The 144,179-nt window shown below is 37.6% G+C and overlaps 1 non-coding gene across 1 annotated transcript; it reads left to right on the forward strand.

The window, feature by feature from the left end:
• Nucleotides 1-139,054: 139,054 nt before the first annotated feature.
• LOC115831352 lies at nt 139,055-139,128 on the forward strand. Its single transcript, XR_004026868.1, has one exon. It is a non-coding gene; the product is annotated as a small nucleolar RNA SNORD55/SNORD39 (small nucleolar RNA).
• Nucleotides 139,129-144,179: the final 5,051 nt, after the last annotated feature.

Genomic DNA, 144,179 nt, shown 5'->3' on the forward strand with positions numbered 1-144,179 from the left:
GCAACAGCAACAATTCTGGTTAGTTTCCAAGGGTTCTACAACACTGAATTCTAAATAATCAAGAATTTACTTCATTTGTAATAAACTAAGCATATTTTCAAAGGCTAAGTACTAAAATACTTCCTGAGCATATCTGATTCTGCAGGTAAAATGAGATTATTTCCTCTCATTTCTCTCTACTGGTTTATTTTTAATTCAGAAATAGATCACTCTGTGAAATAGGTAAAAGATGGTTGCTAAGGAGGTTTGGAATGGCTGAAAGATGACTCCCATGATGTTAAAATGCTGAGGCAATTGAACAGCCACCAAAGAAATACAAAAGGACAGAGATAGCCCCTCAAATGGTCTGAGATTGAGGCCTATGGAGGCTATTTGGTTTCTTAACATTTGCATTAAAATGAAATAAAAGTATATATTTTATTTAATGCTGGTGGTTTAAAAGATCAAATAGTATAGAAACACATAGAAGGAAAAGCTGTAATTCTTGCCTACCGGTAATTTCCTTACTCCATTTCCACTTCTCAGAGATACCTACTTATCATTATCTCTGCTTTTGTCTATTCATGTGTTTTTTTCCATTTCTTCATATAAAAATTTTCATATTGCTGTTTCTAAATTTATTTTTCTTAATTTATCACTATGCTGTCTACTAACAGTAGATAAGGATTTATTTAGCTTAATAATACTGACCTTTATAGTCTCATCCTCACCTCTATCCAAAGATACTCATAGGTCCTTCATAGGCCATTTTTGCACCTCTCAACAATATTACATCATCATTTCTTGTTCCATCATAATTGACAGTATCTACTGATTTCATACTATGAAGATAATGGCATCCATGTTCCTACACTTCTTCCACATTCATCCTCCCTTCATCTATTCTATTCTTGGTAAGGTTGGAAATGTGTACATTCTGTTCAGTAATTATAGTAAAGCATTTTGTACTTTGCCTACAAGTTGATGTTAAAAATTGAAAATAAGGATAATTTATATTATTTAGACAGGATATAACAGTATTTTCCATCTCAATGTCTTTGTTCTACTTGGGAGATTTGCTTAATTTACTATTATAATATGTCTATTAATTTTTCAAAATTTGAGAAATTTTGGATTTCTAAGAGTCTTCTTTTGTCTTTACACTTTTTTCATGGTACCCTCTTTTTGGCTTATGGTTGCAATATCTTCTCAACCTTCTCTTTGAAGACCAATTAGAAGTGTTTTGTTCTCTCTCTCTTACTCTCACTCTCTCCCCCTTTACTTCTATTTTGTCTTCAGTCACTTTTGTCTATTGCCTTTATTGTGCATGTTTCAGCTTTTTCTCAAATCTCATCATTGGCGGCATTAAAAAACTGACCATAAGCCCTGTGTATGTGAATATGACTTGTTGAAAGGGTAGTAATCAATTATGGAAGAGATGTTAGGAAACCAGAGATTATGCATTGGGAGTCCTAAATAGCAGAATGACGAGAGATTTGCTACATGTTGCTCATTCCTTCACTGACTGCCCTACCTCTTCATAGATAATTTATTCAACATATCCAGAGGACACTCCTTTCCCAACCCCCAGGGGAAAGGATACATATATCTCACTTTAGAGTGCTCTGCCTGGGTAGATAAGAGAAAGAGTGTTGACAATTCCATCTACAGGCTTTCAATTAACCCTTCTCTTTTCAAGCCTATGCTTTGAATCTCTCTTCCATCATATTTGTTCTCTTACAGATTGCAATCCCCTTAACTAGTATCCTTGGTTATGGCCTTCTCCATCTTTCTCCAACAGTCTTCAGACTCATCTGTCTGTTTTTTTGTCTTACGAAAATTTTATGAAATTTCTTGATTACAGATGATTTCACTCTCATTCTCTTTGTTGCTGTGGGGTTATATCTATCTGTTCCTTTAGTATCAGTATGATGGTGTCCCAAAACAGAGAGGAGATAAACGCTGATGCCATGTTGAGATATAAGCCCCTGCTACAATTTTGTCTAAGAAATTTTCTGGACTGTAAGTTCAGAAGAATTAGAGGCTATCAATATCCTAGCAAGAGGCATACAATACAAGAGTTAATAGATACATAGGTTTCATACAGCACCAGGCTACCAAGTATTACCCTAGAAGAGGAAGGAGGATATAACTTTTGATTGAGAGTGACAAGAGATTTGTTGCTTTTGAAAGGTGGTGGATTGTGATTCCGACATTCACAGTCACAAATTCTATTCAATTGATGCATTCAGAAAAGCAATAGCTGACAATTATGATGTACGTTGCATAGCAAAAATAGGTGGTCAGAGGTGAAGTGATGTTTTTAATAACAAAATAACAGATTCTGGTATTTTTAATAGATTGTAAGACAAAGAAAACGCACTAGTATATACTGACTGAGACTTTGAAATGCTGAGAAACATCAAAGTTGCCTAAAAAGATAATTAGGGACCCCAAAATGTGCACAATTATTATAGTGTATCTTTTAATAGCCCTTTAAAAGTTAAATACTCTCACATTAAGATAAGATAATTTCCTTCAGGATGTAGGCTGCTGCTATTTACAAACAGCAAAACATGTTCCAAGTGAGCAGACTAGCACTTTGTTTTGACTATTAACTTCTATAGGACACTCATTGATGACAGCTATCATTTTCTAAGTGTTCATTTTATGCCAGTACTGTACTAGATACTTTACATATATTACTAAGTATCTAGTATAACATATGCCTTTCCAATATATCTTAATAATTTTTAACTACTTATTAATGCTATATATTATTTATTAATATAAATCATTGTACATCCAGTGAACAATCTTATTCTTTCAGATACATCACTTAATAAATCCAGTGATCAAAATCTAGAGAGAGCAGTATTTAGTTGTCTGCACACATGAAGTTTTGTAAGGTACAAGTGGATTTTGTCAAGTGTCTCTTCCTATGAGACCTCAGATATGCACAGAGTATTTTACACAGGTTGTATGCACTATATTATTTTTAAAATAGGGAAGAACATTTTAGCATTACAAGTTATAGGAATTGTAAGATGGAATTTTAAAAATGAAGTGAACAAATCCTTAAAAAATGAATGATTTGTAAAGCAATCTTTTCATATTTCAGTATTGACACTGGAACTGATAGGCACAGTTTTCATATGATGTATGTTGCAGGCTTGGCAATGTGATCCCCACGTAAACCTTCTGGAGACAGTGAAAGTCACACTCAAATATGTTTAGATTTGAACTCTTCACAAAACCCTGTGAAATAGATAAAACTTTACTTGTTAAGCAGGAAGGAAAACAGAAGCCCAGAAAAGTCACCTTGCCAAGAACATCAATGCTGGTTCAATGACAGAGTCAGGATTCAAATCAAGATCTGGGACTACAGCATCTCCAGCTTCTTTCACTACCTTGCCTTCATTCTCCAAACAGCAGGCAGTCTCAGACCATTTGCCTCTTTGAGAGGCCCCTCACTTTATTTAAGAACTGAAAGGTAAGAAAAATAACCTTGCTTTTATGATTGACCCTGCAAAGGTATTCTTTATATGCTCACCTGGTAGGTCAAATAATTCACTTCCACATTAGTTCCCTTCACTTCATTTCCACGTGACATACGAAAGACAGGCCAGTGCAGTAGTCATGATGTTCAGAGAAAATTCTTCATCAAAATATTGAATTATGATTGCTATGAGACCTGCCTGTCAGCACAATATTTTAAAAACCATCTAATTTGAGCAGTATAGACAGGAAGTAATTATTCACCATCAGCTCAGCTGAAAGGGTGGCCATTTCCTTTTGAAATTTGTGTCTGAAAACCCCAAAGTTTGAGCTGTCAGGGCACATCATTGCCTTGCCGCAGAGATGTTCTTCTGTTGCCATTTCTCTGAGCATCACTCTATTTCTCTGATCTTTGTTTTTCTTTCTTCCTGCACATTCTTGACAATGTGAAGCTCTGTGCACGCCAATTCAGGTAGAATACCCCAGTTCTGTCTCAGCAATGCTCTACTCTCCTGTTGACACTATTGAGGCTCTTACAGTCTATCACCATAATGCCCATGTGGTTCTGAGTCTCTTTGGCCAAAGCAGAATTTTGCAACATGTTCCTTGTGCTGGGATGCCTGAAACCTTCTCCCCATTAAGGCACATCATCCTCTCTCCTCTACCACTTTTAAGCTACACCTTGACATAGAGTTATTTCTTCTTAAAATACCTTAATTTCAGTAGTATTTTCTCCATTCATTTTTGGCCCCTGGAAAGCCAGCCGATGGTCTTGAAAGAAAATTTCTTAGATTTAAATAGATACATTTTTGTGTAAGTAACAATTTAAATCAGTTAGAATGAAGTGCCTAAAGTTGTTCTTCACACAGGATTAAGCTCTCAATAAATGTTCGTTTGTTTATCTCCTACCTGGTTTAGATACTGTGCTGGGTATTTGTGTGTGTGTTGCTGTTGTTTTTGATTTATAACTGCTCAGAACTCAGACTGAATTCTATAAGAATGTGCTGCTTACCTGGATTTCTAGCTTGATCCAGGTGTTTTGTATATATTTATATCTTTCTATAGATACCTATAAGTCTATATCTATCTGTAGATACCTATTTATCTATCTACATATCTACATATATGTATGTATATGTCATGTACATTAAGTGAATTTCTCTTATATCTAATGGAGTACTTAATAATGCTCTTTCATGGTGATTTGAGTCTCAGATTCATCTTTATAGAGGAGTTGGTGATAATCTGTAGAAAGCATAATTAAGCCAAAAGCCCTTGTGCCAGTCTGGTCCAGGTCATCCTCAGAAGATGGTCTGACCTAGGATTTTTGCTTCATGCTTCAGGGCTCATACAACTAATTTCTGAATGTTATTAGCTTTTCCTTACATATGTGACCAAAATATAATCTTTGGGTAGTGTACTTTTCCCATGAATATCTGTAGATACATAATTGGTTTTTAATAGCATTTATGTAATAGGGTGGCTAAGTGTATTGAGCGAGTTATAATATGTAAAATACCCGAAGGAGTTCTTTACATCTAATAAGGACCATGTCTGCATTTGGACTGTGAAGTCAGACCTCTTACATTCTGGTTCCAGCTCTGCCACTTCCTAGCTGTGCTATCTATAACAATAGAACTACTTCACAGGGTATTGTGAGATTAAATGTAGTAAAGTATTAAAATGCTTCAAATAACACCCGGCAACAAAAAGCCAGATACGTTAGCAGTATTTTATCAGTAGCGTTAGAATCACTATTCTTAGGCCGGGCGCAGTGGCTCACGCTTGTAATCCCAGCACTTTGGGAGGCCGAGGCGGGCGGATCACGAGGTCAGGAGATCGAGACCAAGGTGAAACCCCATCTCTACTAAAAATACAAAAAATTAGCCGGGCATGGTGGCGGGCGCCTGTAGTCCCAGCTACTCGGAGAGGCTGAGGCAGGAGAATGGCATGAACCCGGGAGGCGGAGCTTGCAGTGAGCAGAGATTGCGCCACTGCACTCCAGCCTGGGTGACAGAGCGAGACTCCGTCTCAAAAAAAAAAAAAAAAAAAAAGAATCACTATTCTTAATGAAAGCTTTGTATTTATCTATAGCGTTTGAGTGTGATTCCCCTCCCTGATCTTCCATTCCACCCTCACCTCCGGGCTCTCCTGTTAAAGGCCCTCTAACCTGACTTTACTCAGGTTGGCTCAGCAAATACTTTCTAGCTGCCCATTCTTGGCCTTACCTGCCCACGCATGTTACATGTAATAAGACATCCCTTTTCCTTCATTTCTTTTCTGCTGCATCCAAGAACTTCACTTAAAAAAAAAAAAAAAAAGAAAAAGAAACCTTTTTCTTGCTTCCCAAACATGTTTTTACACAAAAAAGCTTACTTTTGCCCCAAGTATCCCAACAGATGAACTCATATACTTTCACATGTGACATTGTCTCCCTGGACACTGATGAGAGACAGTGAGGAGGGTGGAAGGCAGGTGGATCATATTCTTTGATAAATGCTGGCTGCCAGCTTTATTGCTGAACTGTGGAGGCCATCTCTTATTTTAGGTGGTCTTTAGCTTTTGCTTTAGCCTTAATTTTTTCTGCTCTGATTAGCATTCATTGCGACCTGCAGCTATTCAAGGGTGGGTATTTTAAAACTCTCTTGCAGAAAGATAGTTCTTGGAGTTCAAGGAGACAGTGGCTTCCCGATTGTACAGCATAAGAAACTTCCTCTGTAATATTAAATACCCTGCTGGCATTACTCTTAGGTCAACTCCTGCACAACATGGTGTGAATTACACTTTCAAGTGTTATCACACTCAATTCTTACAACAGCCATATGTAATATTATTTCTGCTTAATAGATAAAGAAATGGAGGAGCACTGTGGCGATTCCTCAAGGATCTAGAACTAGAAATACCATTTGACCCAGCCATCCCATTACTGGGTGTATACCCAAAGGATTATAAATCATGCTGCTATAAAGACACATGCACACGTATGTTTATTGCGGCACTATTCACACTAGCAAAGACTTGGAACCAACCCAAATGTCCATCAATGATAGACTGGATTAAGAAAATGTGGCACATATACACCATGGAATACTATGCAGCCATAAAAAAGGATGAGTTCATGTCCTTTGTAGGGACATGGATGAAGCTGGAAACCATCATTCTCAGCAAACTATTGCAAGGACAAAAAACCAAACACCGCATGTTCTCACTCATAGGTGAGAATCGAACAATGAGAACACTTGGACACAGGAAGGGGAGCATCACACACTGGGGCCTGTTGTGGGGTGGGGGGATTGGGGAGGAATAGCATTAGGAGATATACCTAATGTAAACGACAAGTTAATGGGTGCAGCACACCAATATGGCGCATGTATACATATGTAACAAACCTGCGCATTGTGCACATGTACCCTAAAACTTAAAGTATATAAAAAAAAAAAAGAAATGGAGGGGCACATTAGAACGTCTGTGCAGTCACCACTCTACTCTAGCTGCCTGAAGGCACTGGCCACTTTACCAGTGTTGGAGACAGTAGAAATATCTCCTTTCCATGACCCCTTACAGACCAACTAAATGGTCAAAATGCTCACCTTCAGCTTCTGGGAAAATAACCCTGTAATCAGCAGCTTGGGAAGAGGCCCAGAACATAGTCATTTTAAAAGTTTCACTTACAAGGAGTTGCTAAGACATGTAATATTAATATCTGTTTTGTTCTCACAGTTACAAGAGAGTTAGAAAATAAATGAGGGTTATTTTTCTCTCTTTTTTTTTTAACTTCCACAGAGCGACCAAGCTGAGAGTGCCAGAAGTTGGGCATTTTGTGCCCTCAGGGGGAAATTACCACTTTTATGTTTTTGAAAATATAAATTCACTGAGGGAATGGATTGCCTAAAAGGGAATAGGCCTCAGAGTACCAGAAAAAGGAGACGTGATTTGACCTGGAAAGGAGAGAACCGGATTTCCTCACTCCTATTCAAGGTTGGCTACCTTCTAGATACTCCAGGTGGGAATATTCACATAAATACTTGAAAAAAATCTCTCCACTACATCCCAGCCAGGGCAAAAGGTTTCATGCCCAAGCTTAGCAAGAGGTAGGGGGAAACACTTGCCTTCAGAGAGCCTACAGTGTGTGCATGTATTTATGTGAATGTGTGTGTTTGTGTAGGTATGTGTGTACCCTGGCTAACAAGCATCTCAAAGACAGTCATGATGGTTTGAAGAAAAGAGTCCTCTTTCATCAATTTAAAGATTGGATATACCCTCTGGCTCTACTGAATAACTCCCTAGAGAGAAGGAGAACTCCCTAAATATGAGAAGATTTCAGAAGGTTCATGGAGAATGTAATTAAAAGATAAAAACCAAAAATGTAAACTTTATTTCTCAACATAAGCTTCATCAATTCAAGACGCTTTTAGAAGCAATGATATCAGTCCATCCCTAAAGAATTGAGGGTCATGGGAATTTCACCATGTCAACGAAGTCTTTTTCACAGTATTAACTGCAGAAAAATGGGTGCCTTTTATGGATTTTTTTAGGATTAGAAGACAAAAAGAGAAGGTACCAAATCAGGACTGTAAGGGGGATGCTTAATTATTTCTTACAGAAACTCTCACAAAATTGTCCTTGTTTGATGAGAGGAATGAGCAGGAACATTGTCATGGTGGAGAAGGGCTCTGATGAAGCTTTCCCAGGCATTTTTCTGCTTATTCTTTGGCTAACTTCCTCAAAACACTCTCATAATAAACAGATGTTATTGTTCTTTGGCCCTTCAGAAAGTCAACAAGCAAAATGCCTCGAGCATCCCACAGAACTGTTGCCATAATCTTTGCTCTTGACTGGATCACTTCCATCTCTTGGTAGCCATTACTTTGATTGTGCTTTGTCTTCAGGATTATTCTAGTAAAGTCACATTTCATCTCCTGTTACAATTCTTTGAAGAAATGGTTAAGCATCTTGATCCCACTTGTTTAAAATTTCCATTGAAAGCTCTGCTCTTTTATGAAGCTAATCTTGGTGGAATGGTTTTGGCATTAATCAAGTGGAAATTTTGCTCAACTTAAGTTTTCCAGTTAGAATTGTGCACACTGAACGAATTGAAATGTCTGTGGTGTTGGCTATTGTTTGTGCTATTTATTGTTGGTCCTCTTCAATTAGGGCAAAAACAAGATGCATTTTTTTCTCACAAACTGATGTAGATGGCTTGTCACTGAGGGCTTTATCTTCACCATTATCTTGTCATTTGTTAAAATGACATATCCATTTGTAAACTGATTTCTTTGGGTCATTGTCCTCATAAACTGTGAAGCACCAACAATTTCACCATTCTTCCACCCAAGCTTCCTTATAAACCTGATGTTTACTCTTGCTTTAATTTTAGCAGGATTAATGTTGCTATGATAGGGTCTCTTTCCAAAGTGATGTCTTATCCTTCATAGTGCTTCAAACTAAATCCTATTTAGACATGTTATAACAAGTTAGTATGAGTTTATTTTGGTGCAAAAAAATTTGGAATTCATAAATAGTTGTGTCATAATTTTCTATAAACTTTTACAAAGAACATTTGCATGTCTAAGATTCAATTTATTAACTCTCTGATTAGTGAGGGCCTTAGCACAAGAGTAAATTTGATTTAGTACAAATGAAGCAAGGTAACATCTATTTTATCCCTATTGTCCCTTAGACATCTGTTTTATCCCTGATATCCCTTAGACATCTATCAATAAAACTTAGCTACTATAACTTGATTTTAGTATTCTATACAGATCCCAATTTAGTTCTGGATGGAATTGAGGGCTGAAAAACTAGAAAATGAAGGAAGAATAGAAGAAATGTTAAGTAAAGTAGTTGGAAAGAAGGAGAGGGATTTAAAATGTTTGGTTAAGGGAGGAAGAGAAGGCTTCATTACGGACTGTGAATTGTGGGTACACCTGTGCAAGGGGGTGACTGTGTGCAATATATGTGTGGGAGTGACTAGACATACTTACAATGGCTGAGAGAAGAAATGAGAAAGGCAATAGACTTAGCGCTATTTTCTAATTTTGGAGCGGCTTGAGAACTTCCCTGGTTGTTGTTGGACAGTTATCTGAATAGCCTTGGACTGACCCACTTCCTTTTCCTTTCTCATTTATAGTTCTCAAGAAAAACTCTAAAATGTGCTGGGAATGCAATGTCTCAATATAAAGAGAAATTGGCTGAAAACACCCTGGGCTCTGTTTCTGTCCCAGAACAAGACATTTTACACACTGTAGCTCAGTGTGTCACATAATCCTGGGGTATATAACCCAGAATGGGCGAGTTTTCAGGGTCCCTCAGCTGAAGTATGATATGTGGAATGCACAGACAAGATTCCATCTTCCCTGTGTAGTTTTCCTGAGCCTTGGAAAACTGTCTTGTCTTAAATCATTGGCTTCTACTGTCCCTTGTTGCCTATCTGTGAGTAATAAAGTTATTTCACTCAACTCGTTTTGTGAGTATTCCATCTCACTCATGAAACTGGTAGAAATTACTACCCAAGATGAATGGGCTGAAGGGATAACCAGTGCAACATGAACCTGCTTTGCAGTTGTTTAGGGCCAGACTTTCAAAGTCGCTCATGATCTTAGTTTTTGAGAGACATGACAACTATGCATGCTCATTGACCAACAGCACTGTGCTGCAGCTTTACCAATATCTCCGGGCTCTAGATGCTAAGAAACAAAGCCAAAGATAACATCTTATTGAGAAGCTGAGTTGACCTTCTTTGGGTTGCATCCCTAATTTACACTTTCTTCCTTGGGAACTTCCCTGAGTCACAGCCCTTGCTGAAGGGATGGGTTTGAGTAGCTGCTTCTTCTGTTTCCCCCTTCTGTCACAATCTATCAGAATAGAGATGAACTCAGTTTGCCAGAGACAAGCCATATTGTTTGTCTTGCAAGTCTGATGTTAAAGACTCTGAGTGTGTACTCATAGTAAGGTGCATGCTTACATGCAGCTACCATGTAGTAATAGGGCTGGGACAGGTTATGTTTTCAGCCACGTGTTTTCCTGATTAATAGGAAGAGCCCTCAAAGTGACACAGGTGAGGGAAGGAGACAAGAAAAGAAGCAGGAAAGAGAGACCAATTGGCTTCAGAGGGAAAGACAGAGAGAAGCAGAGCAGTTACCTTGGTCACATGACATTTGTGTTCCTAAGTCATCAAAGACCTTTCCTTGCACTTTCCCCATATCCTTCCAATCTCCCTGCTTTATTTGAGCTTAGTTTAAATGAGTGTCTATTCCTTGCAGTCCGCAATTCCTGATAAAGAAGAGAAGCTATCATTTAACGAGGGGGCTTTATAAAAATGAGATTAACAAAAATGGCTGTCCCTGTCCCAGCCCTCTATAGGAATACAGAAAAAGAACACTTATGAGAGGACCCTCTAATCCTAGGGAAAATAAATGTTTATTAAGCCAAATTTCCATGTCTGCCATTGTGCTAAATGCTTTACAAATGATTTTTCATTTAATTCTCACAACAATCCTGCAAGGTATGTAATTATTTATCCCCATTTTACAGATAAAGGCAGAGACCCAGAAAAGTCAAGTAATCTTTCACTTTACATGAAAGACCCAGGAATCAAAATCAGATCCTTTTATTCCTTCTAACATACTCTTTTGTCTGAATTCATGTAAACTGGGATTTTGAAATTTTTCTTTCCCCATGGTACTGCTTTAAAATTTCACACAGTTTGTTAGCCTTGATAAGTAAAGTACTTTTAGTATTTGTGTCAGCATTGGCCTTTGTGTCCTCATATTTGCTATTTTTGAACTTAGAAATGTTATTCCTGATTCTCTGGGAACTTATAGAAAATTTTTACCTGTACTTCTACTTTGGGACTTTCAGACTCTGAAGCACTTCTGAAACTGTTGAGAAAGTGTTGTTGAAACCAAAGGGATTCAGAGGATGCTAAAGGAATCTGGATAAATTTAAGAAGAATGCAGGGTAATTATTCTGAAGAGCCCAATAATTCCTACTAGTGGACTGTTAGCTTAGTAATTCGTGGGAGCCACCTGGTTGGCCGTGATTGTATAACGTAAGAAATTACTGGAAGAATGTTAAGACATTACTTATGAGACTTAAAATTTAGAGGGAAAAAAATATCTTGGAATCTGCCCTGAGGAAGTTCTGAATGGATTCCAGGCACACCATACTGTTCTTTACTGATTGATGTTCTGTTTAGTTAAATCCTGCTGTTTTGCAGTTTCAGTGCCATCCTATAACTTCATAGAAATTCCCGGGGGCAAAATTAGCATCTGTCTCCTATTCCTCATCACCTTAAAGATTTAGTGCTAAGGACTGTGAGAAAATGTTTTAGGAAATTATGAGATGCTTAAATCTGTCCATCAATCAAAACCTTTTCTAATTCTTAAAGAATATTTTAGGATATTTTCAATAAAATTGCAGGTGGCACTTAAACTAATTCAGATAAAATTATAGTACTTAAAATCTGTATTGTACATGCTTTTAACCCCTGAAGGATGCTAAACCTCTTGGATATCTATGGATTTTGAAACGTATTTTTCAAGGAGAGAATTTTAATTTGAGCTCCTTTGCAGGAATGCAAACTCAAAAGTCTGGCTGTTAGGAGTTTTGATCACACAACATGAATGGGGAGACCTGCTTATTAAAGATAACTGTATGGGATTCCATTAAGGGATGCTCATGAAATGTAGATTTTCAGTTTATTGTAAACCGTCCAACAGTTTTTTAGCAGGAACCCCCGTGAGAGAGATCCACTTTCCCATCAGAATTCCATTAAGATCCATTTGCCAGAGCCGCTGTTTGTTACTCTGCTCTTGGAATGTCTTGAGAATCAATCATTTAGTTTTATTTGCCTGCATGTCATGTGAATATAAAAACACATGGTCAAAGGTTTGTGATCAGTCAATCATAACAAACTCTCCTTATATTTGTTTTTGTGTAGCTGTGCATTTCAGTTATTGGAACAAAACTTGTTGATGCTTGCTTCAGTGGGAGGTGTAAGGACTAAAAGTTGGCTTTGTTTGTAATAACTGCAGGCTCTATCATGATTATTCTTTGCAAGTTTCTTCTAGGCTCATAATCACTTCCATGCTATGCTGTAGTACTAAACTCTCAAAGTTAATGCCATGTAGGTACTGTCAAAGACTAATAGCTGAATGTGCTAGTCTCTCATTCCTAATAATGCTCCAGCTCTTCTTCTTTGGGATATAATTAAGTAGGAATGGGAATTCTGAAAAAGATTTAAACACTGACATGAAATATTTGAAAATTGCGACTGGCATTCCTTTTGCAAGAATCCTAAGACCCACTGGCCTCTGAGACTGAAGACCAAAAATTTTATCCATTTTTCGTTTTCTGGTTTTATAACTAAAATTGATTCAAACATTGCCAAATATAATTCAGACTTTCTGGTTACAGGCCAAGTGTTCACACTAAGCATTATGAATTTGCAATGAATTCATAACATTTCGTATTCATGGTAATAACACTGATCATTATGAAAAGATTTAATATTCATGAGGGTTACACTGCTATTTTCTCAGGTGCCATGATAATTTTTAATAATAGTTCAGCATTTCTTAATGGGCAGTTGGCATAATAGAATGTGATCCAAGAGTTTTGGTTAAAGGATATTAGAAGAAAGAAAGCAGGGCATTAATACAAATTTTAAAACTTGATCTTCCATGAGAACGTTTGATCAGTATTATTCTATATTATTAAAACAAGCTGTCTCTGTTAAATGGCTCCGAAATGTCAAACAAATCTCTCCATTACGTATTCAAGCTGATGACTGGCACAGTTCACAGTTTAAAAGGGGAGGGAAAACAAAAATATCTTCAAGACCATTTTTCTGAGGGAAAAAGTACTTTTAATATTTGTTTCAGTGTTGGCCTTTGTGTCCTTAAATTTGCTTTTTACCAGCGCATACACTTCAGAGTATTTTTTTTTTTTTCCAGCACGCCATCTGTTTCTTTGCAATTGGGGATGGTTGAATAATTTCCTGAGGAATTGCTGACAAGATGTGTCCCAGGAACAGTAATCCAGCAGGACTAGATTTCTCATTAAAATCGCTAAGCTCAGCTGTGTTATAGCAAGCTCTTGATTTAAGGTGGTCACCCTGGGCCAGGGAAGGTCAGCGGCCAACAGCTACCCATTTTTTTCTAAATATAGGACTGTAAAATCTATGTATATACACTGCAAATGATGCCAGGTACAGGATCATTTAGGTTGGAAAGTGTCACTCATCCCAAAGGGATTTTTTGGGGTCACCTTGGTAGCAATGATCATCCTTGTTTACCTTCACATAGTACTGCCTCTCATCACCTGAGGTAAGTGATGCATGGGTGAACATCTCCCACTCATTACACCATTTTAGCTTACACTACTCTACTGCCCCTTTCTTCCCCAGTCCACAGATAAACTGGGATGCATATGTGTTTTCTGGAACTTTCCATGGTTCTTTTAGCAGAACCTTATGCTTTTCCCACGTTGCTCTTGAACTGCTGGCTGATGGCAGGAGGCATCTAGAATTAGCAAGATTCTTAAGCAGGGCAGATTGGAATATGAACTTTAGCTGTGTTATCTCACTTAATGTTCACAGCAACCCCATGACTTAGATATTATTAATTTTCTCTTTTTACAGATAAGAAAACCGAGTCTTGGGGCATTTAATAACTTGCCCCCAAACACACAGCTATTTAGTAACAAACCAGGAATTTGTAACATCTTGCCAGCTTTCTTTACCACCTCCAGAGCATGTAGTCTCATAATTCTATATTTCTAGAGTAGTGTGTCCCAGAATGTTGTCAACTGATCACCAAAATCAGATGCAGCAGGAATGACTGTTAAAAATAAAATCCCTGTTCCACACTTCAGACACACTGAATCAGAATCTCTGGTTTGGTGGGTGCTTGGAGTTTTTAACAAGCTCCCCTGGTAATTCTGTTGCACACTAAAATATGAGAACCACTGTCCTACAGAATAATAAATGTTATTTAATTAATTGGTTCATTAAATATTGAACAGTTAAAGTCATTATAAAGCTAAGAGTTGAGCTGGGTGAAATTAAAAGTAAAACTATAAAGCTATGGTGGAGGTAGGGGTGGGGTTGAGGCCCAGAAAAGAGAACCAGGCAGGAACCCTTTTCTGTGGAATAAATCATAGCAAGGTTTTGCCATCAGATTTTGGTACTCAGTAACAATGATGGCCTTAAATGGAATGAATCCTGCTTTACTACCTTGTTTTGCATTTCAGTTGACCCAGTCGTAGGTGGACCCAACCACTCTGCCTGCATTTTTGCTATGGTCTCTCACTTCTCTGGAAGAAAACAGAAAATGAGGCAGCTTTACGTTTGTACGGACTGTGCTCTGCCTAAGAGGTCCCCATTTCAATGAAAGATTCATCGTATCATGTTTCTTCTTACTTTCTCCATAAAAACTTGACTAAATTTGGATGGACATCTCTAAAGAGACACCATGAGTTTCATTTTCCAGCCAGCCATTTTGAGGGAAAAATGTTGTTTAGTTTTTATATCATACAATGTCTTGGATTGAACTTGATAAGGTTTGCAAAAGAGAATTACTGTTGAACTCATCAGTTCTTGATAACAGATTTGAACTGGCTTATGAAGGGAAGAGGAGTATTTGTTTTAAGGGTATAGAGTTGTCACAAGGAGCCCAACAGCATGAATGCTGACAGGCAGTAGAATGCATTTAGAAACATGAACAGCAGTTCCCAGAACTTTCTCCCTGTCTCAAAGGATTGCTCCATCTCTGTGCATTACTCTTTGCTATTTCTTAGGCTGGGGGAAGGTAGCCGCATCACAGGTGCCCATTTCACATCTCCTCTATTTAAAAGAAAAACTCAGACTGTTTCTTAGATCCCACTTCAATTATGGGGGTACAAAGATCTAATTGTTTAACCTGGGACAAGTCTCTTGGCCAAGTGGATGCTTGTAGCAGGCAGAGAACCTAGGATGTGGGTGAGGGTCATACAACTGGCAGGGGAGGAAAAGATTCCTACCTTCCCAGTGAAGAGGGATGGGGAAGATGGTCCAAAAGTTGATCCTTTAAGAAATACAAGACAAGAGGCCGGGCGTGGTGGCTCATGCTTGTAATCCCAGCACTTTGGGAGGCCGAGGCGGGCGGATCACGAGGTCAGGAGATCGAGACCACGGTGAAACCCCGTCTCTACTAAAAATACAAAAAAATTAGCCGGTCGTGATGGCGGGCGCCTGTAGTCCCAGCTACTCGGAGAGGCTGAGGCAGGAGAATGGCGTGAACCCGGGAGGCGGAGCTTGCAGTGAGCCGAGATCGTGCCACTGCACTCCAGCCTGGGTGACAGAGCGAGACTCCGCCTCAAAAAAAAAAATAAATAAATAAATAAAAAGAAATACAAGACAAGAACATACCTTGTCAACGCCTTGAATCTTGTTTTCTCTTTGGGTAGGAGGCAGGTGAGGTATAGAATTGGGGAAGGAATGCAAGAAACACAGCTTTCCATAGAAAAACCAGGATTTCACAAATCCTCTGAAATTTGACGTCAGCTTTCTTCTTTGCTCTTGAGGTATCTTCTCCTAAGAGTGACAGTCATCCATCCTGGAGAAAAAATACACAAACAAAAACCATGTTAGCTATTTGAAGTATGGGTTTTATATGTAATGCATCTTGCAATTAAATCCTAATGACATAATATTATATGCATAACTTTTTATGCATGACTTAATGTCATCATCTTGAAGTAATATTCATCATAAGTATGGGAAGGGTAGTAATGTTTCCAATTTGACATTTAATCAGATGGTGAAAGTCCACACCTATTTCATCTATAATGATATCTTGACTAGGGATCTTTATGAAGTATTTGTATAACAGAGAAGAAATGACATTTGATGGCAACTTCTCTCAGTCATTTCCATAAATCTTAGTGGCCAATTCTCTTTATAGAACAAAGATGAAAACCAGTGTTGTACCATTCCGACAATCCCAGCTGCTGGTCTGAAAATACCAGGACTGATGTATTCCTCAATTGGAGGGAGAAGCAGTGTATTCTAGGAGAGTTTTGATGTCATCAATTAGTAAGTATTTATTGCCTATGGCACAGGTTAAAAAGTGGTGACCTGTGGGCTGGACTTGTCCTGCAAATGTGTGTGCGTATATATATATGTATACGTGTCAGGGGCAGGACTATATTTATATCTGTATAGAGAGAGTCTAAAAATGTCTAATTGGTTGCCAACATTTAAAAGTTAGAATATTTCACATAAAAATCCAAATTTCAAGCTTTACTTGAAAAATCAGGAGATGTGGCAGCACTAAGTTTACATATTTACAAGGTAATATTGGCTAGAAATCTGGAATAGGAAGGGCCCTTTAGATGAAGCACATACTCCAAGTTTTCTGCAGTTCCCACCACTCCCTACCATTTGTACTTTTGACCAATTATATTCATTTGCATTTGCCATGCTTGTTCCTGTGAACATTTGCGTTTTCAATTCTGTATATGCTCATAGCACATGAAGTTAATTTGTACTAGAATGTTCTCTTAAGCTGTGTAACCTTAAAACAAACAAGCTTCTTCTCATTATTAAAAAAAATGGATAGCTTGAGAAAAACAGAGATCTAGCACCAAATGAGAGGCAATAGCTTTGTGACATAATTAATTCCAGTTCCTGCTTTATCTCTACACCATGATGTGTGAATAAAGGAAGCATTGGAGTTAATCAAGTTAACCATTTATAGAGGGAGGCTACCGATGATCCTAGTCGCCTTAGTTCTTGGGCCTTAATCCATAGAGCTGAGTTACTTGCCCTTTATTCAAGTTCATTTATGTGACTATTTCCCCAGATTCATGCCCTCTAAACAGAAGATTTCTTGGCAGGGAGTTGGTTTGAGCCCAAAAGGTGAGAATAAAATTTACTTTTCGTGTCTTTCTCTTTCTGTGTTTGGTAGCCTCCAAAATGATTATCATGGTGTAAATCTTTCTTCCTAATGTGTTAGTAGGGCAATGTTGGAAGTTGGTGGAAAGAGATACATAGGCAAAGAAGTGAATGAACACATCTGATTTTTAATGTTGGAGGTTTTAGCCAAGAAGTACTCCTATCCTATCTACTCTTCCTGAATCAGTAAATTGCTCATACTCCTGAAATTTGATGAGGGCGTCTGCTTAAAACAGACCATTTTACAGGTCTCTCAAATAACTTGCTAAATTTCCCCTTGGGCCCAGACTAATTTAAATCCTACCTTCTCAGTAAAAGAGTCCCTGTTTCTGCCAAAGGAGGCTGAATTCATCCTACTAAACCTCTATTATGCTCCATGTTTAACCAGCATTTTCCAAACTGCTATGAACTGAATTGCATCCCCCTCTCTCCACTCCTACAAACTCATATGTTGAAGCCCTTATGCCCAAGGTGACTGTATATGGAGACAGGACTTTTAGGAGTTAATTAGGGTTAAATTAGGTCCTAAGGGTGGGGTATTAATCTTCTAAGATTTGTGGCCTTATAAGAAAAGGAAGAGAAGGGGAGAGAGAGAGAGAGAGAGAGAGAGAGAGATCTTTCTTTCTCGTCATGTAGAGACATAGTGAAAAGATAGCCATCTGCAAGTCAGAAAAAGAGCCCTCACCAGAAACTTACCACACCAGCAACTTACTTTTGAACTTCCGACCTCCAGAACTGTGAGAAAATAAATTGCTTGTGGTGAATCCACCCAGTCTATGGTATTTTGTTATGGTAGCCCAAGAAGCCTAAGACACAAACCATATCCTAAAAAATATTGGAGCCCAGTAGATGGTAATAAGTGTTGCAATATGAGGGGAAGGTTAGAATGATCAAGTAATTTTGGAAGTATTGAATTAATTTAAATAGGATTCTTTATCAGATGACGTCTCAAAACCTTTAATTGTTAATGTACACTTATAAATCTCTAAAGGGAGATATTTTATGCAAGGTTTTCTAAAGTTATTTAATCATAGAACACGTTTCTCGAGAAACACATTTTAATATCTTGAGCAAAACTAATGTTCTGTGAAGCACGAATTAGAAAATGCTCATCTATTAATCTAAAAATTATTTTAAAACTGCTTTGTGATATCTTTTATTCTGTTGGATTGTTACTTTAATTATTTATTTAAGTTTTCCATCAACAAAAATTTAATTAGGACCTTCTGAGTGTCAAGTGCTATGCTATTTGATCTCCCAACTTCATGCAATTTAATCATCCTAACAAGCCCATGATCATGATTTTACAGATTATGAGACTGAGGCTCAAATTAATTGGCTCAAAATAATGATTAGCAGAGAATATGAGTTAGTCTGATTTTATAGTTTATGCTTTGTTTCATAATCTCCCCCAAATCCACACAGACAGAGATATTGAGACTGCGAAGTTCAGTAATCTGTACAGCACCTCACAGTTAATAGAGTGATGGTCTTGATTTCAAAACATGGCTTATTAGACTCCAAAGCCTCTGCTCTTTCCACTAGAATATGTATATTCTAGGCCAGGGGATCTACATGAGCAAAGCCATAGAGGAGGACAGGCACAGCGTACATTTAGGAAACAACACATTTGGCTGAAACACAGTTTGTACAGGGTGGAAGGGTGTCAGGTGCAACTGAGAAGGTATGCTGGGGATGGATTGAGAATTTTTTGACACTATATGTATTAGTTAGCTTTTGCTGCAGCAATAAGCAACCACAAAGTTACAGTAACTTAATACAAGAGATATTTATTTATTGCTCATGTTACATAAGGCACTCAGGCTTTTGCTGGCTCTTGCTGGGCTGGACTTGGTTTGATTTGTCTCAGCTTGACTCGGTTACATGTGCCTTCTCATTCCCAGACCCAAGCTAAAGGAAGAGCCAACATATGGGATATGTTGTTTTTGTGGTAGGGGCTTAAGCTTCAGGGTGCAAGCATTCCTCTTAAACTCTCTGTTTAGAAGTGTCACACTCTCTTCCATCCACATTCTTCTGCTCAAAGCAAGCCACATGATCAAGTTGAGTGTAGCGTTGTGTATTTTTTTCTCATTCTACCAGGTGGGACTGAAAATCAGATGGCTAAGTGTGTAGATGCATTACTTTTTTTGATAGAAAAGGACTGAAGTATTGAAATGATAATCCACTCCATCATACTGTGCTAAGGAGTTTGGACTTTATATAGAAAATGAAGAGTTATCAAAGATATTTAAGCATGTTGATATTTCTTCTTTCTCCTTCTAGATTAAAAAGCAAGAAGTGAAGTTTGATTCTGTTTTTATTTCATAAGACTTTTTACACCACCATGCATGTCGTAGGAATCCAGTTAATGTCCCTTTCCAACTCCCTAAATATAATGTAAAAATAAGTTAACCACCACAGAGTTTTTCAGTTTTTGGCCTCATAGGAGTTAAACCTTCACCTTAAATCTGAACTTTGTCACTGACAGACAGCTCTTGACACATTGGTTGGAAAGCAGAAATAATTCTTTTTGGTCTGGAAAAGTGGGTGTTGGCTGTATGTGTGAGAAAGAGTTATGTTGGATAGACCAATTGTTTCCCATCCCAAACTGTGGTGTGTAGGTAAACTTTTGTGGCAGAGTGGGACTCTCTGTTGCCTTATCACTTTTGTTTCTCCCCATACTCACATTGCTATGAAGAGTTTTTTAAGCCCATCGCAATGTTACTGAGAGAGAAATTGAATTATCTTATATGAACTCCAGTCTAAAGAATATCCATTTCTAGCCTTGGCTTACCAGGAGGAGGGGAAAGGAACCTGCTTCTATATCCTTGGACAGAAAGACAGCAGTAGAATCAGCCAGAACTTTAGGTTTAAAGCTAAGAGGTAGAAAAGGAGAGAAAGAGATCAAGAAGAGGAGGCATCTAGATACCATGTAAGGTGTACATAATAAGAACACAAAATTCATGTTTTACATTAGTTTTTAGATTCTGAATTGATTTTCAATTAGTCAAAAGTAGGGTGGTAGGATTGTTTCTGATGGTTTTGTTGTTGCATGATTTTCAAGACATCGCTCTGCAAACTGCCAGGATTATGCTATCTAGATTTTTGACCATAACTCCATGGGTGAGAAAGGAGACAAGAGGGAAAAGGGAATGAGGAGCTTTGCTTCAGGGTGTGCAAGGCAGTAAAAATTTGCCAGGCCAGTCTAGACCAGTGATTGGGAACCTCTGGAATAAGCAATCTCCAAGGGAAAGGACTTATCTCAAAGGCTTGGCTGTCAAATTCTTAGGCTTTTGGTGTTGATCTGTACTAAACACTCATGCATATCTCCACCGAGACAGCAAGAACTGAGGTTTTAATAGCCTTTTGTGTCTTAGTGTCTTCTGTTGGCTATGTCACTGGGGACTCTTTACTACTGTTAGTTAAAAGCTTGATAACTGTGTTCTGTTACAATATAATTAAATATTTGATTAATTGCTGCAGTTTTATTCCATGGAGTATGCAGTTTTCTTGAATCAAAGAGTTTGTCTCAGCACAGTGTCAAAAAACACAAAGATTTAAAGCTCATCCAAGCATCAATTCAGAGCTAATACAGGCACCTTGACTCTCAAGGCTGCTGAATGGTAGGATTAAACAAACATTTTTAAAAGGGGGACTGTTCCTGCTACTGAACAAGAATGATAATAAAGTGGGATAAATATAGAAGAATTCAAACTTACATTTTTATATCTGAAATGTGTGCTCTGGCTCCCTGGTTTTGATCTTCCCTATTAATAGAGGAAAAATGAAATCTAATCTATAAGAGAGAGATCAAGGTGTTGAATAAACTGAGATGTGAAGAAAGTGTTTCCCGAGTCACCAAACATTTACTGATCACCTTTCGTGTACCAAATACCTAAAGCAGTAAGATTGCTTTCAAAGTGCTCATGTTCCATTAGGGAATACAGATCTTTGTGAAATACATTACAGATAGATAAATACTAATAAATGCACAAACAGAGATAGTGTGGTGAATGTGGTGGGGCAAGACAAGAGTGAGAAAGAAAATCAGAAAAATAAATTCTAAAATAACTGACTTTTTAAAAAGGGTCTCCAAAGAAAAGCTAAATGAATGGAGTGAGAAGAAGAAAAGCAGTATGGGTTACTCAATGTCAACTTTACATGTGTGCCACTGAGTGGAAATCATCTAAAATATGAAAGACCTGGATTGGAGTAACTGGTCTGTTGCAGTTCTCGCTCTATGCGATTGTGAGTGTCCTCCCTTATAAAATTATGACAGAGTTGGCAACTTAAATCCATGCTTTCTTCCATAGTGTGGATTTGTTTCTGGGAAGCTGCTGTTCAACTACATTTACCCTTCCCTGCAGCTTAGCCAAGGCCATGTGACTATTCCTGGCCAATGGAATGTGGAGGTTGGCTATCTGTTGTGCCTTCCCCTGATCTTCTCTCTTGCTATATTGGTATTGAAGATGGTGACGTCACAAGGGCATCTGAGAGCTGCCTTGATTTTGCAGACTCCACATCAGCAAAAATCAAACTTCTATTGTTTTGAGTCACTGAGCTTTTGGGGTTATGAATTATAGCAGTTAGCCTAACAGGAGCAGTATAAAAACGCAAATAATAGCTATTCTACATTTCATATGGTTGTTGAGAGCCTCAAATATAGCAAATGGGAAAGACATTGTAAAATTTTAAGTACTAGACAAATGTTAGGGATTGTGGTTGGAAAGAAAATCTAAACTTACCAATTGAAAATTCATATCAAACTTAATAAGAAATATAATTGGATCGATTGAAAACATATTTTCAATGATTACTCTTGTGTTATATGCTGTTATGAAAACACCTTTAAATCTTAACTGAAGGCCTTTTGTTTTGAGTGATTCTTAATATTTATGTATATATTTAATAAGTATATATTTAATAAATATATACTTTTGAACATAAAATTCTATATCTGATCTGGGTTCTTTTGGCTTACTGTTTAACAAAATATAGATAGATTGTCTTAAGGGAGATACAACTTGAATTTGGAAATAAAGAAGAGCAGGAAAAGACTAAGTAAGGAGGATTTATAGGGAAAAATGGCGAATTAGTCAGAAATCTTTCACGTACAAGTGACAGAATCTTGACATGAAGTGGCTGAAGCCAAAGGAGGAGGACTTTATCAATATGACATAACTGCAAGAATGACAAGGCTGCGGCTGGGGCTCAGCAAAAGACTAAAATTCCATTAGGTTCCCTCTACTTCCCCATTTCAGCTTCCCTCTGCAGGTTATATCATGCCTTTATTGGACATTGCTTTTTCTCCTCATGGTTGTTGATGGTTCCCTGGTTCCCTATCCTAAACCTTCAGTTACCAAGGTAGGCGTTACCTGCAATCTGTTCTCTTTCAAGTCCTAACATTCTATGGAAGGGATTCACTGGGTTATTTGAGTTACGTGCCCACTCCTGAAGAAGATGAAGTCACTCACATGGCTGCTTCCAGGTTAGTCATGTGTATGAGCGAAGAATTTACTAGGAAGAAATCTCAGGGCAAATTTAGCAGCAAAGAGAATTTCTAATTCAAAATCATCTATTAAAAATTACTGTAAAAATACTATTTTAGACTGTTACAGGACTGTAATAAATGAACAGACACTACTGTTCTCTGGGAACGTCTACTACTCTCTGGGAACTTAAAATCTGCTGTTCTCTGGGAACTTAGAATCCACAGTGGAGATAAGACAAATAGACTTATAAAATGTTTATTTATAATGTAATTTGAGTGCACAAGGCAGATCTTTGTTTACTTTCCTTTAACATACATGATTTCTATTATGATTGAAAAGTCTTGATTCTTGGACAATATACAGACTTGTGACTCATATATTTTGGGATTCTCACCAACTTTAAAATTCTAAAGAAAGTTTCCCAGCTTAGTATTTTCATAGAACTAATTTCAGCCACACTTTGTAAAAATATACATATGAGGTTTCTTAAAAAACTTTTTTTTTATCTCCACTGCTGAGATCACAAAAAGGGAATTTGTGTCTTGGCAACAGAAACTTATTATAAGAGATAATAATGTTTGACTTTGATTCTATGAATCAGAATGTTGGTACGGATTTAACTGGATTTTTCTAAAAGCATGCTAAAGTCAACATTTGCATGGTCAGAATTTGAGTAAATTTGCCTACATTCTGAGACATCTGATTAAGGAATCTTTAATCTTGTCTTTTGTTGTCTTACTGTCAGCATTTGCTATTACTTTCAACAAAATTTAATACCACCTAGGTTTGAGATGGGATGGAGGAGGATTGTGTTTAAGAAAGGGAAGGCTCAAAAGGATTTGCTTTCAAGGAACATTGAAGAGAGTATTTTAGATGATGACTGTGGGTAGCCATAGATTCAATCTGCTTAGGGCATAGACACAAATGATGCTTTCAAATTGTTTTCAAGGATTCATTGCATGAATTGGCAATGGTGTTGAATTCCAGGGTAATCTTTTAATCATTCCAAGTTCAGGTGTTATTTTTCTTCATCATAGTTACCAACAAAAAGAAAAAGCAAGATGTAAGACATGAACACACTGGACTCACCTCTTCACTCTTTGTACACTCAATATTCATACTCTGGCACTTCCTAGATATGTAAACAGGACTTTTGGAACGTGATCTAAGAATCAGCAAAGAGTCTTCCATTTCCCAGTATGTCCCCTGCCTAGATGCACCCAAAGGCTTCATCATCAAACTCATTCAAGTTGGTTAACTCAGTGTCCATCTGGGATACTTTGTTAAGCTGCAGAGGTCAATGGGGTTGAGCAAATCTGGAGAGGCATTTAAATGGAGTCCAAGAGACAACATATTTATAACGTGCTGTTCTATAAAATGTGATATAGTCTACTCTTCTACAAAAAATGGAATAATACTATGCTTACTTGTTTGTAATTATTTTTTCTTTTGAGACAGGGTCTGTATCTGTTGCCTGGGCTGGAGTACAGTGGCACGATCACAACTCACTGCAGCCTCCACCTCCTGGGCTCAAGTGATCCTCCTGCCTGTGACTACCTCATAATTAGAGTGTATTTTACTATTTTGATAATTCTCCTATTGTAGAAAATTTAGGTCATTTCTAAATTTTTACTCATATAAACAGTGCTTCCAAAACTTTATCACTAAATCTTCATTTACCTTTTTGATATTGACTAAAATTTTTTTCCTAGAAATATAATTAATGAGCCAAAGGACAGATCTTTAAACATTTTATTTTTCATATATGCTGCTCAGTTGCCCTCAAGAAATATTGTATGGGCTTAGACTCCTAATATTCATGTGAGGGGCCAAATTATCAGCATCTTTTTAGAAATTTCAGTGTTAAATTTATTTTAAACACTGATCATTTTATACCTAAAACATTCTATAGCATTTTGGTTTAATTTTTATTTACACTATATGAGATGAAATATTTCTCATGTTCCTTAGACATTTATGTTTGTTTATTTGTGAATTATGTATATACGCTATGCTTGTTTTAATCTTAGGGTGTTTGCATTAAAAAGTTGATTTGTAAAGACTATTGATCTATTAAAGATAATAGCTTCCATAGTTACACAACATGTATTCTAACATACGAATTTGTAAATATATACTTTTTATATGGTTATGTTTATTCTTTCATGGTTTCCCTCTTTGGTGTTATGCTAATAAAGCTTTTCAAACTGCTACGCTACACACACAGATACACAAATTTTTTGTTTCTAGTATATAGTGCAATTTATTACATCATTTTGAAGATGTTATTCAATTGTCTTCGAATTTTCATTATTATTTTTGAGATATTAGCTGTAAATCTTATCAGGATTTCCTTTTAGGTAATGTGCATTTTATTCTGGTTTCTTCGAAGATTTTCTCTTTGTCTTTGGGTTCTAGTAGTTTTACTATGATAAGCCTATGTGTGTTTTTCTTTGCATTTATCCTCATTATGTATTTGTGTCTTGATATCTTTGATGATAGGAACCACTGATTAAGACAATCAGATCTGAATTCCCTTCCAATCCAGCTTTTTCTTTGTGCAATAATATGGAAGTAATCTTTCTAGGCCTGTCTATCATGGAGCTAGATGGGACTAAAGGGCTTTTGAGAATGGAGAGTGAATGAGTTGGTTTGTGATTTTGTGCCTGTGAATGTGAATACTGGACTCTGTCTAAATAATGTTGTATGTTTATGCTGGTAATGGGAACAGTATAGGAGAGAGGGAGAAAGAAACTGTCTGTTGTACAGATGAAAGTGTGTTTCAGTTGGGATTTTCTGGATTATCCAAGACATCATAAACCTATTAAAAAAGAAATTGTTGGCTCCAGTAACAATATTCAGTTGTAGATTTAGCTTCAATCTCTGTTGGCTGTAGGGATCCAAATGATGTAATCAGGCCCTGTTTCTCTTTCAAATTCTCTCAGCTAGCTACTCTTCTCTCTATTGGAGTTATTCTCAGATAAGTAATCTGTTGTGTTAAAAATATTACCTCTACCAACTTTAACTTAATTATTTCAGATTCAAGTTTCATGAGAAAGAACACTTCCCTTAGTTTCAGAGTTGCAGCAAAATTGTGTCTTATTTGCTCTGATTTGGCCTTTTGGTCATCCTTGAACAATTATTATGGCCAGAGAAAGAAAATGCCTTGATTGGCTAGACTAGTGTCACATGGTCACTCTATCCTAGGTCTGAAGAGGGAATTTAAGTCAATATGAAGTTTGCTAGTTGATAATGGGTGAAGGGGTTATTTGTTAGAAGAAAATTGGGGTTCTGTGGTGACCTAGCCTCCATTTCTTCATCCTTTGGCCTTTTGAGACTTTTATAACTACAGTATTTTATGATGCAGAGCAGTCTTTTTTCTTTTTCTTGAGTGGCTATCTGGAATTGTTATATGCTTCTGAAATATTTGAATATACTCATGTCCTATATCGATGTTTGTGGTTCCTCATTCAAATCATCTGCAATAATTTTATAGCTAGAGGCAGATTCAATGGTTTTGGACTCTGGATACACATTAGAAATACCTGGAGAACATTTATGAGGAGATTACTGGCTTTTCTGTAGATATTCTGATGTAAGTCATCTAAAGTGAGACCAGGGCATTGAAGATTCACTGTAAAACCGGGATGAGAACCATAGGTTAACAAATTCTGGAGCAAATCAACTATAGAATTTCTTAGGAGGTGGGTGGATTTTACTTCCTGAAGTGTTTGATAGTTTCCTTTAGCCATTATATGTTGACATCCTTTATTTCAATGCTGTTTGATTTTGAGTTAAAACTCATTGCTAGACATGCTGGGTTAGCAAAGGGGATGATGAGAATGAAGGTGGGAATGGCAGGAGAGTAGATACAGCTATAAGTGAGATGCTTTTCCTTAAAGACCTCTGAGAAGCCACAATAAAAATAGCCCACCTTGAAAATCTACTTGGTGAAGCACTCATTTACTGACATCTAGGCAGAGGGCACATGGCGGATATTTTCCTTCAGTGCTTAGCTGCCTGCCATTAACTGTTTCTTTCTAGCTGGGGGACTTCAAAAGATAACATAGCACTTGTATGTATATCCAGCTGTCCCATGCTGTGGACTTCGGTTTTAACTAGGTTCCTTTCAAGCCCTATTTTCAGTTTCTACAAGTGGCGTAGAAGAGAGGTGTTTCTAATGGACCATTTCAAATAAATAGATAGACTCAGAAAAATAGTGACCCAGACGGTGCCTGGATAGTGTCTACTTCCTAGCTACATAAGACATTTCAGCATAAGCATCATGGGCACTAAATGTTTGCAAAGGTTCGAACACTGTTTTCAAATAATAATGAATGAAAATCTTGTACTTTTTTTTTTTTTACCTTTAATTCTATATTATCTTTTCCTTTGCCTTAAATTCGTAGCCAATTACAGTAACAGAGGTGAATATTTTCATGAGTTCTCAGATGCCAATATCCAGAAGTACGCGGCTGGCTCCAGTATTTTTAAAAACGTAAGAACTGTTCTCTTAACATTTATTTATTTATTTATTTATTTATTTATTTATTTATTTACTTATTTATTTTGAGATGGAGTTCGCTCTTGTTGCCCAGGCTGGAGCGCAATGGCACGGTCTCGGCTCACCGCAACCTCTGCCTCCCGGATTCAAGCGATTCTTTTGCCTCAGCCTCCCGAGTAGCTGGGATTACAGCCATGTGCCACCACGCCAGGCTAATTCTGTATTTTTAGTAGAGACGGGGTTTCTCCATGTTGGCCAGGCTGGTCTTGAGCTCCCAACCTCAGATGATCAGCCTGCCTCGGCCTCCCAAACTTCTGTGATTACAGGTGTGAGCCACTGGGCCCGGCCAACATTTATCTATGTGTTAATTTTTGCCAGAGAGCCAAGAGTTTGCCTTTGCCTTGCCAGTCTTCATGTCTGTAGATTGAGGTGGAGATAGGAACCTACTGGAGTCGTTGGTCTTCAGTCTACTGTCCTCCAACCAACCTCTCTCTTTTCAGCCTGTTTCTCCTTCTTGTCCATAGGCTCACAACATTTTATCCTAGAGCCTGTTTAGTTCTATCGGCTCCCTGGCTGCCATTAGCACTATATTCCCTTTGGTAGATTCTGGACTGTGGATTATAATACTGTTTTATCCATCAACATATTTATATCTGCTTTCCAATTCCAGAAATGTGAAGAATTGCCCTCGTCTCCCATTGTCTCTGTTCTTATGCTTATAGTCCTTTTTGGGTGGGCTTTTCGATGGAAAGGGAGGGGAATACCTGGTTTCCCAACCTGTACCTGTAAGTTCTTTGTTTTTGTTTTTTTTCTTTTTTTTATTTTTAACCATATCATGTGTGATATGTTTCTTCATTCACTTAATGAAACATACCATAATAGTGCTTTTGGAGGTAAATTTACTCAAATCTGTTAGTTTTACACATAAGGATGTGAATGAGCAACAGCATTGTTCATGTGGAGGAAGGAAAAATGAAGCTTAACGTTGATTCTACTGCCAAAGTCTACTATGAGACTTTGGAAAATAATTTAAAAACCAAATAGGTGAGAGCTTTTATAATGTAATTTGTAACATTTTATAAGGATGACAAATGTCCTAGAATTAAAAGAATGAACCTTTTGGGCAGACTGTAGGACATTCATCTAAGAATAAATTACTTTGGAACTTCTGTTCCTTCTTTAATATTTGTAAGCAGTTTTTACCCAAGGCGTAATGCCAAGCAGTTTCAAAAGTATAAATTATTACCCATAGCTCACATCATTTTATCCTTTTTTTCTATTTAATTAAATGTGCCTCTCATCTCTCTATCAAGAAGAATAAAACTCAATTGCGATGTATTTAGTCCTTTCTAGTTTATCTTTCTGGTACTTTTAAAAGGTAGCTCCATGCCATATGCTATGCACCAGAATGGCTGTAAATAATCATAAAATTAAATGCCAGAATTTACCACTACATGTGGTTTCTCATTAAGGTTTGATGTGGCTTCTCTAAACTGAAAATGGTTGAAGGGTTGATTTCTTGTATTATCAAGCTGTTTTCTGAGTTTTCTTGCTGGCCCACCTACCTGGATATATAATTAACTTCAGCTCTGAAAGGCTTCTGGTAGATTTGGGCGATATCGTTGGGAAAATAAGAGGTTATTCTCTGAAACACATATGTGCTTCGGAATAGCAACTCCAAAGTATCTTCAGTGGCTGTTCCCTAATGTGATGGCAACCATATGTTCTGGATATTCCCTACCAATCCTATGTCATGTACCCTGATCTGGGATTTGGAAAATACAGCCGATACCATATGTAACACTAAGTAGGGAGAATAGATAAGGCTGCTATTGCTAATGAGCTAAATGTTATTTTAAGACAAAGCCCAAACTAATCCAGACTATATCAGTCGTTATTTTAGATTCATTACTTTAATTTTCTTCTTTAAATAATACTGTATTCTAGAGAATTAAAAATTTTCCTAACGAGAAACCATGGCTCTATGATAACAAATCCATTTAGGGAAGAGATTATAGACAGTAAAATCAATACAGATTAGACTATTCATATTTTTAGCTCAGTTGTTTTGATATTCTTCTTTAGATATTGTACTATAGAGAATTAGGAATTTCCAAATATAAATGACAGTGGTCCTATGCTCACAAGTCAATTTAGAGAAAATATTATATAAATTAAACCTAAGTTTTTCTCTGTGTGTGTGTGTGTCTGTGTTTCTGTCATGATGGCAACAAGTAAACATTTACTCCACTAAACAGTGTTTTAATATTTCCATATCTTCCAATGGACTGTGTTTCATTCTATCATCAGTGATGATCAGGGTAATTATTTCAATAAACATTAGTTTTGAATGCCATTTGTTGTGCAAGGTAGTGTCCTGGGGACTGAGGACATCCTAAAATAGATGTCTTAACTTTTGTTGCAAAGCAGCTAAGACTAGTGCCTGGAGAAGAGTCAGCTTCTTCTCCAGCCACAGTGGTTCAGTGTTATAAGCCAGACAGATATATGCTCGTCACTTATCAGGTGTGAGACTTAAGCAGGTTAAATAACTTCCTGCGAGCCTCGGTTTTCTCATTTGCAAACTGGAGCACATAAGACCTACCGAACAGGTGGTTGCATAGGATAAATGAGGTGATATTAGTAAAGTGCTCAGCACAGTTTCTGGTACACAGTAATTCAACAAATATTGGCAAAAGCAGTCATTACTGTCATAATAATATAGTTTCTATTAAAATTGGTTGACGATATATGTCAATATCTGGCAGTGCTTTCATTCGGCAGAAGGGATAGGAAGTATTTGCCTTGGTTTTATCAATATTACGTCAGAATAGGAGTGGAGGTGAAGTATGGCAAGAATAACATAAAGCTGCGTCTCTGTTCCCTAATGGTTGGCATCACCAATTCCTAGAAACTCTATCCCTGTTCATTTTTCCTGGTTTTTCTCCTATTTTTGCCCATGCCCAGAGGTCTCCACTTGTTAATATTCTACCAGCTTCCTAGAGTGCTGAGCAATTTCTCTGCTTGATGGTGGGGCTGGTCTTATCCTAGCATCAAACATAAATTCAGCCACCAGAGCCAAGATAGAAAAAAGACAGAAAAATATTTTTTTCTTGATTTTTTAATTCATTACATAAGCAGCTTTACAATGTAATACATTTTTATCATGCCCAATTAATTGGTTTTATTGATATAGCTAAAATTAAATGAAATAGGCTCTATACTGGAACATCTTGGTTGCTGCGAGTAGGGGACTGTCTATAAAATGCATTACTGTAATGCAAAATAAAGAACCCACATAAGAAAGGAAGGTGAAGTGCCAGGGAGCTCATAGAATATTCAGTCATCTTTAGAAAAAAATTTGTTCCAATTTCAACAGAATCAAAAATCCAAAGTGATGATCAGAAGAAAGAATGACCATATACTTATTCTCTGTGTTTATTTCTTTTCTTTTTTTTTTTTTTTTTTTGAGACGGAGTCTCTCTCTGTTGTCCAGGTTGGAGTGCAGTGGCGCAAACTCTGCTCACTGCAAGCTCCGCCTCCTGGGTTCACGCCATTCTCCTGCCTCAGCCTCTCCGAGTAGCTGGGACTACAGGCGCCCGCCACCACGCCCGGCTAATTTTTTTTGTATTTTTAGTAGAGACGGGGCTTCACCGTGGTCTTGATCTCCTGACCTCGTGATCCGCCCGCCTCGGCCTCCCAAAGTGCTGGGATTACAAGCGTGAGCCACCGCGCCCGGCCTCTCTGTGTTTATTTCTTTTGAGAGACTCATAAGGTCTTTGCTGGAGAAGGTCTTACGGACCATCTAGTCTGTAGTGTTTCCCAACATTTTTGTTTTAAGACTGTAGCAGCCCTTGCTGAAGTGAAGTCCTCCATAGAGCTTGCATATGAAATAGAGAATAACTAACCCGTATGGGAGTGGAGGCAGAGCTCCTAGAACCTGCCTGCTTGGTTTCCCACCTCTACTCTATTCACAATCTCTGCTTGCACCAAGGTGTTAGCTCAGGGTTCTTGAAGGTTTTAAGAACCATGGACTATGGTGATCTCATAGAATCCTTTATTTTATATAAAAACCTGAGACCTACAGAAAGAAAATTACATGTTTAAAATCATTAACTTGGTCGGGTGTGGTGGCTCACCCCTCTAATCCTAGCATTTTGGGAGGTTGAAGTGGGAGGATCACTTAAAGTCAGGAGTTCAAGTACAGCCTGCACAACACAGCAAGACCTCATTTTTACTTAAAAAAAAAAAATAATAAGCTGGGAGTGATGGTGCATACCTGTAGTTCCCAACTACTCAGGAGGCTGAGGTGGGAGGATCACTTGAGCCCTACAGCCTGGGTGACAGAATGAGACCCTGTCTCAAAAATAAATCAATAAATAAACATAAAATCACAAGCTAATTACTGTCAAAACAGATAATAGAACCTAGGTCTCCTAACATCCAATCCATTGTACTTCACTTACAGTATGGTATCTCCTCATTTAGCCTGTTTATTTCGTTCAGTAGTCTCAGTAAAGAGAAAACAGGGAAGTACAACCACCCATAAAGGATATTACTGCTGTTACTACTACTACTTCAGCTATTATTATTTTTACAGAATGGAAAAAGAAAAACAAATAAATACATCCATGATGAAAATGTTAATATAATCCATATATACAACTGGACACGATGTGCTTCTCTCTTTATAAGCACATATTTTTAATGGACCAAATTCTGATTGTATTTGAGGAGATACCACGTGTAGAAGAAATTCTTCAGCTAATGAAGATGATTAACTGCATCTGTTCTTTTTAATAGAAGGTTGACTTTCAGTAACTTACAAATGAATCATTTCATGCTTTTCCATCTGAGATTGATTATGTGGTCCTTGAAAGAGAGTGACAACAAAGAAATGAAAATGCTTTTCTAAGCACTTAAACCACATCTTAGAATTGGGCAACAAAAAGAAGACATCATTGGATACCATATCTGACCTTTGCTTTCGCTACCAGCAACGTAAAGTAATACCATTTATAAACTGCACAGGCAAGTAACAGATTCTGTTGACCTCGTCAGTGTGTTAGTTTTCTATTACTGCATAACAAATTACGAAAAGCTTTGTGGCTTATAGCAACAAATTTATTTTCTCACAGTTTCTGTGGGTCAGGATTCTAGACACAAGTTAGATGGGTGCCCTGTTCAGACTGTCACCATGCTGAAATCAAGTTGTCAGCCAAGACTTGAAGTCCGCTTACAAGCTCACTAGTTGTTGGTTGATTCATTTCTGTGTGGTTGTATGACTGAGGCTCCTGTTTTCTTGCTAGCTGTTGGCTGGGGAATGCTCTCTGTTCCTAGAGAACACTCTCTTCTCACAATATGGACATTTTCTTTAAGGCTAGCAGGAGAATGTCCCTCTGATATTCCACCTTCTTTTATAGAATACTCTGATTAGATCAGGCCCACCCAGAATGGTCTCCCTTTTGATTAACTCAGTCAGCGGATCAGTTACTGAATTATGGATGTGATATCCCATTACATTCACAGGTTCTCTCCATACCTAAGAGGAGGCAGGGATTTATTCATGCCTTGTACATCAGGGAGCTGTAATCTTAGGGACCAGTTCAGAGTACTGCCTACTACATTTGGATTTTTCCAATTTATGGCCAAGGTAAATGAACATCAGGCAAAATTTTCATTTAAACCAAATTTGTATCTTTTTAGCCCAAAGGAATAAATTTCCAAAAATATTTGATTGTTGGGGGAAAGTTGCAGGGAGGAAGGAAAAAAGTGAGGAGGGCCCTTTCCAAACTAAGAAATACTTACTTAGAAATAAAAAGTTTGTGCTTCAGCAGATTTCTCAAAAACAGTGAACTCAGTATTTTAGCGTGAAAATGTTTTTCCTAGGAGTTATAGTTGTCATTAAATTTCTTAAAAACAAACAAAAGAAATACTCTAGATTCAAGTTCCAGTGGTGTGATCTCAACACATTTCAACCTCTGCCTCCTGGGTCCAAGCAATTCTCTGCCTCAGCCTCCCAAGTAGCTTACAGATGCCTGCCACCATGCCCGGCTAATTTTTGTATTTTTAGTAGAGACGGGGTTTCACCATCTTGGCTAGGCTGGTCTTGAACTCCTGATCTTGTGATCTATTCGCCTTGGCCTCCCAAAGTGCTGGGATTACAGGCATGAGCCACTGCGCCTGGCCTCCTTGGTTTTACTCTATCCATGAACATAGCTCAGATCTTGTTACCAACTTATAGGGATACAAACCTAAGAAGCTTAATAACTTTATGACTAAACATTCTGAGTTATAATAAGGTGGGGGGGCACTATTTTAGCAAGTGTGAGGTATCTATTAAATAAAGAATAATTTATGGTCAAAACAATTTTTGCTTTGTTCCACACAAAAATCATGTAATTTTTCACAATTTTCTCTTTGATTTAATTTGATGAAGAATTCTTTCCACCCGATTTCAAGTTCTTTTAGAGTTTCAGGTTGAATTCTTTATAAACTTTTTCAGACTTTACCATAAGTCAAAACCATCTCAGTGGGACTTCTGGAGCTGACTCCATTTCAGTAGAAGTTTGCAAGCTTCTGTCTATTGGGGTTAAGTTCAGATTGGTTATAAATTCTGAAACTGTGGTTTTGGTTTCAGGGAGGAGTGCCAGCATTCGGTTCAGTTGTTCTACAAATGCCTTTGGGCTCTAGTTTGCGGCCTAGTGTTTCAATGGAAGACAATACACAAGGAATTTGATTCTACCTATAATTTGGCCATTCTTTGTGACTCTCATCACACCTTAGTACTTAGTACTTAGGGTACGTAGTATTTCAGACCAGTTGCTGCATGTGGTCCCCAATTTCAGTACTTTCAGCTCCCAAAGCCTCCCAGATAGATGAAAAAATTGAAAACTTGAAGTACAAATGAGAATTATTCCTTTATGTTAATATTATTGCCCTTCCTCTACTCATGCTTCCTTTCCTTCCTTTCTCTTTCTCTGTCTCACACTCCGTCTCTGTCTATTCACCCCCCCAAACTACTTTGAAAACAATAACCACAGACAAAGAACAGAGAAAAGAAGGGACCTACTCATTCTCAAGTATCCAGGGTTGGACAGAGCCACAGATAAAATTTGTGGTCCCTGGTCCCTAAGTCCTTAGAGCTCTGCTGAGACAAATGTCAAAGACAACAGCTGTGCAGCAGCTTCTCATAGGAGTCAAAATTTAGCTACATCTTTAGGGATTCAGATCCTTGTCTAAAGAAGATTTTCTGGCCCTTAGAATTGAAGAAGTTATGACATATTACTGAAGAGGTGTTCCCTCCTCCACCCCCAACCCCGCTTCCTTTCTTTCCTTTCTTCCTTGTTGGTGGTAAATATTTTATCACTGTGAAAATAACTTAGGTGATGGATGATTCTAATAGGCATTTCACCCACCCTTACAATGACCTAGCCAGGCCCAGTTGTTTAATAATCACGCCTCATGGTTAAATTGTTTCAATTCATTGCATTGCTTTCTATAGATAAAATACCTATTTTCAACAGGTAAATACCTACGATGAATTAGCCCTGACTCTACTGCTCTTGGTATTAGTGAACTGGTTTTTAAACTGGCCAATACTTGGTCACCTAGGACATTCAGCCTTAGTATGAGCAATGTGTTAAGCGACTCTGACATCATAAGGATATACGTTTTCCATTTTGTCTTGGGCCTGAGAAAGGCAATCAGGGCATTTTCTGAAGCTGCTCTTGTATACTAAATCATTCTTTCTTTGTCCCTTGGATGAAGCGATCCTGGTTCAGAGGAAATGGTGTGAAAAAACTCTCACCACTGGCCTTGTGTGAATTTGAGGAAAAGTATATGGCTCATTTATTTGCCATTAAAAAATGTACAGCCAAATCAGTGCAATACTATACTTGTATCTCAAAAGCTTTGCCACTAATAAGATCGTATTTTTCTTTTAAATGAGGCACATTAAGCTCTAAAATTCAGACAAACCTCTTTCTATCCTACTCAAAACCTTCTGAAGAGCTTCATGACATCAAAGATGTGGGAAATTTAACTGAGTTAAGTGCTTTATACTAGAGTAAAGTTTTGAATTCTCATTGGAGTAGTGCTTTTTGCAGAGTTCACATAGCAATTTCAGAGTTTGTGGCATTACCAAGAGTCACAAGATCATAGCAGAGAATGGATAAATCAATAAGGCCCTCATGCCCGACATTCTATTTTCTCTTAGTTGATTACTTTCTTCCAAAAAATAAAAAAACCCAAAGCCCTATATTCCCCAAAGTACTACCTTGTACTAAAATATTGCTTTTTGAGCCTAAAATTTCCTGTTCTTGCTACTGTGTAAAGCTCGTGGTTCATATTAATATAGATTATTGATTTCACTAACTCTCTCCAGTAAACTTGAGGTATTCTGGATAAGAACTTAGACTAACTGTAGAAGTAGACAGCAAGTGGTTAAACCTGGGATACATGCCAAGTCTCATAATTCTTATAATCATATCCCTTAGGTCAAATCGAAAAATCATGTGAAGACGCCATGGCCCTTTTTTCTCCAGAGCTACCAGTCACACTTCCTAAATCTTCATACCCGAGGAGGGTGACCTTCACAGACTACATGGTTATCCAGCCAAATATATGCACTTTCCCGCTGGATCTACCAAACAAATAAATAATGGTAAAGCAAGAAAATGCAATATCTTAACTACAATAAAGTTATCCTGAATAGGTACAACAGAATAGGCCCAGCAACCCAGGCAGAATGCTTCGTTCCCCTTTTCTGTTGTGTATTTTAAGTCTGTGCATGAAAAAAAAGACTTCATGCTTATATGAAAAAGGATTCTCCTGATTTAATGACAGTAGGACTTGTATTTTTGGTGTCTTACACACACTCTGATTCAGGTTGTCTTTATGTAACAAGCATTTACTCTGAACCTACTAAGAACCTGGCACCATGCTGAGGGCTTAATGAACAGTTCTTGATTTTAACAGCTCACATCTACTATAGTGACAGCTGAAGTAGCAGGTAGATATAATGTGATATTGTGAGTGCTGAACTAAAGAAATACAGGTACAAATAGTTTTAAAAATGCTAAAGAAATTGAATGAGTCAAGATTGGGTTCACATGCAAATGACAGGAAATCTAAGTTTAGTTCTTTCCACATAGACAATGTTTGGTAGTAGGCAGTCCAAGCTGCCCACTGTCTCCACAGTCACCAGGAACTCAGCTTCCTGCTATCTAGATATTCTGCTGTCATCAACACTTGACTTCCACCTCATGGCTATTCAATAATCCAGCCAGCAGAAAGAGGAAAGAAGTGAAGAATGCCATGCTCTCCTCTCTTTAAGGACACTTCTAGAAGCACAGCACTTCTGACTACATCCTGTTCACCAAACCGTGATCATATGGCTGGCCATACCTGGCAGCAAGGGAGGCTAATACAGTCTTTGTTCTGGAAAGCCATATGCTGGCTGCAAACTGGAAGTTCATTAACCAAGTAATAACAGAGGTCAGTTATTAGAAGATAATGGACTTTTTCTGCCTCAGGATTTCAGACCTGGGAGAAAACATTTTATCTAGAAAGGAAGAGCATGTCTGGAAGGCTTCCTGGAGATGACATTTAGTCTGGGTTTCTGAGGAAGGGAAGGAGTATATCGAACAAAAATCAAAGGAGGCATTATACAGGCAAAGGGAGCAGTACCAGAGTTGGCACTCAGAAACAGCTAGCCTGAGTATGAAATGTAATCAGTCACAATAGATCCATTTTATGCTGAGTGAGAATCTAAAGGAAATATTTCACAATGTTCTCAATATCTGAGCAATTTTGTCTAATCACATGCATCTAGCTGCTGAAGACTAAATTATCACATCATGCTCACAGAAGTGAAACATAATTAGAAAATATATTTATTGAAATCATTGTCCATGTACATTAAATTGGATAATCACTTGTTAAATTAGGAAAGATATTCAGAAAGTTAATTAATCTTGGATTTTGATTATGACATGTAGCAAGTGTGAAACAACCATCTCTAAGGCCATTTACACACATGTTCATTTATTAATAGGCACCACAATAGCATAACATCTTGCTTAAAACAAAGAAACAATTAGTCCTGAAACAGAAATGCACACAACACAGAATAGGCAGGTAGCATAGTGATAGTAATAACAAGAGCACACACTAAGCAAATACTTGCTACGTGCCAGGTATTCTTCTAAGCACTTGGCACATATGAACTTCCTTAGTCTTCACAACACTGCAAGTTAGGTTTCTATCATTGTCTCCATTTTTACCGAGGAGGAACTGAGGCTCAGAGAGGTTAAGTAACTTGCTCAAAGTCCCTTGGCTGATATATAGGGACGCACAAACACAAACCCATGCATCCCAGATCCTTAACCACTCTACTAGGTCATAAAAGGAAGAGGGTTATGGGATAGATCCCACCTCCATGACTAACTAGCAACGAGACTCTTGGGAAAGTTATTTCACCCTTCTTTGTCTTAGTTTCTTCATTACTGTGACTGAATAAGAGGCCGTATGTAAAAGTTGTCTCCTGGGGCCTGGCACAAAGTAAGTGCTCAGTAGTTAAAAGGGCCTGGCATGGCGGCTTGTACTTGTAATCTCAGCTACATGGGAGGCTAAGGCAGGAAGATCACTTGAGGCCAGGAGTTTGAGATCAGGCTGGGCAACATACTGAGACCCCCTACTTAAATTTTTTTTTAATAGCTTAAATTTTTTTTTAAATAGCTAAAAGGTTTAATGAGATTGAGTTATTAATTATAAACACCAGCCAATATTTGGTCCTTAAATACACTAACCAAAAAGCAGACCAAAAACTATTTCTGACACGCTGTTAAATTCTCTTTCAAAAGAATAAAATCTCTCTTTCTTCTACCCATTTACCCCAATCCCCTGAGGTCTGTCTCTCTGCTGGTTCTTGAGTTTGAGCTGCTTTTTACAGCCATCTGTTACAGTGTTGTGTAACAACAAACAATATCCTCCTAAAAATGTTTACAAATGCTTCTTACATTAGCACTGTATATTTTTTCATTATGCTGTGGCATCTCCATTGAAAAATTATTTTAATCATTGCAAACTGAATTACACAAGGATAATGCATAAAGAGATAGTACTTAAAAGGCTGAATGTACATTAATTGCTTCAGCTAATGAAAGAAACATGACTTAGCCAATGCACACAACATGAATCCTAAGATGCATGGACAATTGACTATGGTAATAAAACAAGTATTAGTGTGTTAAATCTGAAATCCTCATTATGCTTCATGCAGCAAAACCAACTGTGTACCTGCTGTTCAGTGTGCATTTCCTCCTCTTGACACCAAGAGCTAATTATAGAACAAGGCACAGAGTGAAAGCATGTGACCTACGTTTGGGGACCTTCAACAACACTGCAAAAGTTATGTTTGGTGACTTATTATTTTCCTTTTTAAGCTGATAAAATATGTATTGGCCTAAATGATTTTGGAATATCTTGATGTTCTGTAGGCAATTTTAATTAAAATATGAATTATTTATATATGCACACAGTTTATTTCACTTACATTGGGATCTTGCTTTATCTCCCTTGGCTCTATCAACTAGTAAATTATTAATGCAAGGATAATTTATGTCACAGTGTTCAAGATGCTGGCCATTGATTTCTTTGCCTGTCTTTCATTTCATGAACCCAAAGTAAAGATGATGATAAAATCATGGTATTTAAGAGATAAGAAGTAAATGTCTTATTGTTGCTGCTTATCTAGAATCACATAGCATAAATGTTATAGTAAGTTATAAACAGACTGCATTAACCTACCACCTTCCACTTATAGAGTAAAAATATCATGTTATTAGGAACCTCACAAAAAGCTGATATACTTTAAAGCACCACCCCCATTTTTGAGAAACTTTGAGGGCACTACCAATATACTTCAAGGGATATGAACAGTTAGCTTAATTCAAAGTAACTGCTTGATATGGTTTGGCTTTGTGTTCCCACCCAAATCTCATATTGAATTGTAATCCCATAATCCCCACGTGTTGTGGGAGGGACCCAGTGGGAGGTGATTGAATCATGGGGGTGGTTTCCCCCATGCTGTTCTCGTGATAGTGAGTGATTTCTCATGAAATCTATGGTTTTATAAGCATCTGGCATTTCCCCTGCTTGCATTCGTTTTCTCTCCTGCTGCCCTGTGAAGCGGTGCCTTCCACCATGATTGTAAGTTTCTTGAGGCCTCCCCGGCCGTGTGGAACTTTCAGTCGATTAAACCTCTTTTCTTTATAAATTACCCAGTCTCATATATTTCTTCATAGCAGCATGAGAACAAACCAATTACCATAAGTGGGAAAAGAAAATATTTCTTTTCTGGTAGAACCAGATCTAGAAAATAAATCTTTTTCTCTTTTGTAGTTTATACTACATGTTGTCTTTTTAAATTATTTTCTCAGTAAAGTCTTGGATATGTTTAAATGTATTTCTTTTGTGTTTCTTCCCAGATTTGTAAATTGATGACTTTGGTGCCAACTAGTCTCACATTTTGAATGGACACAAGGGCCTTTCAGAGTTCTTTTTTTAAAAAAAAGATGGGCAAAATTCTCTTTAATTGGCAATACTTAAGAACTCAGTGCAGATCAGATTTTAGGTGATTTATTTAAATGTTTTTGTCTCTGAAGAAAATGATATATTGGCTTATTTCTTGATTCGACTAGCTGGTATATACTCTTTTGGTCAATATTATTTTAATTTTTCAATTTTTCTAGTTCATTTATCAGAGTTCTTTAGAGATACCATTTAGAAGCATCTGCGAAGCCAAGTCAGCAACAGCCATACTTCAACAGCAAGAGTATAAATTAAGTAGAAACCCCAGGATCTCAATAAGTGACATTTTGGGAGATTTTACTCTAGGGGTAGATTACAGAAAAAGTGGAAAATTTGTGGGGAGAGGTGAGAGAAATAATGGGAAATGTTTTCAATCTATTCAACCTATGGTTCTAAATGTTAATGCACACCAGAACCGCCCAAAGAACCTTTTATATATTTGGTCTTCAGGACCTACTCTGCAAAGATTCATCACATCCCAGCAGGGTCCTGGAAATCTGTATCACTCACAGATTACCAGAAACTACTATAGAAACTGTCCAGAAGTGTTGATTTCCAAAAATTAAACATTTTTTACTCATTTAGTTACTCAACAAATATTCAGTGAGCCCTTAAGCCCTACCCCCAATCTTAGCCCTCAAGGAGGGCTTGAGGGAGTCTGGTTAGGAAGGTAGATAAGAAAATAGCCAATTTCAATTCAACAAGATAAGTGGATAAGAATGGGGTGCTATGAGGAACATGGATGATTTAACCCAGTCTAAGGTGTCATAAAGGGTTGGAGGAGTTGGTTTCTAAGCGGAAAACGGCAAGGTAAAGAATAAGGAAAAGGTAGGAGAACTTGGCGTGTGTGCGTGTGTGTGTGTGTGTGTGTGTGTGTGTTGTGCTTTGCAAGGAGGCTGTGGGTTGTGGGGCTGGAGGAGGAGAAGGTGTGAGAAACGTTAAAGAACTTGTTAAGACACATTTTCAGGTCTCAAGGAGCTTACAAAGTAATTGAGGAGATAAATGATGGCAAAAGATTTTGGTAACAGATGAAGACAAGAGAAGTGACTTCCTAGGAAGCCTTTTGATCAATTACCAATTGAATAATGCAGACTCAGCATGCTACAGGATTTCTCTGGAGAAAGTATCTAGTTTCTTCCAGCAATAAAATTCTGTGATCTACAGACTTCATTCTGTAGTAGGAAAAAAGGCTTCATAGAAGAGGTAGGGATTCCACTAGGGACTGAAGAATGGGTAGATTTTTATAACTTTTTATTTTGATAGAATTTTAAGCTTACAGAAAAGTTACAAAAATATTATGTCACCTTATGTTGTATCCATGCTCACTGACTTACATCTTGCCCTATTTGCTTTTGTGCTCTGTCTTGCTCTGCATACATACACACACACACACCACAGATCCATTTTTTTCTGAACCATTTGAGAGCAAGTTAGAGACATTGTGCTTCTTTACTCCTGAATACTTTGGTGTATATCTCCCAAGAAAAGAACATATACTCACATCTCACAGTAAAATAAACTTATGGTATTTAATATTGATACAATACTATCATCTAATTGACAATCTGTCATCAAATTTTGTCAGTTGCTTTAATTATGTTCTTTATTGGCTTTTCTTTCTCAGTACAGGATACAATTCAGATTCATGCATTGCATTTAGTTGTCTCTGTAATTGTCCATTCACTTAAACAGCTCTTTAACTTTTCTTTGTCTTTATTGATCCTGGCATTTTTGAGAAATACAAACCAGTTATTTTGTAGAACATCCCTCAGTTTGGGTTTGTGCATTGTTTCTTTATGATTAAGTTCAGGTTACACACTTTTAGACAGAAAGAAGTTAGGTTGTGTCATTCTCAATTTATTATAGAAGGAGACACATAATATAGGTTTGCCTGAATACTGGTGATATCAACATTGATAACTTGGTGGGGTGTCCTCTAGACTTCTTCACTAGCATTATTCGTTTTCCCCCTTGTAATTAATGAGAATTTTGTGGGAAATACTTTGAGGCCATGTAAGTATCATGTTCCTTATCAGGCTTTCATACGATAGCTTGAACATCCATCAATGATTTTCAAATCTATCATTGCTTCTATATTTATATTACTCCATCTATATTACTATAAGGAAGAGCTTTCCTGGCTCCCCTATTTATTCATTTATTTATATCAGTATGGGCTCACAGATTTTATTTTTTTAAAATGGATTATAGTCCACCACTGTTATTATTTATTTTGATGTTCAAATTTTCTCTGATTTTACCACTTGGAGTCCCTTCAAATTGGTTCCTGTGTCCTTTTGCTAGGCTCCATTGTATTTTGAACACTTTCTTACTTTCTGGAGCGGTATACCACTTCAAGCTTATGTTGTATTTTCCCTGTTCAAACCCTAGAATCTACCTTATGTCCAAGAAGTACTGGTTCCTAGTACCAAAATCTAGGTGCACTCATTTCTACTGGGGTCACAGTTTTTCTAGATTCCTTTGTTGGACAGGCTAGGATATAGATACCTCTATTTCTCTATTTGAGTTCATACTGATAATGGTAGATTCTAGTCTTTCTTGCCTTCATATCTCTCCAGTCTCCAACAGTGAGAAACCTAGCTCAGAATACATACATTTTTAAAACGCAGAGAGAAATAAGGAAGATTTTCTGACCTTGAAGGATCTGTGAGATATCCAGGTGGAGATGGGTCTGGATCTGAGTTATCTCTATCAATGAGAAAATTCTCATTGACTTATGGCAATTTATGAAGTAGAATAAATGCTAAGAATGTTGCAGTTGCAGAATCTGCATTGGAGTGAAGATTTTTTATTCACATATATGCCTTCCACTTTATACACAAAGAAAACATCATCTCTGGCTTTCATTGGTGGAGGATGGGGAGCCCCCTCAGTGCAAGAGACTTGCATTGAACCTAGTGGCTTCTTGTTTTTAACAGTGAGATATTTAAGGTTAACCTCTTATTGAACTATTTGTGGTGTCAGGTTTCTATACCAGACAAGCTTGACCATAATTCCTATAAAACAAAACTCTCCTAAAAAACCTTATTTCTAATAAATTTGGTTAAGGAGTATATCTGTCAAGGTTAAATAGTAAAACCTCTTCAAAACATAATTGCTGAGCTTTTGTTCAGGACTGAAGGAATCTCTTTTCATGACCTGTCTCCTTTCATAAACTTTCTAATCATGGGTAGTCATTACAATGCTTAGCCATGGTTGAGCAAGATTACTTTTACTAGTGATCAGTTGAAGGTAACTTGAGACTGCAAAACCAGATGCCAGAGTATCAGATAACTGGAATTTATTTTTCAGCACGTGGTGAGAGAAAAATCATTTTAAAGCTTTTTGCTAAGGTGTGTGGGGATCACAAAACGTTTCCAAGGTAGACCAATGACTATTTGCTTCTTCCGAGAAGGTACACTGAGTATTGGATGAACAAATTCTCTCAGCTGAGAGGTGTGATGTTGTGACAATTGGAAAGAAAATTTTCCCTCTTCCAAGTGAAAAGAATTGTAGAAAATAATACTCTAACTGAAACCTGGGCCCAAGACACAGACTATTCCTTATAGGTTTATAAAGCTTGGAAGAACTTAACTTGATTACATGAAAGGTGTCAAGATCTAAGCTAGGCCAAAAAAAATATGCCTGAAGCAGGGAAGTTAAATATTTACATCAGGACTAATGCTTTTTGCCTTTTAACTGGAAGGACAAGAGAGATTAACACAGGCCTGGCTCCTGAAACAAATATTTTGTCTATTTGATGAAGCGTATTTCTGGGTTAATTTTTTCTTTATATCTGAATTAGTTTTCCAGCCAGAGCCAGACTAATCAATAAGTGACACAGGCATAGATTGATGTCTCATGTTCCCCTCCTCTTATGATCTCCTCACCCACTCCCCAAAGTCTGACACTCCATTAACAAAGGGCTGCTTGTGTTCCATAATCATTTTGTAATACAGAAACCAAATAATGTAGACAAAATATTTAACGTGGTGCATGTCACATAGAAAATACTCAATATTTAACAGTACTGATTATTATTTCACAGTTTCAAAGGTAGCTTCACAAAACTAGTTTTTGAGATGTCACATTATTTCCTTTAGATAAAATTAAATTCAGCTCTGAGTCTTTTTCTTTGTTCTCTTGCGTCGGTAGGAAATTTTCTTTCAGTTATTATTAGGCCACCCCCTCCCATTCCTGTGGCCTAATAGAGAAAAGAGTAATTGTCTACACATATGGCCACTCACTGTTAGGGAACCCTGGCATCTCTGCCTTGCTTGGTCCTGGGACTTTGCTGCATACTCTAAGGCCAAGGGCCTAGACCCCTGTGGGCCACAATTTAGTCCCTCTCCACTGAGGTACCACAAGCTCTCTTTAGTGCTAGGGGTGAGTTTAGACCCAGTTCCTGAGGGACCCTCAGAATTTGTCCTGGACTTGGGGGTTCCCCTCTCCCCTGTTACTTTCTTCTCCCTCATTTATTCTTATGTCATATTTGCAAAGTCTCTCTCCTTTCACCCCTATAGCAGGGTCTCCAGATTTAGAAAAATGAAAAGAAAAAGAAACTCTGCCCAATTAAATTTGCATTTCAGATTAACAACTTTTTTTTTTAGATAAATATGTTCCATGCAATTCTTGGGACAAACACTAAAAAAATCATTTATCTAAAATTTATATTTAACTTGGCATTCTATATTTTATCTGGCAACATTACCCTAAGGGTTTCTGCTTTTGAAAGACCCAGGAATGGAAGTCGTGGGTAGGGTCAGATCTTTCAGTGCAAATATTCATTGAGATGGAAGAACAATCTGCATAGAGTTAGAAGGGTAGAGGGGAAAACCCAGGATTGACAAAATACAAAACAATATCCATAAATAATCTTGTTACTCTCATCATCATTGTAGTTTCCATCATCATCTTTATTCCCATCATGATCATTGCCCAAGGTGAGTTGTTACTAAAGACTCAAGCCCCCTGGGGAAGGCCATAATTCATGGATCTTTTTCTGAATACAGTTTAAATTAAGATAAAAGAGAAGGAGAAACTAGGAGGCATGGGAAGTATGCAAGCTGAGTCAGTGGAACAGAAAGCAAAGGGAAGATGTTAGGGCCAGAAAGGCAGCTTTACAGTTCATAATTTCACTGGTTGGCTTGACTTGGGCAGCACAGGCTGGTAGAACACACTCTAGCCTGACTTCATTCAAGTCCCAGCACCACCACCACCGAGCCATGTAGCCTTGGGAAGGTCACTTGACTTGTTCCTCCAGCTGAAATCCCTCATGAGATTCAAACCCAGCAATGCACCCAAATGTTTCCTAAGTGCCCCAAAGTCAACATGTACAAATGCAAATGCAAACTCATCTTCCTCTTCTCCAGACCTGTCATCTCTGTATTAGTGAAATGATACCACCATCTTCACAGGGATCAAGGCAGGACACCTACAAGTCATCTTAGATCTGGCTGCAATGTCTTACTCCTGGTGATTGCCACAGTGAATCACCTGGCTGGTGAAGCCTACATCCTCTGCCTCCTCTGCTATGAAAAGTGAGGAGCTTTTCAGACAGAAGAGGTCCATCTGAGGTAGGAGCTGGGACTTTACTTTGGAGTCAGGGCTTAGAATCCAGACCAGATTGAAGACTGGCTCAAACAGAGAAGAGGAAAAGCACCTCTCCATAAGACACGCCCAACAGTGCCATGTCAGTTTACCATTGCCATGGTAACACCCAGAAGCTACCATCCCTTTCCATGGCAATGAACCAATGATCCACAAGTTACCACCTCTTTTCTAGAAATTTCTGGATAATCTGCCCTTTAATTTGTGTAGAATTAAAATTAGGCATAAATATGACTGTAGAACTGCACCTGAGCTGCTACTCTGGGCATACTGCCTACGGATCAGCCCTGTTCTTCAAAAGCAGTACCTCTGCTGTATACTACCACCTCAATAAAAGTTGCTGTCTATTACCACCACTTTGCTCTTGAATTCTTTCCTGGGCAAAGTCAAGAACCCTCCAAGGCTAAGCCCCAATTTGAGGCTTTGCTCTTCCTGCATCACATCCATACGTTTCCAGGAGGACAAAGACACAATGAAGTGTTCAGAGAAAGCAGAAAATTGTTCTTCTGTACATTTAGGGGAAAAGTTGAATTACATATCCTCCTGTATTTTTACAATGACTTTGTGATAGTCCACTCTCTCTTTTCTTTAATTGACTTGAACAAGTCTCTGTTCCTGTCTATCAAAATAACAAACAGAAAATCATTTTACTCTCTTTTTCTCCATGGACATTTTACCAGAAGATGTTGAACAAAACTAGAGTGGCAGAGTACTACTAGGGGATATTTACGGCCTGGGGAACTTCTTGGGTCTTCCAGAGGTAAAAAATACAATTAGAACTTACCATAATGGCAGTCTTCTTAATAATACCCCAATGAACAGAAAATTATTTTGAATGAATCCATTGAGTTTAAACTCAATAGAACAAGGTAAAAAGGCTTCTGAAAAGAAGCAACCAATCTTCTCGACTCTTAAAATAGCCTTTTCTTTCCCATGGAACATAAAGAAACCAAATAAGTGGGAAACGGATGAGAAAGCACAATCAATACTAATTCATGGTTCCTGCTTTGAAAGACAGCAAAAAATCATTCATAATCTCATGTGCTTTTCTAGTTGTGTCACATGAAGGCCTATGGCAAAAGGATAAGAGGAAAAGTAGGGTCATTACCCATGTTTGAAAAATTGTTTAATTGTTTGAGAAAGGAAAAAAATCTCTTCTTAATAATCTCAGAGACACAGGACCTAAGTGAAATCAATTTTGGGTAGTTTGGAATCATTCTAGCCCAGTCAAGAGAAAGTTTCAAAACGGACTGTAGCAATGAGGTCCATTTGTTATAAACCACCCTAGAGGAGAATGCACATGTAGGCACACGAACACATGCACACCCCATACTTTGTATTTTTTATGTATTTGTGTATATAAAGTGTTCTGTGTTTAAAATTTTATATATATTATTGACACTCAAAGTATAAATTCCTAACCCTCTCCCAATAAAAATTAGATTCAGAATTAAGTTTAGATCTTTGGTCAGCTTTTGGTAGGGTTTGCAAATAATTGAATATAGAAAGCAAGTGTTTTCTGTTTTCTGAGTTCTATAAGAATCCAGTGTGTGTATATTTGCATGTGTGCATGTGTAGAATTCTTTCCCTTATGGTTTGCGATCATCCTACTTTATGCCTCTCAGATATTTAGCTAGGCAAATGACTCGAGTTTCATAAATGTCATTCCAATATCGGATCATATCCAGAGCTGTTGGTGTGTTTGATGGAGACATACTTTAACAACTGTTTATTGAGTGCCTGTTAAGTACTAAGTACCTTCTTCATGACAATCCTGCTAGTTCAGATTTGTATCCATTTTTCAGGTTAAGTCACTTACTCAGGATCATGTTTGACCCCCAAGTAACTGAGCTGGAATTCAGTTCTATGGTGCCAAACTTGAAAGCCCAATCTTTCCATGGCTAGTGATGACTCTATGGATCCTGGAGACAGACTGACTTTGAATCCTGTTCCGGTTGCTTTCTAGCTGTTTTACCTTCAGCAAATTATATAATTTTTGTGCCTTAGTCTCCTCATCTGTAAAATGAAAATAATAGTCATTTTAATATTATTTATGACTTTGCTAATCATTTATTAATTTAATAAGAAATTGCTTAACAAGATTGTTGGGAGGATTAAATCATACAATATATATAAAGTGCTTACCCCACCCATTGTAAGATCCCATCTACATTGGTCATTGTCATGATTATTCTGTACTTTGGCAAGAGATTCAAGCCTTGAAGCTGTCATGTCACATGGAGATGCTAGTTTACTAGCAATTTGCCCCATAGACTGGTTGGTTCATGGCTAGCAGCAACCACTTTACCTGTCCTATCTCTATGTGCTTCTAAATGGGGGAGGGGAGGGGCTCCAGGTTGTGTAAGCACATCAAATGCAGCCAGGATTTCTCCAAAGGCATTGCAGGTGCCAGAAAACTGGCAAGCCCATGTTTACTTTCTAGATTACTTGGGAAAACTCGAGAACTTGGTGATGGTAGGATGGCTTTTCAATTAGAATAACCTCATTCAAAATCATACATAATTTTTCCTTTTGGGAAATATAACTCGTTTGATTCCAGTGTCCAAAACATACCTTCTCTGAATGCCTCCCTCCATGGCGCCTGAGCGAGGGGCTTTCCACTTCAGAATGAGGTCATAAATATGCAATTATTCTTCTCTGTGGAGTTGACTCTACCAGGCTCATTTACAAAGTTACTCAGCTGTGACTTGGCCACTTAAATAACCCTGTTGCCTAAAGATATCCCTTACTCCAGCCATTTACCCTCTAAACCATGTTCATGTTATAGAAAAATACAAATACAAGCATGTTCTGCACCAGCAGTATTACAAAGCTGTATTTTGTCAGTTGTAAATTATATCTGGTTTTGAGGGAGGAAAGGGAGATCAACAATCCCATATTCTATGAAACAATTTCATAAGAAATATTAGACCCTCATAATTCTGAAGTCTCATATGCTAGTTTTATTTTGTTCTGGTAGGTTTTAGAAGCAAACAATTCTCTGGGTGCCTAAAAGTAATGCCTAGGTTTCTGTTTTTACATATTTAAGCTATGCATTTAGATACAATTCAAACATTCCAGGGTGTTAACGGTGTTTACAAAGAAAACTGCCAGAGGCAAATTCAGGCAGTTTCTTAAATTAATAACACTTTTGTTCGAACTCCAATTTTTTCTTCCAGTTCTGCTAGAACCAATGTGCATCTTCCCCATTTATTCAGAGGATAATGATGACAATTTCCATTTACACGTTGCATTTCATCTGGAAAGCACTCTCTCTCACACACTACATCACTGTCTTCCACCTTCAGCATGGCAACAGGAAATGCAAACTGCATTATCACAGTCATTGGTCAGTGAGGAGAAGAGAACCCCCAAAGCAAACACTGCATCAGAGGCTGGAAGAAAGGCAGGAAGGCCAAAAGTGCAGTCCACACATTAGTGCAACACAAAAGTGCAGCAAACACATTGCTGTGTTTGCTTGGAAGGTAGGTCTGGTTCAAGGAGCAGAATGTCTTCCAGTGACCACCCCTGTATCTTTGTAGGAATAAGTGGGACTGGGGAGCTAGTGGTTTGGAGCTAGACAGATGCACATTTAAGTCATTGGCCTATCACTTTCTTGTCAAGTGTCTTGAGGCAAATCAGCTGATCCCTTTGAGACTTGGTTTTTGCAACTCATTACAGGGGAAGAATAACTCCTACTTTCCAAGGTTATATATGTTGGATATATATGAGTAAAACATGTTATAGGGGGTTACTAAATGTTCTCCAGGATTTGCTGTGATTACTAGTGTTGCTATAGTTACTGTCAGTCACTACTACCTATACAGTTGGATATAATAGGTGTTGTGGACCCTCTTCAAATTGTCTGATCTTAACTCCTAACAATGGAGATAATCTTGTGGTTTGCACAAAAGAGGGAGGGGTGTTATCACCCAAGGCCGAAATTATAATGCCCTTTTATGGGGCAAGGAGAACATATGGTGTTCCATTAGCATAGGCTGCACAAATACTTCACACAGTAATTCTCACATTTTAGTTTGCCTAAAAGTCATCTGAAGTGCTTTTAAAAATACAGATCGCAGGGCCCTGCCGTAGAGTTTCTGATATGGTAAGTTTGGGAGCCCAATAATTTGCATTTCTGAAGAAGTTTCCTGGTAGCACTGCTCTGGGGACCACACTCCAAAGACCGCTGCATATGAGGTTATCAGGTAGCTAGCTAATTGCCATCCTGGAAGCCACTAATAGCCTACTCTCCAGAAGGTGTTTTGTGTTGGGGGCCAGAGATTTCAGAAGAGGCTGGGCATATTAAAGGTGAAGCCAGGGATAGGTTGAACACCTGCAGAAGGTAAAGACTGGGGGGCAGGGCAGGTGTCAAGACCCTGTGGCCCCTATTTCACAGTTGCAACTATACTTGCTTGGCTTGGCTTGGCTTGGCTCAGGGTTTCTGTCCTTTCTCCCCTTCCTGGCTTCCTCTTTTTCTCTCTCAATCTCTCTCTCTCTCTCTTTAGGATCAAATACTTTTTATTATAATGTCACTGAAGCACAAATATAAAACTAGCTACAGTTACCTTCTGCCTATAGCTCTTGCGTAGTCAGCTGGGCCATAACAAAGCACACGGGCTGATGGTTTAAGCAACAGGAATGCATTGTCACAGCTCTGAAGGCTGCAGGTGGAAATCAAGGTGTCAGCAGGGCTCGTTCCTTCCAAGGGCTTTCTCCTTGGCTTGGAGATGCTGTCTCCACTCTGTGTCCTCACATGGTCATTCCTCAGTGCACGTGTGTATCTTAAACTCATCTTCTTATAATGACATCAGTCAGACAGGATTAGGGCCCAGCCTAATGACCTCATTGTAACTTATTTACCTCTTTAAAGATCTTATCTCCAAATATGGTTGGTTATGTTCTAAGGTGCCAGGGGCTAGGACTTTAACATGTCAATTTTGTGGGATACATTTTACTGGCTTCCTCTTTCTAACCACTCTTACCCTCATGGAGTGCCCCTTTCCACTGAGTTGTCTCCAGACTGGCTGATTAACAGACAAGGAAAGAGAGCCTCAGATGGTAGAAACAGCATGCTAAGTGGCCTGAAAGCTGGATTTCAGTAGCTAAAAGCAATTCAACTTTGTTGGAGCCTAGAATGCAAAGAGATAGCAGCTTGGGAGCCTGCTGTGGAGTGACACAGGCAGAAGTCGGGTCATAAATTGGACTCGATCCTAAATACTATGGGATATTACTGAAGGGCATTTATAGGAAGGGACACTACCTGGTTTGCAATTTAAAAATCTCACTCTGCTTGCAGTGTGAGAAGTTGACTGGAGAGGCTTGAGCCTGGAGACAGGGAGACCAGAGAAGGGGATGTTGTAGGTGTCTAGGCATGAGACCATGGTGGCTTCCACCTGGGTGAAGCAGCAGGGTGGGAAAGACTTCTTGAATCACTATTTAAATATAATCAGAGTTTTGAACCATTTCAGTCATTTATTCCAGTCATTTATTGTAATGACTCCCACACTTCAGTAGACAAAGCAATCTGAGCGGGTCCCTGCAACACAGTTTCTGATTCAGTGAGTCGGAATGAGGTCCAGGAATTTCCATTTTTAATAATCTCCCAAGGGATGCTGATGCTGATGCCGCTGGTCTTGGGACCAGACTTTGAGAACCACTGACTTATTCCTATTTTGCTACCAAGAGAATTACAGCCTTGAACCCTTCCAGCTGATAGGGCCTCAACTTCTGGTAACCAGCATCAGTGTGCTTAAATAAAACATTGAACCTGTTCGCTAAGATTCTGCTCCTCCAGCATCTGCATCAGTTCACCAAGCTCTCTCAGGCTCTAATTTGTCTTTGGGGCCAACTCCCTGAGTGAATGACTTGAATAACTCAGCATGATTGCAATGTTTTATTTATTTAAAGATTCCAAATTCTTCTACCCTGCATGCCTATGTTAAACAAGGACAACCCAAAAAACAATCATGAATTAAAGAAATGCTTCTTTATACCCCGAGTTGTTCCTCTGTTCTCCGACTCTTTCCATGTTCCTTTAACTTTCACAGATGGCCAATCTTTCTTGATTTTAATTTGGCAAGGGCCCTCCTTAAACATATTTTGATGATGGTAATAGAAAATAAAAATTAACTACAAGACTGCTGTCCTAATCTGTCATTAACAGGTTTTTCTTCCTTTGGAAAGATTAGCAGAGTATGAATCATTTCAGAGGGCTTCTTTTTCTTTTCTTTTCCTTGCTTTGTTCCTCTCTCCCTTCCTTCCTCCCTCCCTTCCTTCCTTTCTTTCTTCCTTCCTTTCTTTTTCTTTCTCTCTCTTTCTCTTTTACTTTAATCTTCCTCCCTCGCTCCTTTCTTTCTTTGTCTCTTTCTCCTTTCCTCCTTTTCTTTCTTCCTTTTTCTTCTTTTCCCTTTTTTTTCCCCTTAGGCCCAACCCTTCCAGTCCCCATTTTTTGCAGTGTCGAATTTCTGGCCACAAAATTGATGCGATTGCCGCATTCTCTGCAATGAATATACAGGCTCCCTTCTTGCTCTCAGAGAAGTGAAGCCTATCCTTGTTACCTTCAGCTCCCTGTACGAATGAGCAACTTGGCCACGCAGGGACTTTAGGGCCTGAGAATGGATTCCTCGAAGTACTCTGCAGGCATTGATTAAAACAGGAAGGAGAGGGGTGGGGAGACGAGAGAGCCAGCAGCGGAAAATAACATATTAGTGCTCCTTTGTGCCTTACGGAAGTCAAGGCTGACTTCATAGTGTCACTCAGGGAAGGAGGCCAGGATTCTAAAGAGGAGAAATGATTAAGAGGGAAGCACAGAGGAGGATGAATTCAGAACCAAGCAGGGAAAAAACCTCATACCAGCCATTATGATAAAATCAAGTAGGTGCGAGGAAATGAATGGGCAATTTGAGAGTGAAAATTATTTTATATCAGGCAGAAGACACGATTCAAGAGTACTTCTAGCTTCAGGTATCTCTGACCATGCAATGTATTGATGTTGAGCTGTAAAATAAATTATTTAGAGTCTAACTTTCCCATTGATTTTATTATTAAAGTTATTTTATAATATAATTTTATAATATAAATACATTTAATATATACTTGTATGAATATAAATATATTTATATTTTAAATATAATGTTATGTGTTTACAAATGATTCTAAGTTTTATAAATTATTTTCATAAGCTTTACAGATCTTTCTAATGAGTGGGGTGAGGACTTCTGATGAGCAAGAGGAGTAGTTGTAGGCTGCTCCTGTGGCATGCTGGGTGTTTTAGAGAATTGAATGGGATTTGACTTTCCTCATTTTCCTTCTTTTTGTTCTTACAATCTGATTTTTTAATAATGGATCCTTTCTTTCTTTCTACCCTTGGTAGAAGTAAGAAGTATTTATTTCATACTTAGAAGTCCCTAGTTTCCATATTTACAATGCCAAATTTAATCTCCTTATCTTTTGCCTAATTTGAGCATAAAAAAACATTTTTTTTCATTAACTTGGATTCCAGATTTGCAATCTGTGAGCTTTCAGATAGTGTCACTTAAGACAAAAATCAATCAAGATAGGGTCATACAATTTTGGTCCACTTAGGGGAACAAAGTGACATCGAGAATTTTTAAAACTTCAATTAAGAAAAGAATTAATTGCAATTTAAGGCAAATCACTACAGTATAAGCTGAATATTTTCTACAGTAAACAAAAATATCGTCTGTAAAGACACAGAAGAACTCACTTTGTGTCTAAGTCAAATTACCTAGAGTATTTGAATGAGGCAAAAGCATGTAAAAGTGATGTTCTCCTACCACGGATTTTGCCCAGTTCAGTCTGGCTGTTTTCCATTGTGTCTGACTTCCAGAGGTTTTATAGTACAATGTTCAGCAGTTCTGGTTGAAAACACTACATTTCACCAATAGATGTCACTGTCTAACGCATGATATATTCATACATTTAAAAAAATTATTATGTATGGATTTCGAGGTTCTGTAATTCTAATGAATTCCATACTTTATCAGTGTGGCAGTGTAGAAACGTTGAGCATTAAGTTTCTATAGAGCAAAGACCCTAGAGGCTGCTGGGGGCAGAGGAAGGAAGTGGATCAGATACAGAATTCTAGCATTTTAGCTATTTCAGGGAGAAGTTAGAACAGCACAGATCTTGAGCTCACTGGCACTCAGAAGACTGTGATCAAGCTGATGACATAAATAATTTGAACAATTGCTTCTTGAGGCTCAATTGCTTTTTCCCCCTTTTAATCAGGTAAGAGTTGCCCTTGAACACTTGACAAAGCAGGCAGTATTTAGGGATTAGAAAAAGAGAAGAGAATCACTGGTCAAATTCTCTTAAAGATTTAAAGGCCTAAGTTGAATTCCACCCCAGCATTTTTTTTTTTTTAGACAGGGTCTTGCTGTATCATGATAGGGTCTTGCTCTATCACCCAAGATGGAGTGCAGTGGCATGACCATAGCTCACTGCAGCTTTGAACTCCTGAGCTCAAGCAATGCCCCTACCTCAGCCTCCCTAGTAGCTGGGACTACAAGGTGCATGCCAGCACACTCAGAAAATTTTTTAATTTTAATTTTAATCTTTTGGTAGAGATGAGGTCTTGCTATGTTGCCCAGGCTGTTCTCAAACTTCTGGCCTCACAGGATCCTCCCACCTCAGCCTTCCAAATTGCTGGGATTACAGATGTAAGCCTCCACACTGATCACTTTCATCTTGATTGTACAAGAGGAAAGCTACTTTTCCATGAACTTTAGTGAACCTCATGGAAAGTTTATTTTTAATCAACTGCTTTAAAATTTATTATGGAAGTTTTTGAACCTATACAAAGTTAGAGAGAAGAGTATGATATACCTTGATGAGCATACGACACAGCTTTAACTATTATCAACATATGGCCAGCCCTGTTTCATCTCTACCTTCTCACCCCTGCCTTACTCTACTGGATGATTTTGAAGTAAATACTAGACATGATATAACTCCACCCCTATATATTGATGTATGTATCTCTAAGAGACAAGAACACTATTTTTAACCCTTCTTAATATCTTAAAAATTAACATTTTTTAAATATCATCTAATATGCCGTCAGTATTCAACTTTTTTCTTACTGCTTCATAAATATCTTTTCTTTTTCAATTGGTTTATTCGAATTAGGATTCAAATTGCTTTTGGAGGTTGGTTTTTATAAAACTCTTCTAATGTGTAATAGTTTTCTTCTCTGTTTTTAAAAATGCTATTTCTTTGCCAAAGAAGCTGAATCTTTTGTTCCATAGAATATCCTGCACTCTGGAGTCAGCCTATTACATCCTTGTGATGGCATTTGGTATGGTCATCTATCTTTTGTGTATTTCTTGCAAACTGAAAGTTATATCTAGACGCTTGACTTTATTCATGTTCAATTTTTTTGAAAACACTTTTTATAGATGATGCTCTATTTTTGTCATTGTATCACATAAGAAGCATATGATGTTTGACATACACACACACATACTCTCTCTGCTGTATTTAATTTTTTACTTTATTTTATTTTTTTTTAATGTTAAGATTACCTAAGGGTTCAGGTGCTGTCAGCCCGATTCATGGATCATTCCCCAAATAGTTTTAGCAATTGTGATGACCATTGTGTTGACCTGTTATTTCATTGGGGATTAAAAATGGAGATACTATAATTCAATCATCCCTTCTGCAGTTACTAAATGGAATTCTTCAAGAATTCTTCCTCGTCAACTATCTGACTCCTTTGGAATATAGTTTGTGTAGGAAAGGCAGGATAAATGCTTGAATTTTATCTCCCCTTTATTTACCAGATGAAGAATGAGGAGTTGCTGCTTTAACAGCTTTCAAATGAGACTAATGAGGTGTTTAAAAAATATATCCTTATTACCTCAATTAAAAAAATTTGATGCGTTTCATCTTTAGTTGATAGGAGTTTTGCTTTGACTCCAATTATCTCTTGACATGACTCTAGTGAATCGGGATAGCCTCTTTGCTTTCTGGTATGACAAGATGTTTCAGGCTCATATTGTGAATTTACTCTACTAGACCTGAAATCAGTCACTTCTCCAATGATACAAGGTTCTTTTTGTGGAGACGGTATTTAGAAACCACAATCTCAACACTAGGGGTGCTCTGTACCACTTAGGTGGTCATCACTTTTAGACCTTTGTGTAAATAGAAGTAGGTAATAGATAATACATATACACACACACACATGCACAACACATTAAAAAATACATCATGAGAATATTAGACTTTTAATTTAAATGCAAATCTACAGGTCTCATTGAACAATATTTCCATTTAACCATGTTTCAGACTTTTATAAGATTCAGCTTAGGGAAAGTTAAATTCATGACATTTAGTTTGAGTTTAGTGACAAATATTTATGTGATTTTTTAGTTGCTATTGTGTGTAGTGAAGCTATTATTAATCTTCAGTGTATAGAAGAACCATTACTTCTATGGTTCCCAGAAGTAGAAATGTGAATGATGGAGAGAAAAATAGATTTGCAATGTATGGAACCTGAAGCTGATCTCTGAAAAATTCTTCTAGTCATCAGACATGTTTAATTTTTAGTGGAGAAGTCAGTTCTCATCAACATCTAGTCAAAATGAAAGTGCTCTGCTGTTAGGAATATACTTGATAAAGCAGTATATATTACTGTAAAAGCAACATACACATTTTTAAAATTTGTTTTATCATAATTCTTGTTTTTAGGGTATGAATTTACAATGGGAGTGTACAAACAAGTACATATTTTTGTGAAGTTGCATATTTTATGTATCCCAGCTATCAATAACAAAACAAATTTTGATTTATTATTATAGAAAAGATTAAGGGCTGGGCATGGTGGGTCACACCTATAATCTCAGCACTTTGGGAAGCCAAGGTGAGTAGATCACTTGAGCCCAAGAGTTCAAGACCAACCTGGGCAACATGATGAAACCCTGTCTCCACAAAAACTACAAAAATTAGCAGGGCTTGGTGGCATTTGCCTATAGTCCCAGCTACTCAGGAGGCTGAGCTTGAAGGATCACCTGAACCTGGAAGGTGGAGATTAAGGTGAGCCACAATTGTGCCCCTACACTCCAGCCTGGGCAACAGAGCCAGATCCTATATCAAAAACAAAAACAAAAAAGATTAAATTATCTTTCTATTCTTTTATAGGAATTGATATTAGGAAATTGTTCTTATAGGAGGAGATGATAAAAAGATTTATAGTCAAAACTGTAAAGAATGCATATATTATAAAGGTATCTTAGGCATTTAGTTTATAAAACTGTATTGGGTTTTTTTTAAATTTTGTGACAGTTGAGTATTTGTCAGCTATTTCAAATTCATTGTTTGTTGTGATTTCTTAATCTAAACAAATATGCACTTCCACCCCAATTTGTATTTTAAATTTTATACTATTATTTTTTAAAGTGGTCCCCCCAAACTGCAGAAATCCAAGACCCCACAAAATCTAGAATTGCCAGGTGTTGGTTGCTTTTCACTTAACCTTTGCCATTTTTAGCCCTTCTCTGCCCTATTTTGTGCTCTAGGACCCTACAGATTTTCTCAGCTGGGCTTGCTTGTTCTTTGGCTTCAAGAAGAGAAAAATGTTGGAATATTCGTTCTTTTTGCTTCCTTTTGTCTCTCATCCTAGTTGCAGTAGTGAATGTACTCTGCTAAGACCTCAGGACTTGGTGGAAGGCTCACACTTCACGGTTTCAGCTTTTATGGGGCCTTATAATACCATTTTTCTCCCTTTTCCCTTTCAGGCCTGAGATATAAAGACATTCTCCAAGATTTCATTATCCTTACTGATTTCCTTAATCCTCTTCAAGACTTAACTATTTACTTCTGTTGTTAAATTCTTTAGTTGAACTCTCTCGAGTATGGATTTGTTTTCTGCTAGGACTGATGTGGATATTGAGGTTAAGCCTGAGTAGAGAAGTCTGGGATGAGGAATTAGCCAAAGTTTATTGACTCCTTTTGATGCATGTGATACCTCAGTTTGCATGTTCCCTTTGCATCCAAAAGCTCTTCTGTATCTTGACCCTGTTCAGGGCATGGTACTCTTTGGCAAGGCAAAGATTTCCTGTGCTTAGGTTTTAGGCTGCATTAGGACACCAGTTCCTCCTGCCCCCACCTGTGGGCATGCCTTTTTTCTAGAGTGTCACAGCAGCATGTGAGTCTTTGATACCCAGGATACCTGTATTCTGTCCTCTTTGCAATGTCTGGAATTATTCCCCCTTTGCTTGCTGCTCACATGAGTACATTCCTCTCTTCCCTCCTTCTCTAGTATCTTTAGTATGGTAACTGCCACTAGTCAGCATTTATTTTCTATAAGAAGAGTTTATGATTTCACATAACTTATGGTTTCTGTCTTGCAAAAATCTCTGAGGCAAAATGTTGAGGATCTGAATAAAATGAGTAAAAAGGGAAAAATATAGAGAGAATCAAAAAACTTAAAATTGTGTTATTATGCCCCAAGACCATCCAAAATTTTTGCGGTGTATTTATTAGTGTGATACAAACTGTTTCCTGGGACCCATGTAGGGCAGATCTTGGCCTGGTTATTTTCAGATCCATACTCTGTCTTTTTCTTCTACCCTGGCCAGTATTATAAGAAACTACATTTGTCAGGCTTCCAGTCCTCTAGTGTCTGTGCAGGTTTGGCCAATGGGATACACTGGTACAAAGAATACATAAATGAGAGAACCCAGGGTATGCCTTCTCTTTTCTCTGCTTTTGGTCAGGTCTTTGGCAGCATCTCTGTGCATCTTCTATGGATCCAGATCCTGCTGGAAGACACTGCTTCTCATGGTCCAACTTCTAGTCTGTAACTACCTCCTGGATTTGAAAACACGGCCTCTTCCTATGTTTCTCCAGCCCTTTTTGTTGTTGTTAATTTCTGGGGTGCCTCACCATCTCCTATTTGACTTCTTGGTTCTTTAATCACCTGGATAATCAATTCCCTAGATTAAATTTTATCCGGTTGAAATAGCTTGAGTGGTTTCTGTTTTCTGATTGAAATTAAAATAATACATCATATTTCTGCCCAGTGGAAGAATTTATCTTCAGCTGAGGCTTCATTTCTGTCTGAGACTGTTTGTATACAAAAAACAGCAACACAATCAATCTAAATAAAAAATGATTTAGCAAAAGTACACAGATCTCATGAAATTCAAGATTGATTGAGAGTACACACAATGTGAACTCTGTTCTATTGTCTACTCTGGGCAAGTTTAGCCCTCAGATAATAGTGTGGATAAGGAGACAAAACAGATTCAGCAGCTGGCTATTTTACTGCAGCTTCAGGTCTGCTTGTACAAGGTTCCTGGAAAAAACTCTTTCCTCTTTCCAGTCCATGGTTGATTTCAAGCAGTGAAAGGATGAGAATGTGGTTATACAGCCATATGATTTATCATCCATTTAGACTTGATCAGAGACAACGGGAGGACAATGGGGGTCCTCCAGGTCAATGGTACCTGGAGGACTTCCCAAGATACTGGCTTATGTTTACTCTCAAATTTCAAATTATTTTGCTTTATTTTAATCTATGTGACTAACACTTCTCGCACTTCTTTCCAGACCTCTTCTAATTAATTTTATCTTTGCTTTATTTTCATGTATGTTTTTCTAATTAGAATATCTTTAGCATGGGGAAATATCTCTGTGTCCGGGACAAAAAAAGAATGGGTCGTGCACAGACATTTGGTCAAACTTCAGCTGTAATGATAAGGTTTCATTTTATTTCATGTAGCATTCTTCAGTTTTCCCCTTATTATTTTGACTGTATTTCCATAAGATCTTAGTGACTTAAAAATATTCCTCCAATTTCACTGACTATACATATTTTATTTTTAACTGTATCCTTTTCCAAAGCAGTAGCTTCCTCTTCTGATCTATGCTGCTCTGTCAACAAATCGTATTTTAGGATGAGCAAGAACCAGGGCAGTACTAAGGACCCTTCGCTGCAAGAGTCTGTGGATTTCATTCTAGTGCCCCAATATTAATGTGTCTCAGGTCCCATCTGCCTCCATTTCTGAGTGGTGGGCAGCCTGGGCTCAAAGATTTGAACAAGGTGGTGTCTAGGTGAGCATTCTGTCTTTGTCTCTTAGTTGATAGCTAGTTGTTAAGAGATTTATAACTATCTTAGTATTTTATCTATTTCTTCCCCTCTAAATCACAAGAATTGACTTTTCCTGTATTTTAAGAAGCAAAATAATAATGCCAACAATGGTCATTTTAACTAGAAGTGTTATTACTTTTAATAAAAATGAGAGTGATTATAATAAAGTACTGTAAGCTTCAGAGACTGAATAATCTCAACTCATGGAGAACTTGGCTAACTGAACACCTTGGCTGCTCGACACCCCTCTCTTCTTGACCCTATTGCATAGGTTGGTCTGGATGTGTCCTCCAAAATTGCTACCAAGAAAAGGAATCATGAAGTGATTGCCTCTGGTGGGGCTAACCTGTAGATTTATAATCCCTAAACCCCAAAAGACCACAGTCTGGATCTCTTCTGTGGTTCTACAGAAATAGAAAGATGCTAATCAAAATTCCCACTGGTCGTTTGTTCACTGATTAGTTCATGTGTAGTAAATAATTTGAACAATCAATAGTGACCTAATTGAGGCATTGAGGTCTACTGATGCCTTAACCACAGGTAGCAGGAAAGGCTTGAAAATAGCTACAGGTACTGAACTTCAATAAGTGTCACATGTAAACCAGGGACCCAAGCATTAGAGATTACCAAAGAACAAGGGTCTAAGGGAGGGAAATATCCATGAATGCAGCTTTTGCTGAGATGGTACCTTCACATTTCTTTACATGGAGAACTAAGGCCACTTTTCAGATTGTATGTGTCAAGTCAGAACTGCCATCATAAATATTTATAAGGCTTATACATATTATAAATATTTTTATTTATAAATATATAATGCAAAATTTTTGTTATAAATTTTTATTATAAATATATTTATAATGCAAAATTTTTGTATTCTAAACAATTACACAAAATTAACAAGGGTTTATATAGAAATTAGGGTTATATGTGTGTTTGTCTGTGTGTGTGTGTGATCTAATTCTCTAAAGGAGTTTATAAGGGCAAGAAGAATAGAAAACCCTTCTACCTCAAACTATACAGAGTAAGGTTCCTTTCTTACCTACCACTCCCACCCAAAATATTGGGGCTGGACTAAATGTAAATCATGGAGGAATTTGTTCAGAGCACCAGTTACAGATCAGTTTAGATTGGTTATAGAATAAATGGATTGTGAACCACAGGACATTACGTGTAGAGAGAAAGAAAGGCTTTCTACATAACAGGATTCCCCACAGGCGTATTACTACAAAGTATTTTGGTGGAAAGTAAAGCCTCCTTAAAAATTAGCTGATGGGCAACCTATATTAATAGTCATCAAATAGAGCCATTTCAGACAGACCTGAGAATTCTGTTTACTAATAACCAGGAACCTAGGACACAGAAAATGAAAGTAAAAGCCTGCTAAACTTCATGGAACATAGAGAAAGAGGAGCCAAAAAATTTCGAACCAAAAATCTGAATTGGGTCAGTGCAGAGATAATTCACCTATCACATGACTAAAGGTTTCTATTAGCTTTTCTTCAAGCTAAACTTAGAACTTAGACACCTGATGCATAATATTTATAGTTTCTTATAGATAACGATGCCTAATATTACTATTCTCTTTAGCATTCTTTTCTATATAAGTTTAGTCATCTGTGATTTGTTAATTTTGCTGCTTTCATTATAGAAAAAGTCGAGTTAAGAAACTGGTCCAAGTGTTGTTGAAGAAAGAGTTTAGCACTGAAGGATCATACAAGAGTTCAATAAAGAATTGATTCTCAGTGTGCTAAGACCAGGTTGGGAGCATTACATAGAGGAATGTTGCTGTAGCGGAGGCTTATTTAGGACTGGATATGTCACAAGTCACATACAGGAATCAAGGGAGAAACCAGTTTCCATTGAAAGAAGTGGCTAGAAACAGGCATAAGTTGTAGCAAAAAGATTTGTTGTTGGATGCTCATTAGGTTTAAAGATGGCCACACATAAAGTTGTTAGCTGTATGTAGTGCTCAAAGAAACTTAGCTCAATTGCATAACAGCTGTGTGGCCTGAGACTGGGCATTGATCCATTCTGTGCCTCAGTTTCCTCCTTTGTAAGCAAGGATGGGCATAACAACTCTTTATGGATTCTTGTGAGAACTTGATGAGTTAGTACATGAAAATCACTTGGAAAAGTATTCAGTAAAGATTAGCTCCTGACGTTGTTACTAGCTCTTGACATTGATAAGAATTAATTACATCAATAATTTATTTCACGAAAATAAAGGCTGATATGAAATAAAGACTGCTGGATATACTGGGTATAATATACTGAGTATGAGTTTGAGAATACTGGATATAAGTTTGGAAATATGGCTTCTAGTCATGGCTCTCACAATTATACCCCAAGTGAGCAACAGAATTTTAGAACTGGAATGTGAAAGTGATTCTGAAATTATCTTATTCCAATTCCTCAATTTATGTAAAAAAAATTGGGGCCAGGGGATTCTTTCTCAAGGTCACACAGCTACTTGGTAGCAGCATGCATTCCACTCTACTGCCTTTCTTAAATAAACTTCACCCTTAGCTTCCTCATGTGGAAGTCAAAGTATTGAACTATGTTAATTATTCCCCCAATTCAATTAAAATATAGGCGCTTTAAAGCTCAAATCATTAAATTAATTAACAGATATTTATGTCTAAAAATATCTGAACATATGTTTGTTCTATAACACAGCAATTCCACCCCAGATATGTATCCAAAAGAAATGTGTATATCAAACGATAAGAACTAGAATGTTCATAAGAGCACTACTTATATTACTCCCAAACTGGAAACTACTTAAATGTCCATCAACAGTTGAAAGGGTAAATACACTGGCACATTCACACAATAACCATGCTGCAGCAAGGAGAATGTATAGCTACACAAAATACCAATGAGTCTCACCAACACAGTGTTAATCGAAAGAAGTCATACCCAGAGCAATTCATGTCATGTGATCCTATTCATATAGAGTCCAAAAATAAGCAAAACTAAACTGTGCTGTTTGAAGTGGGGATGGTAGTTATCCTTATAGGAGTTAGAAACTGAGAAAGGGTCCAGAGGGGTTCAGAGGTGAATAATAAGATTTTGTCTCATTTTATTTTATTTTATTTATTTTTGAGTCAGAGTCTCACTCTGTCACCCAGGCTTGAGTTCAGTGGCATGATCTCAGCTCACTGCAACTTCCACCTCCCATGCTCATGAGATTTTAGTGCCTCAGCCTTCTGAGTAGTTGGGACTACGGGTGCACGCCACCATATCCAGCTAATTTTTATAATTTTAGTAGAGACAGGGTTTTGCCACGTTGGCCAGGCTGGTCTCGAACTCCTGGCCTCAAGTGATACACCCACCTCGGCCTCCCAAAGTGATGGGATTACAGGTGTGAGCCACAACTCCTGGCAGGTTTTGTCTCTTAATCTGGGTTTTGGTTGCATAGATGTGCTCAGTTTATGAAAATTCAATGAGTTTTATTTTTATGATCTGTGTACTCCTCTGTATGTATATTATTCTTCAATAAAAAGAAAAAAAACACAGTAAAACAAAAAACATTGAGTGTCGCCTCTTGTCAGCCACTATTCTAGGTGCTGGAGATAATGAACAAAATTGACAATATCTCTACCCTCAAGGAGGCTATTTTAGTGAAGAGTAAAGGAGACAGATTTGTATGATGAAAAGAAGCTAAAGTTGTTTTAAAACTGTAGTTGGGCAGTGATTACTTCATTTATTAAGTAACTACATTGTAGCTGCCATTGTTGTCTCTCAATTTATGGATTCTGATATTGTAGTTAAACATTCGACAGTATATCATCTCTCATTCTGTCTCTGAGAGCTTCTTTTAAATATGATTTTTAAAAATCTCTAATGGTTTCTCTTTTCTTGGCTGTCTGCTACTTTCCAAGTGGTTTTAGACTCATTTTTCATCAGTATGTCAATGGGCATTGCCAATTACCACAAAGTGCTCATTTCTCATAAAAAATAGAAACAGCAAACTAGAAAAACTTGCTACAGCAGCCAGTGGTATATGGGACCTATTACAGCCATTTAAGTAACCTCAGTAGTGATCTGTTTACGAAAGAAAGACTATTTGCTTTTTAAGATCTATTGCCCATTTAGCAACCTCACTGACAAAGGCAACATTATTCAATATTATTGTCATATGTTTTCAAAGTTGGACTTTAATTGCCTTTCAGACAAAAGGATACTTTAATTATTATGCTTAATTGTGCAGAGAGAACAATTGCGAAAACTGGGATATGCATTGATGTTCCAATGTGCTTTTTTTTAATGGGATAAATGAAGCCCAAGATTCAAATGAAAAATGCTGAGAAAATAGATGAAGAACTCTTTAGGAATGTACAGACGTTTATTGGGACCACATATGACAGCCCCGAGACAATCAAGATTTTGATTAGCCTGTAGATAACAGTGCAATTTTCTTTATCACCTTTGACTGTATCAAAATGTCCCCGTGGACTGAAGGAGTGCATAAAGCCTCTAGCTTGAGTTTATAATGATGTTAATGGTATTATTTAATTTAATGTTTTATGAGCACCATATTATTTAATAATGGTTTCTTATAGAACTTATGGTGACATTTCTTGAGTTGTTACTGCAAACGATTGTTTTCTGGCAGTCTTCTCTTTCTCATACCACATAATAGGGTTATGTGGCCCCTGTTGACCATTTTGCACAGTGTGGCTCTGCCCACAGGTTACAATGGATTGGAGGAGGGGAGAACACACGTCTCAATCAGAGCACCATTTTCAGATTGTAGCCACAGATGATTGGTCAAAAGGTTGGTATGTGACCCAAGCTTGACCATTTCCTTCTCCAGGAAATTTGGTTTGGGTTTTAGGGAGAGAAGGTGGTTACTTTTTGGCTGATGTATAGATGTGATTGTTGTTTATGGACATTTTTTCTGTCATGTGTCATACTCTATAATAGAAATGAGTGTTCAGGTGTATTGTGGGGACCAGAGTTGGGGGGTGGACATTATTAAAGTCATCCCTGTCCCTGGTTCCTGTCCGTTCACAGGACCAAGTAGCATTCCAGTTCTTGGATTCCATGGGAACATTATTTACTCTGAAATGGTAGAATTGGTTTCTGTACTTGCAAACAACAGCCCTGCCTCATGTAGTTTTCTGACTTTACACCGACTCTCTTCCACCTGCATTAATATATGGACAACATTTTGCAAAAGTTCAGCAAGTCGGCTCAGCTTCCTTTTGGAATGAAATATGTTTTAAACCAATAAAATTTAAAAAGGGTTAAATAAATGTTTTAGAATTCCTAGAAAGGGTTTATATTTCATTTCACATTTGGAATTATTTTTCACTTAATGATGAAGAGTAATTATAGAATCCATTCCATTTTAAAGCTGAAAGAAAGGGATCTCCCCTCCTTTTTTTTTTTTTTCTGACTGAGGAAACTGGGGCCCAATGAGGTCAGCCTACCTAGATTTCACGGTTCATCAGTCCTAGTAGGGCTTTCCATTTGAGATAGTAAAGTGGATGTACCTAGACACCTACTAAATCTAGCCTAAAAGCAGAGAGCTAAATTCAAGAGAGAATGGAAGCCAGGGATGATGGGACATTTCTCTGGAATACATGGAGAGTGAAGTTGTGAATTCAGTGTCAGGACCCCAAACATTGAATTTCGTTGCATGCCCTCTCATTGCTTGACAGTTGCCTGCTACTTTGTTTTTAGCAAAGACATCAGAAATCTACATTTTGCAATTGCCACCCCCTTTCCAGCTTCTAAACTCAGAACTCTTCTCCCTATCCTTCTTTAGCTCTCAACCTCTTTGGAGGGATCCTTAGGCTAGGGCTGAATGAACAACCATCTTGGGAAGATATCTGTATTACCAGCTCTTCGAGAAAGGTGTGTATTGGTGAGATTGAGGACAGGTATGTGGATGAGGATCCACTTTAAGATAATATATTATCAAAAGGGAAATAAATTCTGCATGATGAACTCATCTAGTCAGAGATGATAGAGAGCTAACTAGAAATTTGCACATTTTCTAGGTGGCAGAGGACACTTTTCTGAATTTCTGTCTCTCAGGTGGGCGAGTTACTTGACCTCTCCAAGGTTCACTCAATTTGTCATTTTAAAGGGGGGAATATAGGCTTATATCTCTTAAATGAGAAAATGCACTTGCAGAATTTAGCATTGTAAGCACTTGCTATATGTTAGTTATTAACACTGGATAGGATAATACTGAAAGGGTAAATTTTTTAAAAGGTAAAATCTTGAATCTCACAGAGATATAAAATAAACACATGTCAAAAATTTCATTTAACCCATTACTAAGTGAATACAGCTGGTTCAAAGGGAAATCTAAAAAGCAGACTCATTTATAGACAAGTAATATTGAAATTAACTGCTCTGAACGGTACGTAGTTTTCTTTTGAAGGCACTCAGTAATCTTTCTTGCTTGTTCCAAATCTCCTGACATTGCTATAATTATTATTAATTACCCTAACTGAGTCCCCCCATTCATGCCCACTTACCAGGAAGGACTCTACTTTTGACATATCATAAATCTCATGTGCCTAAAATCCACATTTACAATATAAATATTCTTGCCTGTTCAAGGTAGATTTTGCAATAGAGTTCCACTACTATAACCCTTTATTATCAAGCCTTCAATTCTTGGCCATAACTTACTAGCTTGGATTAAAGTCAAAGGGTGAAAAATATGTTGAGGCTTAAACAAGAAAGAAAAACGGAAGTGGTCACGCTGGCAATTTACCCATTTAGAAAATGTCTGGGGCTATGAAAACTAAATCCACTGTTGGCAGAGCATGCTCAAGCAAGAGAGTCTGTTTGGTGCGGGAAATAGTACTCAACCTTTCATTTTCAGCAATTTCATCAAATCTCTCCTGCTCTCTCAAATATTTATTTAGTCTCCTATAATTTATGGTAACCATGGCACTTAGTATTACCCAGGTGTTAAATCAAACACACAAAGAAGGTAAAAAGAATAGTAAAGAAGTATTGAGTGATGCCCAAGGGAACTTATTAAGTGTATTTCATTTAAATAATCCAATTCAACGGATTGAGGCAGAACTCTTTTCTTAAAAAAGTACAACTTGAAAGAAGTTGGCTCAAATTGGAGTAGTCACCTTACCTGCAAGCTGCCCAGATCATTAATTTTAATAATTTCTATTGCACACTTCTGAAGTAGACTGCATTGGTTGTTCTTTACACTTGTTCTGTGATGTAATTAGTTTGCTATTAGGATCTACACTTGAAAGATGCACAATGAGGTCAATGATTTGCACAAGGGAATAGTCAGGGCCAAAGACATACATTCTATTTCAGCCCATTTTTGTCTCACTTCTATGGAACCTGGGATTTTTCCTTCTTAGAAACAGACCATTTTAGCTATGTGACCTTGAAGTACTCTCCTACAGTCTCGTATCCTTCTCAGAAACCCGCTAGTTTCATGCGTTCCTCTCTACCAGTCAACACCAACTCCATGCACATTCATGGATTCAGCTAGTGAACTTACTGATTGCCACTCTACCACATCTAAGAACGATTTTTAGAAGAGGAGGAGGAATATTCAATACCATTAATCATCAGGGAAATGCAAATCAAAACTACAATGAGATATCACCTCATACTTGTCAGGAAGGCTATTGTCAGAAAGACAAAAGATGAGTGTTAGTTAGTGAGCATGCCATGTGGAGAAACAGGAACCTTTGTGTGCCATTGGTGGAACGCTAATAATTAAAATTTTGTGAGCTTCTGAGCGTGTTTATCACCATTTGAACTAACGTAGTAGGAGAAAAATTATTATAATTGACTCTTCAATGCTAATATGTTAGTATTGCAGGATGAAGAGAGCATAGGCTTTGGAGGCTCAACCCTTAATTAGTTACTATTTAGTAAATAAAAACATTACTTAATGTTTCTGAGCCCCAGTTTCCATACCTTTAAAATGGAATGATAATATCATGTGGAGTTGCTGTAAGAATTATCTGCAATACATTGAACCTACCTGAAACAAAATACGTGTACACTAAATAATAGCCATTTTTTCAATTTATTACTTTAGACATAAGTCTTCTGTGAATTAAGTATTCTTATTTTTTATCTACCAAATATTAGAGAAAGGAGAATGTGAAGGTTTAAGTACGGCATGCTGCTTTTATTTTCTTAACCGTATACACTAGGTTATTTACTAATTTGAGTGAAATTTTTCAAATATGTGGATAATCTGTGACAAGTGTTTTGTTTTAGGCTAAGTTTTAATAATGTATCACCAGTCAGGTGAAGTCTCCTCTCTTGGGTGGTAATTGCTCGGTGGATGGAAAATAATTTTATTAGCATTTTCAGCCAAATCTGGACTGAATCATTCAAATGCAGTAATCCAGGGAAATATTATTATAAAGACAAATAAAAATTAGTAGCATATGTTGGAAAGTAGGACTACACAGAGACTGAAAAGTCACAGGTTCCCGTTCACCTGCCACACATAATTGTAAATATGACCCAGAGTCATCACTTAACTTCTTCAGGGCTCTATTTCATCTGTGCTGTGACCTGTTGAACCACATATTCTCTGATGACAGATGCATAGAGGCACATAGAGTCTATGCTAATTAGAAGTCAGTTACCAAAACATGAGGAAATAGATTCAGCTTATCTGTGTTTTGAATACTACTATTTCCCTTAATTAACATGAAAATCAAGGATGTTTATAATCACCACTAAGAGTGATAGCACTAGCATTTCTGTAGGACTTTGTAGTGTATAAAGTGCTTTTCAAATACATTGGCTCATTTGGATTTCACAGCAACTTGTGAAATAGGTCTTAACCATTCTCTCCCTTTGACAGGTGTGCATGTGTGTGTGGGAGAGGGACAGAGAGAGAGAGAGAGAGAGAAGAGGAGGGGGGTGGGCGCAGAGAACAAGTGCTCAAGAGTGCACAAGGGCTTGTGAGCATGAAACCATCCTAGAGATGAGATCGGTAACTGGCTTCTTCTAGGGCATTTACACTCCTACAGCTTTGCTGTTCCAGTCATCCTAGATCTACTTTTTAGTCCAAGCCCATTAATATAGGAACAGTATTGGAAACTTTGCCTTGATAAAGTCTATGAATATGCCTCAGGGTAGCTCAGATAATTAATCAATAATTCAAAGACCCACTGACTTTTATCACATAGAAACAGATCTTATACCCTTTCCAGACTTCCTATTGTCTCTAAAGATGACTTTTCCTGGACAGGGCACAAATAAGATAATTTAACTACTTTCCTTAAGCTTTAGGACAACTGAAGGAAAAGTGGTCAAAACCATTTTTCCAGTTTAAAAAAAATTAAAAAGAGCTTTAATCTCATCACAAAAACAATACATATTTACTGCAGAAAATTAGAAAACACAGAAAACTACTTCAATTACACAAGCCAGAAGGCACTTCTCTTGATATTTAATATGTGTCAGTGATGACATCTGTGTTTGGTGCTCGTGCTTAAAATTGGCCACCTGTAATCAAAGAAGAATACTCGTCTTTCACTTTTTTCCCCCTGAACCTGAATTTGGCCTCAGAATTTTTCCCAACACAGTGCCAGTGGGATCCATAATACTTGATCAGAGTTGGCCTGTGAGTTTAAACCTATTTTCTATCTCTCGTGCCTTTCCAAAGCCTGTACTCTAGCATACACAGAAGCAGATAAATATATTTTAATAAAATTAACTTATTTGACTGGCTTCAAAGCATGCACCTGCCTTATTAAAGTGATGCCATCTATCCTGTTTTCTACAAAAGGTACAACTCTTGAACACCAATCAAAGGATTTTCTCTGCAGCTTCAGGGAATGGTGAGATAAGAGTAGAAACTTAAAAGGACTTATACAGACAATCATAAAAACCGGTTCTAAAAACGAAATTTAATTTGAACAGTTTAAGTGCAAAATTTTCAAAACGAGACTTTTGTGGTGAAACTACTTAATACCCAACATTTCGTGTTAAGTCTGCATGCTTTCCAAATAAGGTGTCCCCCATCCTTCTAAATTACTGAGCATAAAAGCTGTAATGTTATATGTTCCCGAGGGGCAGAGAGTAATTCAGACATGAAGTAATTTTAATAGAAATCATTCCTCTTTTCTTGGCAAGAAAAGAATTTCAGTAGGAATTTTTCAAAATTACAAAATATCCTTCCCTGGGGGATGCATGCCGCCACTTAGCAGATTTCTCATTTCATTTAACACAAATATTTTGATCCTCAAGGGGAAATCTGCTCAGTTACAGTTTCCACTTTACTGTCCTCCAAAGATAAACGAGGTGCTTTTCTCCAAAATGGACACAGGAGAGGTAAGGTGGGAGGAAAATAATACAAATCCCAGGAATAAATTTCTAAAAACGATTGACCAAAGCCCTTAAGAATGGAAACAATCTTCAATTTCTATTTCATTTTCATCTCATAATGCTTTCAAACAGGAGAGACACTATTTTCCCCGCCCCTGGGAAAATTAGCCTGAAAATCTGCCTGGAGGAAAAAAAAGAAGAAGGTGATCTTGGAAGGCAACGGGGCTTCTCTTTCCTTCCCAGTTCAGGTTATCACAGTGGCCTTCTGGAAGGAAGGGCAGAGAATACTTCAGGCCTGCATCTGAACTTAGCTGAAAAGCGCTCTCTGATAGAGAAGCCACGTCTGCTGAAGAGTTGTGGGTGAGGATGCTTTCCATTTGCTGACCTTGAACTGGGTGCCATCTTTAGCATTGAGTGCTAGCACACCTGTGAAGAAGATGCAATTTGTCACCCCTGCCTGTTGCCAAGTGTCCTCTGCTCTCAAATTCTTCTGAAACTAAGTATTTAAACCTGCCCTTCTCAAGCAGCATTAAAAATGATGGCTTGTCTTATTGGTAATTTTATTGGGATTCCACTTTGCCAAATGACAGGCAGACTAATCTCCCATTTGGGATGGTGAGGTATAAGTGGGTTACACTCCATTCTCTAGTGGTCCTGTAAAAAAACCCTGGGCTTGAAGTAAAGAACTCAGTGGTGATAAGCACCAGGAGTTGGTAGGGAAAATAGGTATTTCTGTGTTCATCAAAGTGGGCATCTTTCTACTCTGTTGCTCTGAGAGATTGACATTGCTTTTAAGGTCAACTTTAGCACCATGTTTTCGTAATAACATCAGTTCTTTCTTAGAAGGTAATGGCTTTAAGGCTTTCAGTGGAAGATGCACTAAATGAGCTTTCAACTAAACTTTGATGTCTTCAAATAAATTCAGGTTCAAAGCCCCTTACATGCTAACCTTAAGCATCAGGTTTCAGGTCTCGGCATTTGAATAAAAAACTCTAAGCCTTAAAAACATGAAGCCATGGTCCATGTATATCTTTTCATCATTTTACCCCAGTAATGGTCACAGTGGCTGGGTACATAGTGATCAATAAATGTTTTTGCCCCAGCAGTCTAGAAGGGTTAGCAACACCAAGGGAAATTGCTTAAGAAGACTAATCAGAGCTCTGCTTCAGTCATGCAACATGTCTACCATGGATTCATGGCCGTTACAAAAATTCAGGGTCAGAAATGATTCTAACATACTAGCAGTCCAATGTCACAGTGATCTTTATTTCCTAATGGAATATTAGAAGTTTCATTGCTTGATAGATTGGCATCAGTGTCCAAGGTAATTGCCAGATGTTTTGATAGTAGGCTATAAACCCTTCTGGAGGAGAAGAAAGCAGCTCCCCGAAACCACAGGCAGCCATTTTTAAAAAATACAACTACTCTTTAGAGTTTTTAATGACCATTTAAGTTCTAAGAATTTTTAAAGTGATATGTAAAAACACCATAATGTCACAACTTTAAATTAGATTTCAAATGAGCCCCTTTGTAAGGAAGCAGACTTTATTAGGCCAATAACCTCTTTACTCTTCTCTGTTGTTAAAGTGATCTAAATATGGCCTGAGAAGGACTCTGTACTTCTATATTGGAGTCCATGTGGACAAACTGCAACCTAGCTTAATAGCTAGACAACATTGAAAACCTAATTTAGGATTATGTACCTGTAACTGAATCTTGACCAATCCCAGCACTGCTGAGTGTCCAAACTGTGTAAAAATAATGCAAATGCCAACTTGTAACTAATCCAGCCATTCTGTACCTCACTTCCAATTTCTGTATCTCGTTTCCCTTATTTTGTCTATAAACCTTCTTCCACCACGTGGCTATGCTGGAGTCCCTGTGAATCTGCTGTGACTCTGGAAGCTGCCCAATTCATGAATCGTTCATTGCTCAATTAAACTCCTTTAAATTTAATTCAGTTGAAGTTTTTCTTTTATCACTGCTTTCTGTGTTGACTATTGTCAATTTTAGGCCTAGCATAAGTCTCTCTTAAGTCAAGTACATAATTTAAGCCCTACACTCATGAGGCCAGGAAGAGGGTTAAATTTCCTGTGGCCCATTTCAAAAAGAACAAAGGCTCACCTAATTCTTTTAATTTTTGCAAATGTGTGCTACACAATTTGTACCCCGAAATGTGGGACAAGAGAATATGACTACATGAGTATAAACACATCTCTACTACTAGTGAATTAATATTAATAATAGTAGTTATTAATATTAAGAACAAATATATTTTGAGTGTTTACTATGGACCAAACTCTGTGCTAAGCATTTAACATAAAATCTTCATAACAAACTTGTAAGGTAATATAAGCAATCCCCTTTTATAGAAGAGTAAGATAAGGCTCATAGAGGTTAAGTGACTTTCCCAGGATCACATTACTATTAAATACGAAAAGTGTCAGATTTGAAGCCAGGTTTATCTAACTCCAAGCCCACCCTCATTGTGTTATGCCAGTCTGTCTCCCACACTACTATTTGTGAAGTAATTTATGATTGATAAAATACTTTTAAAATTTATTATGTTTCATTGAGTGAGGATTACTCATCAGGTGCATGATCTTTGTGGATTCCCTTATGGGTAGGGAAGGGAGGTTAAAAGCAGTTAAGTTCATCCAGATTTGTGCAGCTGGGAAAAGCTGCATGAGGTGGGCCCAGTATCAAGGTACTCTCATTCTTCATCCTGTGACGTTTTCATTACATCAAAGACATTCAAGATTTCAGGGCCAGTGAATGTCCATAGCTTGCTACCAATGTACTTTTCCTTGGAGGCACAACTTGAACTGAGAATCAGAAGACACAGCCAAATTTAGCAAGTGTTTATCAGACATATTGCATTAGGCATTTCATCCACATTCCTCAACTTCTGGGAGTTTACACAATGCAATACCCAAGCATACTTATAAAAGTTAGCTCTTGGAAAATAGTAAGCAATTCATATATGTGAACCCAAGTATTAGACAAATGAGTAAACATGCATAATTACAAAAATTACTAAGCGCAAAAAGGATTCAAACTAATTTCTGCACAATTGCTTAGTTTAAATGATGGCTCCTATTTCAACTTTTGCCATTTCTAAGATAAGTAAACTGCTATTTATACTTAGCATGAGAGAAAGACCTGAAAGACTACACCATAGGTTAGTTAGAAGAAAGCTGAAAGATGTTGGGTGGGCCTGAGGAAAACTATTGGTTCATATTTCTATGACCTTTTGCTAGAATGAATTATTTAAAGATGGGGACCATGTGTTATTTTTAACTTCTTACCCCACTTCCTCCAATTCCCAACAGTGTCTAGAAACAGCACTCTAACCAACAGTGATGAATTGACTTGGGCGTTTGTTTACCCCTGATACTGAAAGTAGAATAAATGGGATATGTGGATTTTTCTGGAGAGTATGTTCATAGATCTTGTTGGATCCTTGGAATGTATGATTCTGGATAATAATAATAATAACAAAAAAAGCCTAAATTGACTCTCCATCATGGCTGCATGTTAAAATCATTTGTTCAGCTCTTGAAAATTGTGGGCCGGGCGCGGTGGCTCATGCCTGTAATCCCAGCACTTTGGGAGGCCGAGGCAGGCGGATCACGAGGTCAGGAGATTGAGACCATCCCTGCTAACACAGTGAAACCCCGTCTCTACTAAAAAATACAAAAAATTAGCCGTGGGTGGTGGTGGGCTCCTGTGGTCCCAGCTACTCAGGAGGATGAGGCAGGAGAATGGCGTGAACCCAGGAGGCGGAGCTTGCAGTGAGCCGAAATCGCACCACTGCACTCCAGCCTGGGGCAGAGTGAGACTCCGTCTCAAAAAAAAGAAAATTGTGGATGGCCCCTCACTGGGAATACTTAATCAGAATATCCTGGGAGTGGGTGATGAGGGGTAGAAATCAACAAAATACTCTACAGATTAGTATAGTGCACTAAAAGTGTTAAACATTCCTAATCTAGAACATAGTATTGTCAGTTATTTGAATGAGGAAGGAAAAGAAAAGTTGGAAAATCATGTGTATGTTTCTTGGGGGTGGTGTAAGTGGAGAAGGAGAAAACAAACAGAAGAAAATATTTGCTTATCCTCAAATTTATTGGTTTTTATCTTTTGCTTTCTGCAAAGGGCTTTTTGTCTATTTTGCCAATGCTTTTCTTATGAACTATCGCAAATATTTTCTATAAGTAGGTGGAGGTGTGGTATAGTGTTTGTTTTGGATTATTAACTGTTGTTTTAATGGCAATCAAGAGAAACAGATTTTTACTAGTTAAACAAAAAATGAGAATATTGAAATGATTAGGGATTCTTACACAACTGGACAAAAAGCAGAAGATCCAGGCGTCTGGGAAGGCCAGAACATGGAATGACCTAGCAAGCCCCTCAAGACCTCCACTCCCTGTGTTCCTCTATCAAGGTTCAAAATCTGAGAGGCCAAAACTGGTTCAGGTGTCTCCCAGCTATGGCTAAAGGATGTATATAGCCAGTGGGAGTCCACCTTCGTGTATAGGGAACAATTCCAGGAAAAACGTTTCAGAAACTTGCAATCATGACAATTGATGTCTACTCTATTCATCAATGAATTCTGGTTTAACCTAGTCTTAGACCAACTTTCAAGATATAAAAATGCAGAGGAGATAGAAAAGTCATGGCTTCAGAGAGGAAGTCCACTAGAGGATTACATGTATGGGTTATGGGTTGGGTCGGTTGTGGTTCACATAGAAACATGGTTATCAAAGGACAGTGATTTTATGATGCTTACCCTCAAACAACTGGTAAAGGATCCACACTATGAACCATATAACTGGTTAAAGCAGGGCTTACATGGTGGCTGGCAGGCCACAGAAATGGAGAGGGCTGGGGCCTAAGCACGGTGTCTCAACTTCAGCACTGTTGATATTTGGGGTCAGGATAATTCTTGGCTGTGTATGTGTGTATGTGTATATATGTATGTGTTTTTTTGGGGGGGTCTTCGCCATTCTGGCAGCACCCATTCCCATCTTGCTTATATAAAGAAAACTAAAGAAGGGAAAAGGAAGTTGCCCTTTGGAGAAAACTGAACCCTTCTCCCCTCCACAGGATGGAATTTACTATGTGCTAACTTCCCTACAGTCAGAAATGTCTAAGCAATTTATCCCATTAAGTAAGGGATGGGTGATGCTGCCTCATTTGAAAGTTGTGTGTGATGTTGTAGGGGTGCGGAGAAGAGTGCAGGGGATATTGGACCTGAGAGATGGAGAACCCAGGAAGAGGTTCAGGGAGCACCTGCAACAATCGGTGTGGCAACAAGACCTGGGGGCCGGTGAGAGTAGCTGGGGTTTAAGTCATCTTGCTGGAAACCCCAAGAGGGTAGAACAGAGGAGTAGGTGGCTGAGGGGTTGACATGCACACCTGCTGAGGGCTGAGCCACATTTAGGGCCACAGAGTAGAGGAGGAGGCCAGTTTGCCTCAGGGGTCTTCTGAAAAAAATAACACATGTGCCCACGAGAAAGAGCCAGTGTTTGGAAGCCGGGTGCCCCAAAACTAAATGGTGTTCAATTGAACACGTGACAGAAAGGAGCCAGAGATCTCATTACCATGGACACATGAGTGGTCCAATTATGTTAACCAGGGTTTATCGTCACAGTGGAACCAAATAAAACTGACTTGATGTAAAGTAACGGGGCACCTGGTTTAAGGATCCTTAAATTCTCTCAGCTAGAATCAGGATTGGTCTCTGAGCCTGGAGCTAGGCTGAGCCTGAAGTGAATGGGGGTTGGAGATCTACAGGGCAGAAGGGTGGACAGGTCATTATCTCCAGTTCAGTCTCATAGATGTTCTATGCTTGCATTGCCTGATTGCTGGACTCACACCGAAGCCCCGGCTTCTACAAGAAAAAGGATCTCACCTTGCGTTCTATCAATAGCACCAAAGGAAGTCTTCATTTCCGAAGGTAATTGCCACAAATGTGTTACACAATATCATTCATTACTTGCTAGGATTGAGTGCTGAAAGTACATTTCACGAGATAATGAAGTTGTTTCCCAGGACTGAAATAACCGGTTTTCTGACTCCTAGGTTCATCCCACATTAGGTGTATTACACACACACCTGTCAAAATAAATAACTTACTTGGGATGTGTCAGAACTCACAACAAGCTGATGAGAAATGTGTAGGGTTGTAGAAAGCAAATCAGAGAGGCTGAGTGAGTGAGGGGAAAATAATGGTCTGTGTCAGCAAAGGGATAGCCCAGCAAGAGAGATGAAAGCATGGTGAGATTTTAAAATGTCCACATTCTCATTCTTGCAGGTTTCAGTGAACAGAGCCACATGTGGTCACACCAAAAATATTGGTTTGAAATGAATTCCTGGCTGCAGTGGTGTCTCATGAAGCCAGCTCTGTAATTTACAAAGGTGACAGCTAAAGCCATACAACTAAAATGGGAGTTTTCAATCAGGTAGACTGAGACTAGTGAGGGGATAATCTCATACTAGTTGGAAGAAATACATTCTTATCAGGCAACAGGTGTCATTAAAAAAAGAGAAATTGAATAACCTGCTCCAGACAGGAAGAGTTGCAGGCATGGGTTTTCAACCTTACTTATTAAATGGAAAATTATTTTAAAAGAAGTTTTAGGAAATATTCAGAGTAGCTTCCAAGGAGAAATGATGAGCTTAGAGAGGCATGAGAAAACCTAGTAGTAATAATAATAATAATGATAGTAATAAATAATAATAATAATAAAGGAGGAGGAGAAAGTGGAGGAGAAGAAGAAGAATAGGAAGAGGAAGAGGGAGTGGGAGAGACGGAGGGAGAAGAAACAAATCTTGCCTGATCCAACTAGATAAAGGAAAAAGTGAAACATGACATATACAAGGTCTAGACAAACAAGCAAGTCACAATTAGAAAAGGTGGTCAGGATTGGAAAATGAGGATGAGTAACTATTGCAGGGTTAAAAATGTTTCAATGGCAGCAGTCATGTCTTGTGTGGCATCCTTGTTGAGCAATACCATGTAATAAAACAACTTGAGTGGCACCAGCAATTTGCAGCCATGTCTGTTGTGTATCTAAAGAGCTCCGGTTCAATGCAGCAGCATTCCAGCCAAATGGACACGTGGAGGGCCCATTTCTGCTGCCTGGGGGCTAACAAAGTCTGAGAACTAACTGAGCATGGGCAGTGGGCCCAGGCACCTGAGGCTCTGGGTGTCCCCCGATGCTCCCCCACCCCCACCCCCACAATCCTGCTGCTTTTTCCTTCTCAGCACAACCAATAATAGTTCAGGAAATTTTGTGATCCAGCCATCAGAACCTTCACTTTGCCAAAGACAGAAAAAAAATTAGTAGAGACAGGAAATTCCTGGAAGAGAAAGCTGTTGTGAGAGCTAATAAACCCCTATTAGGGTTTGTTTTTTAACCTCCAATAACATGACTGTTATGAGCATTACTGTCAATAATAAAATGAATAAAAGAGATTGAATCACAGCAGTGAGGAAAGAATCATGGACTGTGAGGGCAGAGAAACATAGATTCAAACCCTGCCTATTGAGGGAAAATTGTCTACTCTCTCTTAGCCTGTGTTCTATTGAAGAACACTATTATTTTGTAAACTTACAAAGATTAAATTAGTATTAATTAGACGTGCCTTTACTGAGTGCTTTCTACCTGTTAGGGCTTATGTGAAAGTATCTACAGCATCTCAGTTAAACCTCACCATTATGAGATAAGAACGATAATTTTCCCCATTTTACAACTGGAGAGGCTAAGAAAGAGAATAACCTGCATGAGGTTACGGAAGTACTAAGTGGCGGAACGGGCATTTGAAGTAGTTCTGTTTAGCTTCAGAAACTGTGCCCTTAACCTCCACATAAAAATGCCCAGTGTAGCCCCTGACACATGGTGAACACTTAATAAATGGCAGCTCCTATTAGTACTACAGTTGCCTTAAATTCTGGAACAAGAAGGCATGTAAATAAAATAAAAGAACGATTGTTGCTGGTGGTGTTTTTTCTATCATAGGAGGTATAAAATGCCCTGCTGGTTCGCACTGACATTTTGCCTGGAAAATTGTGAAGACTTTGCCTTCACAGGGAAATGAATTAAGTGAACAAAATCAAACGGCAGAAAAACTTCTCTTTTCTAAAAGGGCTTAGAGAAATGTGCCACTAAAACATGAGGCCTCTTGAAGAGGCTGATGTTTCTGCTACAGTCTTAGAAGACTTGGAAGTATAGGCTCTCTTGCAACGGGTTGATTAGATTTTTCCAAGAATGCTCTTTAACAGACTCAATAATGTTAATTGTGAAAGTCCAAACAACATCAAATTTAATCTCAAATTAAAAGCTTTTATTTACTGGAAAATCTGGGGTAGACAAAATTTAAGAAAGAGCTTTCAGTTGCCTGTGGCAGTTGACATTTCCTTGGGACTGGGTTTGCTTAGATATTTTATTTCCTTCTGCAGTTGTACTTTTTGATATAAGAAACTATAAACATGATTAAAGGAGATAATTTATAAGGAAATAGCTCCTATTAAAGAATTTTACACTTAATTTCTTAATTAGGTAAGAATTACTGAGTTCTGGCCAAGAGAAAAAATAGAAAATAAAAACAGTGAGAAAATAGGCCAGGTGATTAGCAACCTATTTTTAGGACTTGACAGGCCAGTTTTATTCCTAAGAAGAAAAAGGGCTTAATCTGTTTGTAGAACTTGATCATAGCCCAAAGCCATTTGTCACTGCAAGTTAAAAACCTCTCTGCTAACTTACTGCTTTAAGCAGCCTATACTAATCCCTCTGGAAACCCAATCCTTTTACCTTATCACCAGATGGCACCAAACGTCTTTATGGGGGAGAAGACAGGTGAATGGGAATGTTTACTTTTTGATTTTTTTTATCTAAAAAATGAATCCATTTAAAATGTTAAATGCTGAAAGAATGAAATGTACAGGGCAAGTGAATCAATCTTCCATGATCAGCAGTCTCATAGCATTTGTTGTCTTTGGCCAGGATCATTTTCATATTTTCCAAGAGATTTAATTTGATAATATCAGGAAGAGAAAGTCTTTCTAGAGTCATTTTTTAAAATGTAGAAAAATATACATTACATAAAAGTTACCACTTTAACCATTTTAAGTATACAAATCTGACATTAAGTACACTCACAATGTTGTGCAATCATCACCATTATCTATTTCCAGAACTTTTTCATCATTGCAAACAAAGTATTAAACAGTTTTTAAAATAATTATAGATTTCCAGAAAGTTACAATGATAATATAGTGAGGTCCTGACAACACCTCACCCAGTTTCTTCCAGTGGTTATAGTTTATATCTTAGTCCATTCAGGCTGATATAACAAACTACCATAAACTGAATAGCTTATAAACAATAGATGTTTATTTCTCATGGTTCTAGAGACTGGGAAGTCCAAAATCAAAGTGCCAGAAGATTTGTTGTCTGATGAAGGCCTGCTTCCTGGATTGTCAACAACTGTCTTCTCCCTGTAACCTTACATGGAAGAAGTGCAAATGAGCTCTCTGGGTTTGTTTTGTATTTGTTTTAAAATAAAGGCACTAATCCTATTCATGAGAGACCCACTGTCAGAACTAATCACCCCCCAAAGGCCCCACCTCTTCATACCATCACACTGAGGAATTAAGTTTCAGCACACGAATTTGGGAGGGACATGAACATTTCATCTATATCATCTTATATAACTATAGTTCAATACCAAAAGCAGGAAACTGACATTGGTAAAATGTGTGCATGTAGTTCTAAGACAGTTTATCATATGTAAAATTTATGTAACAACCACTGCTATCAAGATACAGACAAGTTTGAATGAAGGGTACAAACCTCACCTCTATTAAAGTCCTTTAATGAAAGTCCTCATAAACCCCTGTTTATAATATAGTTACCTTATATATTTACTCTGTATATGTTGAGAATCACATCACACTTATATCTTTTGCTTTAGCTATCAATTATAATCTAAAAGTCAAGAAGAAAATAATGTATGTTATTTACCCATATTTGTGTTCTTCCTGTTATTTCTTTTTGATATTCCAAGATTCTTTCTTTAATCACTTCCTTTCTGTTTCAGGGACTTCCTTTAGGAATGGTCTACTGGTGACAAATTCTCTTAGTGTTTCTTCATCTGAGAGGGTCTTTATTTCCCCTTCATTCCTGAAAAATAATTTTGCTGAATATAGAATTTAGCATTGACAGTTCTTTTGTTCCATCACTTGAAAAATGTATCACTTCTTTCTGTCCTTTCTGTTAAATTAGTTTATGCTGAGAAATTCATTGTATTTAAATTGTTTTAATCCTATAGATAAGGTGGCTTTTCCCTCTTGCTGATTTCAAGATCTTTTTCCTTTATTTTTCTGAAGTTTGAGTATAATGTGTCTTCGTATGGATGTTTGGGTTTAACCTGTTTGAGATTTACTTTGCTTTTCATTTATTGTTTATTACTTTTCCCAAATTTTGGTCTACTTTTTTTTTTTTTTTAATCACCACCCTCTTTCTCCGCTCCTGGTATTCCAATGACATGAATGTTAGCTCTTTTGTTATAATCCCACAGGTCCCTCAGAATCTGTTCAGTTTTTTTGTTAGTTTATGTTGGCTCTGTTATTTAGACTTGGTCATTTCTGTTGCTCTGTATTCAATGTAACTGATTTTTTTCCTCTGTCTGTTCCATTACTCTGTTTAGCTGATCCATTGAGTTTTTAATTTTGATTATTGGATTTTTCAGTTCTAACATGTCCATTTGACTCTTCTTTATGTCTTCTATTTTTTTCTTTTGCTGAAACGTTCTACTTTTATTTTTTTCAGTGTAATTGCAATTGCTTATAGAATCATTTTTTGTGACAGTTGCTATAAAATGTTTGTTGGATAATTTTTACATCTGTGTTATCTTGGTGTTGACATATGTTAATTGTCTTTTCTCATTCAAATTTACATTTTCCTGGTTCTTGATATGATAACTGATTTCTGATTGTATGCTGAGTATTTTGATATTATTTTATAAAACTCTAAATGTTATTTAACACTTCTGTTTTCACAAGCCTCCTTTGACACTACACTGGCAGATGAAGGGGGATCCAGCCCATTACTCCAGGTAAAAGTGGACATCTAAATTCTCTAGATCACCTTCATTGACACCACTGTGTCATTCTTTGGGCCCCAAGGTTTTCTCTACATTTTGACATCTCCTTGTGTTTTCCTTCTATATAATGTGGTGCAGGGTTTTTAGCTGTAGTTAGCAGGAAGAATAAGAAATGTGTCTATGCCATCTTGGTCCTGAACCAGAAGTCCTAGGGTCATTTTATTTTATTTCATTTTTTTCTGTAGTTGGTGAAACATAGCCTCTGAGTGAAACTACAGCAATAATGATGCTTTAGGTTGAATAATTCAGATGCTTGTAGACCTTACCAGTTTATTAACTTCTTAATGAATTGTGCACTTCCAGAGAAGAGCAGCACCTATTGGTCAATGACTGTTTCTACCACATAAGGCGGTGGCAAGCTATTTGTTTTTATAAAAAATGTGTAAGGAAGATTAATATTATTTTCTTAAAACATCAACTGATTTTTTTTAGAAACCATTTAAAGAGTCTGTTTAAACACACCTGGAGACTTGGGAATGATAGCCTCATTCTAAGCTTTTGGGTCTTGACAGGGAAGAATTATGCTCTAAAGAGACACATGTCATTGATTATTAAATAAAGACACCATGGAAGGGAATGGAAAGCATAGCCTTCAGTGTATTTTATTCTTCTTCTTGACTAGAATAAATCTGCTGAATTATGAGCTTTAACTATCATGTCACAGAGAAAGCAGCCAAGGTTGAGTACACCTGCTAATTATAGGCCCAGCTCAGCAGGAACACTCAGTTGCTACCAGCAATCCAGCCAAATCACAACCTTTTCTTAGAATGAAAATACCCTCATTGTAGCCTGAAAGTTAGCAAATGGATTTAAGAGGTTTCAGTTTTAAGTTTCTATGATTCCTACCTCCAATGACACTGTGTAGGATGATATACATCAGAAATTGGACATTTTTTATGAGCCACATAATAACATTTTAGTCTTTTGCAAGCTGCAGTCTATTGCAACTACTCAACTCCACCATTGTAGCATGAGAGAAACCAGACAACACAGAAACAAATGAGCGTGGCTCAATTTCAATAATACTTTATTTACAAAACAGGGAAGTGGGCTAGATTTGACCAGTGAACCATAGTTTGCTGACTCCTGGTATACACCATGGGGCAGGATACTTTACTGAAATATTAAAGGAAAGAGAAAGAGGACACTTCTCTAAACACTCAAGTGTTAAGATGACTGTGGAACCCCAAGACAAATAGAGCCAGCGGAATTCTGTGTGGCTCTGGGTGTTTTAAAGCATTTTGCAAATGATTTGGTACTCCCTGTATGAAACTGTGTCAGCCATTGTGACTGTCTCAAGGAGAATGTTATGGAGGTTATACTGGGTAACTTTTGTGGCAAGAAACCATGCCATGTCTTCAGGTTTCTCTTTGGCACTCCTTCTGATAGCCTTCACCAACTATGTAGGAAGTCTGGCTACTGTGAGGTGGCTATATAGAAGGACAACATAAAGAGACCACAGTGAGAAAAAGATGTCCCAGGAGCCCCAGCGGTTCTGGCTCCCAGCTTCCTGAACATTCCCAGCCCAGATCCAGATATATAAGTGAGAAACCTTCAAAATGACACCAGTCTCAATCACCATCTGATTGCAACTTCATGAAAGACCCTGGGAAAGAACTACCTAGCAGAGCCAGTCAATCTTCAGAGCAAGATAAACGGCTGTTACTGCTTTAAGTTACTGTTCTGGGATATTTTTTTTGTGCCAAAGAGATGCCTGTGCTCTGGTGTTCATGGCAGCATTATTCACAGTGTGTGTGTGTGTGTGTGTGTGTGTGTGAAGTGCACTTCTCAATTTGTGTTCCAGTCCGGGGTTTTGAATGAAGATTTTCGAAAGTTCTTGGCAAGCTCTCTGAACTTCTTTCCACTTTGTGTAGTTGCATGGTAAACAAATACATACACACCACAAAGAGTTATATCTCTAAAGCTCCTTCCATCTTGTTTATGCTCCTACATACAATGTCTTGAAATCACAACTATTTGGATATGGAAATGTGTGTGATATCATTTTTGAAAAGAAAGGTGGCGGGTTCAGAGCCTCTCTGAGGGAAAAGGATTTTTAAAAGTAGTTGAGAAAGGAACCTGGAGGGAGATTTAAAAGTGAGAGAGGAGGGGTTTGATGAGGCCCCAGAAAGCTTTCCTGTAAATGAAGAACAGCTAAATGAGCCTTTGTAAGCAAATAACTGGAAAACTGAAGAAAAATGAGGAGGGGACTGGTTTTTATTCAGGCCAAGTAATACAGGTAGTGCTAAGTTTGGCAGCGCAGAACTGAGAAAACAGCAAGACTCTTAATTGCTATTTCTAAACCTTCTTGTTGAGGAAAGAAAGAGGAGAAGCTGGGAAAAGATGTCTGAGTGCTCCTTCTACTAATCAGAAGTCTCTACAAAAATAGATGGTTAAATTCTCTTTTGGCCCCAATAATTCCTATAACTTCGGCTTATGGGCTCTGGGGAAAAGGAAGTGTTGTAGGGGTTCTTCAAAGTAAGTTCTCCTCAAATCCTTGGCCCCTTATATTAAGAAGTCAAATATGTGCCAGCAGAGACCACCATATGCAAAAATGTAGCAAAAAAAAAAATTGTGCAGCTGAAACTAAGACATACATTCTTCTGTGGAAAGCAATGCTTTCAACAGACTTGGCCTCAAAGTTTCATGTATTAAGGTGATAAAGTGGCTTTTGAATGACAAAAAGACAAAACCAAGGAACAAAAAGGAAATTTGAAGCAGCATATCTTCATAGTCTCTTTAAAAGGCATCATCATTTCATCTGGTAATAAGACCTGGGCCATCTGCACCTGAGTTACCCAAGACTCCCCTTGAATGCTTCTAATTGCAGGGGAGAGCCCAAATTCTGTTTGAGGTCAGGAGAGAGATAACGGCATTCTGACCCCCTCACTTGAGTATGGCAAGAAAAGAGCACTTTTGGTTCTCAAAAATTCATTCTTGTCACAGTATGTAGAGAAAATTACCTCAGAATCATGCCCTGGGCCTCCCAAGGGCCATAAATGCAATACAGGAGATGATTCCAGAAGGTGGTGAATTTTTTCTCCATTAATTTGCATCCCTTAAGACACCCAAAATGAAATGGTTGTTAGCAGCAAGATGAGTAGTTCCAGAAAGCAGCTTGGATGGAAATAAAGGGTTCCTTCTTTGGTTGAAGTTAACTATAAGTGTCTAAGAAAGGAATTGCCAGGAAAACGTACTAATGGAAACAGACAGAAGGAAAGAAAGAAGGAAGGAAGGAAGGAAGGAAGGAAGGAAGGAAGGAAGGAAGGAAGGAAGGAAGAAAGGAAAGAGAAAGAGGAAGTAAGGAAGAAAGAAAGAGAGGGACGGAGGGAGCATGGAAGGAAGGGAAAGAAGGAGAAAGAAAAGGAGGAAAAAAGACACTTGAGAATTACATTAGACATCCAGATATAAAAGAACCTCAAAGGACCCATCAAACCTAACCAAGATAAAATCAGAAGTGTCTTATTCATAGCCTTCAATTAAAATAGTAGCATTTATAATTACCATACAGTGCATTGACCCAATTTTTATAAATAATCTGAATGTTGCTTTTAAAGGCAATGGTGTCAGAAATAAGTAAATTCTTCTGAACAAATCTGTCGATTCCTTGCACTATTTCTATAGCAACTAGAAACAAGTTACAAGGCTTGCCATCAGGAGATTCTAAGTATGAAAAAGCAAACCACTTTGGATTGTTTATCAAGTTCAGTACAAATAATAAAGCAGTTAATCTCATTGGACTCCCTAATTAGACTTTTAAAAGTCCTTCACGGTTTTGTCAACATCATCAAAGGAATGAGTTTCCACCCTGGCGCCCTTGAACACCTCAGAAGGCTCAAAGTTAATAGTGGGGTCCTCAAGCTATTTGCAGTATTTCAAAAAGCCTAATGCAAATGGCACATTTATCTGTGTAACTGTTATGAGTTCTGAGCCTGCATGATCCAATACCTACATGGAATCACATTCAAGGAAAGCATAGTCCTAAATAGTATTTAAAAAGGGAGTTTTATTTTTCATCTTAAACACATGAACAATACTATTCCATAATCCCATCCATGTTTCTTGGGTCCCCCTTTCTCTCTTCTCTTTTCTCCCACCCTGCACCACCCCAGAGCCTTGCACTCAGGAAAGCCCCCTATAATGCTTCCTCCACCTGCTGCTCCGGGAACTTTTCTCTTTCACTCTCATCATTTTTCCTTCTTCATTTTGTTTTCCCCCACTTGCTTCTTACGTAGCTTTCTCTACCTTCTCTCATACTCTCTTTCCACCTCTTCCCACCTCTTCCCACTTCCTCTTGTCTTGCTTGACTACCTATTTTCCTGTTTCTGCCTCTTCCAAGGGCCAGAAGGAGCAGTCTGCTCAGCCGTGGAAACCAAACAGAGACAGCAGCAACATCAGTTCGTTTATTGAGTGGAAAAGTATCTATTAATTATTTGAGCATTTTACAGGATTTTGTCTTCAAGTGACAACTTATTTGCTAAATCAAGGGTAGGAACTTAAGCCCTTCCTGGTTGACTTTCTCCTTAGCTATTCCTGCCTTAGAGGTGCTCCTGTGGTACCTTCAGAGAATCTCCGTGGCACCACCACATATAGTTTTTAAAAAGTTGTGTAGTGATCGTTTTCTTGAAGACTGGTTTGGCACTGTCCCATTAAATGACTTTTTAGGTGTGTATGCCATACTTTCCAACCAGACTGCATACACTTTGGAGACAGGAGATAAGGATAGGCTATCTTCTATACTATGTTAATGTATACCAACATTGTTAACACACATACTATGTTAATGTTAATACTATAGAGTTAATGACACTAAAAATCATGGGCTTAGTTTTTTTTTTTTTTTTTTTTTTTGAGACAGAGTCTCGCTCTGTCGCCCAGGCTGGAGTGCAGTGGCGCGATCTCGGCTCACTGCAAGCTCCGCCTCCCGGGTTCACGCCATTCTCCTGCCTCAGCCTCTCTAGTATCTGGGACTACAGGCGCCCACCACCATGCCCGGCCAATTTTTTGTATTTTTAGTAGAGATGGGGTTTCACCGTGTTAGCCAGGATGGTCTCGATCTCCTGACCTCATGATCCGCCCTTCTCGGCCTCCTAAAGTGCGGGCTTACTTTTTTTAAGCAAATTTATTGTTTCTAGCACAAGGCACTTTCTCAAGTGTATGCCAAGGGCAATCATTTTATAAAATATTCTGCAATAGAAGTGTTCTGTGCAGGTTATGAGAAAAGCCAGAACTATATATACCTCTTTGGAGATTCCTGGTGCTGGTTAGTCCCTTGCTTAACTTGTTTATCCCATCAGATCAAATATGTACTTGGTGGCTTAGTCCATTTGTGCTGCTATAAAAAAGTATCTGAGACTAGGAAATTTATAAAAAGAAGAATTTATTCCTTAGAGCTCTGGAGGCTAGGAAGTTCAAGATCAAGTCATCAGCAGATTCGGTGGCTGGTGGGGATGCTCTCTGCTTTCAAGGTGGCTTCTTATTACTGCATTTTCACGTGGCAGAAAGAGCTAACTCTATGTCCTCAGATGACAGAAGGCAGAAGGGAAAAAGGCCTAATTAGTTCTCTCCAGTGCTTTCTTAAGGATATTAATTTTATTTTGGAGAGGAGAGCTCTCATGATCTAATCAGCTTCTGTTAGAAGGCCTCACTTTCTACCATCACCTTGGAATTTCACTTCCAGCTAATGGATTTTGGAGGGACACATGCATTCAAACTATAGCACTTGATCACAAAATGCTCTTCCCCTTTCAAAACATCCCTCAACATCCCACAGCGTGAACATGGAGCTCCCTTTGGTAAACTGTGGCCTAAGATCATATAAGCCAAGACATGTCTAAGATAAAATATTTTTCTTGTGGCTTTTCTGTTTTCCACTTTACATTTTCTTAACAAAAGTTAATGCTGTAATCAGGTGTGAAACTGAACAATGAAAGCACAGGGGTAAAAACACACAACTCTAAAATGTTCCTTTTATACCATCTGTAGTGCGTTTAATTCTGGCAGGCTTTGTTGAGTCCATTTTTTCCTTCTGCAGGTCAGGCTTGAAGTGATACATGCTTTTTGTTTTCTCTGGACACCAATCAGAGAAAGTTCATTCAACATCTGGTACTGCTTAAAAGCTTAAAAAAAAAAAAAGGAAAAAAAATTCACTTCATGAAAAAGCTATTAGTAGGCAGGGAAATAAGGCCTTGGTGTTCTCACAAGGGAAGGAACACTTAAGGACAATTTAAAAAAAAATAAAAACAAATAAACTAGAAATTTGAATGCACTGACATCTATTTCCATTGACAGTTCATTGTCTGGTGTATAAAATGATCCACAACAAAACACTGTTCCTTTCTTACATAAAGAAGAAACTCTCAGACACGCAGAAAAGGACAGTCCAGGGGGGAAATATAGGAACACTACATTGAGTTATGTTAAATGGGTCATGGTCAGCCACTAAAAGGACATTTCCTAAGAAGGCAAATAATCAGTTATTCAAGAGTAGCCCACAAAATAAAGAGAATGGTGAGGAGCAGACAGCTATGATCACAGGCAAGCATCCTGCTCTGAGAGAAGCCTCATTCCTGGGGAAACTGCTGAGATATTGCTAACCATGCTCAAGCGGGAAGCCCTTGCATTTTACTGAGGCCATGAAAGATTAGAAATAAAATTGATAAACAACAAAAATACAGAAGAAATCATTCACTCATTCAAGAAACACTTTTTAAAGCACCTATCAGGGAGCAAAGGGAAACACTGAAAATTGCGTGATATCTTCCCTTTAAGAGTTTAGATCGTAGTAGGGAATAAAGATATTTGCAGGGGTAAATCTAATACCAGGTAAGATGTGATTAATTCTGTAAGAGAGACAAATTGCTTTGAAAGTTCAGGGAAGGATGAATCCTTGAAAAAAAGTGTTTTTTTTTTTCTTTTACAATGTACTGATATTTATGTGTAAGTCATTGTTTAGGACAAAGGTAAATAAAATGATCTCTACTCTCTATTGACTAGTATCTCTAAGGATCATTCACAATTCTAATGATCTTCTTGGTACCCAGCCACCCACCTTTTAAAACAGAGTTTAGAAAAATATGGCCTTTGGGGACATATCTGGCCCATTGCCTGTTTTTAAAAATAAAGTTTTATCGGAACATGGGCACATCCTGTTTACCTATTGTCTCTAGCTGCTTTCAAGCTACAACAGCTGGGTTAAGTGATTGCAATAGAGATAGTATAGCCAGCAAAGCTGAAAATATTTAACATCTGGCCCTTTACAGACAAAGGTTTCTGGCCCCAGTACTAGAAGACAATAAAAAATATTTGATCCATTTGATTATGATAAGGAATCTATTTCCTATACTATTCACGTACTAAATAATCCCTATCACAGATGGTGGGGGATTGTTCTCATTTGAATATGATGTTAGAAAGTGCATCTACAACTACACGCTCTTATTAGAGCTTGGAAGCTCCTTTAGGATGTCAACATTTCCTTAGTACCCAGATACATTAGAATCTAAGTTCCATGCTTGCTTTTCTTCACCATTGTAACCCTGTTGCTGGGTGCTAAATTAACATTTCTATGATGAAAGCAGATTAGGCCTGGAGAGATCTGTAAACTCTTCCAAAGTCACAGAAGGAATGCTGGCACCAGAACCAGTAGTCAGGGCTTTTTCTCCCCCAATAGATGTTACCTTGTCTTTTCTAGAAGTTTCTCCCCTGGGCTGTTGCAATGGCCTCTTATCTTGTCTTGCTGACTATATTCTTGCCTGCAAAAGTTCATTGCTACCAGAAGAACATCTCTAGAGCTCTGCTCAAAAATCTCTAGTGCTTTGCCATTACTGAAACCTTACCAATATTTCAAGGCTTAGCTCAACTGTTCCTCCTTTATCATGACTTCTAAACTCTCTCACCTTCCCCTCCAAATGAAATGCTGTGTGCCCCCAGAATGTCTATTCGTTGTAGGGAAAAATGTGTGCTGTAGTAGAAAAGCATGTATTGTTTAGAGCATCCTCTTCCAAGTCGTCTGATTCTAGCTTTTCATTGCCTTTGAGCTATTTTACAACTCTGGAAGCTGTAGATAACTGACAGTAATGCAAAACAACTCTTGTTTATAGATATGCAAACAATGCTGTCAGGTGAAGTTTCAGTTGTCTTCCCTCCCCACTGTGGAAGAAGTCAGTTTTGTCTAAATTTGCTCGTTTATTACAATATTCCAGATCTATACATGGATTCTATATATTTACTCTTTTACTTCTCCTTTCAATTGATTTAATATCTGCCTGACTCCCTCATTAATAATGATTTAGGCTGGGTGCAGCAGCTCATGTCTGTAATCTCAACATTAAAAATTAGCCATGCATCATGACATGTGCCTGTGATCCCAGCTACTCTGAGGCTGAGGCAGGAGAATTGTTGGGCCCAGGAGTTTGAGGCTAAGATGGTGCCACTGCACTTCAGCCCAGATGACAGACTCAGACCCTGTCTCAAAATAATAATAGTAATGACAAATAAAATCGTTAACACATTTTCATTTTACACCTGTATGAGAATCATGACTTGACCTTTTAAAAAATTGCCATTTACACCTTTTCTTATTGTTTGTTTTTCAGCTACTATATGCCAAGCTTAGTGCTAGAAGCTGGCATATAATGATAATCAAAATAGTCGTGGTTCCTGACTTCAAGAAATTTATGTCTAGTTGGGAGATAGATTTAAAAAAAAAACACAGATACAAGAAAATATTTAAGGGCCATAAAGGAAAATTACAGAATGTTCTAAGGGAAAATCAAAGAGAAATTGGTTTAGAGATGCAGTGAGCAGTGAGGAAGTTAAGGAAGTACCCCTTAGAAAGTGGCACCAGAGCTGAGACCTGAAGGTGAGAATTAACTAGGCAAAGAGAAGGAGGAGGAACAGTTCAGGTGGAGGAAAGGTACAAGACAAAGTCCTTGGAGTGGGGTGGAGATGGATTGCAACATAAGAGGGACAGAGTAAAGCAAATGAGGACCCTGGATACAAGATTAGGCAGGGCCTAGTAGCCCATAGTCCGTAATTTGGATATATGTTCACAGGAGGACACTAAAAAGTTTTACAAAGATCCCTCCATTTTCACATAAAGAATGGGTCAGATTGGAAGCAGGGGTTGTTAAGAAGATACTAGGTCTAATAGTATTTCTATAATATCTTTTTTAAACACTCATTTCAGTCTGCCTTCTAATATAATAGTGAGAACTAGAGTTAACCTCCTAAACTGAGGACAGAGATCATGTGTTATTTATTTCTGAAGCCATCTAGTTTTTTGCTTACATAAAAGGCATGAGGTAAATGCTTGTTGAATTGAACACTCGTCAGCATTCTGATAATAACAAGAGCTAACATTTGTTGGGTGCTTACTATGATTCAGACACTGTACCAAGAGCTCTGCATGAATTATGTAATTTAAAACTCATAACAATTCTATCAGGCAACTTTGATAATTATTTTCATTTTACACATGAGATAACAGAGGCTTAGGAAGGTAAAATAACTTGCCTGAGGTCATGTAATCTGCATGTTGGATAAAGGCAGTTTTGCCTAACTTTAGAAACTGAGCTCTTAATCAGAAGCTGTATTCCTTCCCATTCAAATATTTGAATATCAAGTTTACCAGAGCAGATGCTGGTTCACTGTATCTGTCTTTCTTTTTAGCCCTTCAGAAGATTTATTAGGTTGGTGCAAAAGTAATTGCAATTTTTGCCTTTACCTTTATTACAAAAACCTTAATTACTTTTGCACCAACCTAGTACAATCTGACACCTCTTTTTACTATTGCCTTCAAGCACTAAGTAAACATTTTGGAAATCACAGCCTCCTTCAGACATTGCTGTTTATACTTTCTCTTGTCCCTTCAAAGAGGTTTGCCGTTAACTTCCAGCACAGAATCTGTCTTACATTAGTGATTTGTGTCATCTCCAAAATAACTTTATGCCTAACAGCATCACCTATATTGTCTGACAGCAGAAGTCAAACCATGAGAAGAATGGACCCATTCACTGCAGCTCCAATTGAAACATAGATAAAAGAATAAATATTTGCCAAATATAAAGGAGCCAAATTCAACAGGGAAAGGACCATTCTGTTTCAAATTCTGTGGGGATCTCAAACAATGTAGGAAGGGAAGAAAAAATAAAATGTAATTGAGTATTTGACTTCATTACATTAATGCATCTTCACTGCATTCATCTAATCAGACAATTACAAGGGAAAAGATATAATAGTACCAGATTCACTCCACATGAATAAAAAGCAATTTTGGATTATCTTGCTGTATTGACTTCTCATCGCAAAGAGTTCAGTTTCTTTCTCTTGCGTGTAGCTGGGGAAAATTATAATTGCTTTAACTGGTTTTGATTGACCAACTGCTTTAACAGGACCATAAATATAGATGTCAGAACAGCAAACACGAAATGTTTATTTCTGTGATCCTTCTCTAGATATTGACAATCTGACCCGTGAATCCGCCAGCAGGTAATCTCATAGATCATTTTCTCTACGGGAGATTCTTGCAGTTAGACAGGTTTGTCAATACCTCTCGCAGAGGGTTTTGATCAAGGACTGCTTTGTAATTGTCTGGAAGATACATTAAACACCTCACTTTCCCCAGGGTTCTAAAGACAGAACAGTCACTTCAAGTGTAAATTGCTCACACCAAGATTTTTCTATCTGGCTATTTTAAAAAGCATGTTGCAGATCCTTGCTGCTTAAAAAATTTCACAACCATATAAATATGACTCTCATACATTTTTCTGAAGCTATTCCCTTGCTCATCAAATCAGAGCATTAAAAAAAATCTCTAGTTGACAAATCTTTTTAAATTTAAAGAATGCGACTGCTTGTTGCTCTAGCCAACCAACTCCCTCCTTAGAAATGATGTTAGGTGTCCATATGTTTCTATTCATACTGACATGGATATACATTAATTGGTATCTATGGAGCATGCAAAACAAATAATGGACAAAATCATTTGGGTAATTTATACCATCGACTCTCTTTTATCAAAAGTACTTAGCAAAGTGGGAGAGATTTCATGGATGGTATGTGTGCAGCCTCAAATGATAGTATGAGATAATTGAAAGGGAAAAAAAATCAAGTAGGAAGTAGAAGAAAAAAAGAAAATGTAGGAACATTGAGGGCAGACCTGCTCCTCACACAGATGAGAGACAGAGGAAGGTCAATGGCATTGTCCTCCCCTTCTTTATACTGCTCCCCCCTCCCCACATTGATCCAATTTGTATGGAAAGTCAGGATTTGACTACAACATCTGTTCAATTCCTTCGCTTCCCAAGACTTTTTTTTTTCAGTATTTTTTTTTTCTGATGTCACTGTTGCCAAATTCTGTTTTTGTTAGGTATGCAGAAAAACAAAATGGAGAACATCTGTTCCTGAATTATTTTTCCCTGAGCATGAGTTACTAGTAGGGGGGGATAATAGAACACTTTTAAATTATTAACAAGGTTGTGAAATTTCAAACACATTGGTACAGTCTATGGTTGAGGGGTGGGAGTAGGGTGGGAATTACAGCATTTGTATAAGAAAAAGTCTGCCAAGTGTACCCCTAGCCTGATCAAGACACTAATCAAAGTGGACTAGCTGGTGGCATAGGTCATTAGGAAGAAATAAGCAGTGCACAATTAGATTAGCATAGTAAAGAGAAGAATTTGATCAATTTTAACATGGGCATAACCACCCAATTGCATTGAGAAAATGTTAAGCTCTGCTACCTGAGAAGGCACCTGTGAATCCACCATTCAGATGGATTTTCTCTCTAGCTAAGATTTTATGCTGAACATCAGAAATTCACTGAGAGTCTCTGTAGCATTAAGCTCAGAGGCATTCAAGGTATAGTGGCCTTAAAATAGGGTCAGTATTAGTATTTACTGGCCAAGAAAGCTATTATAGATGATGAGGAGGAACCTCTTTCTAACAAAGCCTACTCCATATACAGTACAGTTAAAACAGGATTCACATTTGAGAAGAACTCACCATGAAGAATAAATGAACATAAAGAAGACAAGAGATTTAACAGGGAGGGGATTTGGGAGTAAGAAGACTCCTGACAACCATTCCTAACTTACTTTACTGACATTAAAAATTGCAAATTTAAGAGGCAAAGGAGACAAAGTCAGTTCTTCCATATATTTCATCCTCCTGCTCTAGGAACTGATAAAACAGCTCTTAAACACACAGGTAAAAGTGTGAATCTAAGACCTAATGAATACTGGAAATGTTCCCCAAAATTCACAATTTGAGAACAAGTTGTCATGAATTAGTTTTGTCTCCTCACTCTATTCAAATGGATTATAAAATAAACTTAAATTGCAAGCTTCCCATGGGCAATCTTATCACATCTTTCGGGTCCAATCTGAAATGGGAGTTGTGGTATTTGTTATGATTAGTAGAAGGAGCTACATTTCATGTTAAAATATTCATACACCACCTCTCTTTATCCCATCTGGCTCTCATGTGAATACGGTGAGAGCTATGGCTAAATCTGTAATCATAGCTGCACAATGACCAAAAATTCACTCATCACATATTCCCTCTCCAAGTCCTTCCACAAAGGGATATGTCTGCATACTGATAAGAGATTGGATTTCACAGAGACAAGTTGAGCTGGAGTCTCATCTCTTCTAATTACTTATGATGTGACCCCAGACAAGGTTATGTCATACCCTTGAGCCTCAGTTTCCTCATCTATGAATTGAGGATAATAATATATGTACCCTGAGGAGTTGTAAGGATAAAATGATATAACGTAAAGTGGTTGGCCCAGTGTCCAGCGAGTACTCAATAAAAATTAGTTGCTGCCATTACGCCATAGTTTTGACCTGCTACCTGTAGACTTTGATGATGCATTGTTTCTGTTTTCTTTAGACTAATTAACAATCTTTTTTTTTTTTTTTTTTTTTGAGACGGAGTCTCGCTCTGTCGCCCAGGCTGGAGTGCAGTGGCGCAATCTCGGCTCACTGCAAGCTCCGCCTCCCGGGTTCACGCCATTCTCCTGCCTCAGCCTCTCCGAGTAGCTGGGACTACAGGCGCCTGCCACCACGCCAGGCTAATTTTTTTGTATTTTTTTTTTTTTTTTTAGTAGAGACGGGGTTTCACCGTGGTCTCGATCTCCTGACCTCGTGATCCACCTGCCTTGGCCTCCTAAAGTGCTGGGATTACAAGCGTGAGCCACCGCGCCCGGCCTTAGACTAATTAACAATCTTAAACACTATTAAGCAAGTGTCCAGGTGGCATTGTGTCTCTCATATGTGAACAGTAAGAGAAAAGCAAAATTGTGTACATGCTTTAGTATTTCCAAAGCTTTTATGCATATCATCTCCTTTGATCTCTACAACATTTTGTGAAGCAAGGTGAATATTCTTAGCCTCATTCTGCAGGTGAATACATTGATTTACAGGGTAAAGGGACTTGACCTATTGTGTTCTCTGTGGCAGATTCTGGTTATGTTCTCAGATCTTTTTACTTTGGTGTAGAATAAACGAAAGAAATCTAGTTATCTCTGGCCAGCCTTGAAGTAGGCTTCTACTCAGCCAAGTATTCTGTTTGAATGTGTGTATTTTTCCCAGGTTGATGTTAATCCTATCCTGGACTCAGCTGGCTTATGAAGCTCCTGGACCAACCCTTTAATCTGCCCTCTAGGTATATCCTAGAAAGTAAGACTTCATATTCTTCAATGTAATTTTCATTATAAGGTCAGTTGGAAGAAACCGTATATGAAAAATAATTTTCCATTCCTCTATGATCTAAATATTATTATTAGATGAAATGAAATTATCAAAGAGAGAGATTCATAAAGATGTGCTTCTTGGCTGCTTATGAAATTGGTTTTATTCAGTGGTCATCAGTCATTATTTTCTTCAATTTAATTGATTCATGTAAAAATAAAAATAATTTTAAGGAACAAATGTGTGATTATTACATCAATATGATAATATTGTCTATTAAACTAATTCCACCGATGTTTCAGTGACTACATTTTGCCATGGTTTAGGTTCTAGGGATGCAATAGTGAACAAGGCACAGTCCCCATTCTCAGACAGGTAAACAGGAAAATGCTTCACAGGGTGGTACATGCACCACAGTGAGTGAAAGCACTTAAAAGGTTTGGGAGTCCCCAAAACTACTCTCCCTTCTGACACCAATTGCAAGTTTAGGGGACTCCAAGACCACCTCAGGATCCATAACTTGCTAGAAGTACTCACAAAACTCACAGAAAGCTGTTTTACTCATAATTATGACTTATCATAGCAAAGGGATACAGATGAAAATCAGCCAAGTGAAGCAGTGCATGGGGCAAGGTTCAGGAGAATTCCAAATGCCAGCTACCAATTGTTCCCACCCCCAACAGTGGAATCACAGACATTACAAACTTCTCCCAGTAGCAATGTGTGACCATGCATATGGAGTATTAGTGTCCTCAGAAAAGTTTACCTGAGCCCTGATGTGCCGAGTTTTTATTGGGGTTCAGTTACATAGATATGGTTGCCCATTCATGTTCCTGACCTTAGTTTTCATCCTCTATGGAGGTCAAGCCTGTACACCCCATGGTGATCCAAACCCCTCACTGTAAATTGCACTGTTAACTTACACTATCAGGTGTGGCCCAAGTAAAACAAAGACACTCTTATCAGGCAGGACTTTCCAAGGACTTAGAGATTACCTCCAGGAATCAGGACAAAAATCAGGATTGAGCAATATTAATTCTTCTCCAAACAATAACCACACAAATTTATAGTGCCAAAGAATACTTCTTAGAGTGAAAAAATATGTAAACAGAGATCTGGAGGACGAGTAGGAGTTAGTCAACAAATTCCAGTCAAAAGGAACAGTGTATACTAAAGCTCTGATTATTATCTAAGGAAAAGCTTAGAATATTTGTTGTACTTCAGAATGTCTGGAGCAGAAGATATGAGAGAGCAAGCAGTCAAAGGTGATCCTGGAGAAGACAGTTGGAGACAGATCTTGTGATGCTTTAGCAGCTGTGATGTGTTGCAGCCAGCTTGATATAAGTTCAACAGAGTCAGTTGCTAAATAGGAATTTTTCAAGCTATTGTTCAACAGTTATTATAAAAAATTAAGTTGCTGGGTGTGGTGATGCCCCTGTAGTCCCAGATACTCAGGAGGCTGAGACGTGAGTATTGCTTGGGCCCAGAGTTCAAGGCCAGCCTTGTGCAACATAGTGAAATCTCATCTCTCTCTAAAAAATATTTAATTATATAATCTTATGACTAAATAACTCATATTTTTGAAAATCTTTAAAACTTATCACTTCCTAACTACTAACTTTACTATTATCTAGGTTCTTGAAGTTATTTATATCTATTATATCTGTATGGTGGAAATTATTTCCAATCCACTTTTGGTAGCTTCAAGTTGGCCATGGTAGGATTACTTATACTTCAGTAACTGGCAAGTGCTGCAAGTCAGGGCCCCTGTCTCTTTCCCAGAGCTGATGGTTAGACACTTACCAGCACAATACCTCTCAGAAGCAATATTTCTCTATTGCTTTTGAAGACAAAAAAATGATAGCTGGCCAGGCATGGTGGCTCATGCCTGCAATCCCAGCACTTTGGGAAGCTGAGGTGGGCAGATCACTAGGTCAAGAGATCAAGACCATCCTGGCCAACATGGTGAAACCCTGTCTCTACTAAAAATACAAAAATTAGCCGGGTGTAGTGGTGCACACCTGTAGTCCCAGCTACTCGGGAGGCTGAGGCAGGAGAATTGTTTGAACCCGGGAAGTGGAGGTTACAGTGAGCTGAGATTGCACCACTGCACTCCAGCCTGGCGACAGAGCAAAACTTCATCTAAAAAAAAAAAAGCTAGAGATGTTAACTTGGGAATGATATAACCTTTGTTCATTGAGAAGATAATTTAGGTTTCTAGTGGAGGATGGATTTACTGGATACAATTGGTTGCAAGGAGTCTAGCTGGAAAGTTGTGAAGCATTCTTCCCTCATAAGGACACATGGGCAAAATCTGTCTCCAATCCCAATACCAGGGACAGCTACATCTCACTAGAATATCTGGCTTTTCATCTTATGCATGCTATAAATCTCACAACTGGTCATTTTTTCTTCCTCCCACTTGGAAGTATGAAACTAAATTTGTGGTCCTCTACTAACAATTTATGCTATACATGTTTTATGCTCTTTTATTTTTTCGTCCTTATTTTTCCCTTTGCTACAATGTTGTAATTTTTAAAATTTATCCAACTATATTGTATGTACTTCTAACACGATAGGCAAAGTCTAAATGGATAAAGATTTAAAAGGTAGACTGTGTCCCCCTAGGTTCACATTTACAAAAAAGAAACATAAATAACAACCCACAACTTTTTGTTGTTGAGTGATCTTCCTTCACTGATTTTAGCTTGGGCTTGAGTTTGTCCATATAAACAGGGAAAAGAGAGGATATTTTCCCTCCCTATTAAATCTAAAAGGGTTTCATTTAAAAAGCGAACCACAGGCAGGACATGATGGCTCATACCTGTAATCTCAGAGGTTTGCAAAGCCAAGGTGGGAAGATTGCTTGAGGCCGGGAGTTTGACACCAGCCTGGGCGACACAGTGAGACCCCATCTCTACAAAAAATAAAAACATTAGCCAGGCATTGTGTGGCATGCACCTGTAGTCCCAGCTACTGAGGAGGCTGAGATGGGAGGATCTCTTGAGACAGATGTCTTTAGGGTCAGCTGGGAAGGAAACACATTGCCCTATTTTCTACCAGGATGACATTTTACATCTGTTTTACATTTATCTTTTCATCCAATCTACTAATCACAACAGTTCTCTAGGTGGATATCTTTAATCCTGCTTTAGAGAGGACAAAGTAAGGATTTGGAGAGGCTAAGGAACTTGTCCAAGTAGCAGAGACAGGATGTGGGTTCATACCATCTGCCTCCAGCCTATCCTTGTTTCCTTCATCAGTAAATCCTCTACACAGAGTTCAAGTTCAGCTTTGAAGCACTAAGAGTAGGAAGGGGGAAGGGAGAGAGCTGTGATTGTTTGCAAAGCTAAACGGAATAGGTATTTCAAAGCTGTGCATGTGAGACACCAACAAATCTTGGATGTAAAGACCTATCATACTAAATTGTATTTTGGAGAAACCTCAAGAACTTTTCTCCTATCTTCATTATCACTTTGTTTCTGAGCAACAAAAATAATCATGGTAATAGTTATAATAATGATCGAGGCCTTTACTTAAATTGTTAATTCTCACCCCAACCCCATGACTGTGTTGTAGGTACTGACATCCCCATTTTATAGTTGACGAAACTGAAAGAGAGCAAGTTAGGCATCTTGTACGGGATGAATAGTTAATATGTGCTGAAGCCCAGGGATACCAAATCCCCAGAGTTGTCTTGCAAAATCTATTATGTGTCAAGGCATTGGGATGATCTACGGACTTAAAAGCCACAGAAGGTAGGCCAGGCGCAGTGGCTCACGCCTGTAATCCCAGCACTTTGGGAGGCCGAGGTGGGCTGATTATGAGGATAGGAGATCGAGACCATCCTGGCCAACATGGTGAAACCCCGTCTCTACTAAAAATACAAAAAAATTAGCTGGGCATGGTGGCAGATGCCTGTAATCCCAGCTACTTGGGAGGCTGAGGCAGGAGAATTGCTTGAACCCGGGAGGTAGAGGTTGCAATGAGCCAAGATTGTGCCGCTGCACTCCAGGCTGGGTGACAGAGTGAGACTCCATCAAAAAAAAAAAAAAAAAAAAAGCCACAGGAGGTAAAATGTATATTTTCTTATTATTGTATTCTAAGGAATATTCTGCATATATATAATATCTGCCATCTAGAGCACATTCGCATAGAAATCATAGCATTAAATCTCTTTATTCTCAAGAAAATAATTCCAGGTATTAGAATTCAGAAGGAGGATGGTATCCCCCTTTAATCTTATCCCCACTGGCCCCGAAGAGGTACTAAGGTGTTAAACACAATGTCTAAAATGATCTCTATGTGTTGGGAGTGAGGAACCACACAAGAAAGTGTGGAGAAGGGCAGGGAGTCAGATGAGACTGATGTATTCAGTTTGCTGCACAGACTCTTGGAAAGATCTGATCTTTTATTGTAATTCCAAAACTGTTGTAAAGAGTTTCACTTGCATCCCGTAAATTAACCATTTCCATAAAACTTAATTTTTTTTCTTTGCTCCTGACTCCCAACTATAATTAGAATAAGCACAGCCCCCAAAAAAGGAGAGTCACATACTTAACACATATATATTTATTGAATTTATAAACTAATTGTGGGCAACTGAAACATTTTATCTTTCCTTTTGTTGCTGTCTGGGAAGCTCACATTTAAACAACGAGGTCACAGATGGTACCTCAAAAAGTGGGGGTTCTGAAACTGCTTCAATGTGCTCCAAAAGATAAAGCCACCAGTCCCCTCTGATTCTTCCTGATCAATGACCCTTAACAGTTATTCTCCTTGTTGACATATGCCTTTTGATATATCATACCCTCTTAGATAAAGAACAGTGATTCTTTGTTTCTGCACTATAATGGATAATGTGGGGGCTTTATTTGAGGTTTATTTTGAATAAAGAGATTTTTCATCCTATAACTGGGGATTAAAGACAAAAGTGATATTGTCAGAAACTTCTCTGACATTATGATGTCTATTTGCTGAGGTCCTAAAACACAAAACACTTTCTCCTTTGTGGTATACTTCGCAGATAGGTAACTTTAAAAAATAACAATAACGAAACTCAACAACCCTCTCTGCAGGTGCCATGCAATAGAAAGAACTCAATTAACTCCACTCATAAATGCACTCTGCCTTGTGAGAGAACTAGGAGAATGTTGTCTCCCAGGCTCTAAACCCCATGCCAGCTGCTCCTTCCAGCCCTCCATAATTAATACCCTGGACTTTGGCCACAATCTTCTCACTACTACAGACCCTCGTTTTTTTCTATTTCCTGTGCCCTCTCTGAATCTCACTGCTCAGTACTCTGTCTGTGATCTCCATTAAAGGCAAATTTAACCATGTCTTTCCTCTCCACAAAGCCCTTTAATTACTTGGTTGCCTGCAATTTAAAGTCTTACCTTCTTAGCCTGGCACATAAGACCTTCCAGGGTATGACCTTTGCCCATCTTGTAACTTTTCTCCAGGTGCCAGGTCTAATCATCACAGCTAGACCCACCTACTATACATATGTGAGTTAATTTTTACAAAAATCCTATGAGATTGGAAACACAATCCTCATTTATAAATGGGGATAGTGAACTTCAGGAAGATGAAATAAATTGGCCAAATAATGGCACTGGGATTCAACATTTCATGGCATCGACATTTTTTGACCAGTTTTTCACACTATCTCATAGTTTTGTCCTTTGAAACTACATAATGTGGCTAACAAATTCAGTTTAAGAAAACGATGCCTCCCTCTGTGCTTCCACCATATTTTGGTTGGTCTTTGCACAAAAATTGGAGCTTCTCATGGAGCCCTGGAACGTGGACTCAGAAAGGATTTGAAGCCAGGGAAAGGCAAAGCCCCAGAACTTAGGGAAGACACACTCTTAGTGTCTCATTCCTGCTTTCCACTCCATCCCTTCTCCCCCTGCAGACTGGATTTCCCACTATGTCAGCAGACAGCCTCGTCACAACCCCTGAGGTCAAGAGAGAAACCTGCATTTGAAAAGAATTTTAATTGTGATTCCAGCTCACCAGGAAGAGGAACCTGATTGGCTCAGCTTGAATCAAGTGACCACAATGTTTAATCGAGTGCAAACCATAAACATGGTTGCCTAGGGACCATCTTTATGAGTGATAAAAAATGACCACAAAAAACTTAAACATTAAAATTTTTTTATTAGTCAATAAAATATAATCACTGGATTTTGTTCAGATTAGGGTCCATGTTTTTAGTCTGGTTAATTCTAATTTTTTTTCCCTGTTGTGTATTATTCCAAATTACCTATGTGCAGATATGCAGTCAAGGAAATGTTGTTAATGATAAATACAAAAAACAGCTTTTCCTCCCAATGCCTAGAACTACCATCATTCAGTAAAGTGACAGCATGCTTGTCTCCCCCTCACATCCATTTCCTTAGGAAAAGAGTAACTCTTCTAAATCCTTGCAGAAAATTTTACACTTTGATGAGAATGAGAGTAATGCCTTCCTTGAAAACAAGTTTAAAGAAGGTGAAATGAGGGCCGGGAGCAGTGGCTCACACCTGTAATCCCAGCACTTTGGGAGGCTGAAGCAGGTGGATCACTTGAGGTCAGGAGTTTGAGACCAGCCTAGACAACATGGTGAAACCCCACCTCTACTAAAAACACAAAAATTAGCCAGGCATGGTGGCAGGTCCCTGTAATCCCAGCTACTGGGGGGGCTGAGGCAGGATAATCACTTGAACCTGGGAGGTGGAGGTTGCAGTAAGCCAAGATCACACCATTTTACTCCAGCCTGGGAGACAGAGTGATACTCTGTCTCAAAATAAAATAACGTGAAATGTTACATGAAGTCACTGGTACCTACTGGGAATGAGAAGGACACTCCACCAGAGGCCAAGGATCCGAGCTGCAGGCTCTACTTTTCACAGCTGTGTCCAGATGTAGAACCACACAGGCAGGTTACATGGTTGCGGAAGACACATGCTTTGATCATCCCAAAGCCTGTAGTAGTTTGTAGGCAAAGATAGGTGCTGTGCAAGCTGTCTCCTCCTGGTTTTTTCCTTGAAATAGCTCAGGGACAATGGAAGCTGCAAATTAATAGCCACACCTGCTTGACAGTAGCTGTGGTCTCCTGTGGGCTATAGGTTCTTAATGACTCCACTGGTGAGGAGTGGAGCACAGGGCATACAGTCCAGCACGAATGCAGAATCATATATGATACAGATTCAGACACATCTTAGTTACATCTACATGAAAGAAAGTTATTTCTCTTTTCTGGGTCTCAGTTTCTTCATCTGTAATATGGGGAGAATAATATCTTCCTTACAAATTTAAATAATAACTGAGCAAAAAAAATGTATGGTGTATATTACATTTCAATGGATACAGCAGGCACATAATAAGTGGTAGCAATGAAGCTATTTGTTTGCTATGCTCTACCTTGGTTATGAATAACATGAATAATTGGTAAAGCCTCAGAAGAAGATGCTTATCAATGCTTTTGTGATTGCTCTCATCCCTATGTTCATTGGAAATAAAATAGCCCACATTGGTGATGAAACAGTCATTCTTTTTTTTTTTCTGAGACGGAATCTTGCTCTGTCACCCAGGCTGGAGTGCAGTGGTGCGATCTCTGCTCACTGCAAGCTCTGCCTCCTGGGTTCACGCCATTCTCCTGCCTCAGCCTCCCGAGTAGCTGGGGCCACAGGCACCCACCACCACGCCTGGCTAATTTTTTGTATTTTTTTTTTAGTGGAGACGGGGTTTCACCATGTTAGCTAGGATGATCTCGATCTTGTGACCTCTTGATCCGCCCGCCTCAGCCTCCCAAAAATGCTGGGATTACAGGCGTGAGCCACCGCACCCGGCCAACGCTCATTCTTTACTATCCTTATTTGTGAATGCTCACCTTGTGCTGCCATCTGGAGGCCAGGCTGATAGAAGGGACTGGGTCCAATTTCAGGTCTATTGCTAAACTCAGCAGCTGTGCAAGCTCTGAAAAATGGCTTAACTTATCTGTGCCTCAGGCTCTCCATCAAACATCTGGCTTTTATCACAGGTTTGTTACAGCCAGTAGAAACCACAGCTGGAAAAGTACTTTGGGGATGTGTCTGCAAGATACACAGCAGTAAACACGCTGCTGAGATATTCACCCAGACTCCCCATAAATAGAGAATGCTCTGGGAGAAGTTCAGAAGGAAAAACCCTGATTTCTGCAAGAAATCTAGCTGTCTTCTATGGGCTAAATCTACAGATTTACTCTTATTGGAGTTAATTCAATTTTCCCAGGAATAGGAGTAAAAACAATTTCATTAGGATCCTTGACTATAATTCTTCAAACGTAAGCTGGTGCTTGTCAGCTAGTCATTGCTTAGTTGCTTGAATGTGCATGTTCACAGATACTAGTAGTCCCGATTTAAATTTCCTCTCCTAGGCATCACCTACAAATTTTCTCCTCATTGCTCCTCAAAAGAGAGCATTTCCTCATGGAATTCAAGGCCACCATATTGGTGGAATTCCAGGGGAAGGGATGGAGGGGTCACAGTCCTCCCCCTGCCTGTGGTCCTTTTGTCTCATTTATTTTTTAGAGCCCATGAGGTTGGGCTGACACTGCTTTTGCTTCAGGCTACACCCATTATCATTGTCATCACCACCATCCTTATAAAGTATCAATAAGTAGGAAATACTCTTCAAATCTTTGGTGAAAGTGGTCATATTTATTTTTCAACAAAATTATCTGAGTTCTATATGTCAGAATAGCATGAAGTTTTCTATCTCTTGATTTGATTCTCCATTCTTTGAATTTTCCAAAAACCAAAAATTAGGTTCTAGGAGCACAAAAAGAATATGAAAGTCATTCAGACTTACACATACAGTCACTATCACGAGAACAGCATGGGGGTAACTGCTTCCATTGTTCAACTACCACCCACTGGGTCCCTCCCACACTATGTGGGGATTATGGGAGCTACAATTCAAGAGGAGATTTGGGTGGGGACACAGCCAAACTGTACCATTCTGCTCGTGGACTCTCCCAAATCTCATGTCCTCTCATTTCCAAACACAATTATGCTTTTCCAAAAGTCCCTCAAAGTCTTAGCTCATTCCAGCATTAACCCAAAAAACCAAGTCCAAAGTTGCATCTGAGACAAGGCAAGTCCCCTCTGCCTATGAGCCTATAAAATCAACAGCTAGTTAGTTACTTCCTAGATACAACAGGGGTACAGACATTGGGAAAACATACCTGTTTCAAATGGCAGAAACTGACCGAAACAAAGGGGCTACAGGCCCCATGCAAGTCTGAAATCCAATAGGGCAGTCATTAAACCTTAAAGTTCCAAAATGATCTTCTTTGACTCCATATCTCACATCCAGGTCATGCTAATGCAACAGGTGGGCTCCCACGGCTTTGGACAGCTCCCCTGCTGTGTGGCTTTGCAGGGTACAGCTCCCCTCCTAGCTGCTTTCATGGGCCGGCGTTGAGTGTCTATGGCTTTTCCAGGTGCATGCACAGTGCAAGCTGTTGGTGAATCTACCATTCTGGGGTCTGGAGGACTGTAGCCCTCTTTTCTTTGCTCCACTGGTCAGTGCACCAGTGGGGACTCTATGTGGGGACTTCAACCCCACATTTCCCTTCTGCTCTGCCCTAGCAGATGTTCTCCCACAAGGGCTCCATCCCTGCAGTAAACTTATGTCTGAACATCCAGGCATTTTCATACATCCAGCCAAAGGTTCCTGAACCTCAGTTTTGTCTTCTGCATACTCACAGAACCAACACTATATGGAAGCTGCCAAGGCTTGGAGCTTGCACCCTCTGAAACAATGGCCGGAACTGTAACTTGGCCCCTTTTAGCCATGGCTGGAGTGGCTGGGGTGCAGGGCACCAACTCCAGAGGCTGCACACAGCAGGGGGCCCCTAGAACTGGCCCAGGAAACCATTTTTCCCTCCTAGTCTTCCAGGCCTGTGATGGGAGGGGCTACTGTGAAGGTCTCTGACATGCCCTGGAGACATTTTCCCCATTGTCTTGGTGATTAGCATTTGGCTCCTCATTACTTATGCAAATTTCTGCAGCCAACTTGAATTTCTTCCCAGAAAACGGGCTTTTCTTTTCTACTGCATCATCAATCTGCAAATTTTCTAAAGTTTTATGCTCTGTCACCTCTTGAATGCTTTGCTTCTTTGCTTCTGAGAAATTTCTTCTGCCAGATACCCTAAATCATCTCTCAAGTTCAAAGTTCCATAGGTTTCTAGGGTAGGGCAAACAGCTGACAGTCTCTTGCTAAAGCATAGCAAGAGTGACCTTTACTCTAGTTCCCAACAAGTTCCTCATCTTCATCTGAGATCACCTCAGGCTGGACTTCATTGTTCATATTACTATCAGCATTTTGGCATTTTGGTTAAAGCAATTCAACAAGTCTATAGGGAAGTTCCAAACTTTCCCACATCTCCCTGTCTTCTGAACCTTCCAAGTTTCTAGGAAGTTCCAAACTTTCCCACATTTTCCTGTCTTCTTCTGAGCCCTTCAAACTGTTTCAACCTCTGCCTATTACCCAGTTCCAAAGTTGCTTCCACGTTTTTTGTATCCTTATAGCAGCGCCCCATTCCTGGTACCAATTTACTGTATTAGCCCATTTTCATGCTGCTATGAAGAAGTACCTGAGACTGGGTAATATATAAAGAAAAGAGGTTTAATTCACTCACAGTTGCACATGGTTGGGAAGGCCTCAGGAAACTTACAATCATGGCAGATGGGGAAGCAAACATCCTTATTCACATGGCGGCAGGAAGAAGAATGCTGAGCAAAGAGGGAAAAGCCCCTTGTTAAACCATCAGATCTTGTGAGAACTCACTCACTATCACAAGAACAGTATGGGGGTAGCCACCCCCATGATTCAATTACCACCCACCAGTTCCCTCCCATGACATGTGGGGATTATGGGAGCTATATTTCAAGATGAGATTTGGGCGGAGACACAGCCAAACCATATAAGGTCTCTTAGGGAAGACAGAGGCCTTAAAAAAACATGGGTAAAGAAATCGAGGCCGGGCACGGTGGCTCACTCTTGTAATCCCAGCACTTTGGGAGGCCGAGGCGGGCGGATCACAAGGTCAGGAGATTGAGACCACGGTGAAACCCCGTCTCTACTAAAAATACAAAAAAAATTAGCCAGGCGTGATGGCGGGTGCCTGTAGTCCCAGCTACTCGGAGAGGCTGAGGCAGGAGAATGGCGTGAACCCGGGAGGCGGAGCTTGCAGTGAGCCGAGATTGCACCACTGCACTCCAGCCTGGGCGACAGAGCGAGACTCCGTCTCAATAAAAAAAAAAAAAAAAAAAAGAAATCGAAATATCCATGAAGTTCATATGTGGTTCTCTGAGGAGGTGAGCTATGAGATAATAAATAAATAATAATAAATATATGTTTACATAAGGTGTCATGTTTCTCCAGGATTCATGTCTTTCAGAACCTGAAGCATGGTAACAGGTGATGTGCTGAGAAGAAAAGGAACTTCACTATCTAGAAGTCTCACCCAATAGCATCTTCTACCACTGAATTTAGAGCTCTGCTGGGCCAGCAAGTAACCACTTCCACTGAAAATCCTCAGACCTGGCCTGTTAAAGACAATAAGAGTGAATAAAACCCTAAACTTTACCAAGATCCATGATGAAAACACAACTCACAATCAGTTTGGAGCCGATGGCCTCTTGAAGTATGAGAGATCAACCTCAGTGTGTCTAGACTGTGTAATGCCATCTTATCCCCACGTATCAGGAATTAGCAGAAGACTCTAGTGAATAATCTCCTCGTTGTAGGCAAAGATACTTGTCCCCTGAGATGATCCATGATGAACAGGTATATGATATCCATGGACATCTTGGCCTACTTGTTTTTTAAATGTTGTATCATTGTGTATTGACTATTTATCATGGCTAAGGTTAGAGAACAGAGAAGAGAAGGCAATGGCAGGAACCGAGAAATTATGTTTTAATGAGGGAAAGTCAAATGGTCTTCTTTCTTAGGAAAGCATCCTAGTATGCTCCCCTGCCATCCTACTCCTTCTGACTCTGACTACCTCGTAATGTTTATTGTCACCACTAACAATGTATGTCTCTAGGGTCTGGCAGACCTCAAGAAAACAGTAAAAATTCCAATATCAATTACTCACAAATAAATGGGTTTTGATGGAATCACGAAGTTGGGCTTATTACTGGCTCCTTTTATGTGCAATGATTAAAAAGCCAACAGGTATATCAAGACACCAAAAAAGCAATGGCAATCCTTTACTTGCTACACACAGGAAAAAGATGTGGAATGAAAAACCCTTAAATTATTAGCTCATTACACAGAGACTTCTGGCTGAGAAGTTCAAATTCAAGCTAATCCACCTGTTTCCAGTGTGCTGGAGAAAGAGAGATATTCCTTGTCTCTGATTTATTATGTGTTCTTTGTTTTATACAGGCTTTGTATGTGGTCTCTGAACTTTCATTGCCAGGTAAGATGAGACCTATTGGCAGTAGAGCCCTATACATTTGGTTTGGAGCAATGGAAGTAGTGTTGAACTAGGAGACAGGAGACGTGGGTCCTTCTCCTGCCCCTGTTTTTTATTAGCTGTGTGACCTGGCATAAATTGCTCAATATCTCAGATCTCTATTTCATTTTATAAATGAGGAAACTGCTTCCTGACTTCCTGGCCTTACAAGGTGGTTTTGAGGTAATTAGGTAACGTGAATTAGGAAATTAGGTAATGTGAATTAAAGCACTTTTGTTTAAGCACTTTGAACAAAAAGGATGCAAGCAGTTAACACATTCAAGGACTCATTATTGCAGATAAAAATTGGTTCTGGGCTTTTCTTGTAACTCCATTCAGGGCATGCTGCCAAATCTAACAAAACCAATCAATTCCCAAGCACCATTTTAAAGACTCACATTCACATACTCTCTGCCTTTTGACCTTACCTCTATACTGAAACTGGTTTCCTGAAGGTCACCAATGATTTTTCTAATCACTACATTTAACATTAACTTTTCCTCAGTTTCTATCCTCAACCTCTCCATAGCTATGATGCCACTTGTCATCTACTCCTTGAAATTTCCTTCCACAGGTGAACCTGAACTCTTCAAGCTCCTCCCTAGTGTCTTTAACTGATTCTTCTCCACTGATTTCTTTTTCTATTCCTCAAATATAGGCATTCTCCCAGGTTTTGTTCTTGTTCCCCTTCTCTAAGTTCTTGGCAATTTCTTTTATTTCAAGTCTTTAAGTTGTGCCATGGTGCCCCTCAGAATCACCATGTCCATTTGATGTTAGCATCATCATCCCTTCCATGATCTACACACATGATCATGACTCATTATATTCTTAGTCACAGAGGTGAGAAACTTCATTTAGTTCGGTCTTATGCCTCTGTCCCACCAGTGATTAATCCTGCCAATATGCCTCCAAAATATTCTGACTGCCCCCTCCCATCTAGGCCCTCATAACCTCTCACCAAGAGTCCTTTAAAACCTCCAACCTATGGGATTAATCATCCTAAAAGCAGAGCTCCAGTCATTTCTGATGACTCTGTTATTCACACATATTCTCCTCTGACTTCCCCATCCCATACAGGGCATCATAGCGTGGTAACTGTTATGTTCCCCTCGCCTGAGCTTCAACCTACCTTTTGGGGGATGCATTCATGACTTCCCCACATATGTTCAGGATTCCAACCAAACTTAACTTTCTAACCCTAAACGCCCAATATTTATCACACAAATAAATAAATGAATGAATGTATGTGTATTCAGTTTCCTTCATTTCTTGTGTCTGGGCATATTTTTTTCTACTTACTCCATCAGTGACAACATTTCTAGTCATTTCTATCTCTCAAAACCCTATTGATTACAAGACTCAGTACAAATGCCCCTCCTTCTTAAAGCTTTCCCTGATCCTACCAACCAATGTAATCACTCTCCCTCTAGAATTAGGATGTTATTCCATGGTTATATGATACTGGCTACAGTCCATTGTATTCCTAGGTGACTTTCCTATTCCTCCTCTTAGATCAAGTACTCTCTGAAAGGTAAAACCATGCCTTTTTCATTCTTATCACCCACAATGTCGTGCATACTGTCTTATATGTAGTTGAATTAAATTGAATGATATTGCTTAGGGAAGCTCTCAATTTTTGTTGATTTAAAACTAGCTCTTAAGCTATTAAAACGTGAGCAGAATTATTGCTTTCCCAGGTCAGACTCATTATCTGTAATAATATTCAATTGCCTTCCTTGGGTCTGTGTTACTTAACTGAAGCTTACTGAGCACAAGTCTTCACCAAAAATCATCATAACTCTCACAGAAATTCTTTAAATATAAAGTTATCTTCACTATATAAATGTGGAAACTGAAGCTCAGAGAGGTTAATTAAAATTCAAAGATCACACAGCTAGCAAATGGCAGAGTTGAAATTTGAGCTGCAAACGATGTGATCTTAGCCTTGACTATATAATAAATATTAAGGCCAGATATTTCTCTGGCTGCATCCAAGTTTTTCTCCCTGAGCCAAATTAACTTGTTTATCCATGGATCTCAATTTAGCCTCTTGCAAATCAATGTCTATTTTTAACTTGTGCTACCTCTTGTTTTCATGAGTTGAGTCTTGTCCTAATCTCCTTTGGCTTAGATGTAGCCTTTTGGAAAGTGTTGCTATGTCTTAATGTACTCAGCTGTTCGTTGAAGTGGATAAAGCCATAGATGTTTCCAGTGGCAGCTGTCTGCAAATTCCTGCCATGTTTAAAAAAATAACTTAGAAAACTAGGCTTCTGGGGCCAGAGAAGCATGTGTAATTTATTGTAAGATGGAAAATACTTTAGGAAGCCCAAGAGGCAAAAGAAATCTTTTCACCTACTTCCTGCAGGAGCTCCAAATGGCCAGGCTTATATTTTTCCAGTTGCAAAGGCAGATTGTTCCCTCTGAAACTCACAAAGGCCTTTGTGGTAACTATGAATTGATGGAAAAGCACACTGAAATAACTTTCATGCTTGTACTGCTTGCTTTCTATAAATCCGATGAGCAATGACCCCTAGCAATGACACGTTATTTCAAAATAAAGCCATCAAATCCATCAAACAAACATTTATTGAGCTGCTACTCTGTGCCTATCTCAGATTATGGTTGGGGCACGCTCTGGGCTTCCCAGAATCAGGAAGTCAAATACATGGCAAATGTTCAATAATCATGTTAAATTGAAATCAGCATGGCCTTGGAACTCAAGTGTTTGCTCTGAAATAGCCTTTATTTTTTCACATAAAAATGGGAGAGGTAAACCAGGTAATCCAAAGGTCCCTTTCAATTTTTAAACAATACGACAAAAGAATGTTTTCAAAAATTATTCTGTACTCTGGTGGCCTAATCAACGAGGCCATACAAAATGCATAGTCCTATGAATTGTATATAGATATATCATACAGGATGGTGAATTAGTCATGCAGATGATTCCAGTGTAGTAATTAGAGCCAATACAGGCTGTAGTCAACAATATATAATTTAAATAACCAGTGAGAATAAACAATGGTAAAATGTATCATTTAGTACATTTAGCAAGAAAAAATATAAAATACCCAGGAATAAACTTGCATGAAGGATGAAGAATCTATGTTGACAAAACTATACTGTGGGATGTAAATAAGATGAAAAATGGAAAAACCCAATATGTTCTTGAATAAGAAGTCTCAATTTAGTTAAATAAATTTGTAAGTTGAACCCCATTTGGACTCCTTTTGGGAACATAATTAAAGTTAAATTAAAGGTGACTCATAAGAATGACATGTTTGAGAATACCCCAGCATTTTTGAAAAGAAGAATAATGACAATAGGTTTCCCCCCAACAAACATCTCATTGTGTTATAAAGCTACAAAAATCAAAAGAGTTTGGTATTGTTATCAGAAAAGACATATCAATAGAAGAGAATGGAAATCCTAAAAAGCATATATTATTGTAAAAATTTAGTATATAATTTAAAATCAGAAGATATACCAGTCAGACTAGGCTAAGGCAGGTAGCAATTTATTCCCAAACTCAGTAGATTAATACAGTTGACCCTTCAACAATGCAGGGATTATAGGTGCTGACCCCCACACAGTTGAAAATCTACAAATAAACTTTAACTCCCCAAAACTTAACTATTCACAACCTACTGTTTACTGGAAGTCTTACTAATAACAAAAACAGTTGATTAGCACATTTTTGTATATAATATATATTAGATACACTATTCTTACAATATGTAAGCTAACAATTTTTTGAGAAAAATCATAAGGAAGAGAAAATATACTTATTATTCATTAAGTAGAAGTACATCATCCTAAAGGTCTTTATCCTTGTCACCTTCATGTTTTGTAGGCTGAGGAGAAGGAGGAAAAGGAAGAGCTGGTTTTGCCAGATCGTCTAATGTCAACTATTTTCTGGTACTGCTTCTTCTATGACTATTTCCTCATTGCCTGATACTGGTTTGGAAGCACTTATCTCTATCAAGTTGTCTTCCACTAATTCCTTTGGTGTGGTGTCTATTAGCTCTTGAATTTTTTTTTCCAAGATCCATATTTTGAAACTCTGCACCTCCCAACTTTTTTGGGTCATATCCACAATCTCTTTCATGAATTTCTTGATGACTCTGCTGTAAATCCTATGATATCATGCACAACATCTGGATACAGTTTTCTTCAGCAGAAATTTATTGCTTCAGGTTTGATAGCATTCCTGGCTTTTTTTTTTTTTTTAACAATGATGACATTTTCAGTGGTGTAATTCTTCCAGACTTTCATAATGTTCTTTCTATCAGGGTTCTCTTCCATAGCGTTAACATATAGTATCATGTGTAATGAGCCTTAAAGATCTTTATGACCCTGATCTAGAGACTGAATTAGAGATATTGTGTTTGGGGGCAAGTATATCACTTTGATGCCTTCGGCATCTGGGTGGCCAGGGGAATTATTCAGTATCAAAGGAACTTCAAAAGGCAGTCCCCTACAAGCAAGATATTTCCTAACTTCAAAGACAAAGCATCGATAGAACCAATTCAGAAAAAGGGTTCTCATTGCCCAGGCCTTCTTGTTGTACAATCAAGAGACTGTCAGCTGGTGTTTCTCTACTACCTTCGAGGCTTGGGAGGTTAGCAAGTTTATAGATCAAGCTGCAGTCCTGATCATAACCCTGAGTACATTTGCCCAAAGCAGTAGAGTTGGCCCACCCCTTCCTGCCTTAAATCCTGGTGCTCACTTATCTCCCGACTAATAAATGTCATTTGTGGCTTTTTTTTTCCCCAGAATTGGACACTTTGTCTGCATTAAAAACTAATTCATATATCCTTTTTTCTCAATGATTTTTTCAACAGGGTCTGGGAACTCATCTGCTGCCTCTTGGTTGGCAGAAGCTGTTTCTCCTGTTATCTGGATATTTTTTAAACTAAACCTCTTTCTAAAATTATCAAACTATCCTTTGCTGGCATTAATTTCTCCAGCTTTAGATCCTTCACTTTCCTTTTGCTTTAAGTAATGACTTCACTTTTTCTCAAATCATATTAGAATCTATAGGCATGCCTTTCTTATAGCAATCCTGCACCCACATAAAAGTTGCATTTTCAATATGACAAAAAAAGGTATTTGCAAAAAGTAAAAGATTTTTGCACCTGCTTGCATAACTACAGTGACAGCTTCATGGATTTCCTTTCCTTTGTTTTTTTTCTTTTGCGATGATCCTTACGCTGAATTCATTTTTCCTAAAATGATGAACAACCGCAATTGCAGACCTCAATTTATGTTACATAGCAAGCAATTCTTTTTCTTGTAATGTCATGACTTTTCTCTGCTTCTTGGGAGCAGTTCCAGTATCACTAGTGGCACTTCATATGATTACCATCGTGTTTTTCAAGGTTTAGGGTATCGCACAGAACACGAAAAATATGCAAGAACCATGAGAGATCACTTTTTACTTTGATGCATGATTTACTGGAGTGATGCACTGCTCATGTGGAGATGATTAGCTTCACACATTGTTTTATGCAGATACTTGCCACACGAGTTCACTATAATAACTACAGGAGGTGGCTATGAAATTATTACCATAGTATAGTATGTACTATAGTTAATTTTACACAGTTATCATTTAATACTGCATCTTTACACTTGTTTACATTTCAATCAAGAATGGTACCATGTACAGTCTAGTTTTATGTGACTAAGTTTTAATAAACTTTAACTTTTTATAATATATTTGTATATATTTCATGGCAGTAAATGATTAAGAAACTACCTACATATATTTTATGTATTCTTGACATAGCTAACTTTTTATTACCTTTTTTTGATATTTCAAGGCTATGTGGTTCAACTGTGCATTTTTTCAAATTAACACAAATCTCCACAAAATTTTCCAATATATTTTTGGAAAAAATTTGCATATAAGTGAACCCACACAGTTCAAGCCTGTGTTGTTCAAGGGTAAACTGTACAACAAAAGTTTATATCATGCTCAGTCTATATAGCTCAGAGCAAATCACAGGCTGAGGAGAGGAAAGGACTTTGCTCCACAGCACCATTAACAGATCTAGGCTGATCTCCACTATCCTGTGGTTGAAATATTTTTAAATATGTGACCTCCCTGATTGCAAGGCAAGAGGGCTAATAGAGATCTCATGCCTGTTATTAAATGTTTTTCCTGAATATAACAAACTCAAGAACTTATGACCTGCAAGAGAGTTGATAAATTGAGTAGGTAATGGATATTACATGAGGAATGAATGTTTCTGCCACAATGGAGAATATGTGAATTACTTTTCAAAAAGTAGTATATAGGTAAAGTTTTTTTTTTCCTGAATATGGCTTTATTTTTATTTTTGCTATATCACATTTCTGAGCATTTTTAAATAAATTCTTTTTATTATTATTATACTTTAAGTTTTAGGGTACATGTGCACAACGTGCAAGTTTGTTACATATGTATACATGTGCCATGTTGGTGTGCTGCGCCCATTAACTTGTCATTTACATTAGGTATATCTCCTAATGCTGTCCCTCCCCCCTCCCCCCACCCCACAACAGGCCCCGGTGTGTGATGTTCCCCTTCCTGTGTCCATGTGCTCTCATTGTTCAATTCCCACCTATGAGTGAGAACATGTGGTGTTTGGTTTTTTTGTCCTTGCAATAGTTTACTGAGAATGATGGTTTCCAGCTTCATCCATGTCCCTACAAAGGACATGAACTCATCATTTTTTATGGCTGCATAGAATTCCATGGTGTATATGTGCCACATTTTCTTAATCCAGTCTATCGTTGTTGGACATTTGGGTTGGTTCCAAGTCTTTGCTATTGTGAATAGTGCCACAGGACATAGGCATGGGCAAGGACTTCATGTCTAAAAACACCAAAAGCAATGGCAACAAAGGCCAGAATTGACAAATGGGATCTAATTAAATTAAAGAGCTTCTGCACAGCAAAAGAAACCACCATCACAGTGAGCAGGCAATCTACAGAATGGGAGAAAATTTTTGCAACCTACTCATCTGACAAAGGGCTAATATCCAGAATCTACAATGAACTCAAACAAATTTACAAGAAAAAAACAACCCCATCAAAAAGTGGGTGAAGGATATGAACAGACACTTCTCAAAAGAAGACATTTCTGCAGCCAGAAACATATGAAAAAATGCTCATCACCACTGGCCATCAGAGAAATGCAAATCAAAACCACAATGAGATACCATCTCACACCAGTTAGAATGGCAATCATTAAAAAGTCAGGAAACAACAGGTGCTGGAGAGGATGTGGAGAAATAGGAACACTTTTACACCGTTGGTAGGACTGTAAACTAGTTCAACCATTGTGGAAGTCAGTGTGGCGATTCCTCAGGGATCTAGAACTAGAAATACCATTTGACCCAGCCATCCCGTTACTGGGTATATACCCAAAGGATTATAAATCATGCTGCTATAAAGACACAGGTATATAGGTAAACTTATTCAACATTTTGATTAGCTGATGAACATTTTCAGATAAACTAAAGCTAAGATAATCTGTTGTCAGAAAAAAAAAACCCAGAACCAAAAAACCAAAAATGCATTATAAGAAATGCTAAAGTAAGTTCTTCAAGCTGAAAGGACATGACAGCAGATAAAACATGAAATCTGGATGTACAGAAAGGAGCAAAGAACATAAAAAGTGTCAAGCACGTGGGTAAATTGTACATTTTCTTCTTCCCTTAATTTCTTTGAAAGACAATTGATGGTTTAAAAATGTTAACACTGCATTGTGGGGTTTGTAACCCATGCAAATGTAATATATGACAATAGGCAAAGAACCATTCTTTTAATTCCTACAATTAGAAAGAATTACATTGTTGCAGGGTAGTTATATTTTCTGTGAAATGATACACTATTAACTGTAAGTAGACTATGATAAATTATTAATACATTTGTAATCTTAGAGCAACCACAAAAAGCTATAGCTAAAAGACAATAAAGAAATTAAAAGGGAATACTAAAATCTCTTCAATTAACCTTTTCAATTAAGAAGGCAGAAAATTAGCAACAGAGGAAGATCTACAACAGAAAGATAAGACAAATACACAACAAATAACAAAACAGTAGACATAAACCCAACTGTATCAATAATTCCATTAAACATAAATGCCAAATAAAGAGACAGAGATAATCAAACTGGGTGAAAAATACAAAGACCAATTATATGATAATGACTAAAAGATGCATATTAAATACAAAGATGCAGAGAGTTTGAAAGTAAAAAGAGTGGAAAAATGTACCATACGATGGTAACCATAAGAAAACTTGTGTGGCTATATTAATGTCAGGCAAAGTAGACTTAAAGATAAGGAATACAATCAGAGATAAAGAAGGACATTTTACAAGTAATAAACTGGTCAATTCATTAGGAATACTTAACAATCCTAAATGTATATGCATCTAATCATAGAGATTTTAAAAATATGTGAAGCAAAAGCAACCACTTCTAAAGAGAGAAACACACAAACACAATTATAGTTGGAGAATTCAAAATACCTTTCAGTAAGTTATATAATGAGGAAAAAATCAACAAAGATATAGACAATTTGTACATCAACAACTGCTGATGAAATATTCTTGTTAAGTGCATATGAAATGTTTACTAAAGTAGACCATATGTTGGAGTACAAAGCGAGTCTCAATAAACTTTAAAAACTGAAATAATTATGGAGTATGTTTTCTGATAAGAAGAAAAATAAACTAGAAATAATAATAATAGTATGTTCTCAAACTCCCAAATATTTGGCTATTAAACAACACATTTCTAAATAACCCACTGGTCAAGAAAAAAAATCACAAGGGAAATGATAAAAAAAATTATGCATAACTTTCCATCAACAACATTAGATGAAATAATATAGATGTTCATCTATATTAGATGAACAAATAAATATAGATGAAATCTATAAATATCTTAAAACACAAAACTACCAACACTTATAAAAAATAGAAGAAATAGAGGATCTGTATATTTCTATATCTATTACAAACTAAATTTATTTAAATATCTTTGTTTAAAAATACCTCAGGCTCAATGATTTCAATGTTAAATCCTATAAAACATTTAAAGAAGTAATATTATTCTTACACAATTTTTTTTGTAAAAGAGAGGAAAATGTTATACATTCCTAGTTATTTTTAAAAGGCCAGCATAACCCCGACAGCAAAACCTGATGAAGATATTATAAGAAATAAAAATAAAAGAATAAGCCTCACAATTATAGTTGTGAACTATTAACAAATGAAATACAAAAATATATAAAAAAGAAAACATAGCATTACCAAAGGACCTTTATCTCAAGAATGCAAGACGAGCTACCATTCAAATGTCAATTAATGTAATTCATAACATTAGCAGAATTAATAGAGCATAGCTTTATAATGATACAATAGATGTAGGAAAAACAATTGTCAAATTAAACATACTTTTAAAAAAAAAAACTTCTCACTCTAGGAATAAAAAAGGAATATTCTCCATCTAATAAAGAGACCTACAAAAATAAGGCAAAACTAAACACAATGGCCAATAAATACTTAGTGTTGAAAAATTGAACACTTCCTCCCAAGATCAGGAACTAAGCAAGGATATCTGCTCTTACCATTTCTATTCCATTGTGTACTGGAGGTCCTAGCTAGTGCAATAAAGCAAAAAAGAGTAAAGTCATAAAGATTGGAAAGGAAGAAGTAAAATTATCTTTATTCACAGGTAACATGATTGTTTATGTAGAAAATACTAAGGACTCTTTAAAAATACCCTGACAGAACTAATAAAATTATGTAGTAAATTTCGAAGATTCAAGGCAAGTATACAATCAAATAAATTTCTGTATATTAGCAATGGCAAATGGGTGGAAAATAAAATTAAGAGAAATAATTCATTTCTAAGAGTATTAAACATATAAAATATTTAGACATAATTACAACAAAAGATATGTAAGATGCCTCTACCAGAAACTAAAAACATTGATGAGAAAAATAGCAGAAGACCTAATAAATGAAGAGACATACCATGTCTTAAATTAGAAGACTACATATTATTATTAAGATGTCCATTTTCTCCAAATTGGTCTATCAATATAAAACAATTCAAATCAAAATCCCAACACACTTTTTGGTAGAAATTGACAAGGTGGCTTAAAAATATATCTAGAAATTCACAAGACATTGAATAGCCAAAGCAATTTTCAAAGAGAAAAAGAGTTGAAAACCCCAAAATAGCTGATTTTAAGACTGTATAAAGGATATTGTAGACAAGTATGGGGTGGTATTGGCATTAGGAGAGATAAAGGCATGAAAGGAACACAACAAAGTCCAGAAATAGATACACACATAAATGATCATTGACTTTTTACAAAAGCTCTAAGACAATTCAAGGAAGAAAGGAAAATCATTTTAACAAATGGACTGGAATAACTGGATAAGCATATGGAAAAGAATTAACCTGAGGCCCTACCTCACACCACACCAAAAAGTAATTTGAGATAGATTAGAGGCCTAATGGATAAAGCTGTTAACTCATAAAGAGAAGGAGACGTGAATGAAGGAGAGGAATTGTAACAGAGTCATGAGGATTTTAGAGAATGAAAGGACCCTGGAATCATTTTTTTCCACTTTGTAGATGACAAAACTGGCCCAGAGAGGTAAACAATTTGTCCAACGTCACACTGGTCATGTATTTTGTTTTACATCAGTATTCTCATTTTATTTCTTCCTACATTTGAGGATTTTTCCAGAAAGCTAATCTTAATAGTGCCAGAGTAGCCTAACTGTATACCAAATCCAACTGTGAGAGTTTATTGACTGCATTCAAATCTAAGGCTGCCACACATCAATCAAAATAGAGAGTTAGGCAAATTAAAACTGCTGGTTTGATATATGGAAAAAAGTAGTTGAGAATGGGAGTGATGGTGCCCCGTATCGGATCCATGACACATGATCTATCAATTAAAGAACCATTTAACAAATTATCTCCTACATATCAAGGAGTCCCAGAGATACAACAAATGGTAAAACATTATTTCAATCCAGAATCTGCAGACATATTTTTAAAGTTACTTGGTGATATTAATAGCTTTATGCAAAACACTTTATATATATGAATTAATTTAATCCTTATAAAAATCTGGCTGTTATGAATCTTTTTTTTTCCATTTTACAGGTCAGAAAACTGAGGTACAAAAAGGTTAAATTATTTTATCCATGCTTACAGGACTATTAGGTAGTGGGGTCAGGATTCAAAATCAGGTCTTCTTGATTTCAGAACTCAAATTATTATCCTTTCTACAGTACTCTCATACTATTACTATTACTAGTACTAGAACTACTACCAATGGACACTAGTTATTGAATTCCACTTATACTGGATACACTAAACTATACATTATAGATATATGTGCATATATATTTGGTTATCCCTTGGTATCTGTTGGGGATTGGTTCTAGAATCTCCTGCAAATACCAAACACCATTGGATGCTTGTATTTGTCCATTTCACACTGCTGTAAAAATACTACCTGAAACTGGATAATTCATTTAAAAAAGAAGGTTTAATTGAATCACAGTTCTGCATTGATGTAGAGGCCTCAGGAGACTTAAAATCACGGTGGAAGGTGAAGGGAAAGCAAGGCACATATTACTTGGTGGCAGGAGAGAGAGAGAAAGCAAAAGGGGAACTGCCTAACACTTTTAAAACCATCAGCTCTCGTGAGAACTCATTCACTATCACAAGAACAGCATGGGGGAGCCATCCCTATGATCCAGTCACCTCCCCACCAGGACCCTCCCCGGACATGTAGGGATTACAATTTGAGATGAGATTTGGATGGGGACTCAGAGCCAAACCATTATCAATGCTTAAGTCCCTGATATAAAATGACATAATATTAGCATAAAACCTACACACATCTTCTCATATTCTTTAAATCCTCTCTAGATTACTTATAATATCTAATACAATGTAAATGCTGTGTAAATAGTTGTTATGCTGTATTGTTTAGGGAATAATGACAAGAGAAACAGTGCATATGTTCAGTACAGATGAATTTTTAAAAAAATATTTTCTAGCCACGGTTGTCTGCAGATAGAAAGCATTAGAAAAATCCACAAATGTGGAACCCTCAAATACGGAGTGCCAACTGAGTGTATATCTGTATATTTATATATCTATCATATCGATTAATATATCCATAATATATATTTTAATATGTTATATTATAGATATCACATATTATAGCTACAACATATTATATCAGATATATTAATATATCATATAACATTATATGCAACATATATGTTATAGATATTATATATTGTAAATTATAATGTATAAAAACTAGATTAATAGATACAATAGATATATGATAGATAAATGACAGCTATCTCATATATAGATCTATGTGACATAGATCTACATCAGATAAAGATATATAGATATATAGAAAAATATCTCATATATATATATATCTTAATTGCCTGACATCTCTGTTCTCTGTAGAAGAGGTTTACTCTTCCCACAAAGATGAAACTAAGATTCAGATAAGTTCATATATCTTTGTATTGTGAAGTGAAACAAGCCAGCCACAAAAAGACAAATACTTCATGATCTCACTGATACGTGAAATCAAAGTTGAACTCATCCAAGTAAACAGTAGTTATCAGAGGCTGGGTAGGAGGAGGGAATGGGGAATAGGAAGATGTTATTTGAAGGATACAAAGTTTCAGTTAGGAGGAATACGTATCAGACTTCTATTGCACAGCCTGGTGAGTATAGTTAATAATAATATATTGTATATTTCAAAATTGCTTAAAGAGATTTTAAATCTCTCACCACCAAAGACAATAAGTGCATGAGGTAATAAATATGTTAATTAGTTTAGCTTCATCGTTCCACAATGTAAATATATATCAAAAGGTCACACTGTACCCCATAAATATATAATTATTTATCAATTAAAAATAAAAAATCATAGAAGGTGAGATATTTACCCATAGTCAAGTAGCCAGTGAATGATATACCTAATACTTGAACCTAGATATATTTAGAGCCAAATTTAATGGTTCAGCCATTGCAACGACACTGTCTTCCTGATGTTTGAATCTACCAGCTTTTACAGCACTGAATACAGTGCTTGATGAAACCTGAACAACTGAGGAAAACCAGATCAAGATGCAATTTCCTGGATTTTAGAAGAAAACACTGCAGTACAGCCATCTGGCTTTCAAGATTGAACTTTCTCTGGGAAATGAGTACAACCATTCCCATCACCTGTACAATGCCAGGCACACAGGCATGATTGAAAATATTCATCTAATGCAAGGTGACAATACATTTATGTATATATGGTAGTCTAAGGAGTTGAGATTTCCAAATGACTCACTCTATTTAGTTTTATCTAGAAATTTAGCATACTAAAGTAAATGAATGCAGCCTGCCTGGCTATCAAACCAATATCTTAATTCCAAAGCACCCAAATGTGTGTCATTTTTCTTTCTTTTTAATACAGGTCAGTGGTTCAAATAATGTCACTGATAAAGAAGTCAAAGCCTTTTAAAATTAATGTTTCACATGCCCTCAGAAATTCAGTTTTTATTTTAATTTAAAACAGAAGTTTTTATCATACTTTAAATTCTTGGATACATGTGCAAGAACATGCAGGTTTGTTACATAGGTATACACGTGCCATGGTGGTTTGCTGAACCCATCAACTCGTCATCTACATTAGGTATTTCTCCTAATGCTGTCCCTCCCCTAGTCCCCACCCCCAACAAGCCCCAGTGTGTAATGTTCCCCTCCCTGTGTCCATGTGTTCTCATTGTTCAACTCCCAACTATGAGTGGGAACATGCGGTGTTTGGTTTTTTGTTCCGAAACAGAAATTTCTCTCTCTCTCCCTCACCTTTTTTTCAGGGAGTTTCCTATTTGAAAGCAGTCAGGTCTATGTTATCATTATACTGAAAGTTTCTGAATGATTTTGAAGAAGATTAAAGTCCTTTGTTAATTGCTAAATATAAGATATTTAATCATTGCATTGTGATTTATTGGGTGAAAATACAATGTGACAGCCTCCTACAAAATTAATGTAATGGTAATAAGTGAATAAAGTAGCAAAATATAGTAAGATTTTCAAATGTTAAATCAACATAGATTGTGGAGAAGTTTGTTAAACTCAGTACTTAACTTCTTTCTCTTTCTTGAGAACGTGAAATTTGTTCAGTTGACCCTCAGAAGAAACATTGTGCTAATACAGACCTCTTGGTTGGCTCAAATACATCGAAACAGAAAGAGGATGCTATTTTGCTCTTCACAAAATCAAGAACTATTTTGTCGAACAACAAGAAGTTATTTGACTAGTTCTTTGCCTCCTACTGTCAGTAGTCAGGTAACAGTCAGCTGGGAATGTTTTACACGTCCTCTGCTTTCTTGTATTTTTAGTTTTGATATTTGAATCTATATAACTGAAAGCACACTCACCACAGTGTGCTAAAACCCAAGTGGATTTCCATGTTTCTTCACCAAAAACTTTATGAAAGCTAAGACTAATGTCTTTAAAATGGATTTTTGAATCAGTCTTATATTTTGACAGGGCTATAGTTATATTATGACTTCAGTGGGCAATGGTTGGCTCTCAGTTTTTCTCCATTGTGTTGATCTTGAAGCAGTGAGGACACAAGGAAAGAGTCATTCATAAATAAACTGGCTGTGCATTTCCTATAGCCTTGCCTCCCTGGTTTGGAGACTCTAAGGTCTTCTGTCTTCACCTCCATGCTCCTTACGGTGATAATAAAAATATTTATCTAAGAGGGTGGCTTCAAGGATTAAATAAGATAAAGTACAGGAAGTACTTAGATTAATAACTGAAACTTATTAAATACCCAGTAAATGTAAGGTACTACTACTAATAATATTTTAAATAATGCCTTTTTTATTATATCATTATTACAATTTACTACATACTTTCACATCTATTATTCCAAGCACTTCACGTTGAAGAAAAAAATTGTTTTCTCCTGGGATTATTTAATTGGTTCAGACTCAAATGTAGAAAAATGAGGTAAATACTATAAAGTATTAATTAATGAAAATCTAAAAATCCTAGCATTCTAATTTTATTGGCATTCTCTGCTCTCAACTTGTAGGAGAAAGAAAAAATATGAGAAAATATGCTTTATCAAGTACTTATTTTTTAAAAAGTTCGTTTTAGAGAAAGGTAGGAATGAGACATTTTTTCAGTGCTGCTCTGTTTCACATCATCATTCAAAACACTAGTCAATGCAAATCATCGATTGCAACCAATATTAGAAAATTAACCCATTAAATCACTTATTTACCCGTCATTCTTAAGTGCCTACTAAGTGCCCCCACACTTGAGGGTCCCAAAATCAAAGACACCTACAATTACATTTATTTTATTCAACTTATTTTAAGTTAGAAATACGTAGTAGTGCACTTTTAGGGGTTTCAACAACAAAGGCTTATCTAAGAGTATTTTAAAGATGAATTTATTTAATGGAAAATAAAATTAAGAATTATCCTATTCTATAAAAACTCTAATTGAGGTTTTATTATAAATAGAATACAGAATAGCTTTTCCATTAAGTGCGTACAGTTTAGATTTTTCTAGAACAATTTTATGTAAATGAAGAAGTTTTTTTTTAGTACTGTAGACTCATTTAATGAGGCCATAGTTACTTGGAATAATAGCAAACTTAACAAACAAACATTGAGATGGGGGAGCAGTAATCTCCATACATTTGTGACAGTGAAGTTTTTACAGACTACTTTGCATTAATTTTTAAAATAGCCTTACTGATATTTATACATTTGAATGCAGCATACCTTTCAATGTAATCACCTTGAAAAACACTAACTTAATTTCAATGATATGGGTATCACTCCAAATAATATTTTAAAATCTGTCAAAGAATTGGACATTGTGCATTTTTAAAAAATCTCATTGGAAGCAAATTTTCACTCTTTGAGCCTGAAATAATCTCCAACTAGCACTTTAAACTAGTAAATAACTAATATATAGGCTGTCATCCTTGAGGAATGATTCAAAGTTCTTTACATAAATATATGGAGTAATATAAATATTCACCTCTTTTCTACTGTATTCTAAGATACTTTTACATTTAATATTTAATTCTCTGTGATTTATTTTGATGTATGATGCATGACAAGGCTACATCCTGTTCTTCCTAAATTGTTATTTGCTCCTGCCAGAGAGTTTATTGAATGAGTTATCCTTTTTCTTATTGGTTAAAAATATTATCTAAAATACATTGGGAAGAAACTGCCCAATTCGTGACGGTCACATTACTCTAAAAATTGCCCGCACCCCCAACTCCCAAGCCATAGAGGGGGATCACTGTGTCCTGATAGCCTGGACCGATCATATTTCTCCTAGGGATTTGGAACAGGGACTGAGAGTTAGGTGGTCCTTGTGCCTGGAACTGAGAACATCTAAATGGAAACTGAGGTTACCACATGCATGGAGGTGCAGATCTGCAAAGGGGAAAGAAGAAAGCAGATGTGCACAGAAAGACAGTGATAAGAAGCTCAGAGCATGGAGACAGAGTGAGAATGACTCAGAAAATTCTTGACACTTCCTGATTCCAGCCACTGTGAAGTCTCTGCTTTTGGATTCAGGAGAGTAGCCTTATGGTAAAATTTCACTTTCTTATTCATGTTAACTAGAATTAAGTTTCCTTTGTTTGAATTTAAGAAGCACGTTGACTAAGTGTACTGGGTTGAATTGTGTTCTCCCCAAATTTATGTTCACCTGGAACCTGTGAATATGATCATTTTCGAAAACAGAGTCTTTGCAGATATAATCAAGTTAAAAAGAAGTCATACTGCATTACAGTGGGCCCTAACCCAATGACTAGTGTCCTTATAAGAAGAGGGAAATTTGGACACAGACACAGGGAGAATGCCATCCGCCATGGAGGCAGAAATTGGGATGACACATTTACAAGCCAGTGATCCCCAAGGATTGCTGATAACTACCAGAAGCTAGGAAGAGGCAAAGATGTATCCTTCCCTAGAGCCTCCAGAGAAAAAAATGGCCCTAATGATACCTTGATTTTTAATTTCTGACCTCCAGAAGTGTGAAACAACAAATTTTTGTTGTTTTAGTCACCCAGTTTATGTTAGTTTATTTGTGGAAACCAATATACTAATGAAGTATTTTTAAAACACACTAGACTCTAGTTTTTAGTTTTGTTTAATTGGTATGTCTGCATATTCCTACAAGAACATCACATTGCTTTGTTTTTGCTTTTTAGTATATTAATATACGGATTGGCAGTTCTCATTATTTCTCTTCAATATTTTCTTGACTATTATTATTCTACAATGACACTGGGCTCTTTTGACAAAGTCCAGGAGACTTAAAAACTATTTTGTTTAATGAGTTTTTGTTTAGCTTTTTACTGTTAATTTATCAAACTATTTCATTTTGATCAGAAAGAATGATGCCTACAATTCCTACTTTGGGGAATTTATTAAGGTTTCTTTCTGGCCTGATATTTTGACAATATTGGTATGTTTTTGTGCATGTGAGAGGAGGGTTTATCTTCTCTTGAAAAACAAAAAGTAAAATCATTGCTGTTAAGCACATGATTTATTTAAATCCTACTTTGTACCCTTATTTCTTATTTCCTTAGTCTATCGAAAACAGTGAGGTGGGTACATATTTCCCAATATGGCTAAAATTTTGTTAAATAATCTTTACATTTTGGTTTATGTATTTAGATGTCATGTTATTTAGTGCATTATATTTACAGCTTTCATTTTAGAGTGAACTTTTCATCACTACAAGATATTTAGCTTTCCCTTATTGAAGTGTCTTTGGCTTGAATTCTACTTTATTTTCTATTAGTATCATCAGCTTTTTTCTTTAGAATTTGTATAACTTTCCCCAATATTTTATATAGCTTTTTCTATTTTTTATGGTTTTTAATCACCAAATAAATGCAACCTTCGAAAAATTCAAACATGCAAGTATGTAGGGAAAAATCTGAAGATTCTCACTGTATCAATCACCCACTGCAACATCTATTCCAATGCTAATCACTTCTACCCAAATAATTAACATCAACAATCCTGTGGGTTTCTTTTCGTATAACTTTCTATTTATTTGTCACTATATGTTTATTTACTACTTTATCCAGATACTTGTAAAATAAAAGTAAAGTTAATAAATGATTTATATATAAAATGAAATTTGCAAGTATGTATTATAAATAATAAACACATAAATATGAGCTCTTACATATGTTTAGTCATACTGCTTCCACTTACAATATGTGTGAAAGAACTAAAGGCAGGCCAGGGCAAAAGGACTCTGCCCACCAAAAACTACCCTGAAAGCTATATAAAATATGGAAATCATCTCTTAGAATACAGAGGAGACACACTCAGATATTTAGACTAGAGGACTTAAGTTTTCAGAGCGGGGAACCCCCTGGAAGATGAGCCCACCTCTGTGGCTTTTATTCTTTGGCCATTTGTTAATTCTGGGCATTAGGCGGGAGCTGAAACTGTGAACTTTTCACCTACAAGGAGCAACTGCTGGAAAACAGAGAACAAGCAAAGCTTTTTGCATAGATTTGCTGGGAATCTCAAGCATATCACCAGTTTGTATGTGTGGACTTGTGGGTAGGGGAGGGTTTTCAAGTACATGGCTAATGTTTCTTTCAGGATACTTGCTAAATGTGGAATGAGCATTTCGAGGGTTCCATCTCAACCTTGACTCAGCACCATCCCTGATTGGGTTAAAGTGACTTGACATCACTGTATTGACCTAGCAGGAGACTCAATATTTTCTGAAGGAAGATATCTCCTGAAATTACTAAATATATTTAATATAGAATATGCAACATTCAAAATAATCCAAAAACATGCCAGAAAGCAAGGACACATGATTAAAACCAAGAAAAAACACAAACAATAGAAACAGATCCATAGATAATGCAGCTATTAGAGTTAGCTAAAAAAAAGTTTAAATTACCATAATTAATACATTCAAGAAAATAGAGAGAATGATAAAGAAAAACAGATAAAAAGATGGTAAGTTTTATCAGAGAATTAGTAATTCAAATGAAGATTTCAAATGAATATCCAGAAATTTAAAAATGAATGGTACTAAATAATTTTTCTGAAATTGTTTTTCCTTTCATTAATTTCTTACAGACGTACTTTACTGGTAATAAATATATTTCAGTACTTCTTTCCATCTAGCTTTCATCAAAAAGATCACTCCATGAAAGTATATACAGCTATCACTTGCTCCTTTTTATGGCTGCATATCATATGGATATACTATATATGATTTAACCAGTCCCTTATTGAGGAATATTTGAGTTGTTTATCATTGTTTTGTTATTGTAAATAGTGATGCAATTAGTAGCCGTGTGATGTGAAAAGGTACACTATTTTCAACAGTATACTTTTAGGTTAGATCCCACAGTGTGAAACTCTTAAGTCAAAGGATGAATAATGACTCATTATTTTGTGGTAACATTTTTTTTGTACACCTAGAAAAAACTATTATCTATATTATCTGCTATTAAACTAAGTTAACACCTATCATTAAGATCAGTGAATTTCCTATTGATTCTTATTTGATACCACTCAACCAGAAATCTGGTAAGAAATAAAGAGTGGCAAGATTTTGCTGTTTTTCCAGGTACTTTCCAAATGCCATATGAAGTTCCCAGTGATTCTTTTATTCTATAAATATTTATTGAATCTTACGTGGCATAGGATAGATTCATTCTCAACTAGCTGTTTAGATGTTTGATATGGTTCTCTCAACCTGATTCTCCATGATATAGCTTAGAAAACAGAGAGAATTTTAAAATACATCTTCAGAAAATGCACATTTATAAAAGTTACATTAAACAAAGTAAAATGGCAAGGTCTGGACATAATCTGATATTTTAGCAAGAAGAAGTTCCATATCTTGAAAGAAAACTATTCCTTGAGATAGCAAAATATAATCACTTTTCATGGACATATTTCAGGAAATAATATCTTTAGTTGGAGATGGTTCAGAAATTAGGACAGTTCTTTATGAACAGTTTTCAATCAATTCAGAAAAGACAGGCAGAAAGATGTAGGAGGCAAAAAGCAGGCTTCGGAACTCCAAAGACAAAGTTTGAACTCTGCATTCATCATTTTCTACTGTGCCCTTGAATAAGCCTCTAAGCCTCTCAATTTCCTTACCTGTACAACAAGAGTGAAGCTATCTTCACTCCAGAGCTGTAGAGCAGTGGCTGAAGCCTGGTTCTTGAGGCTCCAGTATTTCTCACCAATGGCAACAAATGTTAAAAACCACAAATGTGGCCGGGCGCGGTGGCTCACGCTTGTAATCCCAGCACTTTGGGAGACCGAGGCGGGCGGATCACGAGGTCAGGAGATCGAGACCACGGTGAAACCCCGTCTCTACTAAAAATACAAAACATTAGCCGGGCGTGGTGGCGGGCGCCTGTAGTCCCAGCTACTCGGAGAGGCTGAGGCAGGAGAATGGCGTGAACCCGGGAGGCGGAGCTTGCAGTGAGCTGAGATTGCGCCACTGCACTCCAGCCGGGTGACAGAGCGAGACTCCGTCACAAAAAAAAAAAAAAAAAAAAGAAAAACCACAAATGTTCGAAACAACAAATGTTGCCATTGGTGAGAAATACTGGAGCCTCATCATGCTTTTTCCCTCCCTGCCACGTCAACAATCACACACCCACTAACCACTGCATTCTTAGAACTTCAGCAAGTGCATTGCCACTGTGATACTTGAATTTCATATTTTATGAATAAGACTTTTCCAATACTTAGTCCTTTGCTCTATCTGGTAATTGGTAGAGCTTTGACAGCGTTTCTTTCCTCTGCAGGTGAACCAGTGTCTATTTGTATTAATGGAGATTTTCTTCATAAGCACCTCATCCTGTATCAGTAGGTCTTATAATAACTATGCATGCATGCCCAGCTATATTAAGAGGCTGTGACCTGAATGTATGACATATCTTCAAACTAATGTAGGGCACCATTGTGAGTTACCAGTTACTTGAAGGTCCAGTTATATAACATCTCTTTTAACCTCCTATGTGAATGAAATATTCTTGGCATATTAAATAAGTCATTTGTCGAGAAGGCAAAAAGGGAGCTCCTCATTGAATGGATGAAGTGATGTGGTTATATTCTTCCTATTATTTTATGGTCTTGGGATTATAAGAAAAGCCTTTTTTTTTTTTTTTTAACTGACCAAAACGCATTGTTTTACAGGGACAGGAAGCCTTAAATGCTGGTGAAACTTTATTGTTTATTCTTCTCCAGGGGACCTTGCTCTCTCATTCAGTAATTTAGGAAGCACAATCAGTTTCTTTTTGAAGTTGGCAGAAAAATAGATTGATGCTCATTAACCAAGATACTCAGTCCCAAGGTTAACTGAATAGCTCTCATCCCCATGGAAAGTTTGCTTGACAATTTGAAGGACAGAGCCTACCTGGGTTCTATGGCCAAGGTTTTCTCCAAACTTTTCTGGCTTCAGCTCAGATTTCAGTTCCATCTGTAGCAGAAAGTAGTCATAGTTGTCTACACAGTGTTCTCTTCTTATGGGGCACACAACTAGGCTACATTACTCAGGTTTCTTGTGGTTAAGTATGGCCATGTGACCGAGTTCTAGGTCATAGAGTGTGAGTAGAAGTGATAGATACCACTTCCAAGTTCGGACCAAAAACCTCCTGTGAGAGCCTCTCTATTCCTTCTCTTTCTCTGTCTCATGCTGAAAATCTAGAAGATGACTTTTCGGCCTCTAGGGGATGATGGAGGCCCAAGATGGAAGAAACCCATGTCTTTAAATGACCACATTGAATTGTCACGAGTTGTAAATCATCTTCTCTCGTGTGAAGCCATTGAGCTTTGGGGGATGTTCCAGCTAGTAGCCTATGATGCGTAGGAGCTTCCCTCTACTCAATCCGGACTTCAAATGGAAGTAATTTGCATTCTATGATTTGACTGCAGCCATCACTATTCACTTTTATTCCCCCTACTCTCTTCAGTGATTACATTCATGTTTCCCAAAATGTGCTCCATGGAACCCTAATACCTAAGAATGTTAATAGACATTACACTTGGTAACACTGGCTCAAGCAAGGATTAATTTGTTCATTTACTGTGGGACCTGTCAGGGCATTTATATTCTTTAGTGTCTAAGAGGGGACTACTATAAGTTGTATTTTTTCAAGCATATTTTGTAATTACACCACTTCCCATCTTCTTTTTGTTGACATGGAGTATACTACTTTAAGATATTCAATTTTACTCGAAACAAATATTCAATTTTACTAGACTAGAATCATCTGGACAACTAGGCTCATATCGTAGATCTTTCTACATGAGTTTTCCTGCCTTTGCACTACTGCATCTATATTAGTGTCATTAGCATTCATATTGTTTGCCATATGTGAAGAGGCACCTATAGGCAATTGGTTCCCAAATTGTGTGGTAGTATCTTTAAAAATCAACAAAGACCATTTAGGTATCTTCCATGTATGGTGGGAAGATGGTGAAGGGAGGCTTCTCCACCTCTCAAAGCTAAGATACTTCTCTCTATAATTAATCGAGGTTTCTGAAATTCCCTTGGTGCTATTTATAGGCTCTCATGTTTTTAACCTGAATATCAGGCAGTTTTTGTGGAGCAGCAACAATTAACTGGTTAAGATTTTAGTTGGGATAAGTTGTGATGAATGCATTGTCATATCAGCAATCAGATTTTGGGGCAACAGGACACAGCATAGTGAAGTTTTGATTAGAGGTAAGAGAAAGAAGAGAATAAAGAATTAAATCTACAATTACTTTATGGTGAGGTCCAGGAAGCTAGAGGAGCAGTAGACTATGAATCCATATATATCCAAGCCCTGTTTCATCACTTAATAATTAGGCCTTGTGTAATTTACTTTACTTCCTTAAGCTTCAGTTTTCTATCTGCAAAAGAAAGATAATAATAATATCCACCCTGCAGGGCATGGAGAATGCAATGAGAAAATACATAATTAGCATCTGCTATTATTATCATAGTTACAATTATTAACTTGGTCCCTTGGATGGCACATCAAAAATAAAGCAGTTATGTACCAATGAATCACATGCTTTTGTTGAAGAAAGGAAACTCAAAGGGATATTGTTGGGAAAAGTAAGTGAATTCTTTGTAATTGACATTCTCTCTTTCATGCTACTCAAAAATTGTGACCCAAACATCTCTATTTATAAACGAATTACATCATTCAAAAGGAAGAATGGGATTCTTTCCATAGCCTAGAAAAATTGATGGATCCTGTGATTGATATACTTGTATTCAATCTTCAACCTAGAGGTATTCAATTTGATCATCTATTTTTGGAGTTTAAGGAAGATACATTTTACTTGTGCCGTGCTTCCTAGGTTTTGTTAGTAGTCAATATCTAATTCAATGAAATGTTACACCATCAATGATCTATGAAACAAGGCACTTCCAAACCAGAATTCAGAATTGTCCTTTAAAGATTCCTCCCTTCACTTGTTGGCACAGCTGTTGTGTTCTATCCAGGAAGACCTGGAGAGTACATTCTCTTTGTGAGACAGATTTGTCTTTTTACTTCTGCTTTAAAGTTATTAAGAGAAGAATCAAGCTGACATTCAATGCCGATATATAAATACACTGAGGAAGAAAAAAGTCCTCTTGGGATAAAGGCATGGATGAAAACGTCTCTCCAGATAGCTTGGTGAAAAATAGAATTATTTTTATTGATGTGTCAAATAGAAAATCATTTTGAAAAAATTCTCTTTCTTATTTCCCTTCAACCATTTTTCTGTTTTGTAGTCATTTCATCATTATCAACGGATACTTACTAAGCATCTAGTACAAGCAAGGCATACTGGTTAGCTCCAAGATTTTTGTTTTGCCCTTTGAAGTAGTTACAGTATTTAAAACACAGACCTGTTTCCTAGTTGGAGCATTAAAACGGAGAGACACACATAGAGACCAACGGAGTGATATATAACCAAAATAATAGTCAACATTTATTGAGTGACTACTATGTGCCAGGCATCTTTTTCTGTGATTTATAATTATTAGCTCATTTAAACCTCACACTTTTTATCCCTATGGTGTAGATAAGAAAATCAGGGTTTAAGAGTTTAGTAACTTTGCTAACAATTTATTGCTAGTAAATACTGAAGACAAGGTTTGAACCAGTCTATCCTCTGAGTCCTCTTAACCAACTTAGCACACATATAATAAAATGTATTGAGATACCTAGAAGATATCAAATACCTTAAAGATTGTTACTGATATCAAGAAGAACAAGGATACTTTACCATAACTATGGAGGCCACTGCAGTTTTAGCTTTACAAAACTTTGACCAGAAAGAGAGTGCTCCCATATATTAATACTTCCTCTTCTCCGCACTTCCCCACCCCCAGAGTTTCCCCATTATTGACATCTTGTATTAGTGTGGTGCATTTGTTATAATGTATATGATGAGTAAATATTGGTACATGATTAACTAAATCTCGTAGTTATATTAGGACTCTCTCTGTGTTGAACGGGCCTATGGGTTTTATCTCATGTACTCACCATCAGAGTATCATACAGAGTACTTTCACTGCCTTAAAAATCCCCTGTACTCCTCCTTTTTATCCCTCCTTCCCTCCCTCTCCTTAGCCCACTGAAAACCAGTAATCTTTTTACTATCTCTGTAATGTTGCCTTTTACAGAATGTCACATAGTTGGAATCATAGAGTATGTAGCTTTTTCAGACTGGCTTCCTTCCCTTAGCAATACGCATTTAATGTTTTTCCATGTATTTTGAAGGCTTAAGATCTCATTTCTTTTTATCACTGAATAATATTTTATTGTCTGAATATACCATAATTTAACCATTCACCTACAGAAAAGTGTCTTCGTTGCTTCCATATTTTGGCAATTATGGAGCTACAATAAACATTTGAGTGCAGATTTCTGTGTGGACATGTTTTCAACTCATTTAGGTAACCAAGAAACGTGATTGCCAGATCATATGCTAAGATTATGTTTAGCTTTGTAAGAAACTGCCAAACTATCTTCCAAAGTGGCTGTACCATTTGCATTCAGCAACAAATGAGAGAGTTCCTATTACTTCATACCCTTGTCAACATTTGGTATTGGCAGTGTTTTGGATTGTAGCTATTCTAATAGGTGTGCGGTGGTGTCTCATTGTTTTAATTTGCAATTGCCTAAAGATATATGATGCTGAGCTTATTTGCCATCTGCATATCTTTTTTGGTGAGGTGTCTTTTCAGATCTTTTGCCTATTTTTTAAGGGCTGTTTTATTTTTTATATTGCTGAGTTTTAAAAGTTGCTTATTTTGGTAACAGCGTCTTTTTTTCCTTTTTTTCCTTTGCATTTTGCAAAAATTTTCTGCCAGTCTGTCACTTGTCTGTTCATTCTCTTAACAAGGTATTTGAAGAGCAGAAGTTTTTAATTTCAATAAAGTTCAAGTAATCAATTATTTTTTGATGGATTGTGCCTTTGTTGTTATATTTAAAAAGTCATCACCATAGCCAAGTCAGCTTGATTTACTCGATTTTGTCTTCTAGAAGTCACACAGTTTTGCATTTTACATCTAGGTCTATGTTCCATTTTCAATTACATTTTAAGAGAGGTATAAAATCTAAATTAACTTTTTTTTGCATATGGATGTCTAGTCATTTCACACCATTGTTGAAAAGACTATCTTTTCTCTATTGAATTGCCTTTGCTCCTTTGTCAAAAATCAGTTGGCTATGTTTGTGTGGGTCTATTTCTGGTCTTCTACTCTGTTTCATTGATCTATCCATCTGTTGTTCACTAATATCACACTGTCTGGATTACTGTAGCTTTGTAGTAAATCTTAAAGATGGGTAACTTTGTTCTTCTTCCTTTTTCAATATTGTGTTGGTTCTTCTGAATCTTTTGCCTTTTCATATAAACCATCTAATTAATTTGTGGCGGATCTTAACTGGAACTGTGGTGGATATGTAGATCGAATTAGGAAGGCTGATATCTTAACAATATTGAGTCTTCCTACCCATAAACATGGAATATCTATCTATCTATCATTTATCTATCTATGTCTTCTTTGTATTCTTCATCAGAGTTTTGTAGTTTTTATATTTATATACACACAGTTTTTATATTTATACAGACATACACACACATAAAGAGAGACAGAGGGCCGGGCGCGGTGGCTCATGCTTGTAATCCCAGCACTTTGGGAGGCCAAGGCAGGCGGATCACGAGGTCAGGAGATTGAGATCACGGTGAAACCCCGTCTCTATTAAAAATACAAAAAATTAGCCAGGCGTGGTGGCGGGCGCCTGTAATCCCAGCTACTCGGAGAGGCTGAGGCAGGAGAATGGAGTGAACCCGGGAGGTGGAGCTTGCAGTGAGTCGAGATTGCGCCACTGCACTCCAGCCTGGGCGACAGAGCGAGACTCCATCTCAAAAAAAAAAAAAAAAAAAAGAGAGACAGAGACAGAAAGAGACAGAGAGTGAGAGAGATTACTTACACTGTATAGATCCTAAAAGAAATATAAAACTATATGCTATGAAAATAAGCTAATATAATCCCTTATTTTAAAAAATGGAGAAACAGAAGCCCAGAAAGAAGATGAGATTGGCCCCCCAACTGGCTAGAGATGGAGGCAGGACTAACACCCAAGTTTTCTGACCTATAGAAGAGTCTAAGACTAATAGACCATTTTTGTTTTTTTAGTTTGGTTTTTTCATAACATCATGTAGATCCTTGTACTAGTTATCTATTGCTGCCTAACAAATGACCTCAAAATGTAACAGTTTAAAACAACAAAATTTATTATCTCACAGTTGTAGGCCAAGAATCCAAACTTGGCTTACATGGCTTAGCTGAGAGGCTCTGGCTGAAGATATCATGTTAGGTTAGAACAAGATGTAGTCTCATCCAAAGAATCAAATGGGGGAAGATCAAACTCATCCACATGTTTGTTGGTGGGCCTCAGGTTCTGGCAACTTTGTCCTCTCCAAAGGGCTGCTGGCTTCCTCCAGGATAAATGATGAGAGAGAGAGAGAGAGAGAGGAAGGGAGGGAGAGAGAGACGAAGAGAGAGAGAGAGAGAGAGGACGAGCCCAAGATAAAAGTGATAGTCTTTTATAACCTTGAAAATGATATCCTGTCACTCCTACCATATTCTATTCATCAGAAGTGGGTCACTAAATGAAACCCATGCTCAAGGGAGGTGATTAGACAAGAATGTGAATACTAGGAGGCAGGAACCACCAGGTGTCATGTTCAAGGCTTCTACCATAACCCTGCTTTCTGGCTTCAGTCTTTTGGCCACAAAGTAATCAAGAGATAGAAGCAATTGATGTTGGAATCACACTCAGTAGCATTCTTTCTTTACTCAGAGAAGAACTGAACTATTGATCATGGAGGAGGTGACCACTGATACTTCTGCCTAATAACATACTTTGATCTTCATGAAGTCACCAGCAAGCTCTAATTTAAGATCACAGCAACACTGTTAAGTCTATTCTTCTCTGCACATATAGGCCTGACCATATGTAGTTCTCTCACAGAGGACTTTTTAAGCAAAAAACCTATCCCTATCCCATATCAGAAAGACTTTAAAATTTCAAAAACCTTTAATCTGAAATAGTTTTCTGATACACTTTTTTTACGTGATTTTAGAACATATACATGCAGAGAATATATGATTATAAAACTCAATAACGCTAAATTGGGAGCATCATAAAAAAGCAAAGAGAGATATATATTTTTTTTGTCTCTTTAAAAAAAATTACCTGGTCTTCAAAACAGCCCTGTGAGCTATGTGATACTATTATTTTGTACATGAGAAAGGGAGATCTGAGAATTTGCTCAATTTCATGCATCTTTACTTGACCCAGAACCTTGATTACGTGGTGGCAGGATTAGATTGAGGTAATCTATATGCCTCTGAACCAAATAAGAGAAAGAACGAAAAATCTTGAAAGAGGGGACGAAATCCTTGTGTGCCTTCATCTCATAATTGGACACTCCTTCTTTGGCCACTTTCTTTGAAAAGATTCCTTTTTAAAAAGACTGCTGGAGGCAGAGGAAAAAAATGTGATTTAACCTAGGGCTTAGAATAAGTCCTGTGAATCTCTAAAACTTTGTTGGAGATGTCATACACTGGAAAGAACTATACTTAAAAGCTTCAGGCTTTTCTCTGATTCTCCTTTTATATGATTTGTGAACATAAAGTCATTATGCAGATGTTCTCTGCACTGAAAGACCATTTTGATAAACCTTGAAGTTTTTCAAAGATAAAGCAAATTTGAAAATAGAGAGATTCAAGAAAATGTGGACCCAAAAGCTGAACAGTTCTCTATAATATTGTAGAAAGCTATTTTTATTTTAGTTGGCATTTCATCCTATTGTATTATGTTTCCTTTAGGAAAAATGTATTTTCCAAGTTAACATTTAGATTGATTAATCTCTAAAAAATATTTACCATACTTGGATAATGGGTATGAATTCTTTTTCCATAATTGGGGCAGAGAAGATTGAAGGTGTCATGGCAATGTTTTCATGTGGTCTTGAAATGAATTGGATTGAAATTTCTGAAGCTCAACTTTTGACTGTTATGTAGAAGTATCACATATGGTGTTTTCCAGAATGAATAAACCAGGCTTTTAAAAATATATTGATGTTGTCTATTGTGCTAACGTCAAGGAATGAAGAGAGGCAGATAATAAGGCCTAATTTCTGTGAGACCTAGTGGGAATTGCTCTGGAAAGAATGGACTTCCCTGATGCCAATCACTCCTTGAAGAAAGGTTGCCTTCCATGAAAGAGTAAAAGGGTCCAGATATATCCTCCTATTGTTAACAACTAGAAAACAGGACAAAATATATGAAACAATTGTCTTCCATCATTATACAACAGACAGTTCAGGGCTGTGATTTCTGAAAGAAGGTAAACAAATAAAGTGAGCTCCAGAGTTGCCCTGGCTTTATGCCTGGAGGCATTTTAAAACTATGGCACAGGGAGGGGGAATCCAAACATAGTCTAGAAGCCTTGTTGATTTGGAGATACAGCAATTGGAAACCAGAAATGGTGAGGTGGCTATAATTTGCAAGGCAGATTACTAAGAAAGGGACATATGCAGAGAAATAGCTCCAGAAATATGTGTATGTCTGTCCTTGAGTCTTTGACTAAATACCAATCTGCACATGCAAGAGTGACACAAAGTTGGACAAAGAACAACTTCTGAGAAAAGAAAATTTAGTAGGATGGGAGGGCAGGGGGTGCAAACCAAAAAATTCCCAGATTTTTTTTTTTTTTGAGATGGAGTCTCATTCTGTCACCCAAGCTGGAGTGCAGTGGTATGATTACAGCTCACTGCAATCTCATCCTCCCCTGGCTCAGGTGATCCTCCCACCTCAGCTTCCCAAGTAGCTAGGACTATAGGCATGCATCACCATGCCTAGTTAACTTTTTGTATTTTGTATAAAGATAGGCCTTTGGCATGTTGCCCAGGCTGGTATCGAACTACTGGGCTCAAGCAATCTGCCTGTTTTAGCCTCCCAAAGTGCTGGGATTACAGGTATGAGCTACCATGCCCACCCAATTCCCAGAATTTATACAGGATTTGGCATCATGTAAATTCCAAAGCCTCATGAAGAAACCTGAATGATTACACAGTTCATCAAAGACTCCTAAAGGAAAAGCTAGTCAACACTCTATGAAAATGGTTAAACTCAAGACTCAAAAGGATCAAATTGATATGCAAACTCTCTAATTACCTGTGGGAACACAGTAAACATTATTTAAAGAAATATAACAAAATTCAGAATTCTACAAAATAAAATCACAACATCCAGGATCCAATAAAAAAATCACTAAGTATACTAAGAAATAGAAAAGTTTAATACATAGCCAGGATAAAAATGAGTCAAGAGACATCTGGTTTTTAGTCTGAAATGTAAAGAGCTTGAAAGTTGTTACTCCCATCCTCACAACAAGAGAAATATTGAACAAACTTAAAATCAGCAACTCTTTTTAAATCCATCAGAGAATTGATGCCACAGGACAAACCACTGGTCCCCACATTAGAAGATCACAACTTACTGCAGCTGAAGCCCAGGAGCAGAAACCTTAGTGGCAATCAGTATTGGGGTAGGGAAACTTACATTGTAATTGATAAATTGCTAGAGGCTCAGTATGGGTGAGTGTGAGAGTTAAAAATTTCTGATAGAGAGAGTAGTCTTGGGGAGGGAGACACACACATATGTGAATTTTACTTCTAAGATCCCTACAAATTCTCACAGTGAAAATTAGAGAAAAATCTCCTTGTGTTTCAGCAGGAGGGAGGGAAAAGCAGACATTTTGGAATATGCCCAGAGAATTTTGTTTTTCTTAACAAGCTCTGCCTTCAAGAGAAAGTATTTTACCACAGTCTAGCTAACTGGGGTTTTACTAGGGCCTAATTGACCCAAGAGAAGGGAAACACCCAGTCCCTACTAGCCTTCCCATTTCACCAATGAGTGAAACAAAACAAAACGTTATTAAAAAGCATTTGTGAATGTCACAGCTTGGGGGTATGAGCAAACTAAAAAAATGAGACCAAATTATAGGCTGATAGAATACCTTACCTTTCCCCATATGTTAAAAACAAATTAATAGGTCTTTTGTGTAATAAAAGTGTAATCTAACTATGTCTCAGAACTTATTTAAGAGGAAATCTCTAGAAAAGCCTCAAAACAATAGGGAGACAAAAACAGTGCATCAGAGAAAATTTTTGCATTTGACATCTACAGCTATAGCAAACAATAAACACAATCTAAGCCCTAGCCATATAAACATAAAGCCTCACACTAAATGCCTACTTAGTTCAGTTTATTTTACCCAGTACATCATAACTTGCTTTCAAAAAATTACAAGACATACTAAAAGACAAAAAAGACAGTTTTTTTTTGAAGTGACTGAGAAAGCACTGAAACAAGACTGAGATGTGGTAGAGTTATTCAAATTCAAAATTCAAATTATTGAACCAGTAATTTAAAATAACTATAATTAGGGCCAGGTGCAGTGGCCCATGCCTGTAATTCCAGCACTTTGGGAGGCCGAAGCAGGTGGATCACCTGAGGTCAGGAGTTCAAGATCAGCCTGGCCAACATAGTGAAACCCCATCTCTACTAAAAATACAAAAAATTAGCTGGGCATGGTGGTGGGCACCTGTGATCCCAGCTACTCAGGAGGCTGAGGCAGGAGAATCACTTGAACCCAGAAGGTGGAGATTGCAGTGAGCTGAGATCATGCCATTGCACTTCAGGCTGGCAACAAGAGTGGAACTCCATAAAAAAAAAATTACAATTAATATGCTAGGCATTCTGCTGAAAAAAGCAGACAATATTCAAGAATAGATGGGTAATGTAAGCAAAGAGATAGAAACTCAATATGGTTAAACTATCAGGAAGAATGAAAAAGAAATACTAGAAATAAAAAACACTTTAACAGAAATAAAAAATACCTTCGATGGGCTCGTTAGTGTGCTGAACACAGCTGAGAAAAAAAAATCAGTGAGCTTGGAGAAGTTAATCAATACCTCCAAAATTGAAATCCAGTGTATGATGACACCTTGGTAATGCTGCAGACTCCTGAGTGTGCAGTGAAGAGGTGAACTTTGAAGAGTCACATATGTGAAAAAAAATGCACAAAGCAAAAAATGAAAAATACAGAACAGAATATCTAAGAACTGTAAAACAATTACAAAAGGTGTAACATATATAATAAGAATACCAGAAGATGAAGACAAAGAGAAAAGGAACCCAATGAGATATTTGAAATAATATTGATTGAGAATTTCTCAAAGTTAACACCTCCAAACAACAGGCACCAAAAAAAATCAACCCGGCCAGGCACAGTGGCTCACACCTGTAATCCCAGCACTTTGGGAGGCCGAGGCAGGCAGATCATGAGGTCAGGAGATTGAGACCATCCTGGCTAACACAGTGAAATCCCATCTCTACTAAAAATACAAAAAATTAGCCAGGCAAGGTGGTGGGTGCCTGTAGTCCCTACTCGGGAAGCTGAGGCAGGAGAATGGCATGAATCCTGGAGGGCGGAGCCCGCAGTAAGCCGAGATTGCGCTACTGCACTCCAGCCTGGGCGTCACAGTGAGACTCTGTCTCAAAGAAAAAACAAAAAAAAACCCTTAGGCATATCATGTTCAAATCTCAAAAAATCAATGACAAAGAAAACTATGAAAGAAACCAGAGTGGATGGGAAACACCTTCCCTGTAGAAAAGCAAAGATTAGAATTACATCAGATTTCTCTTCAGAAGCCATGAAACAAAAAGAGAGTAGAATGAAAATATTTAATGTGTTGGAGAGTAAAAATAGCCAACCTAGAAAATTTTTTATCTTTGAAATTATTCTTCAAAAGTGAAGAAAAATTGAAGACTTTCCCAGATAAAATTAAGGGAATTTGTTGCCAGTAAACCTACCTTGCAATAAATGTTAAAAGAAGTTCTTTGGAAAGAAGGAAAATGCAATAAGTTAGAAATTTGAATCACATGATCAATGTGGATCGTAAATAAATACACTCTATTTTTATCATTCATGATTTACACAACATATAGCTATTTGTTTAAAATAGTAAGTAGCAACATATATTCAGTGATTATCACTTATTGATAAATAAAATGAATGGCAGTACTGTTATGAGATACAGGAAGGGGGAATTGAAAATATCCTGTTGTAATGTAACTACAGTATCTATAACGTGGTACAGTGTTATTTGAAAGAGGGCTTGGATTAGTTGTAAGTGTACATTGCAAACTTAAAGGAAACCACTAAAATAGTAAAAGTGGTATAATTGATATTGATAATTGATATTTTGAAGCTGATCTTCCAATGGGAGAGATACACAATGAGCAAATAAATAATAAAACATGTAGTATATTGAATGATATTGTTATGGAAAAAAATAAAGCAGTGTATATGTTTTGTTTGGGGCTTTATTCAAACATATCAAGGTATCTCTGAGACATAGCAAGGTATCTCTGAAACACAGCAAGGTATCTCTGAGACAACTAGGAAATTTGAATATGTACTGGTAATTTATGTTACCGTCAACTATGTTATATTTGATGATGACATGGTGGTTGTGTTTCCAAAACAAATGTGTTTATCATTGAAAAATGCAGACTGAACTCGGATGGACAAAGCAGCATGTGGAGACCCACATCATGAACTTTTGCTCAAAGAACTGCAACAGGAACATACCAGGAAAGCTGAGATAATCCACAGACCCTTTGAAAAAGGTGGATTGCCACTACAGGCTCCGTGGGACATTTGGGAACTGTGAGTCAGTTTGCTTTCTCAGCCAGGAGGCTTGTAGCCTGGGCAAGCTCTCAGCCCTGCTCACTGGCTGCCTGGAAATAAATTCGGTGCCGTTGGGGAGTCAGACTGACCTTTTGGGCTGTGGGTTACATAAGAGCTGTGTGGGGCCTGTGACTGCCGACTTTTCCCCACTTCCCTGGTGACCTCTGTGATGCAGCAGAGGCAGCCATAATCCTTATGGGAACAACTCCATTGGCCTGGGAACCACACCCCATTCCTCACAGCAGTTGCAGCAAGTCCCTCCTGAGGAGAGTCTGAGCTCAGACATGCCTAACCCTGCCCCAACCTGATGGTGTTTCTCTACTTGCCCTAGTAGCCAAAGACAAAGGACATAATCCGCTGGGAGCTCTATGGCCTTGTCCATGACCTGAGAAACCTGAATACTTATCCAAATGCCACCTAGGGCAAATTTGTATCCTCCCTATACAACTGCAGCTGATGAGCTTTTGAAAGTGCCACTTCCTGGATGGAGGCAAACCAACACAAAACCAGTGCACTTAACAAAAAAACAACCAAGGACCCTTCACTCCCCTGCTACTCCACCAAAGCAGGTGCTGGTATCCACGGCTGAGAGACCTGAAGATGGATCACATCACAGGACTCTTTGCAGATGCTTCCCAGTACCAGCCCAGAGCCTGGTAGCTACACTGGGTGAGTACATCCAGAAGTGAAATAACAATCACTGCAGTTCAGCTCTCAGGAAGTGCATCCCTAGGGGAAAAGGGAGAGCACCACATCAAGGGAGCACCCCATGGGACAAAAGCATCTGAACAGCAGCCCTTGAGTCCCAGATATTCCCTCTGACATAGTCTGTCCAAATGAGAACATATGAGATAAACAATTCTGGTAATATGACAAAAAAAAAAGGTTCTTTAACACCCCCACAAGGTCACACTAGCTCACAAGCAATGAATCAAAACCAAGACAAAATCTCTGAATTGCCTGAAAAAGTATTCAGAAGGTTGACTATTAAGCTCATCAAGGAAGCACCCAAAGAAGGTAAACTCCAAATTAAAGAAATCAAAAAAAGACACATGATATGAATAGAGAAATCTCCAGTAAAATAGATAGATAAATAAGAAAACAATCACAACACAACAAAACAAAAACAACTTCTGGAATTGAGGGACACACTTAGAGAATTGCAAAATGCACCCGCAAGTTTCATCAATCAAATTGAACAAGTAGAAAAAACAACATCAGGGCTCAGAAACAAGGCTTTCAAATTAACCCAATCTGATGAAGGCAAAGGAAAAAGAATTTTAAAAAATAAACAAAGCTTCCAAGAAGTTTGGGATTATGTTAAATGACCAAACCTAAGAATAATCGGTATTCTTGAGAAAGAAGAGAAATCTAAAACTTGCTAGGATCTAGACATCCAAATACAAGAAGCTCAAAGAACACCTGGGGAATCTATTACAAAAAGATCATTTCCTAGGCACATAGTCATCAGGTTATCTAAAGTCAAGATGAAGGAAATAATTTTGAGAGCTGTGAGGCAAAAGCAAGAGGTAACCTATAAAAGAAAACCTATCAGATTAACAGCAGATTTCTCAGCAGAAACCATACAAACTAGAAGGTATTGAGGTCCTATCTTTAGCCTTCTTAAACAAAGCAATTACCAGCCAAGAATTTTGTATCCAGTGAAATTAAGCTTCATAAATCAAGGAAAGTTACAGTCGTTTTCAGACAAACAAAAGCTAAGAGTATTTATCTTTACCAATCCAGCACTATAAGAACTGCTAAAAGGAGCTCTAAATCCTGAAACAAATCCTTGAAATACACCAAAATAGAACATTCTTAAAACATAAATCTCACACGACTTATAAAAAAAAAAAAAGATATTCAGGTAACCAATAGCTCGATGAATGGAATAGTACCTCACAACTCAATACTAACATTGAATGTAAATGGTCTAAATGCTCCACTTAAAAGATACAGAATTGCAGAATAGATAAGAATTCACCAACCAAGTTTCTGTTGTCTTCAAGAGACTCACCTGACACATAAGGACTCAGATAAACTTAAGTTAAAGGGGTGGAAAAAGATATTCCATGCAAATGGACACCAAAAGCAAACAGGAGTAGATATTATTATATCAGACAAAGCAAACTTTAAAGTAAAAGCAGTTAAAAAAGACAAAGAGGGACATTATGTAATGATAAAAGGATTAGTCCAACAGAAAAATATCATAATCCTAAATATATATGCACCTAACACTGGAGAACCCAAATTTATAAAACAGTTACTACTAGACCTAAGAAATGAGATAGCCAGCAACACAATAATAGCAGGGGACTTCAATACACCACTCACAGCACCAGACAGCTCATCAAAACAGAAAGTCAACAAAATCAATGGACATAAACTATATCCTAGAACAAATGAATTTAACAGATATATACAGAGCATTCTACCCAACAACTACAGAATATACATTCTATTCATCAGCACAAGGTAGATCATATGAAAGGCCACAAAACATGTCTCAACAAATTTTAAGAAAGTTGAAATTATAGCAAGTACTCTATCAGACACCAGTGGAATAAACTTGGAAATTAACTCCAAAATGAACCCTCAAAACCATGCATATACATGGAAATTAAATAAGCTGCTCCTGAATGATCCTTGGATCAACAAAGAAATCAAGATGAAAATTTTAAAATTCTTTGCACTAAATGATAATAGTGACACAACCTATCAAAACCTGTGGGATACAGCAAAAGTGGTGCTAAGAGCATTAAATGCCTACAACTAAAAGTCTGAAAGAGAACAAATAGAGAATTGAAGCATCAAATTCTTTTCAGACTAAAGTTAGCATTAACTACCAGCTGGTGTTAATTTCTGCTTACACTTAGAGCACTCAGAAATTGTATAATTTGTGTGATCCTTGTTAGTTTAGCAGCATTTTGTCTTAGCTGAAACATGATAATGAGATTTTAAAAGATTTTTTTTAAAGGAGCTCAGTGGTTAAAAGTCAGCTTACTTAAAATGCTAACATACAAGACGTGTGTGTATGTGTGCATGTGTGCATGTTTGTATTTTAAGGGCTTCATGTTTTTGTTTTTGTTTGTTTGTTTTTCTCTCCCAAGATCTTGGTTTTTTTTGGAACAATTTCTTTTTTCTTCTCAGTTGTTGGAATTCTTTCTTCACCTGATTTTTTGACTAAAATGATTATTGCAACAGAGGCTACTTTTAGGTTTTTAAGGAATAATGTAGTTTAGACACTCATAAATGTCTTTGTTTTTTAAAAAAATCTTTTAAATGCACTGTGAAAATATCTCCTTCTAGCACCACCAGATCTTTTCTCTTTGTACCTTAGGATATAAATTTTGCTATTTGA

The sequence above is a fragment of the Nomascus leucogenys genome, chromosome 18 (genome assembly GCF_006542625.1).
Source record: "Nomascus leucogenys isolate Asia chromosome 18, Asia_NLE_v1, whole genome shotgun sequence".
NCBI lineage: Eukaryota > Metazoa > Chordata > Mammalia > Primates > Hylobatidae > Nomascus > Nomascus leucogenys.